The sequence below is a fragment of the Lepus europaeus genome, chromosome 3 (assembly GCF_033115175.1).
Source record: "Lepus europaeus isolate LE1 chromosome 3, mLepTim1.pri, whole genome shotgun sequence".
NCBI classification, from domain to species: domain Eukaryota; kingdom Metazoa; phylum Chordata; class Mammalia; order Lagomorpha; family Leporidae; genus Lepus; species Lepus europaeus.
The window spans coordinates 79266020-79410198 of NC_084829.1; the positions used below are offsets into that span (position 1 = coordinate 79266020).

The 144179-nt window shown below is 38.3% G+C and overlaps 1 protein-coding gene across 2 annotated transcripts; it reads right to left on the reverse strand.

Annotated features, from left to right (window-relative positions):
* Positions 1 to 24323: 24323 nt before the first annotated feature.
* Positions 24324 to 112954, reverse strand: IBTK (inhibitor of Bruton tyrosine kinase). 2 transcript variants are annotated; one of them, XM_062186416.1, is made up of 29 exons: positions 112768 to 112954; positions 105428 to 106110; positions 101767 to 101863; positions 99625 to 99749; positions 94785 to 94895; positions 93336 to 93506; positions 90404 to 90521; positions 90136 to 90316; positions 87353 to 87476; positions 83711 to 83888; positions 80822 to 80996; positions 79395 to 79994; positions 78128 to 78214; positions 76522 to 76604; positions 76403 to 76440; positions 75159 to 75255; positions 67868 to 67969; positions 65210 to 65327; positions 60734 to 60794; positions 59830 to 59951; positions 58503 to 58615; positions 56230 to 56378; positions 54094 to 54257; positions 51036 to 51128; positions 50421 to 50564; positions 44252 to 44401; positions 26801 to 26872; positions 26277 to 26409; positions 24324 to 25483 (listed from the first exon to the last, which is right to left on the reverse strand). In XM_062186416.1, exons 2-29 carry the CDS (start codon positions 105746 to 105748, stop codon positions 25352 to 25354), a joined length of 4059 nt encoding a protein of 1352 aa, XP_062042400.1. In that variant the 5' UTR covers positions 105749 to 106110; positions 112768 to 112954; the 3' UTR covers positions 24324 to 25351. The 2 variants fall into 2 exon arrangements, with proteins under 2 accessions (XP_062042400.1, XP_062042399.1); XM_062186415.1 differs by having other exon boundaries at positions 80822 to 80999.
* Positions 112955 to 144179: the final 31225 nt, after the last annotated feature.

Consider the following 144179-nt stretch of genomic DNA (forward strand, 5'->3'; position numbering starts at 1 on the left):
ATAAGCTTTAAAACTTTTAAATGTGGAGAACTTTTAAGTTATGGAAAATTGAATTAAAAGACAATTTTATGTTGGTGCAAAACAATTTTGAAATTCATGCAGTTTTTATAATATGTATTTTCTATGAACTCTCAGAAGATCCCTTGTATGCATGAGTTTTAAAAGTTTTTGTGTCAAGGCCGGCGCCGTGGCTCAACAGGCTAATCCTCCGCCTTGCGGCGCCGGCACACCGGGTTCTAGTCCCGGTCGGGGCACCGATCCTGTCCCGGTTGCCCCTCTTCCAGGCCAGCTCTCTGCTGTGGCCAGGGAGTGCAGTGGAGGATGGCCCAAGTATTTGGGCTCTGCACCCCATGGGAGACCAGGAGAAGCACCTGGCTCCTGCCATCGGAACAGCGCGGTGCGCCGGCCGCAGCGCGCTACCGCGGCGGCCATTAGAGGGTGAACCAACGGCAAAGGAAGACCTTTCTCTCTGTCTCTCTCTCTCTCTCACTGTCCACTCTGCCTGTCAAAAATTAAAAAAAAAAAAAAAAAGTTTTTGTGTCAAAATAAACATATCTCAATTCCATTTTCCATGAACTTTTTGAAGTACCTTGGTATTTCTTGGAGCAACTTAAAAGCAAAATAAATATTATCATATTAACATCCTTATCTCAACTATAGATCCCAAAACTATTTCAGGAAATCAAAAGCCAAATTTATGCAGAACCCAGAAGGAGTTCCAGTCTGAAGTCCAAGCACAGATGATCTTTGCTATTGGTAAATAGGGGCTTGCTCACATTGATTATAACCCACAGTCACAAGAACACCACATCTGTAATTGTTCTCATATGGATTGGTTTAGTATGGTGGCAATGCTACTGCTTACCAGAGTTCTCCACCTCGCCTGGAACTAGTTAGCCAAAGAATTGGATGCTATTTCAAGCATGCCAGGAAAGATGCTTAAGATTCTGCCTAATTAGGAACAGTGCTTATAAATGCCCCCAAGTGCATGAAAGAGTTAGCGAGCCATGTTTTGTCTGGGTGACTCCTCCCTCCTCATGGTGTGGCTCAGGAAGAGCAGCTTCCCTGCCTCTCTTTCTAGGTGAGCAGGCAGGCAGGACACCAGCAGCCCTTCTCAATGATGATTCAGTAGAGGTGGAAAAATTACTGGTTGTTAAATGCCCAAAGCAATGGACTCCTTTGAGAGTACAAACCATTTGAGATGCTTGGGTTCTTGTATTTCCAGGGTTTTCTACCAAGGTTTTTACCAGACCTGTTGTAACCACCATGCAAGGTGAGATTACAGTGCTCAAATAGTTAATGTGGTTATAAGCTTCCACTTGACATTTTGTGGGAAGTGATATAAAACCACTGGGGAAGAAACTGGTTGTTCCTAGGAAGTCCTACATCATAAATCACATCAAGTGTCAGAATGTCCTCTTCCTAAGCCACATCATCAATGCTACCAGCCTTAATTAACGTGGAAAAACACCTGCAGTCCTGATAGCCAAAACTAATAGCCACAGTCTTCCTGGAATTCTACCATATTTTTCATCCATATCAAATATGGCTGAAGTACCTAATCCCTCACACATTTCTGAATGTAGGATTTGCCATGCTTATGAAAAGCCAGGCAGCTATTGATAACATAGTGTTTGTCAGTATATACAAGTGGAAGTAAATTACTGTTTCATAGTACTTTTTAATTTCTTATAAAGAAGTTGAATTGATAACTGTAGTTAGTCACCTTTCTCCTAATTTCTAGCCCATGTGCTAAAAGCATAGGCTCCTGCTGAAGCATCGCATCATGCTTTCATGCAACATACTTTCCATGGTTTGAATTTATCCTCCAGAAGTTCATGTGTTGGAACCTTGGTACCCAGTGCAGCTGTGTTGAGAGGTCTGGCCTTTGGGAAATGATTGGCAGAGCCCTCATGACTCAACAGATTAAACTATTCAAGAATGAATTGATGGGGGCTGGCACTGTGGTGTAGCGGTTAAAGCTACCAGCTGCAGCATCATTTGGAGTCTCAGTTGCTCCACTTCCAATCCAGCTCCCTGCTGATGCACCTGGGAAAGCAGTGGGGATGACCCAAGTCCTTGGGCCTCTGCACCCACTTGGGAGACCCAGAGGAGGCTCCTGGCTCCTGGCTTCCAGTCGGCCCAGCTCTGAACATTGTGGCCATTTGGAGAGTTTATCAGCAGATGGAGGACCTCTCTCCCTCTCTCTGTGACTCTTTCAAATAAATAAAATATACCATTTAAAAAAAGAGAATTAATTGATATATCAGTGAGTTATTGTGGGAGTTGACTTTGTCATAAAACTGAACTCTCCCTGGTTTACTTGCTCTGCTTGCTATATCCTGCCCTTTGCTATGCTTTGATGTAACAAGATGATTTCTTCAGATGTCAGCTCCATGCTCTTGGACTTTCCAGCCCCTAACCCATGAGGGCATATTCAAGAATTCATAGAAGCTGTGTATTATGCAAAAAAAATGATGCATGGATTTAAAAAATTTTTACACCAAAATAAATTTATATTTAATTACATTTTCCATGAATTTTTGAGTTCTCTCATGAATCTCTATAAATTACCTGGTCTCAGATATTTTTGCTATATAACAATAGAAAACAGACTAAGACAATATCTTAAATAAGTGGAACTAAATTCAGTATCATCTTCCCGTTAAATTAGTGTTTAAATCTTTTGCAAATGGAAATCCTAGCTCTTATAGCCACATTGTTGAAGTATAGCTATGTGATGTTTGGCACTACAGAATTTTGTTCTAATGGAAATACCTATATGAAATAAATGCCAAATTTAAAAGTTGTAAGTTCAACTGAGCAAGTGCATTTCTCACTAAAAAGTATTATTTATAACTGCTTTAGGTTTTATTCTTCCAGATGTTCAACTCACTGGTATATTGGACCAATCCAAGATTTCAAAGCATTTTTTTTTATTCAGTAGCTAATGAAACTCATCTGTTCATTTCTCTCATATGTGTGGAAAAATTAACTGTCAAGTTGATTTTTATCTCTAGAATTAAAATTAGTTACTAAAAAACATTTGGCTGATTTGAATACGTTTACATGTTATTTTGATGGATATTTTTGTGTGCAGAACTTTCCAGTAACAGAAATAACACAATTCCATTTTCTGTATGTGTTTTGGAAAAACTTGGTATAGGAGAAGTGGCTGCCAAGGACAGAAGGTAGCATGAGACCACAGAAAAAGCACAAATCGAAGATTATACAGAGTGTAACTTATGAGGGCCTTACAAACAGAGTATGGTCTTGCAAGACAATGGCACTCCATACAAGGCAGAAGGAATGCGGTTTTATAGGCAAAGGTCACTAATGGCTAACTTGAATGCACCTGTGCTTTCCCAAGAGCTATTAACATTCTGGATATTAGTTAAGAGACATTCCAAGCATCAGATTGAGAATAGCAGGTTATCTTAATGTGTTTATTTACCCATAGATCTTGAAAGGATCTACAGTGTCACGTGGTGGGTAAGACGGTGACAGTCGAGTTAAGCTGACTCCTGTGACATATGAATACATACAATACATTTACTTTCCAAGCAAGGGTAAGAAACACCCTGAGAAGCAGAGGATTACATCAGGTGGTGTGGGAGCAGACCAAGTTGTCTCAGCCATCTCATGGCACAGGTGGCTGCAACAGAGCAAGAACACATTCATTCTCCTCCATGTCCTGTTTATGTATTCTTTCTGCCCTACCCTCCTCTCCATAGAATACTGTAAGGTGGAGAAGCTTGGAAAGTTTCTGGACACATTCCCTTCTGTGTTTATGCTTACTGACACTTGTTCAGTGCAAAGAATGCATGCCTAGTACTTAACGTTACTATTATTTAGGCAGGAATAGGGGTTTATGTCACAGCTGTATGGGCATAAAGATCACAGTGTTGGGCAACTGTAGATCCATGGAGATGTTTGTTTGTTTGTTTGTTTGTTTGTTTTTAAGATTTATTTATTTGGGCCGGCGCCGTGGCTTAACAGGCTAATCCTCCGCCTTGCGGCGCCGGCACACTGGGTTCTAGTACCGGTTGGGGTGCCGGACTCTATCCCGGTTGCCCCTCTTCCAGGCCAGCTCTCTGCTATGGCCCGGGAGTGCAGTGGAGGATGGCCCAAGTGCTTGGGCCCTGCACCCGCATGGGAGACCAGGAGAAGCACCTGGCTCCTGGCTTCGGATCAGCGAGATGCACAGGCCGCAGCGGCCATTGGAGGGTGAACCAAAGGCAAAAGGAAGACCTTCCTCTCTGTCTCTCTCTCTCACTATCCACTCTGCCTGTAAAAAATAAATAAATAAATAAATCTTTAAAAAAAAAAAAAAGATTTATTTATTTGAAAGGCAGAGTGACACAGAGGAAAAGATATATAGAAAGATATCTTCCATCCACCGGCTCACTCCCCAAATGCCTTCAATGGCTGGGTCAGAACAAGGTAGAAGCCAGGAGCCTGGAACTCCATCCAGGTCTCTCACATGGGTAGCAAGGGCCCAAGTACTTGGGCCATCTTTCACTGCTCTCCCAGGAACATTAGCAGGGAGCTGGATCAGAAGCCACGCAGCCAGGACACAAACCTGAGCTCCAGTATGGGCAGCCAGCATTGCGAGCAGAGTCCTAACCCAGTGTGCCACAATGCTGGCCCCATGGAGTTTGTTCTATACAGCATTTCTTCTCAACAAAGGAATGAAACAGAAAAGACTGTGACAATCAACATTTATTCACATAAACATTCACAGTTTAGCATAACCATTCACAATTACTGGAAACACTAATTCAACCTATCTGGTGGTCTATTTCCCAGTATCCTGGGATATAGAGACTGAAAATACAAGTAATTTACCTTTTTATTATTTTGGGAAGTGAGCAAAAAAGGTGTTTGAAAAATTTTAATCTCAAATACTTAAATGTAGCAGCGTAGTTCCTTTAACGTGTGCTTCTTGTTAGTTTAAAGAAAAAGGGACAGTGACCATAAAGCAACTCTCCTCCTCCCCTTAAGAAATAGAATGACTTCATTATCATGTATGGTTTGATTCCATCTAAATATGATCTTAACATTTCTTAGTTAATCAGTATTTGAATTCTGTAAAAAGAAGGATGGTACTTTGCAGTCATTTCTTAATCAAAAATGTGTAAGAGACGCAATGGTAAAGAAAAGGAGGTAAAATAAGTTTCCTTGGGAAAAAGAAAGTGTCTGTTTTCTCCTTTTGCATCGACTCTTGCTTGATTTTCATTGTCTGCATTCAAGAGCCCATTACCACATCTTTTGGGGGCCCCAGCCTGTCCCAGTTCCAGAGCTCTTTCTAGAGTCTGTGCATTTTGTATACTTCTGAAGCTCACATTGTAGGACTTGGTAATAAGTCACACTGACCAACACAGTATCTACTAGCTCATATTCCCCCTACTGAGTTAACTTGCTGCCAAAACTCAAGTCTAGATAACCCTTGGGTTTCCTATTTCTTTATTTAACTTGACTTTGTTCCCAAGACTCGGTCTCTTCCTAGATTCCCCTCTAAATTTCACCAGATAAGGGTGATTCTTCACCTTCAAAGACAGGTGCTGATGGAATTAATGGAAATGGGACCCTAATGGTTCTTGCCAACCAATATCTAGAGCTGCCTTGTGTCCCCTACACACACTGAACAAAATAAGGACACATCATCAGAGATTATTCTTGTTTCTCGGCTTCAGATCACAAGTTCTTGGTCTCTGTACCATGACTGACTTACGCTGGAGGACTGAGAAACTTGTCTCCAAGATGGTGGAAAAATACTTCCCATCTCATGCAACTTTAGAAAACACTCTTATTTTGTAATAATTATAGACTCACAGGAAGGTGCAAAACAGTTGTCCTAGGTAGCCTTCAACAAACTTCCATATATATGTGTGTGTATATGTATGTATGTGGATCTATATCTCCCAGTAAGTTAGTATCAGTATATTACTATTAAATAGAACACAAACCTTAACACTTTTAATTTTAACCCATATTTCACCTGTATATATGTGCATATTGGTCTATGAAATTTTATACCAAGTATATTTTCATATAAAAACCACCACATTTAAGATACAGAACTGTACCATTATCACCAAAGAATTCCTTTGTATTTGTATTCCCTTCTCCCTCCACTGGCTAAAATTAATTTAGTACAAATATTAAAATAAAGCATGTTGTCAAACTCCATTCATGAGGGTCTATATATTGAAGTTTACAAGAAGTCCTACAAAGAGAAATCTTTGTTTAACCCAGCATTTCCAAAATTAACCAGATTTGTTAAGAAAAATAAAACAAAGTCATCCCTAATTAACATTCCGGGGAATAGGGATCCCTGCACTGAACATATATACATTCTGTGTATTTTGAAATACTTTGATATTTCTGTAGATTATCTAATTCTGATGTGGTACCAAAGTGTTATAGTTTAAAAAAATACACTACAAATATTTTAATTTATGGCATTATAACACATTACTAATTTCAGTAATATTTCCTGTTACAAATTTAGTGGGATGTAAGAGATTTATATATAAATGTAATATTTATATATATGTAATCTTCTGGATTCTTAAAATAACACTAGAATTGTAGTAGGAAGTTTAAAACACAGACTGAAGTCAAATGATCTTAAAGAGAACAAAAATCTCCCTAATTAGACTGATTTTCATTCTGAATGTGTACTTCTGAAAAATTTAAAATCACAAGGTCATTTTAGGGCCTCTATTTAACTAATAATGCAAAATGAATGTTTAATGTTCACTGAAAAGTAAGCTTGTTTTCTTTAAATCTCAGTCACTGGCTTTAATTCTAGTACTTACTGCCTGTATATCTACGTGGATCTTAGAGCACTACGTTGTATTATTTCCTGCCTAAATATAACTCCCTACATTGTCCCCATACTTTCTATTCTGTGTCCTTAAATTCTATCCTCCACAGAAGAGCCATTTAAAAAATGCTTTATAATGAATGTGATGATGATGGTGGTGGTTATAGTTACAATGTGCTGCACATACATCCAACATGGAATCATACCAAATGCCTTTTTTTTCCTAAAAGTTTTCCATTTCTAGTATGATTGTAAAGTGAGTCGAATACACTATTCTATTTTATAGTAACAGCATTAGTAGAAGGAGCAAACCTGGGCTGGTCACTGCTATGTTGCTCTTAGAAGGAAAAGGAAAATTCAGCTTTTCTTTCTGGCTCACTGGTATTTCCATTTTGCTAGGTTGGAAATAAAATGAAAGTTCTAAAACTTGAATGCTTTTCTCCTGGTATTGATAAGTGCAGTTGGTTGATTTGTTTTAAAGATATTTTTAAAACCCTCAAATTATTTAGTTGAAACAAAAAAACACCATTTATAGAAACAGAAATAGCTAAAAAATATTCATTTCTCTAAAAATAAACTGAAGACAAGTTTTATCCTCTACATGCAATAAAAGCTAAATTGAGTTACAATCACTAACACAATACTTTGGTATTTTTAATAGAATTATTTGTAAATTCTACCTATACAATACTTTATGAAGGTCTAAACTAACGTACTTAATAATGTCAAGCACAGATTGTTATAAGTTGAACTTAAGACCCTTTTATTTTCTATTTCATTATTAAATAATTTTTTCCACTAATAATCATTACTTTCTCTTTGTCTTAAACTACTTAAATTACATTAATACACTTTTTAAAGTGTTTTTTTTTTTTTAACTTATTTGACAGGTAGAATTAGACAATGAGAGAGAGACAGAGACAGAGAGAAAGGTCTTCCTTCCATTGGTTCACCCCCCAAATGGCTGCTATGGCTGGTGCTGCGCCGATCCGAAGCCAGGAGCCAGGTGCTCCCTCCTGGTCTCCTATATGGGTGCAGGGCCCAAGCACTTGGACCATCCTCCACTGCCTTCCCGGGCCACAGCAGAGAGCTGGACTGGAAGAGGAGCAGCTGGGACTGGAACCCAGCACCCATAGGGGATGCCAGCACCGCAGGCAGAGATTAGCTAAGTGAGCCAAGGCGCCAGCCCCTAAAGTGTTTATTTTCATCTACTCGAAATACAGAGCAGAGAGAGAGATATTTCATCTACTGGTACACTTCCCAAATGCCCAGAACAGCAAAGGCTGGGCCAAGCCAAAATCAGAAGCCTTGAATTCTATTTGGCTCTCCCTCGTGGATGGTGGGAGGGAGCATAGGCACTCAAGCCATCATCTTCTGCCTCTCAAGATGCATTAGCAGGAAGCTGGATTGGATACGGAGTAGCTGGGACTTGAACAGCACTCTGATAGGGGATGTAGGTGTCCCAAGTTACAGAATAACTTGCTACATCACAACACCTGCCCCCATAAAACACACTTCTACAATATTCCAGGACTTACTATTTCCGAGAACTCTAAGATTGGGTCATAAGATTAAGCCACATGCTAGAGTGGAACAAAAATCTACCTCAATTTGAAATTCATGATTTGGCTTAAAGATATAAAAATTCATTTTGACCTGTAATATTTTAAATTTGTAAGGCTTATTTGGATCACAATAGCATAAAACAAAGAAAAAATTGAAAAATGTACTTTATATAATTGTTTAAACACGCATTCAGGAAATTGAGACATTTTCATACAGAATACAAACATGCCATTACCTTTCCAATTCTCAAGCTAACAATTGTAATACAATTCACAAGTTGGAATTCTAAATTCACATTGCTCTGTTGCTATGAGGCTAAGTGAAAGATATTGTCTTGGCCGGTGCCGCGGCTCAATAGGCTAATCCTCCGCCTTGCGGCACTGGCACACTGGATTCTAGTCCCAGTCGGGGCACCGATCCTGTCCCGGTTGCCCCTCTTCCAGGCCAGCTCTCTGCTATGGCCCGGGAAGGCAGTGGAGGGTGGCCCAAGTGCTTGGGCCCTGCACCCCATGGGAGACCAGGATAAGCACCTGGCTCCTGCCATCGGATCAGTGTGGTACGCTGGCCGCAGCACGCCAACCGCGGCGGCCATTGGAGGGTGAACCAACAGCAAAGGAAGACCTTTCTCTCTGTCTCTCTCTCTCACTGTCCACTCTGCCTGTTAAAAAAAAAAAAAAGATATTGTCTTATTTGGAAATTCGTATTAAAGCATGCAAATTTGATCTATTGAACACCCAGCAATCTGTAAAAAAGCTCTAGTTTCAAAGATGAGAATACCTTTAGAATTCATATGTTCCAATGACTCCAAAAAGTTTGCAAAAATTTTTTGCACAAAATTAAAACCAATTTTAAAAATGTTCAAAAGAAATCAACACAAACATTCACAAATCTTACCTGATTTAAATTAACTTTCTTTACTGATTCATAGATCATATAAGGAGACTCAGCAACTAATGTTTATTAGAAATGGGTTTATTCAAATCTGCTATAACTATATGACATATCTGGGTCATTATTCAGATCATACAATCTGTTTTTACAAATTTCTACTACATGGTACTAGGATTCAAGACCTTACCTTTGCCAGGGCTATGAAATAAGATATATCCAACCTAAATACTTTACATTTTACCACAGACTTTGGCTCAAAATTTCTAACAGTTACAAGATACATGACAGGTGCATTTTCTAAAACTGATACTTACTTTATGAAGGAAATTTGGCTTAATAAATACGGCTTTCATGTTAACCAAATTCAGGTATGTAGTATACATAAACTCATTTCATTTTAAAGATTGTATTGATTTATTTGAAAGGTATAGTGACTTGTGGGTGGGAGTAGTGGGAATCTTTCGTCCCCTAGTTCATTTCCCAAATACCCAATGGCCAGGTCTTCTACCTGGGTGGTAAGGATTCAGATACTTGGGCTATCATCCACTGCCTTCTCAGGCACAATAGTAGGAAGCTAGATTGGAAGTGAAGTAGCGAGGACTCAATCCCAGGCACTCCATTATGGAATATGGGCATCCCAAGTGGAGGCTTAACCCACTGCACCACAGTCCCCACCCCCAGACTCAAATTTTAAGATTAAAACAATAATTTAAATCAATATTTATACTCAGAATTATATAGTTCCCTTGTCAATAAAGACATCTATTTCTTCATTATTTTATTTCTTCATTCCTTCCTCCAATAGCCCTTTAAGAAAGGATATATGGTAGGTTTACTAGAGATCTTCTTTATTTGAAAGTATCTTTATTTCACCCTTATACCTAAAGAAAAGCTCAGCAAAATGCAAAATTAAAATTGGAGAAATTAGTATTTTTCCTCCAAATCATGATGGAAATGCCACAGTGCCCAGTACTGCTGTTAAAATGTCCAAGTCTGAATCCTTACATTTTTTTTCTAGTGCTTTCACTCACCTCTTCCTCTCAGTTCTAAAAACAAATCTTTAAAAAAAAAATCTTTTTATTCCTGGTATTCTAAAAATTCCCAGTATTGGTCTTGGCGTCAGCCTTTTTTATTATGCTATCCCCTCAGCAAGCTCTCCCAACCTGAAGAATCACACCCTTCAGTTCTTGAAATATTTTCTATTTTCTCTGATAGTTTATTCTCTATTGCTTTCTCTGTTCTCTTTCTGAAGAGAGTAGGATGCTATACGTCTAAGGTTGATAATTAATTTTCTTACAATTTGCTCATATTATCCATGTTGTCTGTTTTTTTTTTCCTACTGACGGGATATTAATTTAAACTTTTAGCTTTTTATTTATTTAAAAAATCAGTTACCCATATCATTCCCCAAGAATTCATTCTTGTTTCAGAAAGATGCAATGTATTAGAACCAGTTGCTAAGGACAGAAGGCACCAAAGAAGGAGACCATAAGCAGGAGGCAATTATTGAGACCAAAGAAGGAGGCATAAAGTTCAAGAGTCCAGAGTGTAATTTATTAGGAACTTATTAACAGAAGTGTGTCTTGGGCAGAGGCAAGATGAAGGGATCCTTCTGTTTATTTCACAGGGTCTGGGATGACTGCCAGAGTCACCTGGAGGTAAGATGGCAATTACCACAAAGAGGGCTACAAGTATATCAACCAGGAGTCCTATATTTCATCTGTCATAACTGGCTCTTATAGTCTCATGTGCCTCCCTTCTTCTGCAATGTGCTCTGAGCCTGTGAGGGTTTCTTCAGCATTATCTTGGTGGTGTACCCTGAGGCCATTTGTCCAACTTATAAGCAAAGTCCACAGCAGTAATAAAGGCACATGCATGAACAGAGACAAAAGATGATTATGCCCACAACAAATACAGTCAATATTTCCTATTAGGAGTATCAGGAATCCAATCAACAATTTAGCATATCTTCTAAAGAAGGTATAGAGTGAGAAAGAACATTGATTTAGGTCTTCATGTGTCACATGAGCATTGTAACATTAGTGTTGTCATCAGGTATGTACACACAACTGTCTTAGTACAGGTTCCTCCTTGGGATATGGTTATAATATCAAGGGCTATGGGATTTTGTGGCACCACTTTTCTCGTTTGAGTTACAGTAGTTAGGGCCTCAATATATACAATGACATCTTCAAGTTCCAACACGCAATAACCACTTTGTGCATAAAGGCGAAACTATTGAAGGAAAATATTGGCTTTAAAAGTAGATAACAGCAAAAAGAACAGTAATAACAGCATCTGGTCACAGCTATGGATAAAAAAAAAACAAATGTTTAGTGAGACTTGTGATGACAAATCAGCACAGTACAGCAAAACGATACTATAAGCATCATCTGTGCTTGACAATATGGCAGCAGCCATGTGCAGTGGGGCATAGTACAAATATGTTGGCCAACAAGATGGATTCATCAGTGATTCCTAAAATTAACACCCAAAGGATATGCCAGACCAAGTGGCTTGAGGTATTTCCTTTAGCCCATTCAGGGGATAAAACATAACAATAGGTCCAGAGATCAAGAGAATCAGTGAAGACCAATTTAGGCAGGACAGACACTCTTCACACCAGGCAAGAAATAACTGATCCACCCTAGGGGAAAAAGCTGGTTTAATCTCACTTTAATTATGCTCTCCCTTGGGCTTAGCATATATAGTGTTCAAACAGCATTGCTTGAGGCAGGTGTTATGGCACAATGGTTTAAGCCAATGTTTGGGACACTCACATCCCATATCAGAATACCAGTTCTAGTCCCAGCTCCTTTAATTCCAATCCAGATTCTTTCTAATGCATCCTTGGAAACAGAAGAAGATGGCTCAAATGCTTGGGCTCCTGCCACCATGTGAGAAACCCTACGGTTCTGTGCTTCTGGCGTTGGCCTGTCCCAGCCTTGGCTGTTGCAGGCATATGGGGAGCAAACCAGCCAATGGATTCTCTCTCTCAGTGCACATATCAAGTAGATGAAAATAAATAAGCATTTAAAAAGCACCAGCAAACAGCAATGTTCTTGGCCCATGTACCAACTTGGACTGCATGGCATTTGGATGTACAGCTTAGACACATAGTGTTTGGGGCTGGAGCTAGAGTCTCCTGGGGGCTCATAAGGGGTAAGCAGGCCATCCATGAATATTTAAATTCATTAATCTTCTCCAAGGAATACACTCCTCCAAGCATTTGGGTTTACCTAACAAGTCCTGTGTTGAGGTGGATTTATTCTGAGAGGAGGAGCATGGTGGGGGCAAGAGGTGAGGAATCACCACACAGACCCTGGGAGGTGGGTGAAAGCAGGCCAGAGGCGAAAAGCCCACAGACTCATTTATTTCAGTTGGTACAGCATGTGTCTCCCTTATATAGCCAGCTTATATATAGCAGCTTATATAGCCAACGAAGCCAATCTGGTCAAGGGGTGGTCTATGCCCTAACCAATCACAGCCTGTTGCCAGGCAGGCTCCGTTGTCAGCAGCCATCTTGGCATGGTCTTCTCATTCCACCACAGTCCTATATTTGTTGCTTTACCAAGCCTTTATTTCTCTCTACCAACCCTGCTGCTGCCTGGGGGTAATAAAGCAGATGCAAGTGCCATGATATAACATGTGTTTGAGCCCAATCTTAGACAGCAAGTCCTGTAAAATGGATGCTTTGGTTACTATTGTACTGCAAGGGTACCCATACATCACACTTAACATTGGGACATCTAATGATGGCAGTTTAGTTAGCTCTCTTGCCAGGCTAGGCTTGTATAAGGCCAGTAGCTGATTCCACCCAGGTCAAAGTGAACAAAGGCATGTCAAAAAGTTCCTGGGAGCATGGAATTAAATGAAGCTTATTTTGGTGCAAAACAACTTTGAAATCCATGCAGGTTTTTTTTTTAATATCCTACAGGGTTTAATTTCTCAAAACACTGATATCACACTCTCTTCAACTTAAGAAAGAATTGTGCAGTCTTTGTTTTACTCAAGTGGAAAGGTTCCTGTGCACACCAGCAGAGGGCAGCACGTGCTGTGGTTTCTTGCTCTGACATCAGAAGGCGCCATTGTGACATCATGCCCGCTGCCTGCACAAAGCCTTGGCTGGGCCTGGGTTCTGTCATTTGCCCAGGAAGCGCTGTCCTGGTGACCTGGGGCTGGGAACAGCTGCCTGTGTTTCCCTTGTTTGCTTTTTGTTCCTCCTGCTGCTGTAGTTTTGGTCAAATTTGTTTTTTCTTTTTCCGTTTTGTTCATTTTGTTCTTTTGTTTTTCTATTTTGTTTAGTGTATTTCTTCCAGCATTCATAGTCTTTTTCCCTTTCTTATTGATTGTCTGGATATTTCATTTCCATTTGGATTTTTTCTTCACTTTTTTCCTTGGCTTCCCTCTTGTTTGTGGTTGTTCTTTATATTTTCCCCATTGTTGGGTTTCCTTTTGTTTACTTTCAGTTTTTTTCTCATTTTTATTCCCTTTTTTTTAATAAGACTGTGAGGCCGTCTGCTTTGGTTGTTATTACAGTTAAGGTTCTTGGAATTTTTTTCTTTATGCTTTATTCCTTTTTTTGTGTTTTCTCACTTTTAACTGTTTCGATAGGATTAGTCTCAGTTGTGAGTCTAGTTGAGTTCATTTAGTTCATGTTTTCTGTTGGTGATGTGAGCTGAGTTTGTCCATTTTGTGTTTTGATTTCTGTTCATTTGATTTCTGTTTGTTTCATTTTTGTTTGTGCTCAAGTAGTCAGAGCCGTGAGAACTGACCTGTGTCAGCTGCTGGCTCGGGGTCTCCCAGACGTCAGCCCTGCTGAACCTTCGTGGGAGAGCCCTGGAGAGGGAGAGGAATCCGGAGGAAGAATTGGATCCTGCTACTCCTGTTTCGTCAAATTTTTTTTTCTTTTTCCATTTTGATTACTCTGTACTTTTTCTATTTTATTTTGTCTCCTGCACCATCCATATTCATTTTGTGTTTTCTCCTTTTAACATTTTATTCCATAGAACAGTCTCCGTTGTTGGACTGGTTTAGTTGATACAGTTCATGTTTTCAGTTGGTAACGGGAGCAGAGTGAATTGGTTCATTTTTGTTTTTTGATTTCTGTTCATTTGATTTCTATTGTTTCATTTTCATTTGTGCACCACTCGTCTCCCTTCTTGGGAGAGCCTCGGGAGAGGGAGAAGACTACAGAGGCCAGAATTCCAACCTGGATGGGGACTTCCTGGGGTGGGGACTGATTGCTGGTCCCCCAAGCCCTCTGTGTCCCCAGTGGCTCCCACGTCCCTCAGCAGAGAGGGGCAGGAGGTTTCCATGGCGGCTCCTGGGGCCCGAGCTGAGAAGGCTGTCAGGTAGAGACAGGTGCTGTCCGCCCGGGGGTGGGAGAAAGGGTTCTTACTGTGAGGTTCAGACTACGTGGGACTTTCAGCTGCGGCGCCTTGTCTACAGGGGAGGGGCAGTGGCAGTGCAGGTCCCTCTGTCCTGTGCACAGGGGCTCTGCTGCCCTGCTGTGGCAGCTCTCCAAGGTTCAAGACCCAAAGAAGCCCCAGAAAATCGATCTGCACCAGCAAGGAGACTTCCTGCGGAAGGACATCTTGGTGGTAAGGGACTCACCCACAGGGGGCGGGGTCACCCCAGACAGCCAGGGTGTCCATTGGCTTCGTGTGCAGGGAATGGAGCAGGTGCAGAGGGGAGGGGGTGTGTAGTCCAGTACAGTCCAGTGGCTGTACTGGACCCTGGCAGGGGCACTGGCATCACTACAGCTCTGTGCTGCCAGCACTGCCTCCTGTGTCTGTCCTCAGGGGGACGAGTCCCAGGGTAAGCATCTCCTCTGGCTTGGATGAGGCACTTGCCACCTCCCTGCTGGTCTGTGGCCTTGTCAACAGTCAAAGTGCCCTGGGGTATCACAGGGACAGGAACCAGGGACCAGGCCATGGCATGGCAGGGCCCATGTTTTCCCCTTGTCAGCTTGTCCCTGCCCTCTGACCTCTCAAATCCAAGAGTGCTTTGAGGTGTAGGGTCTATACCGCAGATGCTGCAGCAGAGCTATGTCTCTGGTGACACAGGTCTCCAAGACCTTCCACGGGAAGACAGACTCCAAGACTTCCAGCTTAGAATCCTTGCCTCTGTGGTCTCCAAGCATAGAGTATCCTTCATCCTCACTGCACAAAGGACAGGACCCCATGGTTTCTCTGGCTGCCCCCAGCTCACCACGATCATGCACCAGAAGATGCACTCAGAGATGTCCAGCTTCAGAATTCTCGCTCTTCCAGAAGAGGTGTTGAATGTCCCTCTTCCTTGCTGCCCCAAGGACAGAATGCTGTGGCTTCTCTGGCTGCCCCCAGGGCAACACGATCGTCCACCGGAAGATGGACTCTAAGATGCCCAGCTTCAGAATCCTCACCTTTCCAGAAGCGGTGTTGATTGTGCCTCGTCCTCACTGCCCCCAGGACAGGACCCCATGGCTACACTGGATGCCACCAGGTCACCACAATATGCACCATAACATGGACTCTGAGATGCCCAGCTTCAGAATCCTCGTCCTTCCTGAACAGGTGTTGAATGTCCCTCGTGCTCCCTGCCCCAAGGACAGGACCCCGTGGCTCATCCATCCCGGGGAGCAGCTGCTGCCTGGGAAGAACTTCATTGCCTCTGTTGGTGCCCATGGATTGCCCTGCAGTACTGCCTCTGTGCCTTCTCAATTTTGCCCACGAAAAGCTTCCGGGCGCAAGCCCCGCTCAAGAGACCTGGGGCACAGCACGTGCCGGGTCCAGGCAAGGCCACCAGAGCCCAACACAGAGCTTAAGAGCCCGCGACAGGTCACTTTTCCCGCTGTGGCTATGCCGCCTCCATGACTTCCGGCTCAGCGCCTCAGCCTCCATGCAGTTTTTAAAAAATATTTTATTTATTTATTTATTTGATAGGTAGAGTTACAGTGAGAGGGAGAGACAGAGATAAAGGTCTTCCTTCCATTGGTTCACTCCCCCAGATGGCTGCAATGGCCGGAGCTGCGCTCATCTGAAGCCAAGAGCCAGGTGCTTCTTCCTGGTCTCCCACACAGGTACAGGGGCCCAAGGACTTGGGACATCTTCCATTGCTTTCCCAGGCCACAGCAGAGAGCTGGATCGGAAGAGGGGCAGCCAGGACTAGAACAGCACCTATATGGGATGCCAGTGCCAGAAGCAGAGGGTTAACCTACTGCACCACAGAGCCAGCCCCAACAGTTTTTTTGATAATACACATTTTTCATAGAATTTTGAAGTCCCCTGGTACTTGTGTCCCTTACTGTTTGGCAAAGAAGCAAGGTAATCAATCTGCCAGTTCTGAACAGGTTAGATGGCTTGGTGTTTCTGTAGCTGCATGTGAGCCAAGCAACAGAGCCAGAGGCAGGAACGTGCTGACACTGGGTCACAGATGGCACCAGGTCACTGTATCTTAGGGGCAATCCTTCCCCCTTCACTATGCTCTACTCTGCTTTAACACTGTTACATCAATTCTTGTTATGCAACTACAGGAACCATCAGCTGCTTGGGTTAGGCTCAGGGCCAGCACTTCAGTCAAGGTGTCTATCTTAATGTTCCCAAGGTCAGAGATTTTTCACTTGAATAGATACATGCTTCCCAGGTTTGTGTAGCTGCACCTGTAAAGGGCTCAATGGAGACCTTTCCATGAATAGACCATTGTCCTACTTGTCCCTGTGCTATCCACAATGGGAGGCCTTGATTACCAACAGCAACTATGGCTCATTAGTTACTATCAGTCATATTGCCCACTCGCTATTCTGATCTCCTCGCCCCACCGCATTTCAAACCAGATAGTATCAGCGAAGGTTGTATGAGCAGTGGGAGTCTCCCTGCTGGACCAATCTGTTTACCAATTTGGAATGTGTGGGCCACTTCCCCTTGAACTTGTGAAAGCATAGGCACTGGGTAGCTAGCCAGGATGGTGAAGCGGTTTCATAAGGAACTGGGCCCAACAGCAGCCACAGCTTAAGAGTCAATAAGCTGTTGGGTAGGACACTTAGCTGTTGTAAATATTTATGCTACTTATTTAAGGAAGGGGTTTGTACTATAATGGACTAAGGCTGATGAGACAGGCCATCTACCCATCCCTTTAGAGGTAGGCCAGTGTGCTCTGTGCCTGTAATATGGCATTTAACACCACTAGGAACTGTCACTCTAAAGGGAAAACTCAGTTCCCTTCCAGAGCTGAGACCAAGAACTCAGAGGTAACTTTTTCCTTTGTTGCTCTTCACAGAGGGCCCAACTCATCTACCTGTTACACTGGTAATATCTAATGCCATTGGCACATCTGGTAGAGAGGTATTCAAGTGTGTGCCTGTACTATCTTTCCCTTTTGAATATTAGCTGTTGGGAGACATTCCAGTCCCATGTGCTCCCCTTGCTGATGCTGATATAGTGAGGGTGGACATTGTGCTAAACGAGGAATGAATGCCAACCAGTGACCCAAGAGCCCTCCAAAAGCCTGTACATCCTTTACTGTATGGGGTATAGGGAAAGTCTACACTTGAGAATCATTGCAGGTACTGATAATGGGTCTCACCAGACCAGAGCATCCTCCCAAAAAACTATGAAAAGTCTGGGTCTTCACACCTTTTGGGGGTTGATAGCCCACCATCTCACCTGGACATGGGTATAAAGACCATCTACTGTGACCTGTAAGAAAGCATAATTTTCTCTCTTTTTTTCATATTTATTTGAAAGTCAGCATTCACACAAAGAGAGAGAGGAGAGAATATCTTCCATCTGCTAGTTCACTCCCTAAATGGCCGCAATGGCTGGGGCTGGGCCAGGTGGAAGCCAAGAGTCAGGAGCTTCCTCTAGATCCCCCATGTGGGTGCAGGGGCCCAAGCACTTGGGTCATCATTTGATACTATCCCAAGCACATTAGCAGGGAGTTGGATAGGAAATGGAACAGCTGGGTCTCGAACTGGCAGCCATAAGTGATGTCTACATCACAGGTGGCAGCTTTACTCGCTGTGCTGGCCCTGGGCATAATTTTCATTCATTAGCATGATTTCAACAATATAAGGATACCATTCAGTGCTGATAGGAAATCAGACCAGGGCAAGGTCTTGGGCCACCACTTTAGGACAGCACCTCTAACATCCACTATCTACCCTCTCATGTGAAGGCCACTAGTCTTGTGCATCTGCCTGTAACATATTACCAGACACTAGCTAAATCTAAAACAGTGTGAACAGAACCTAGAGAGGAGGTCGGTTTTTACCCAGGTACTATGGGCAACAGTAGTATGTATGAAAAGCATAGCCTTGTTAAGTTCCTGATAATACAGTCATTCTCCAAGTCCAATCAGGCTTTTTTAGTGGCCAGACAGGACTATTAAAAGCACTGTGGGTAAGGGAAAAAACCACTGTCAGGAGCGGGCATTTGGTGCAGCAGTTTTGTTGCCACTTAGGATATCTGCATCCCATATTGGAGTGCCTGGTTAGAGTCCTGGCAAATCTGCTTCAACACAGCTCCCTCTAATGCACACCATCACACCCTGGGAGACAGGTGATGCTTAAAGTACTTGTGTCCCTGCCAGGCACACCAAAGACCTCAAGTAAGCAAGTTCTGACCTCCTCTCTTTGGCCTGACCGAGCCCTGGGGAGTGAATAAACAGTTGGAAGGTCTCTCTCTCTCCTTTTCAACTGAAATGAAAACATAAAAAAGCACCATGAGGGGGGTCATAGAATTTCAGTCTTCTGGTTCTTTCATGGTGCCCCTATGCCAATGACTCTGCTGGATAGTTTGTGCTGCCTTGGATCGCACTACCTTTAGGGCAGGGAGACTGACAGGCTCACACTTTGCCTCTTCCTCAGTGCAGCCTTTATCATCTTACAGTAAGCAGAAATTCCCCCTAGAGATGTTTGCAATGTCTTTCTTGACAAGGTATCCATTCTTAGGACTGAAGAAACATGCACCAGCTGTGGTACAGGGGCTGCTCTTATCTATTACCTAAATGCAATCAATATTTGCATTACCCTAATATTCTTGCTCACATTTGCATCTATGACTATAAATGCACAGGAAATGTTCCAGGTTGTCATAGTTCAGAGTACATTCGGTACCCATGTCTACTGAGCAACTATTTTTATGCTATGAGGAACAGGAGATGGTTCTATATGAGGCCTTTGGTTGCTCCCAATTGCTCTCAACTTAGGGTGACCTTGACTCCACCTTCATTTCAGGGAGTAGGAGGAATCCATGCCATATAAACTACAATACCTATCTGTGGAGCCCAATCATCTACCTATCTCCATGGTGAAGAGCAGATGGGAGGGGTCAGAACTATTGTTCAGGCTTTAGGTCTTTCCATAGAGCAAACAAAATGGCATTTGGTTATTGATCTATGTGCTCTCAAGAAATATCAGAGCCATGGATATTGTATCCCATTTGTTATCAGGTACCTGGATTGAACTGGTCCCATATTTTTCTTTGCTCTGAACTTAATTCTTCTCTTACCCTGTTTAGTGACAAAGTGTACCTTATTACAACCTTGTGCAGTCATTCCCAAATCAATAATAGTTTCTCCAACATGAAATATACTATCCAACAACCATGCTAAAAAAGAGAAGGAACATATCATTCACAAGTGGTGTGTAACTGGACTATTTTTCAAATCAGCAGTTAAAATTACCTTATTGGGTTCTTCAAAAAATCGGTGCATAAATAGCCTGCCTTATTCCTAATTTTTGCAGAATAATTTGTGATTCTATGCTCCTCCAAGGGGTTGTCTCCTTTGGCAAATCCCCCTCATCTGGCCATCTCTAATTTCATTCCCATTATTATCCAGCCCAAAAGGGAATGATCTCCTTGTACCGGGTAGGTATTAAACTAACAATGCCTAACCAGTGGGTGGTTATTAGTCTTTTTTTTTCCCCCAGCTTCATTTCCTGCCAAAGAAATATAACCCCCTCTTTTATCCCAGTCACATTACCCAAGTGGTCAGACTCTCACAGGGCAGGTGTTTGGAAGTTTATGTTGTATGTATATTCTCAGATCATTGAGGTTTCCTGTACAAGGGTGCTCCATCTCCAGCCAGCTGCTGCATATGCTGGGCCTATGCCTTCTGCTGCATAAGTGGCAAGGTGGGAAAGCATGGCTCATAGACTTAACTCTTTTGCTTTGATGACCTCAGCATCCTCCTCCCCTTCTAGCTGTGCTACCTATGACTCTGCACCCAGTTGTGCACTGGTAGCCAGCAGAATGACCCACCATCCTTCATTACCACTGTAGGTCATGCCACATTCACAAAACTCAGTGATGTTATCACTATGCTCAGACAGCAGATCACGAGTGTCTAACATATGGGCACCATACATACACGCAGAGGTAGATGGTTAATCTGCAAGTTTGTCCATGGAAACTTCATTCCTCTTGTCCATTTTTTCCAGTCTCTTGGTTAGTTCACCAATTGCTTTGGGAAAAAAAATATAGGGCTGGTGTTGTGGCACAGTGGGGTAAAGCCACTGCCTGAGATGCGGGCATCCCATATGGGCACAGGTTAATATACTGGCTGCTCCACTTCAGATATAGCTCTCTGCTAATGTACCCAAGAAAGCAGTGGAAGATGGCCCAAGTGCCTGGGCCCCTGCCATCCACACACAGGAGATGTGGAAAAGCTCTTGGCTCCCGGCTTCAGCCCTGGCCAATGCAGCCATTTGGGGAGTGAACCAGCAGATGGAAGATCTCTCTTTGTCTCTCCCTCTATCTCTCTGTAAGGGTTTTGCAATGTCATATCAGACGTGGCCATGGGGCTGGCACCCTGGCCTGAAGCGCCACCATCCCATACAGCCTCCAGCTCTAGTCTCGGCTGCTCCTCTTCCGATCCAGCTCTCTGCTATGGCCTGGGAAAGCAGTGGAAGACGGCCCAACTCCTTGGGCCCCTGCACCTGCGTGGGGGACCTGGAGGGGGCTCCTGGCTCCTGGCTTCGGGTCAGCTCAGCTCTGGCTGTTGCAGTCATTTGGGGGAGTGAACCAGCGGAATGGAAGACTCTTCTCTCTAGCTCTACTTCTCTCTGTAACTCCTCTTTCAAAATAAATAAAATAATTCTTTAAAATAAAAAACTAAAAAAGTGGCCAACTTTCAGAAGCTGCATGGGGTAGGGAGGCTGTGGTCACATAGGTTAGTTATTCAACAATAATTACTTATGTCTCTGATGAACTAAAGTCTCTGAAATTCAGTTTCTTCAGAGACTAAACCTCTATCTCTGTTGCCAGTAGGAAAAAATATAATAACCTAGACATGCAACAACTACATATGTAAACTATCAAGTAAAGGTCTGTCTTTACCCGCTGCCTTGTCTGACACCTGCTAGCTCTGATTCCTGAATCTGTAGAAGTTTCTGTGGAACAAGATCTGCTCACTCAGTACCTTCCTCAAGTTCTGCAGGCGATTGATTTGATCCTCCTTTATAATTTTCCTTCAGCCAGACACATTCTGTCTTCTTAACACTGTAGTTTAGCCACATAGACATCTCCTATGGTGACCAAAGATAATTCTTGTTTTTCTAATGGTTTGGGGGTAAGTTTCAAGAAGAGGCTGAACGTGTCTTTTCTCTGCAGAGAAGAGATAAGATATTTTGAAAGTATTGGTTCCAAAGTCGGGGATTATAATGGATTGCACCAGGGAAGAGAAGGAAATAACAGCAGTTAAGCGACTAATACACTGATTCTCATTGTTTCATGTGTTGGTAAATTAAAAATTGTTTTTGTAATAATGCTATCTGCCTTTTTAATCTCAGCAGCAGAAGATGGCCCAAGTCCTTGAGCGCCTGCACCCACGTGGGAGACCCAGAAGAGGCTCCTGGCTCCTGGCTTTGGATGGGCAGAGCTCCAGCTGTTGTGGCCAATTGGGGAATGAACCAGTGGATGGAAGACCTCTCTCTCTCTCTGCCTCTCCTTCTCTCTGTGTGTAACTCTGACTTTCAAATAAATAAATAAATCTTAAAAAAAAGACACAAGGAAACTACAAAAGATGAAAAAGCTTGGGGGTGGCAAGAATGAGTTTCATCATAGATGATAAAGCTGACTAGGTGATAAAACAGAAATATCTAAGAAAATGAAATACCTTTATATAAAAGCTGATATACAGTTTTATTGTTATTTGTATATAAATGGCCAAGTTGTTTTGGTATCTTATATAACTTGAGCATTACCTCAAACAAAAAATGGATACATAGGCATTACTCATGGAAATCTTTGATTACTTGTCCCCAATGCCTCGGTTGAAAGTTGTTGCCTTTTTTTTGAAAGCATCTCTTCTATTGCCAACTCTGGAAGTTTCTGGGTAACATTTATTTTTACTAAGTGGTTTTTTATATTATACTTAAATATATATTTATATTTTTATAAATATATTCATAAATATTTTTAATTTTATATTTTAATTTTTATAAATATATTGATAAATATAAAATATTTTATATTTTAATAGTTGGGGCTAACTTGCTGTAGACAATTAGTAATTTCAAAGAGGCAGTCTGGTGTAGCTGTAGGGCAACCATAACAAAAAGACAGGAGACTTCATTCTCATTAGTCATTTTCTCTGAAATTCACTTTCTTCAATTTATAAACTGAAAAGACTATACATAAAGTTAACAGATAAGACTTCTTCAGATATAAAATTTTATGGAATCCATATCAACCCCTTAACATGAACAAATATATATATTTGTCTCTAAAATAGTTACAACCAATCGCGATATTAAATAGCAATACCTTTTCAACTGACTGCATCTGCATATAGTATTTGCCAACAAATTTGATATCATCTGACTGCTAATCTTCTTGATTTTGTAAATTTTAGGAGTAACTGTTTATGATATTCCCTCATCCAATGTTCCACCAATCATCAACTTTTAAAAAAAAGATTTATTTATTTGAAAGGCAGAGTTACAGAGAGACAGGGAGAACAGAGAGATCTTCCATCTGCTGGTTCACTCCCTAAATGGCTGCAACGGTCTGAACTGGGCTGGTCTGAAGCCAGGAACTTCTTCCTGGTCTCCCACGTGGATACAGGACCCAAGCACTTGGGCCATCCTCTGCTGCCTCCCAGGCACATTAGCAGGGAGCTGAACTGGAAGTGGAACAGCCGGGACTTGAACTGACATCCACGTGGAATGCTGGTGCTACAGATAGCACCTTCACCCACTACATCACAGCATCGGCCTCCTATCATTAACTTTCTAGCCTTCCAAGCTCTACAGTTGTTTTAGTCAACCTTGAAAACCTGTTCTATCTCCCTGATCAGTTAAACTGGCCATTTCTAGATTTTCTTCAATCCTATTAGGTCTTCCTAGAGTTTAGGGGATTAGCTATGAATGAATTCCTACAGAGAGAGTAATAGTAGTATTGTAGGGTAAAACCCATCTCTTTCCTGGGCTTTTTGTTGGCAATGTATCATGTCATTATCTTCATGGAATCATTTAGGAATAAATAGTTTACAGTAGAGCTTATCTTTTACTTTACTAGCAAAAAAAAAATTCCTTTTATCCAAATAAAATTTTATACAATAGAACATTACATAAAGCAGATCATAAAGTGCAATTGCTCTGGTTATAATTCATAAAGGACTAATGCCTCCCAGACTGAATCAGCCCTTGCCTCTCCTTCACATCCCCATCCAACAAAGACCCCTGAGGGTGCTTCCCAAGCATCATGGAGTACACAAGAAAATCACCATTTCATAGCATCTTTAAATATTAAAGATGCCAGTATGCATAGAAGAATCAAAACTCCAAATGGGATAATTCAATTATTTCGAAGGCCTCTTTACTCCAACATCAATAAACATTATAAAATCCATTTTTTCTCAATTTACTCAATATAAAATACAAAACTTTAAATAGTTCCTATTTGGAAAACTGCTCTTTTTAAAACAATGTAGATGTACACAGCATCGATTTACAGACATATTGGGCTATTACTATAGCATATCAGAAAGAATAATTAGTAATTTTTCCCATAAGATGTTGATATAGTATAAGACATCAAACACACACTGGTGAAATGAATCAAGATTATTTTTATTGCACATTTGCTTACATGCCTGCTGCATTTTCAGTAGGGCTAAAGCTGGAAATTCTGAGTTAGTTTCAGTCATTTTTCCATCAACTGAATTATTGCAGTGAATTACTTGTATGTTGCCTTGGGTTTATCTTCCAGAAACTAGAACATTAAGCTTTCCAATTTATGTTGGTACTGGAACACAGATTTAACATTTGTTTTTGAAAAGTTAAACACTCAAAAACAAACCAAACAGTATACTGTGAAGAAAAAAAAGTAAATTTTATGTCTCTAAATATTTTCCAGGCTCAGAGAACTTCTGATTATACGCTAAGGTAACAGTAATTATATACTAACTCTTTTCCAAACTGTTCAACTCCTATATGAATTTAATTAGGAATTTATTTTAGAAAATTTTAATATTTGGAGAAATTATTTCACAATTAAGTTTAATAAAGTCCTCCCTCCCCACAAAGAAATCAATCCATACAATGACTCCAAATCTTATAAAGAAACTATTGTTCTAAAATATCCTGAACAGCTCAGAGTTCCTTTTTCCTTCCCATTGTGATCCTTTGCTTAATGCAAAATGGAGAAGAAATGAGTCCCAAGTGAAATAATAACTGGTGCTCCTACTTTAAGTTCATCAGTGCCATATTTTAAAAAGCACAGTGACAACAGGTATTTGGCAAAATCTTCTAAATTATTGATCTCAAATTCTCAGAAGTTATTTTTAACATACAACTGTTAAAATTTTACACTCCACTCATATTTTCCTTTGTAAGATCATTAAGAAACAATTCTATTTAATCTTAACCTAATAAGTTTTCCTTTCACACATTTTTACCTAAAAAGTTACTAAAATCACAATTCTGATTAATTTCATTTCAATCATACAAACATCATATGCTTCTTATTCTATTTAGAATGATCCGTTACCAAATCTGTAAGAACTTTTTCCACAGATTTTCTTTATACTATTATAACAATCACAATTATGAAAACTGCATCTCAACTCCACAGTGAACTAGCATCCATGCTTATTCCACATAGGTACTGCTAGTGGTCCCTGCGGTGTCCTTTCAACAATGACAAACTCATCAGGGTTGCCAAATGCCTCATAGAAAACCAACAAATCTTGTATTGCACGCTCTTCAATCTGAAAGGAGGGAGGGAGAAAAAAAGAAGTCTTGTTTTATTCTTTTAAGTACTAACTAAGCATGATATATATGTTTCCCATTTTCCTTTTGAGGAACTACCACTTTCCATGAGTATAAAAACAATGGAATTATATCAGGTACCCTGCTATTCCCTTGACCAGGAGAAGCTTGAAGCCTGAGCTACAATATATCAGATACCCACCATTCCTTGAATTTGAATTCTGAGCAGAAGGAAAAAGAAAGTGAAAATATTTGTTGGGATCCATTCATTCCTGTAGCTGGATGCTGTGAGATACTTTCTCTTATTGTACAAGTCTTCTAAATCTTTCATGTGAGCTCTCCAGCACAACTATGGGTCCCAAATATTTCTGTACCTGGCTCTGTGACCCATTAGCTAAGTTTGTGGAATCCGACCACCCCTCAAATAAATTCCCTTTTTCTTAAGTTAGCCTGAGTTGGTGTTTGTTGCTTACAACCTAAAAACTCTTAATTAAACAGAAGTATACCACTAAATACTGCCAATTCTTTTATCGGTTACTTTTAAAACCTCAAACAGTCCAAAAGATTACCAAAGCTAGTTCTAAATTAATCATCCTGAGCACCTTCAGTTTATACTTAAATTGTTGAATGTCTTGGTCTAGTTTTACATGGCATCTAAATTTAAACTTGGTAAATATATGAGTTTGTACCTGTCCAAAGCAAACAAACATAATTTTCTTAAGATCTTCGTATGAAATGTAAGTGGTGGTGTGGTTATTTCCTAAGTGAAACCCTAATAGGTATGTGACTTACCTGAATAAGAGCCAAGGGTTTTTCTCGACTTCTGATAAGAGCTGCTTCCTGTTGTAGCTCTTCTTCTACAATAGATGCGAAAGTGACTGGAGCTACTACTGAAGGAGCAGTCACTGAAGAAGATAGCCAGGGACTGAAAAGACAACAACAATGAGGTTCATTCATCTTCCCTACAAAATACTTGTTGGCAATACTATCTTTTTTTTGTTTGTTTGTTTTCCCAGTGACCTATGACATATGAGGACCTGGAAGCTTCTACAAAGATTACAAAATGATGAGGTGAGCAATACAAAAAAGGAACACTAATGTTTTATTTGAATGAGGGTTACGGAGAAAATCTTGAAAAAAATGCCACAAAGTAGAGATGGGGCAGAAGCGATATAAATAAGCAGCCTATGCAAAAGAGAGCATTCAAATAACACAGTAAACTCAGCACAATACTATTTCTAGCTTGTAACATTCTTTTTTTAATGCTAAGCAGCAGCTTAGCTTTGGAGATCCCACAACTAATAAATTAATCTTACTTGGGACTGTCTAGAAGAGGTAAATCTGAAATATGGTTGCATTCTGGTCCTGGAGTACCATGGGGAGAGCCTCTGCAAAACAAACCCCAAAAATGTAAATTAAAATTTCTAGTAATGTCAGTAAAACTGCTTATTAATATATATAGATTAGGAACTTCAAGTTCCTGACAAAAAAGACAAATTAACATGTTCCATCAAGTTTTACCTTTAAAATTACAATAAAATAAGCTATAGATACTTGTTTACAAAACATATAGAAAAACAGTACAAGAAACGAACAATTTTCCAACAATACAATAGAGGAAAACAGAACTCTGAAGAATGTTTTCATATTAATATTGCTTTTAAATAAAAACAAAATCAGAGGACCACATTCCAAAACACAAAGAAACCAGAACATTAACCATTTTGGTGGATAAATAATATAGTGCGATAAGCTAGTTATTATAGACAGAACAGAAATATGAGATATCATCTCTATCTTCTAAATAGGAGTAAGGAACCTTTTTTGTGCCAAGGGCTACTTGGTATTTATAATATCATATATGGGCCATATGAAATTATCAACTTAAAATTAGCCTGCTACAGATTTACTAAATTTTGAGTGCTGTCTGTAGTTGCCTTGGCAGGGCCAGGCCAAATGATTTTGTGGGCCTTATATGGCCAACAGGCCAGAAGTTCCTCACTTATGTTTTAAGAGTTCACAAGCTGATGGGGAAATAGTATATAAAATGACACATAACACAGGAAAGAATTTAAGACAGAATATAAGTGCTATTGACTATACATAAGAACTATAAAAATCAAAATGCCTTAGTCATGTGAGAGAGACTCATGGAGAAAAAATAAATAGAGAAGATAGTTATAAAGGGGTGTATGATGAGGGGGTAGAAAGCATTCCAAGAAGAGGAAAAATTAAAAATGGTACTGAGGGAATGGCTAATTGTGGAAGCTTAGAGCTACAAATGTCCTTAGAGATTATCTTGACTGCTTCTCTCTCAGCAATGGGGAAAATGGGGTTTAGACAGGCAAACAAAGAGTAAACAAATAGAGCTGAAAATATTAACTTCCTAGCTATTTTCACATATTTACAGGTCATATCTCAGGACTGTGGTAGGTGTTGAAAATCAAGGCTGATTAAAACTCAGTCCTGGAAGACCCAATATGGCTGAATAGGGTATAGGCACACTAACTTAAGCTGTTATGGGATACGAAATGAATGAAGGAAGGAAGGACTACGTTTCCAGAGGTCTGACTGACAAAAATTTTCAGCGAAGAAGCAGAAAACACAAAAACAACAAAGACTCCATGGGACAAAAGAAGAGAAGACAGAGCCACCACCACAGCGAGCCCATGGAGCAGAGCTGCTGGCTGTGGGCTTGCTGTCTCACATCAGGTAGGAAGAAATTGCTGTGTGCCCTGCCATGTGCAGTTTTAGCTGAGAGGGAATTCCAAGTCAACAACTGACTTTATTGTTTTTTTTTTTAAGATTTTATTTATTTACTTGAGAAGTAGAGTTGCAGAGAGAGAGAGAGAGAGAGCGAGAGAGAGAGAGAAAGGTCTTCCATCCACTGGTTCACTCCCCAAATGGCTACAATGGCTGCAGCTGAGCCGATCTGAAGCCAGGAGCTTCTTCCAGGTCTCCCACATGGGTGCAGGGGCCCAAGCATTCAGGCCATTTTCTAATTTCCCAGGCTATAGCAGAGAGCTGGACTGGAAGAGGAGTAGCTCGGACACAAACCAGAGCCAACCACTGACTTACTTAAGCGTGGAGAGCTGACTGGAGTCTGAGCAACTGCCAGGGAAGCTACAGATGCTTTCCTTTCCTCCTCTCCCACACTCACACAGCACACCATACTTAAGCAGCAAAAAGCCACTTGGCACATCTCTGTTCTGTTCCTATCAGCATCACACTCAGCCAGGGCAATGTGTGAGACAAAGGACAGATCCCCTCCCTGCATTAGCTCAGAGCTACGCTCAAGCATTCTACATGAGCCAGAGGGATTTGCCTAAGTTGCTGGGGACTAACACCAGAAGCAACCCATAAAAAAACTCTGCTCCCACCCTGGGAGATCTGGGAAATGACCCTGTAACACCAGGACTATAAATTCATTCTAAATTTCTCAGTGCCACAGGAATCTACCCAGTAGGCATAGGGAAGCACCTACCTGCATTCCACCTCTCTGGAGTCATATCCTTCACTGTAAAATCTCCTGATACCTTACAGTCACTTTGTAGGACTGGAACAGGGTTCACTTCACATCCTTGAGTCCTAGGACTAGGGCTGTTGGTATTATAAGCCACAGCACCAGTTGAACTCTCCTAGCAGGATCTGAGAAAGGGTACATCTGTATCACACAGTCCTATAGCCGGAGAAGTTGGACTCACAAGCCCTGGAATAATTCAGGATTGCCACTAGAATGAGGGGGCAGTCACTCTTGTCTCCCTCAGCACCCAGAACAAGGCCCTAGCTATCACATTCGCCCAGGAGACTGATAATAAATTCTCTGTGGGCCAAAGATACACACTCAAGGAAACCCTTATTTATCTGAAAGCCATACCCACCCTACAAACTGTAGCAGACTAGATCACTGTGTCATTTTCAGATGCATCTGACACTGATTAAGACAAAGACAACAGAAATTACTGAGACTACACCACTGGGCTCATTTAGAACTAAAGCCAAAGCAACCAGCCAAGTGATACCTTGCATCCCAGCTAAACCATAAACTCTTTTCCACTAACACCTACACCATAAAGAAGGGATGAGCAGACATCTATGTAGACACACGGGAGGTAACATGATGCCTCCAAAAGAACACAGTGACCCTCCAGAATTAGATCTTGAACTGAAGGAAATCTATAAAATGACAGAATTAGACTTCAACATAATGATTGTAAGGAAACTCAATGAGGTGCAAGATAATACAGATACACAGGCTAAAGAAATGAGGAAATCAATGAATGACATGAATGAAAATATTAGTAAGGAGATAGAATTCAATAAGAACCAAATAGAAATTTTGGAGGTTAAATCTTCAACCGATGAAATAAAAAATACAATTGAGAGCTTTAAAGCAGAATAGACCAGGTGGAAGAAAAAAATTTCTGACCTCAAGGACAAAAATTTTGAAATATCTCAGACAAAAATAAAGAGAAAAGAATTTAAAAGAATGAAGAAAGTTGACATGAAATAGGGGATACCATTAAATGACCAAACTTTGGTATTATAGGTATTCCTAAAGGAGAAAAGAAATGGTCATTGAGAATCTGCTAAATGAAATAATAGTTGAAAATTACCCAGATCTTGAAAGAGACATGAACATCCAGAAACAAGCTCAAAGAACCCCAAGCAGACAACCAAAAAAGGTCTTCTCCAAGGCACATTGTTGTCAAACTGTGGAAAGCTAAAGAAAAAGAAAGATTCCTAATGACAGTAAGAGAAAATTATCAAGTTACATATAAAGGAAAACCGTTAGATTAACATCAGACATCTCAGGGGGAACCCTACAGGCCAGGAGACAGTAGGATAATATATTCAAGGTCTTAAAAGAAAAAAAAAAAAAAAAAAAAAACCTTCCAACCAAGAATAGTATATCCAGAGAAGCTATTCTTTAAAAGTGAAGGAGAAATAAAGTATTGCCCAGATAAACAAAAACTAAGAGAATTCACCATAACCAGACCAGCTTTTACATGAAATTCTGAACGGTGTCCTGCATTAAGTAAACATGAAACACATAACACCACAAAATTCACTAACAGAGCAGTAGAATCATTATTCAATCAACAAAATGACAGGTCTTAGTACTTACCTATCAATACTAACTCTGAATGTAAATGAATTAAATTCACCAACCAAAAGACTGAAGTGGGTTGCATGGATAAAAAACTATAACCCCACTATGTGCTACCTATAAGAGACCCACTTCACAAAGATACACGCAGACTGAAACTGAAAGGTTGGAAAAGATATACCAGGCAAATGAAAACCATAAGCGAGCAGGCATAGATATCCTGTTATCTGATAAAACAGACTTTAAATCAAAAAGCGTAAAAAGAAAAAAAGGAAGGCACTATATTTTGACAAAAGGTTCTATTTGGCAAGAAGACAACAATCATAAACATATATGTTTACCAACAAAAGACCACCCAGATATATACTATTACTACATACTAAAAGAGCTAAAGGGAGAGAGTGACTCCAATACAATAATACTAGGTGACTTCAACACTCCACTCGCATCAGTGGACAGGTCTTCCAGACAGAAAATCAATAAAGATACATTGGAGTTGAAAATACTGTCAAGCAAATGGACCTAACAGACACTTATAGGACATTTCATCCAATAGCAACAGAACATGCATTCTTCTCATCTGATGGAACAAAGACATAAGCCTCAGCCATTCTGGCTCATTGCCCAAAAGATGGGTAAACATTGGAATTTATTCCTTGCCCTTGAATTTCTTTTCTTTTTTTTTTTTAACTTTTATTTAATAAATATAAATTTCCAAAGTACAGCTTTTGGATTACAGTGACTTTTTTCCGCCCTATAACTTTCCTCCCACCCGCAACCATCCCATCTCCTGCTCCCTCTCCCATCCCATTCACATCAAAAATCATTTTCAATTATCTTTATATACAGAAGATCAATTTAGTATACATTAAGTAAAGATTTCAACAGTTGCACTCACACAGAAACATAAAGTGTAAAGTACTGTTTGAGTACTAGTTATAGCATCAATTCACATTGTACAACACATTAAGGACAGAGATCCTACATGGGGACTAAGTGCACAATGACTCCTGTGGTTGATTTAACAATTGACACTCTTATTTATGGCGTCAGTAATTATCCTAGGCTCTTGTCATGAGTTGCCAAGGCTATGGAAGCCTTTTGAGTTTGCCAACTCCGATCTTATTTAGACAAGCTCATAGTCAAAATGGAAGTTCACTCCTCCCTTCAGAGAAAGGCACCTCCTTCTTTGATGGCCCATTCTTTCCACTGGGATCTCACTCACAGAGATCTTTCATTTAGTTGTTGTTGTTGTTTGTTTTTGCCACAGTGTCTTGGCTTTCCATGCCTGAACTACTCTCATGGGCTTTTTAGCTGGATCCGAATGCCTTAAGGGCTGATTCTGAGACCAGAGTGCTGTTTAGGACATCTGCCATTCTATGAGTCTGCTGTCTATCCCGCTTCCCATGTTCTCTCCTTTTTAATTCTAACAGTTAGTATTAGCAGACTAGTCTTCTTTATGTGATCCCTTTGACTCTTAGACCTATCAGTGTGATCAATTGTGAACTGAAACTGATCACTTTGACTAGTGAGATGGCATTGGTATATGCCACCTTGATGGGATTGAATTGGAGTCCCCAGGCACATTTCTAACTCTGCCATTTGGGGCCAGTCCGATTGAGCACGTGCCAAACTGTACATCTCCTCCCTCTCTTATTCCTACTCTTATTTTTAACAGGGATCACTTTTCAGTTAAATTTAAACACTTAAGAATAATTGTGTGTTAATTACAGAGTTCAAAATAGTATTAAATAGAACAAAAAATACTAAACGGGATAAAGTATTAAGTTGTTCATCAACAGTCAGGACAAAGGCTGATCAAGTCACTATTTCTCATAGTGTCCATTTCACTTCATCAGGTTTCCTTTTTGGTGCTCGGTTAGTTGTCATCAGTCAGGGAGAATATATGATATTTGTCCTTTTTGGACTGGCTTATTTCACTCAGCATGATGTTTTCCAGATTCCTCCATTTTGTTGCAAATGACCGGATTTCATTGTTTTTTTACTGGTGTATAGTATTCTATAGAGTACATATCCCATAATTTCTTTATCCAGTCTACTGTTGATGGGCATTTAGGTTGATTCCAGGTCTTAGCTATTGTGAATTGAGCTGCAATAAAGATTATGGTGCAGACAGCTCTTTTATTTGCCAATTTAATTTCCTTTGGGTAAATTCCAAGGAGTGGGATGGCTGGGTTGTATGGTAGGGTTATATTCAGGTTTCTGAGGAATCTCCAGACTGACTTCCAGAGCCTTGCCCTTGAATTTCAAGTCGGTCTCACATCTTATTGCCTTTATATGCCACCGGATATGGCCACCTGAAAAATCAGTTCCAGGAATTCACTTCTACCTGCTGGCCCCTACTCCCAACCCCATCCCTAGCCCTCCAAAAATATAAAAAGATCCAGCCCCTGAAGGTCAGATCCTTCTGCCATGCGTTCCATCACATGCATGCTAGTAGCTGGTCACCTACCTCTGAATTTATTCTCTGAATAAATTCAGTCTAGTTGTAAATTTATTCAATGCCTCCTCTCTATTCTGCACCTCTTTTCCAACGCTTATGGTGCCCTGTGAGGAGGCACCAATCTGCAACTCTTTTTCCTAACATCATCAGCACTTGGAACATTTTCTAGGATTGACCACATATTGGGCCACAAATCAAGTCTCAGCAAATGAAAAAAGATTGAAATCATACCAGGTATTTTCTCAGACTATAAAGGAATAAAACTTGAAATCAACAACAAGAACAAGAGAATACACATAAATACTTGGAAATTAAATAATATGCTTCTGAATGATTAACAGGTCATTGAAGAAATTAAAAAGGAAATCAGAAAGTTTCTTGAAGTAAATGAAAATGAAAACAAAACCTGTGGGTTCCAGCAAAAGCAGTATTTTTTTTTTTTTTTTTGACAGGCAGAGTGGATAGTGAGAGAGAGAGACAGAGAGAAAGATCTTCCTTTTTGCCGTTGGTTCACCCTCCAGTGGCGCATCACGCTGATCCGAAGCCAGGAGCCAGGTGCTTCCCCTGGTCTCCCATGTGGGTGCAGGGCCCAAGCACTTGGGCCATCCTCCACTGCCTTCCCAGGCCACAGCAGAGAGCTGGCCTGGAAGAGGGGCAACTGGGACAGAATCCGGCGCCCCGACTGGGACTAGAACCCGGTGTGGCGGCGCCACAAGGCGGAGGATTAGCCTGTTGAGCCACGGCGCCGGCCAAAAGCAGTATTAAGAGGGAAATTTATAGTATTAGGTGCTTACAATAATAAAGATCCAAATTAAGGATCTAATGATACATCCTGAAGACAGAAAAACAGGAACAAACCAAGCCCAATATCAGCAGGAGGCGAGAAATAATAAGGATCAGAGAAGAAATAAATCAAACTAAAAAAAAAATAAAAGATCAACAAAACAAAATGTTGGTTTTTCAAGAAGATAAACAAAATAGATAAACTACTAGCTGGACTAACAAAGAAAAAAAAAGAAAATGATTAACTAAAATAACATATTATTGAAATAACAAAGGATCCTAAGAAACTACTACAAAGAATTATATGCTAATAAACTGGAAAACCTTGAAGAAATGGATAAATTCCTGGATTCATAAAATCTAACAAGATTAACTCAAGAAGATATGGACAATCCATACAGACCCATAACAAGCAATGAGATTGAAGCTGTAATCAAAAGTCTTCCATCAAGAAAAAGTCCAGGACCTAATGACTTTACTACTGAATTCTATACAACATTTAAAGAGGAAGTAACACCAATATTATTCAAATATTCAAAAATATTGAACAGGATGGAACTATGCCAATCTCTTTTCATGATGCCAACATTACTTTGAAACCAAAATCTAGCAAAGGCACAAAACAAAAACTATAGACCTATATCTTCAATGAACATAGATGAAAAGATTCTCAACAAAATACTAGCAAATTAAAACTGAAACTACATCAAAAAGATCAAATGCGATTTAACCCAGAAATGCAAGGCTGGTTCAACATTTGCAAATCAATAAATGTCATAAATCGTATCAATAGAATGAAAAATAAAAACCATGATCATCTCAACAGATTCAGAGAAAGCATCTAATAAAATTCAACACACTTTCATGATAAAAACTCTACAAATTAGGTATAGAAGGAAGCTTCCTCAAAATTATTAAGGCTTTTTATGACAAACCAACAGCCAATACCCTCCTGAATGGGGAAAAGCTGAAAACATTTCCCCTCAGAACCGGAACAAGACAAGCATGTTCACTTCACCACTCTTATTCAATATAGTACTGGAAGTTTTAGCAAGATCAATTAAGCAAGAGAAAAAGAAAGGGCATCAAAATTGAAAACGAGGAAGTCAAATTACCCATGTTTACAGATGACATGACATTGTACATGGAAAACCATTCCACCAAAACGCTATTAGAATTGATAAACCAATTCAGTAAAGTTGTAGGTTACAAAATAGACATACAAAAGTCAGTAACATTTTGTATGCCAGTGGTGAACTCATACAAAGAAAAAGCAAGAAGGAAATCCCAGTCAAAATAGAAACAACAACAAAAAAAAAAAACAAATCAAATAGTTAGGAACAAGTTTAACCAAAGTGAAAGATCTCTGCAGTGATGGTTATCAAACATTGATGAAAGAAACCCTCAAAGGCTGGCACCGCAGCTCAGCAGGCTAATCCTCCGCCTGCGGCACCGGCACACCGGGTTCTAGTCCCAGTTGGGGCGCCGGATTCTGTCCCAGTAGCTCCTCTTCCAGGCCAGCTCTCTACTGTGGCCTGGGAAGGCAGTGGAGGGTGGCCCAAGTGCTTGGGCCCTGCACCCCAAGGGAGACCAGGAGAAGCACCTGGCTCCTGCCTTCGGATCAGCACGGTGCATAGACCGCAGCACGCCGGCCACGGCGGCCATTGGAGGGTGAACCAACAGTAAAGGAAGACCTTTCTCTCTGTCTCTCTCACTGTCCACTCTGCCTGTCAAAAAAAAGAAAAAAAAAGAAAGAAAGAAAGAAAGAAACCCTCAAAGACACCAAAAATGGAAACATATTCCTTGCTCATAGATCAGAAGAATCAATATCATTAAAATGTCTATCCTACTTAAACCAATCTATAGATTCAATGAAATCCCTATCAAAATACCAATCACATTCTTTACAAAACTAGAAAAAGCAATGCTATGATTCTTATGGCATCATAAAAAGATACACAATAGCCAAAGTGATACTGAACAAGAAAAATCCATCTAGAGGCATCAAAATACCTGATTTCAAAGCATACTACAAAGCTTATAGTAATTAAAACAGCATGGTTGGGGCTGGCACTGTAGTGGATGAAGCTCTCTGCTGTGGCCTGAGAAAGCAGTAGAAGATGGTCAAAGTGCTTAGACCCCTGCACCCATGTGGGAGAACCAGAAGAAGCTCTTGGCTCCTGGCTCCAGATCAGCCAAGCTCAGGCTATAGTAGCCATTTGGGGAGTGAAGCAGCGGATGGAAGATCTCTCTTTCACTCTCTGCCTCTGTCTCTCTGTAATTCTGCCTTTCAAATAAATATATAAATCTTAAAAAAAAAAAAAAAAAGAAAAAGAAAAAAGGCATGGCAGTGCCTAAAAACTGATACACAGAACCATGGAACAGAAAACAGAGCCCAGAAATTAATCCACATACAGCCAACTGATTTTTGACAAACATACCATACAGTGGAGTAAGGACAATCTCTTTAACAAACAATGCTGGCAAAACTGGATTTATATATGCAGAAGAATGAAATTAGATCCATACCTCTTTATATATACAAAAATCAACTCAAGATGGAGCAAAGACCAAAATTTAAGACCTGAGACTATGAAGCTGCTGGAAGAAAAAGTAGGGGGGAAATACTCCAAGACATTGGTGTAGGGAACAACTTCTTGGAAAAGACCCCCAAAGCACAGGCAACAAAAGAATAACTAAACAAATGGGACCATATCAAACTGAAAAGCTTTTGTACAATAAAGGAAATGATCAAAAGTGTGAAGAGACATTCAACAGAATGAGAAAAAAAATTTGCAAACCACCTATCTGGCAAAGGATTGTTATACAGAATATATCAGTAACTTGGAAAACTCTACAACAAAAAAAATAACCAATCCAGTTGAGAAATGGGCAAAGGACTTCAATAGACAGCTCTCAAAAGAAGAAATACAGGCCGGCGCCGTGGCTCAATAGGGTAATCCTCTGCCTTGCGCGCCGGCCACAGCAGCCATTGGAGGGTGAACCAACAGCAAAGGAAGACCTTTCTCTCTGTCTCTCTCTCACTGTCCACTCTGCCTGTCAAAAAAAAAAAAAAAAAAAAAATACAAATGGCCAACAAATATATGAAAGAATGCTCAACATCACTAGCCATCAGGGAAATGTAAATCAAAACCACAATGAGCTATCACCTCACTCCTTGTCAGAATGTCTCAAATCCAAAATACAAAGAGTAACAAATGCTGGGGAGAATGTGGATAAAGAACACTTATACACTGTTGGCGGGAATGTAAATTAGTGCAGCCGCTGTTGAACACACTGTGGAGATCTGTTAAAAAACTAGGAATAGACTTGCCCGTATGATCCAGCAATCCCACTACTGGGTATATACCCAAAAGATTTGAACACAATAAATCAAGGAGATACCAAACCACCATGTTCATAGCAGTACTGCTCATGGTAGCCAAAATTTGGAATCAACCACGGTTTCATCATCAGATGAATGGATAAAAAGATGTGGTATATATACATAACGGAATATTATTCAGCTATAAAAAACCATGACATTCTACAATTTGCAGTACAATGGATATAACTGAAGAGCATTGTGGTAAGTGAAATAAGCCTGACTCACAAATACAAATACCATATTTCTGCCTTAAATGTGGGAGCTAAAATTAAAAAAAAAAAAAAAAACAAGAAGAAAGAAAAAAAGAAAGAAATGTCTGTTTATATCAGTGTTGCTTCAAATATAGCTTTGTAAAACTCCGTTTTATATCTTTGTAAAATCAATGGTTAAGAATGTCATGCTACTATAGTTTTAATGATCTGTGATTACTTTAAATGTTACTGTATATGGGTGAAATGGTCATTTTTCTATTCAATTATTGTTTATAGCCATTATCTATATTCTCACTAAACTAGGGTCTTTTAGCTTTTTATGTGTTAAACTTCTTATTCAGCAAAATATTAAGCCTTTTTACTGTAATGTAAATTTAAAATATGCTATCCCAAAACTAAAAACAAGACAGAAAAAGAGGAGCAAGGAAGGTGGGGGAGAGGAAGGGATGGAGAGAAGGGAATATCATTACATTCTTTGAACTGTGTCTACAAAGCACACTGTATCTGTTAAAAACTAATTCAAAATTTTAAAAAACTAAAATCATATATTAAAAAAAACCCTTGATCCCCTCCTTCAAAAATTCTGTTTGAGGAGATTAAAAAAACAACAACACTATGCTTGTACAATGATAAAGCAGTGTTCATGAATACTATAACTAATACCAACACTAATATGTACAAAGTACTATGGATTCATGGACAAGTAAACATAACTGTATACACTGATGGTTTCAATGAGGAAATGACATTGAGTCTAAGGAAAGTAGCAATGAAATAGTATTCTGATTGCATAAATACAGAGAATTGTAAATGGTTTTGGTTGCTTACTTATGTGCCATTCTCTTCAATAAATAAAAAATGATTAGATTGAGGTTAAGGAGGAGATTTAAAAGAGAAATAAAATAAAAAGAAACAGTAGGGCCAGAGTATAAAAATGAATGCAGTAAAAGCTAAAATGTTTAGACCTGATGTGTGGGCAAACAAATTTACTGAGTCTAATTACTTCCATGTAGATTATTTCATTTAATCCTTGCAATTCTCTATACTGCATTACACAGATCAGGAAACTAGGACTCAGAATATTATACAATTTGTCTGGTTCACAGATTGGGTAAATTGCAGAGAGGGAATTCAAATCCAGGTCTTTTTCACTTGAAATATGTTTCCCATTATGACACAGATGTCTTTATTTCTTTATTCCTCTTCATCTGGAATGCATTCCATTTCAAATGTCTCCTTGTTCCTTAAATATTGGCTCAAATATCACCCTCTCTTTCCTCCTAAAAAACTTCAGTCACTATTAAAAAGCTTCACATACTGTTATTATTGTTTACACATCTGTCTTAGCTACTAGACCAGTCTCTCAGGATACAGAACTATGTTTCATTCTGTGTTTCATTCATTTTTGTATCTCAATGTCCAGCAGAATATCTGGCACATAGTATTTGTAAAAAAAGTTATTACAGAATAAAAGATTGAAACACAAAGTTAAAAAGTTTTTTTTTTTCTATATACAGGGTAAAATAGCAGAGTTTGTTGTGGTTTTTGTTGCTATTGTTATTTTAAGGCTCCAATTCCTTTAAATTACTGATAACTTTTTCTTCCATATATAGATACTTAAATAAAAATGAAGTGAGAATGGGTCTAGTTATAGGGTTCTTAGTTTTAATGCTGTTCTGTGACTTAAAACCTGCTAGATCTTAACTGACCTGTAACACCCAAGTAACAGAAATCCCAGGGCAAAGCAGATGACAACACTACAAGGAGAAAAATGAAGCACAGAAGAAATGAGCTAGAAAGCTATTGGGACAAATTTGTTATGAGATGATAAGACTATAGACTAGGATGACTATAAAATAAACAGGAAAAATTCTACATTCTGACAGAACTATGTTAGAGACTAAATGCAAATTCTCTTGATTGGTTAAGTCCCTTGGAATGTCTTAAAATCATTCTAAGGCTAGAAATTAAAGGCTAAGACATTAAAGAATAACATAGAACAAAACACAGATAACGACTTAAGTGCTCAGAAATCACCCTGGTGGTCTAAGGATCAAATAAAATGTTTTGAAACTGTCAAAGAAATGTGAAAACATTATAGAATCAATTATTATTTAACTCCTAAGTAACAAGCAGCAGCTAGACTGTCCTTGAAAATGATAAACCAAAGTGAAGCAACCAGAATTTAAGCATAAATAGATATTTATGTAATGTTTTATGATTGTTAAAGTACTTTCACTGTTAAAAGCCTCAGTGTAAATCTGTGCAACTGGTATTATTATTATTATTATTCTCATTTCATTTATGATGAAACTGAAGCTCCGAAAGGTTCAGAAAGGACAACAGTGTGAGAGTGAATCTCAAGTATGCTTCGTAAGACTACAGCCCCAGAACTCTTTCCAGTAATGATGTTTTCAGTGAATAATCACATTAACTTGGAGCTTATCAAAAGTTCATCTTAAAATAAAGCAAAGTTGTGGGGCCAGAGCTGTGGTTTAGTAGACTAAGCCTCCACCTGTGGCGCCAAAAAAAAAAAAAAAAAAAATTGAACTATGATTGAACACACATCTAAAACATCCTAAATTTTCAAATAAAAAACATAGCATTAGGTTTTATATATTAGTAACAAAGACAAACACTAAAATAGAAAATGTGTATAAAATTTAGCCTTCTGGAAAAGTTTTACTAAAATTTTTGTAATATTTTTGTTCAAACTGAAGAATATTAATACTGATAAATTTATAAATTCAGAAAACAGTTAAATTACTTTTTGCTCATACAGTTGGCATTTTTTAAAAATAGAATTTTGTACTAGCTTAATTACAAAGATTTTATATAAGACTAGAGTTGATGCAATCATATAGTGATTACTTTTCTTTGTCTCACAAAGAGTTTTCTTACTACTTAGAACCATAAGTTCACATTGTCTGTCCAGAATTACGTAACAAGGTATTTAAGTGAAAAGAAATGAAAAATGAAACACAAGAAATGAAGACATACAATAAACAAATAAAAGTTGCCCAAATCCTTCTCTTCTACATTTTAATACTCCCAAATGACATTCCCATTCCTGCCTGAGCCTGAAAAAAAAATCACATTTACTACAATTAAAACAGGAATGTATAATCTGTGGAATTTCCCAAGATGAGCCCCTTCCCCTGCCACCCTCACTCCCAAAGGATCTACAAGCATTCCTGTCTTCTTCCTTTAACTCCCACTATTTCCTCTGTTTATATTGCCTTTTTGTCTTTCAAAAACCCCATCCTATGTTCAAAAGCTTGAGACAATGAAAGGGATTGAATCGATCTAGGTTTCCTATTCTTAGCCACATGATCATAAGTACAATGAACACATATTTGGAGTTGAATACAAAGTGTTTACGAACTGAAACAGCTCTAACCCTTCTTCCTCAATGAAGTCTTTCCAAGCAACTCTAGCCCATGGTCATTTTTCCTTTACTCATTTGGCACTTAATTATATTTTTTTTTGTCATCTCTTTTGTACTAGTATATTGTAACTGTAACTGCATTCTTGTTCTGTATGTAACAACCATATGTGTTTATAAGCATTTAGATTTACCAACCACATTTCAAACACATTAAAAGCTGGGCCTGTATATTATTATACTCCTATATGAGGGAAATTTGTAGAAAGTGGAGTTAAAAGACGAGTTAATTTTGGAACAAAAATAATTTAAATCCATACATTTTTTTTTTTTTGACAGGCAGAGTTAGACAGTGAGAGAGAGAGACAGAGAGAAAGGTCTTCCTTTCCATTGGTTCACCCCCCAAATGTCCACTACGCGCCACGCCAATCCAAAGCCAGGAGCCAGGTACTTCCTCCTGGTCTCCCATGTGGGTGCAGGGCCCAAACACTTGGGCCATCCTCCACTGTCTTCCCGGGCCACAGCAGAGAGCTGGACTGGAAGAGGAGCAACCGGGACAGAATCTGGCGCCCCAACTGGGACTAGAACCCGGGTGCCGGCGCCGCAGGGAGAGGATTAGCCTAGTGAGCCGCAGCACCAGCTCATACATATTTTTTCATAAAATGCGTTTCCATTACCTTTCTGAAAGTCCCTTGTGTGTATCCAACAGAGATCAGTAGAATATTATGTATATTTCAGGTGTTTCATTAAATATTTTACAATGTAATATTTGATATTTCGTTTTAAAATAAGTTCAGTTGTCATTTATATTTTTTCCATGATAAAGTAAGTGAAACCCAAGCTGTGCAATTTCTTTATGAGGCTCATTATAGTGATAGCCACAGCTATTTAAAATATTAACTCTCATATCAACAACTATGCTATGAACATTTGATACTGTCACACACCCCTTCAATTCAAACTTCCAAAGCAGGGTAATGCATGCCTTCCAAATTAAAAACACTGATGTTATAGCACACTCTAGTGACCAACTATGAAAATACAGGTCCTTAATGTATTAAGAATCATGACAACTCTATCTGAAGAAAATTGAAAATTTTTCAAAATATAGTAATACCTAAACTACAAAAGCATTACATAAATGAATAATTTTCATATGTATCAAAGGAATACAACGTAACTCATTATACTAGAAACAAATCTTACTTGAAACAGAACTACAATTTAAATTCATTTATTCATTCAGTCATTCACAAAATAATCACTGACTACCTACCATGAGGCTCAATATACTGGAGGAAAATAAAAGAAAGAAATGGCAAAACCAGTGAAGAAAAATATAAAATATAAAAAGAAATGAGATGATCTATAATTGAACTTATCAAGTATGGTAAGTCATATAAAAAGTTCATGTTGTTGGCAATATGAAGGTCATTGCTGAACTTAGCTTAAAGTGTTTGAGTTTAGTAATATGGCTAAAAGGCAAAATGAATTAAAGAGTGGGAATTGACAGCTTCCTTGAGAAATGTGGCTGTGAAGGGGGGAGTGCAATTATTCAAATCAAGTATGGAGGGATTGATTTTCCCATCCAGACCACATAAGACAGACCCAAAACCAGATGGGAAGAAACTAGTAAAAGAAAAGACTGAATCTATTCAAGAACAGAATGGGATAATTAATAGCTTAAGTCCTCTGAAGTGGGAAAGTGTAAGATAAAAGCAGATGTATAGGTACGGCCATACATGGCAGGGATAATTTTTCTATTGCAAAACTAGAAAGGAGGATTAAGATGATGAATACAAACAGAGGCAGATTTATGTGACTCTCATTAGGAAAATAAAGAAGGTATATGTCTTGCTATTTAAAACCCTGGTCTACATGGGGCTGGTGTTGTAGAACAGTGAATTAAACCATGGGCGGCAAAGCCAGCATCTCACAGTAGAGTGACAGTTTGAGACCTTGCTGCTCTGCTTCTGATCCACCTTTCTGCTAAGGGGCCTAGGAAGGCCAGCAGAAGATGGCTCAAGTACTTGGACTCCTGCCACCCTGTAGGAGACCAGGATGGAGTTACTGGCTGTTGTCTCATCCTGACCCAAACCTGGCTGTTGCAGCCAATTGGGAAGTAAACCCCTGGATGGAAAATCTATTGCTTCCTCTCTGTTGCTCCACCTTTCAAATAAATAAATAAATCTAAAATAAGGAGGCCAACAATGATATTAAAAAAAGTCTAAACATTTCATCTAAACCACTACTTTCCAAGCAATGTTGTTAGAAGACTTTGACAGTTCCTCAGGAGCTGGGGTCAGAATGGGTAAGGTGAGGTTCAACTAGCATGGTTCCTAGTCTCTCTCCTTGTCTGAGTCATAAGTTCACCTTATCTGCATAGTATATTGGAATTGGACACAGATTTCATTTTATAAAGGGGACTTAAGATGAAAAAATTGTGTGACATAGAATTAAGAGATTTATCATTACATGACACAAAACATTATTCTGGTAACTAACATTTTAAATTATATTTCGTTTTGTCTAAAACATTTTAGTGATTAATATCTTTGGGAGATGTCATATTAGCGGAAACCAGGAAAAAAAGATCATTATTTAGTCAAGTGATTTAAAATATCTTCTTCCAACACTGGACTATCTAAAGTCTCAAGAATATTCCCTTAGGAACAATGACTAAGAAGAAACTTTATATGTCATGTTGGAGAAGCTATTTTTATTAAAATATTGCTTTTAAGTTATGGATAGATTTTTATGTTTCATGTAAGTATTTCAAATATGAAACATCTTTTTAGAATATATTGGACAGTTAAAATCACTTACAAAATGGCTATAGAAAATACTGGAAATAACAAAAGGTCCATCCGTAGACACAAGAATAAAGAGATGATGGTATATCCATACAATGAAAACTACCAATTAAATGCAATCAGCTATTGATACATTTAACAACATGCATAAACCTCAAAAAATTATACTGAGTAAAGGAACACATTTTTCAAAAGAATAACACTGAATGATTCTACTGAAATAAAACTCTTAAGAGATAGAAGCTATTCTATATTGACAGATGCAGCTTAGTAGTTGTTTGCAGAGAACGGGCAGGAGGAAAAATCTGATGATGATAGTGTTCACTATCTTGAATGCTGTGATGATCTCCCAAGTGTTATATATACATACTCCAAACTTCCAATTCCATACCTTAAATATATGTAGTTTGTTGTAAGACAAATTCCTCAATAAAATTGCCTCCATAAAAATAAAAGTGGACAGTGAGGTAATATACATGCTTATTTTAATTTTGAATGTAAAAGAATATACTAAAAAAAACTGCCTCATAAATTTTTTTATGATTATTTCAGAAAATAAAACCACCACAGAGTATCTTAAGACAGAAAATATATTGGGTTTAAGTTCATTACCTTACAATTTTTGATGCCTGAGAATATTCAATTCCTTTAATAGAAACTTTCTTGACATAATCTCCTAAACTATGTCCAGTAACAGATTTCTTTTCTTCTGGTAAGAAATCCCGGAATGACTTGGATGAAACTGTATGCAGAGAAGTAGTCCTGCAAAAGAAAGTGAAAATAATATAAAAAAAAATCTAAGAGAACCACCTTCCAAGGGCATGACCTCAGTGACCTAAAGACCTCTCATTTAGCCCACTTCCCAATTTACACAAATGATTCAGGCCTCCACCCTTAATCCAGAAACCATTAGCATTAATCAATTAACCATGAACAGAAGAATCTAGTAAAACAAACCAGCCTCATAAATTTTAACACTAGATGATTTTTTAACACAAAATCATAAACAATAATAACATCAACAATTTTTCTGGTCTAAATTTGATTTTTTTCCATGTTTAATTACATATAGAACAAAATGGCCATGTTCAGAAACAAACACAAATGTTAATCAATTAATCAAATAATATTGAAAAGAGTTAAATTTATAATTTGAAGCTGTAAATTCATACCAGATTAAGTTCATAAACTATTTTAGATCCCCTATAAAAAAGAAAGGGCTTCTAAAATCTTACATTTTATTTGAACAGCTAACATATCTATTTTTGACCAAACCATCGACTATACTTACAAAACACTTGCACACACATCATCTAATTTATCTTCCTAACTGTAATCCAGAAAGATAAATATTTCCATCACATCTAGTATGAAGAATAAAGCCAAAGTTTAGGCTCTTAATGACCATAGGATCACCAGAGATATAGCACAACTGGTATCTATACTAATTTTTATGACTTCAGATTTCATCATTTAAAAAAAAAAAAAGACTTCTTTTATTTACTTCAAAGACAGAGTGACAGAGAAGAAGACACACAGAGAGAAAGAAATATTCCATCTTCTAGTTCACTCCCCAAATGGCCACAATAGCCAAGGCTAAGCCAGGCTGAAGCCAGGAGCCTGGAACTGCATTTGAGGTCTCCCACATGGATGGTAGGAGCCTAAGTACTTGGGCCATCATCCATTGCTTTCCCAGGAGCATTAGCAGGCATCTTGATCTGAAGCTGAGCAGCCAGGAATCAAATTGGCACTATAACAGAAATACTGGTGTTGCAGGTTGAGGCTTAACCTGCTGCACCAGCACCAGAACTCATCCTTTGCCATCCATCTACCATTACCTTCAATAAGAAGTCAAGGCAACAACATACTTCTTATAAAGAGCCAAATATAAAATAGATAAGAGGAAATGATGACTAACACTTTATTTCCTTGGAATATGAACTAAGCATCTAGTCTTAAAAAATATAAAGCAGTTAAGAGGAAAATGATAATTAATACTTTATTTCATTAGTATATGAACTAAGCATCTAGTCTTAAAAAATATAAAAGAGATAAGAAAATGATGACTAATACTTTATTTCATTAGTATATGAACTAAGCATCTATTCATAAAAACAGTAGTTGAAAATTTTGACCACCTTTTCATTTACTCAGTAAATGTTAAACAATATAAACTGTCTTACAGATTTTTCTAAACGAAAACAAAAATCACTAAAAAGATATAATCATGTGAACATATCATAAATTGAGTTATAATTTATTCAAGTAAATAATAGTTAACATTTATTTATTAGATTACATGGTGTAGAAAGTGCTGTGCTAAAAATGTTCCATGTACTAACTTGGTTTAATCTTTACAGTCCTGGTGAGTAGTAGTATTAAACTCATTTTATGGGCAAGGATACTGAGACAGAGAAAGATTAAATAGTTGATTTAGATATTTAGAGTCACACTGCTATCAAGCAACAGAATCAAAATTTAGACTCAGGCAAAGCTCACTCCAGAACCCGGATTTAATCACTACATTACTTCATCCACATTTAAAAGTCATTTACCCTAGTAAATCTTATTTAATATGACAGAAATGGTCTCAATTTTTATTTATTGTCTTCATTTTATTTGAAAGGCAAAGACAGAGAAGAGGAGAGAGAGAGAATCAGAAAGAGATCTTCCACCTGCTGGTTCACTCCCCAAATGTCCACAACAATTGGGGTTGCAACAGGCCAAAACCAAGAACCCAGAGAGCTCAATCTGAGTCTTCTACATGGGAGGCAGGGACTCAATACCTGAACCATTACCTTTTACCTCCCAGGATGCACATTAGCAGGAAGCTGGATTAGAAGCAGCAGCAAGATTCAAACTCAACCACTTTGATATGGGATGTAGGCATCCCATGTGCTATGTCAAACACCTGTCCCCAAGAGAAGTCTTCTTTATAGATTTTTATCAAAAACATGATTTACTAAGCTATTCATGCTAAAAACATTTCTTTAAAAGGAACTAATTTGATGGACTTTTGTCACAAAAAAATCCCCAAAACCAATACATGCACAGAACATAAAAATCAAATATACATACAATAAACCCCTCCCCATTTCCTTCCCAACTCCCCTCCTCAAAAGCACACTTAGCTGAAAGTTTCTACTAAAAAACAAAGTAGTCAGGGTATAACTACAGACTACCTTTCATCAACTGAGAACACTCCAGGTAAATATTTTTGTAAGAAAACTCCCTGAACATTCCCCATAAGCAACTAATTTCTTTAAATGCAGAAACATCATAACCATTGTTATTAAAAGCATAAGCTGTCAGATCAATTCTAGTGGTTAATTTAGGGATTTCCTGATTTAAAAAGATTTATAGTCCAAAATGGTATCTTTTAAAGTTACTTAGGATAAAATCTCCTTAAGAATAAACATAGGGTAAGTATACAAATCACTTCTTCATTATTTGAACTAAAATAACAGAGAAAAGCCACTTATGAAGGGAGTTTGCTTTGGCTCACAGTTTGGAGGTTCAGGCCAAAATTGAGTGGCCCCTCAGCCTAGCATCTGGTAGAGACTGGCAATGGTAAAGCATGTGCAGAGGATCACATGGCGAGCCAGGATACAGAGCAGGCATGGCCAAACTCTGCTTATATAACCAACTCTCTCAAGAAAACCACCTTCCAAGGGCATGGCCTCCATGACCTAAAAACCTCCTACTAGGCCTCCCTCCCAATTACAAGTGAATCAAGCCTCTATCCTTCAGCCAGCCACTGTTAATATTAATCTCTTAATGATTAACATAAGACTTCAAGATTTCAACAGCTGCATGAGTGGGGAGTCAAATCTTGTGCAAATCAGAGCAGTAAGATATTTACAAAATATCTTAAACTCATATATATTTGCTAACCTATACCTATAAAATGTCTTATATAAACGTCTTTAAATAGGTTCGATTATTCTTTCCTCTGATTATGCCATAATTCCATACTGTGTTTGAATGTCCACAATTTTACTTTCCCAACTGAGAGGCTCTGGCTATTTTCTATCTTAGCAACCAAAGGACTTTACAAAGTATTCTGTAGACATTTGTGTCCACACAAAACTTAACCAGGATTTGTTCCTCATCTAAAGCAGTTCTGAAACTTTTGCTTTCAAGAGTAAAATCAGTTTACAATATATGTTAGCTCTAGATGGAAACTGGAAGAATTTACATTCATATATGAAGCCAGGTCACAAAGACTGCATTCTTCTACTCAAGATGATTTGTAAGAAATATTGTATTGTTTCTCCAAGTAAAATATTTGATAATGCAAAGTAGCCAAATCCCATATATCCTTGGTGTTTCCACATTAGACCTAAAATTCTACTAGTTAGAACTTCAATGCAAATAAAACAGGTATCTTAAATACTTTTCCATTGCCATACCTAACAGCAAGCACAAGGAATATAATTATATACTGGGAATTGTATAAGCAGGTAAATAAATGGTAACCAGATTAGGGAAAAATCCTACCACAACCATAAGCAGACTTAAGGATTAATTTGTAATTTGCAGACATCAACTTTAATATTAAGATAAATATAGTATAACAACATCTTCTAAAAGACTAAAAGGGCATCAGATAATTCTTCAGGTGAAGAATATATATCTTCATGAAATATTTTAAAGTTTATAGGTAAATCACTATAGTCATGAATCATTCTATAAATAAAATCTGTAAACTGGATTAAAATGCTTTTCCTACTTCTATTTTTCTCAGGAAGCTGCTACTATCAGGAAAAGTCCCTGGCAAAGTTTTCGACCTTAATGGGAGAAAGTCTTACTATATTCCACTAAGTTGCTTTAAGAAACCTGTCGGCTGCCTGGGCAACATAGCACAAACCACTGGCCAGGTTCAAGGGCAAACACAATTCTGTGGATTCCCTAGCTTCAGTGGTCATAGACAACTGACTGACCCTAGAACACCTACTTGATAAGGCTAAATATGCACAATGACTAATGAAACCTGTCATCCTTACATTATTTATGGAGACAGATATCAAAAGGATTTAAAATTAAGTAACTGGTTTTATGATTTTGGTATGGGAAGCCTGTTAGCTTCTGCCATCTGGGGAGCAATAAAAAATGATCTCCCTTCTTTGACATGGTTCCTTCCCTTATTCCTTCTAAGCCCAATTGCATTCTTCCAATAAAATCTGTCTCTTCCAGAATTCAATAGTTCCATACCGAAACAATTGTCATGTAGGGAATCCAACCATTGCCAATGGCTGGTGGCAGACCTCTAACTCCTCAAACAACATCTCTAGATCAGCCAGCCAGGGATCTGCATTCCCTGGGTAGGCCAATATGACAGCCCGACATAGCATCAAGAAGTGACAGATGCGGGGCTGGTGCTGTGGTGCAGTAGATTAATCCTCCGTCTGCAGCGCCGACGTTCCATATGGGCGCCGGGTTCTAGTCCTGGCTGTTCCACTTCTAATCTCTCCTGTGGCTTGGGAAAGCAATACAAGATGTCCCAAGCGCTTGGGCTCCTGTGCCCACGTGGGAGACCTGGAGGAAGCTCCTGATCAGCTCAGCTCTGGCCGTTGCAGCCAACTGGGGAGTGAGCCAGCAGATGGAAGACCTTTCTCTCTCTCTCCTTCTCACTATTTGTTAACTCTACCTCTCAAATAAATAAATAAATGTAAGTGACAGGTGGACCGTCCTCCCTTGACCTCCCATTAGGATTAAAGTAAAAAAATCTCCAAAGGGGGAAATGATATGGGCAGGTAAATCAGCTAACGGGACCTGAGGCTTGACAGCTGAAGTTGGCCACACAAAAATGCAGCCTGCAGTACTGACAGCACCTGTAGCTGACCTGCCTTGTGAAAGCCCCAGCCAACCTGTGTGGCAACGAGGCCCATGGCATGACAACAGCTACCGCTGGCATACTGCATGACAGCTCCAGCTGGCTCATGCAGAAGCCCTTGCCAGTAGACCCAACAGCCACGGTTGGCCCCTGCCTGACAGCCCAGCCCAGCCTGAGTGACAGTTGGTCTGCACTATCTAAACATCCTTTCTGTCACCACCCAAATCTCCCTTTCTGGGTACCTCTCAATCCATGCAACAGCAAGTCTTCCCACCACCTTCCATGTAGCAGAACTCACAAGTTCTGTAATGTTGGAAACTTAGAACCAGTGCCAGGTGGAAACACCCACTGTGGTTGCAGACTATGTCCACATGATGACCTTAGATCATTATAATGTCACAATACACTCCCATTATGTGCCTGATACCATGGTACATCCGAGATTTCCAAGAAGGCATGGAAATGGGTGGTACTCAAGCCCACATCTAAACTCAACCCCTTTTATATATTCAATTAAGCTACTCCCAGATACCACCCCCATGTATAAGGGACAGGGCATCCTAACCAGTATCTTAACTACTAGACCAAATACCCACCTGCTTATGGTATATATCTAATAAGAAAATAAGAAACTAAAATTATTTTAAATAACAGATAAACTAATTAGAATATCAAGAAAACATTATTCCATTTTTGAAAAATATAAAGACATTATGATTTTCAAATGTGGATGTAAAAACATCCAAAATTAAAACAAAAACAAAGAAAAAAATGAAGTCTTTGTTTCCCAAATTCCAATTTTTAACTTAAAAGCAAAGGAGGGAATAAAATATTTGAAAAGATTTTAGAAACACGGTGGGATATAGAGTAAGGTTCAAAAGTCAAGAAATAGCTTATAAGCTAATGTACAGATCTATGCTATCTTTAATAACAAAAAGAACATACCATGCATTCACTGGTTTGGGGGCTTTTGAAGGAGGAGTTAAAACTGTCTCCATGCTGTTCCCTCCTGCATTGTTTTCTTTGGTAGTCAGTGCAATCATTTTTCGTTGCTTCTGAGAAAGCTTAACTCCATGAGAAATCACTTTGCTAGAAATTAAATCAATTAGCATTAATTTCTGCTTAATGAAGGTTATAAATAATGATAATGTTTATTTATTTGAGATAATTTAATTGAATTAAAATAGTCACAAGTTTCAGCAGTGACAATATCAGAGTATTCAATCAATGCTCAAGTATGAATTCTCTGACATATCCTACTTTCAAGAGGAGCTTGCACAAGGCTTATATCTTCAGCTATTCTTTAGAAATGGTCACAATGATCATTTTAGAGGTTAAGTTTTGGTATGTAACACTACATTTCACAAGAGCTGGTCTATCATCTTGACTTAATCATTAGCAAATACTTAAGAAATAAAGGCTAAATTATCTAGAAAAAGACTTATAGTTAACTATAACATAAAACACAGAAAAATAGTAGCAGAGATACAAGTAGGTCTGTACATTTCTTTGGGGCAAAAAATACAACACAGTCTTCTTTTGAATGAGTTTATAACCAACCCCAAATTTGATTTTGGTGTAGCTCCACATTTTTGTCTACTTTCTTCTATTTCCATGATGGTTCTGAGATCCACGACAGGAGGGCTGACAGGACTAAAAGACATAAGAAAGTTACTTTATAAAGTATTCATTTACCTAGAAAGCTCAACTCCCAAACTACACTGAAACTAAATTTAAAGAGTTATTTATTTATTTGAAAGGCAGAGTTACAAAGAGGCAAAGAGAAAGAGAAACAGAGAGGTCTTCCATATGCTGGATCACTCCCCAAATGGCTGCAGTGGCCAGAGCTGAGCTGATCTGAACCAAGGAGCCAGGAGCTTCTTCCAGGTCTCCCTGGACCCAAGGGGTCCAGGGGCCCAAGGACTTGGGCCATCTTCTGCTGCTTTCCCAGGCCACACCAGAGAGCTGGAAGTGGAGTAGCCAGGACTTGAACCAGGACTTTACCTACTACACCACAGTGCTAGCTCCCCCAAAAATTCTTTTTACTGCTAATATTAAAAAAACAGACACTTAACAGAAAATCTTATAGAGGCTCAATAATATTAGAGATCCTTATAAGGAGCTGTACCTTAATCACCCACCCAAAAATTTTATCATTTTTAGAAATAAATGATAATATATCATTTTTAGATTTAAAAAATTAAATTTTCATTTAAATAAATGAAAATAAATCATTTTAGATAACAAATTTATGATATAAATAAAGCCTATGATATGGTTAAAAACAAGTCATAAAGAGTAAACTGATTCTTTTATTCTCTCTTATGAAAAAAGAAATTATACTTATATATTCCTGCTAGATAACACTTTAGAGAGAATGTAGAAGTACTTGTATATGTATTAATATTGTAAATGCTTAGTACACAGTGCTAAGTACTTTGTCAGTAGGCATTCTGCTGAAAGAAAAGAAAACCTACACTGAAGACTTTATACCAAGTTCTTATTAAAACATATTTTAAATGAATTCCCAAGGAAAGCATTTGGTACAGCAGTTTTGTTGTTTTGTTGTTGTTGTTATATATGTATAAATGCCTTGCTTTCGTTGCTTTTTGTTTCTTTTTCAAATTTTTTAAAAATTTTATTTAAGGTACACAAACTTCAGGCATTTCACATACATAAATTTAGTTAGGAACATAGCAATTCTTTCCCCCCTAACTTCCTTCCCACCCGCACTCCCCCCCTTCTTCCTCTTGCCTCTCCTATTCCCATTCTTATTTTTTACAAAGATCTATTATCAGTTAATTTTATACTCGTAAGATTAGCCCGCACTGTGGCATGTAAAGCAAGGCCAACAACTGTGACGCTGGCATTCCATGTGGGTGCTGGTTCATGTCCTGCCTACTCCACTTCCAATCCAGCTCCCTGCTGGTGGCCTTGGAAAAGCAGCAGAAGATGGTCCAAGTACTTGAGACCTTGCCACCCATGTGGGAGACCTGGATGAAGCTCTTGGCTTTGGCCAACACTGGACATTGTAGCCACTTGGGGAGTGAACCAGCAGATGGAGGATCTCTCTCTCTCTCTCTTTCACTCCGTAACTCTTTCAATATTTTAAAAAATATATTTATTTATTTACTTGAAAGTCAGAGTTAGTGAGGGGCAGAGGCAGAGACAGAGAGAGAAGCCTTCCATCTGCTAGTTTATTCCACAAATGTCAGCAATGGCAGGAGATGAGATGAGCCGATACAATGCCGGGAGCCAGGAGCTGCTTCTGGGTTTCCCACACAGGTGCAGGGGCCCAAGGACTTGGGCCATCTTCTATTGCTTTCCCAGGCCATAGCAGAGAGCTGGATTGGAAGTGGAACAGCTGGGACCTGAACCAGCACCCATATGGGATGCCAGCACTGCAGGCAGTGGCTTTACCCGCTACGCCATGGCACCAACCCCAATAAATAAATCTTAAAAAGAAAAAAAAAAAGATGTCATGTGGGAGGCCTGCATCCCATATCCGAGTCCCTGAGTTTATCTGTGATCTACTTCTAATCCAGTTTTCTACTAATGGATGCCCTGGCTGAAGTACTCAGGTCCCTGTCACACATGCTGGAGACCTGGACTGGGTTCTAGGCTCCTGGTTTTGGCCTCACCCAACCTACAGGCATTTGAGGAGTGAACCAGCAGATGGAAAATCCCTCTGTGTTTATGTGTATATGTGAGCATGTGAGCCAGTGTGTTTCTGTTCTCTCTGCCTTTCAATTAATTAAATATTGAAAAAAAATTTTTTTAAATATATCTCCAACATTAGTAATTCAAAGATGCCAGATTTGCCCACAAATTATGTTCCAATTTGTTCACTCATAAAGGCAAAAATTTGAGATTTATTTATGAACTACCTAGCCAATGAAGCAATACAAACTGGAGTATAATATCATAGCCTTTGTTTCAACTGAGTAAAATACAGTATATTTCATGAGGATTATACAAAGTGCTCTGATAACAGTATCAGAAGTCCAATAACAGTCTTCATCCTGTTACAAGCCACAGCTGGCACATAAAGATGAAGAACAAGCTCATGAGGCACTACGAAAGAACAAACACTACATCCTAATTACTTGTCTTCCTTCATCTGGATTTTACAAATGAGAGAAAAAAGTGTGTAAAATACAGGCAAGTTAAAAAGGGCAGTGTAACATTAACTAAATATCCTATGAAAATTAACAGAATAACAATACCATTTGTGAGATTTTAAAAATCCCTGCAAGTACTACAAAAGATACATTAATTCTACAAATGAGAAAATGCTTTTCTTGAGTAGAGGTTTCAAATATATATTACCTAAAAAAATGACTAATGTAAACACACACACATATACATATCATTTATTTATATTCACACATATTTTTATATGTATATTACTTATTTATATATAAAAATACAGCATTTGCTACTATTCACTGATGATAATACAAAGGCAACTAAGCAATTTATATGCATCTAGGGAATTTTTTTGTGTATCAGAAATCTATGAGTATATTAATATTTTTCTGATGTTCATCATTGTTTCATTTAACTAAAAATAAATATTTTTCAGACTAACAAACACAGAAAAAAATGAAAACCATACCTGAAAGAGCCAGTAACCCAACTGGAAGAGCTTGTATTATCAATTCTGTAACTGGGAATGGGCTGTGGGGCAGATATTTTAAGTCCTGGTGACTTTTCCCCTGGTTTAAGATTTTCCCTAAAATGAGTAGCAGGTATACCATTAACATATGGTTTAACTTTCCCCTGGAGGAAGGAAAAAAAAAAAACATTAAAAGAAGTTAATAACAGCAGGCACCTATTTTACTAGCTAACATATAGTTGGTACATAAAAATTACTAGTTGCATTATAGTAAGGAATAAAATCTTCTGACTTTAAATCATCTAGTATCCTCAATTCATGTTCTTCTATAGCTTAATGCCTTAATTCTCAAACCACAGTGTTTACTATAACCTGATCATTGTGAGCTTTGAGAATAATTTTTAGGGCAATAAGTTTACATGTTAGGTTGCTATTTACACAAATAATAAATAAAAATGTTAATAAATACAAGTTGTACAAATAAGATATTAAGCAGTAATTTAAAATTGGTTTCCAACACTTCAGTATAAAACAAAATGAAAGTCTGGTATAAAAGTCATTTGCATCACTCTGAATACAATTAAAGTATTTTTTTTTTTTTTAATTTGACAGTTAGACAGTGAGAGAGAAAGACAGAGAAAAAGGTCTTCCTTCCGTTGGTTCACCCCCAATATGGCTGCCACAGCCAGAGCTATGCTGATCCGAAGCCAAAGAGCCAGGTGTTCTTCCTGGTCTTCCATGTAGATGCAGAGGCCCAAGCACTTGGGCCATCCTCCACTGCTTTCCCAGGCCATAGCAGAGAGCTGGACTGGAAGAGAAGCAACCGGGACTAGAACCTGGCACCCATATGGGATGCCGGCACCACAGGCAGAGGATTAACCAAGTGAGCCATGGCGCCAGCCCCCACAATTAAAGTATTCTGAACAAAATTAAATAATATTGACACTTTAAAAGGAACCTTAAAAATACTGCTATTATAATAGGTCAAGGAAGTTATTATAATGGTATTTCCAACTTCATGATAGATTACTTTATTTATGGAAGGCATTCACAATAAGCCTTCAATCTTCCTTTAAATCTCAATTGTCTTTTGGATCAACCTTATTTGAATAATTATCCCTAAAATTCTACTCTACATTAAAAAAAATATCCTGAGACTTAGAAGGTAAATTCCCATTGTTTCTAATGGTCCCAATATGTTCTGTACATGTACAAACAGGAGAAAAATATTTTTTCTCTAATAAGTTGGACATTTTTTAGCCTTACAGATTAATAACTATGGAACAAAATGTTAAGAAAAGTCAAAAAACCGCCTTCCTCAGAGCTGACCACATTAGGAATCCTGCAGTTTAATGTCAATTGTGTCTAACTAGAAGAACTCAATCATTCTAGCGTGTTTTACTCCAGTAAAAAACACCATGGAGAAAGAAAGTACATAGAATTTTGTTTTCAAAATCATTTTTCTTTACTAACTTTTATCTAGTGTTACCTGACATTTCAGAAACCATATATCAATAATTTATCTATAAATATAGTTTAATATGTTTATGCAGTGTTACTATATTTTACATCAATATTATACTTAGAGAAAGAAGATTAGAAATATAAAAGCTCAAAACTACTATTAAAATTTCTAAAACCAGGGGCTAGCGCCGTGGCACAGCGGGTTAAAGCCCTGGCCTGAAGCGCTGGCATCCCATATGAGTACCAGTTCAAGTCCCGGCTGCTCTCTGCTGTGGCCTGGGAAAGCAGTGGAAGATGGCCCAAGTCCTTGGGCCCCTGCACCCACGTGGGAGACCCAGAAGAAGCTCCTGGCTCCTGGATTCGGATTGGCGCAGCTCTGGCCATTGGGGCCAATTGGGGGAGTGAATCAGTGGATGGAAGACCTCTCCCTCTCTCTGCCTCTCCTATCTCTGTGTAACTTTGACTTTCAAATAAATAAATAAAAAATTTTTTTAAAAAAATTTCAAAATCAGAAAGGTTATGCGAATTTTAGAAAACTAACACTATAAATATTACATAATTAGTTATATTTCCTCCTAAACCAACCAGGAGAGTGTTTTAAAGTTAGACCAAAGTTAATAAAAAACAAGATGAACTGTCAGCATGTCTGGAAACTGCTTTTAAGAAACAAACCTCAATTTTATCCGAATGAAATCCTGTTGTAAAATCAGGGGACTGTAAATCTCTAGGACTACCCAGTCCTACGTAGCTTCCTTCAGAGTCTGACGTCAATAGTTCTGGAAGGGAGTCCACAGAACTGGTCTTACCAGCTTTTAACAATCCTAAAATATGGAATTAAAAAACAAGAAAATTAAATAGATACATATATATGAAATACATACGCATTATATTCAATTAAACAGAAAGCTAAAGCTTCCATTTATCCAGACTTAGTGTACTTTAATTATTTTCATTGCATCAAAATCTTAATAATGTAAGCTAGCTGAAAAAAATCAGTTTAAGTGAAAAAATAAAATGAAGGAGATTATAAAACAATAGCTTTATTCATTATAATTACATGCTAATTATTCCATAAACCTGAGGAAGACAGTTCTTTGAGAACGACTTTTTTTTTCTCATAAAAGATAATGACAAATAAATTAATAAACTTCAGACACACCTCTCTTTTCTCTTTCTCATTTCAAAGGGTGACTGGCCCTATTCTGTGTGGGAGGAAGCATATTGCCAATTTTTCACTTAGCCTGCAGACTAGCCCAGTAGCAGAGGTTCCTACAGAAGCCAATTTTGGTTTCTTTCAGGTTTTATTTTTTTCTATAAAATAACCTCCGCAAATTGAGAGCTATTTTAAATTAGCTTATCACATGAAACAACAGAGTTGTTACGAAATTGATAAATACATGCCTCCATGTCACAAGTGGATCAATTTTTTTTAAAGATTTATTTATTTATTTGAAAGTCAGAGTTACACAGAGAGAGGAGAGGCAGAGAGAGAGAGATCTTCCATCCAATGGTTCACTCCCCAGTTGGCTGCAACGACCAGAGCTGTGCTGATCCAAATCCAGGAGCTAGGAGCTTCTTCCGGGTCTCCCACGTGGGTGCAGGGGCCCAAAGACTTGGGCCATCTTCTGCTACTTTTCCAGGCCATAGCTGAGAGATGGATTGGAAGATGAGCAGTTGGGACTAGAACCAGCACCAGGCCAGGGCGTTAGCCCGCTGCACCATAGCACCGGCCCCAAGTGGATCAATTTTTAAAAAAATGTGTGTGTGCATGCAAATGTGTGCAGAATGTTTGGGGTCAGGGAGACAGCAAGAAACATACTGCCACAAGAAAAAAACAATGTAGTTAAGAGGTTAACAATCAATGTAAATAGAGTATATAAGGGGCCAGAGCTGTGCCACAGCAGGTTAAATCCCTGGCCTGCAGCGTTGGCATCCCATATGGGTTTCAGTTTGAGTCCTGGCTGCTGCACTTCCAATCCAGTTCTCTGCTGTACCCTAAGAAAGCAGTAGAAGATGGCCCAAGTCCTTGGGCCCCTAGACCTACATGAGAGACCTGGAAGAAGCTCCTAGCTCTTAGCTTCAGATCAGCTAAACTCTGGCCGTTGTGGTCATTTGGGGAGTGAATCAGTGGATCAAGACCTTTCTCTCTCTCTCTCGGGATCTACCTCTCTAACTCTTTCTTTCAAATAAATCTTAAAAAAAAAAAAAAAAAAAGATTAGCTACTTGCTAGCTCAGAGTATTATTTTTAAAAAAAAAAAAAGAAAGAAAACAGACTCACATATGGTCTAAAAATAAAATATGTTATATTCTACTATTAGATTATAACCGTCTTACAGACACATATAGTTCCTTGCCCACCTCCAATTTCCTATGCTCTGTACCACTGTAGAGAGAGGTCTCTATAAAACATAAATCTAATTCAGTTGTACACTGTTTCAAAATCTCATCAAGAGCCACCCACAGCCTGTCAAATAAAATCCAAATTCTTTACTTGGAAAATAAAATCCTCTAAAATCTGACCCAATCTATTTCTTACCTGCATACATCCATGTGGCTTAGCGATGCTGAACTATATGCACACAAAATATGCAGTTCATTCTATTGTCTCCATGCTTGGGAACATATTGCCCCCTTTGCATAGTATATCCATCTGCTACTTTGTTATTTTAACTTCATACTTCAAGATCCAGTCTAGCCTTCCCTGACCTCAGCCTAGTTGGGAGGGCTCTTTTGTGCTCCCAGGACAAGAAAGTCTTCTAATTGGAGTATTCACATTAATACACCATCATTTCCTGAAGCCTCTATAAAGACTATTATCTATTTCAGTGGTCCCTGCTTATGGCACATCAAAATATTTAATACACATTAAATGAATTAGATAATGAATAGCGATATCAAGGAACTATTAGAACTGGAAATATTTGCTAAAATACTTTCCACTAACCTGTAGCAGGTGGACTCTGAATAATATCTGAAAGGTTATAACCTCCAGAGCTATCTGAACGCTTACGTGGCTTCTTTTTAGCTTTTGTTTTTGCCTTCTTGAACATAGTTTCCCTAGGAAAAAAAAAACAAAGTGATTTATTTGGAAAATTAATTAGGTTAGAAATGAAATGGTAGAACTTTGGAAATCGACAGAACATAGCATTTTGGTCAAAAAGAAACCATTTAAGGATATGTACACTCTAGTCACACTTATGTATGTGGCCCTAAAACAAATTAAATTCACTGGACCTCAGTTATTCTAACCTTAGCCTTTCTGCAAAAGTCATGAACAAGAAGGTATGGAGGAAAATATATCAAAAAGTAAACTCTAATCTTGCTAGAACAAAGAAGGAGCAATCACTTGGTTGAATGGATTTGTGGACAAGATCAAGAGCTAATGCTCAGGGCCAGCACTGTGGTACAGCAGGTTAAAGCCCCAGCCTGTGGCGTCAGCATCCCATATGGGTACCGGTTCAAGTCCTGGCTGCTCCACTTCTGATTCAGCTCTCTGCTATGCCTGGGAAAGCAGTAGAGGATGGTCCAACTCCTTGGGCCCGTGCACCTGTGACAGACACCTGGAAGAAGCTCCTGGCTCCTGGCTTCAGATGAGCTCAGCTCTGGCTGTTGCAGTCATTTGGGGAATGAACCAACAGAATGGAAGACCTCTCTCTCTCTCTGGCTCTACCTCTCTCAGTAACTCTGTCTTTCAAATAAATAAAATAATTAAAAAAAAAAAAAAAACAACCTAATTTTCCACTGTGAAAAAAAAAAAAGAGCTTTCGCTCCTTCAACCTAAGCACTGACCCTAGCCTTAATAAACCCAATATCACTAATTCTCAAGCAGTTCCAGAATTGTTTTAGCTTTGCTCTTCTAAGTCAATAGCACTGGGCAATCACTTTCCCAACGTCCAAAGCTGTTATCATCTCTTGACTGCTGTTTGCTCCTTTCTTGTTTTCTCTGCTCTAATGTAATATGTCTCCATAAATTTCTTTAAAATAATCTCTACAAATCTGGGGGAGGCAACAATGCAAATACACTTATTTAACCCAACATGTTTAACCTGAAGACTACACTCTTTTTATATTTACATTTTAAATTTGTTACATTGCAAAATATTAACTATATACTTAATATGTATTATACCACAGTTAATGAATATAATACTTCTGTAAAAATTTAATTGTTTCTTTCATTATCAAAACAAAGGTGTCAAGTATCCAAATTAAAGTGAGGCAAAGAGAAAGAAGGAATGAAAGCAGGGGAAAAAAAAAAAAACAGAGCTTACGAATAATTTTGTTCCACATTCATTTCTTCTTTCAAAAAAATATCTCCATCTTCTACTTCCAAACAGCTAATATCTGGGCCATCTTGATATGGTGTAATGATTCTTCTATCCATTGCTGGAATCTACAGAATTAAAGATGTCATTTTTAAAGAATAAAATTTGTAAATATCTTTAATAGATAAAATATACCATTTGTTTTATATGAAGTAGAAAAAGTCTAGAATGAATAATGAATTGAATCAAATGTTTAAATCATTAAGTTTTTTCTGCAAAACAGTAAAAAAAAAACCTTAAAATTGTCACTTTATTATGTTTTTATACTGTCCTGACATGTAGTAAATAATGAAAGACTTTCTCAGTAAATTTCAGTAAATAAATTTAAATAGATATTAATTTTATCATTAAATACCTTCAACATGCATTATCATGTTTATGAGACCTAAATGAAATCCTGTGTCCTCATATAGCAGGTTAAGTCATCACCTGCAGTGCTGGCATCCCATATTGGCACTCATTAGAGTCCCAGCTGCTCCACTTCCAACCCAGTTCTCTGCTAATGTGCCTGGGAAAGCAGCAGAAAATGGTCCAAGTCCTTGAGCCCCTGCACTGATGTGGGAGAGCAGGAAGAAGCTCTTGGCTTCTGGCTTCAGCTCTGGCCACTGCAGCCATTTGGGAAGTGAACCAGTGGACAGAAGATCTCTCTCATCTCTCCTTTCTCTTTCTCTCTCTCTCTGCCCCTGCCTCTCTGTAACTATGACTTTCAAATAAAGAAATAATATTTTTTTAAAATCCTATATATATATATATTTAGAATTTATTAGGAAATTATTCCATTCAGAAGTCATATCTAAATATGTTGCTTTAGATGGTAATATTATGTCCATTGTAAAAACAAAAAACATACCATTTTTCGGTAGAACACAGAAAGATCCTTTAAGACATCCTCACTTAAAACATCAAGAGACCTAAAACATAAAATATAACATTCTCTTTTTATGTTTCAAGTAAATAGCAAACATATCAGAAAAATATCTTGAATAAAACTCAGGCAACTCATAAATAAGAGTAAAAAGGATCTTTTCCATCATAATAAAATAAAAGGTAAAAATTTTCCAACCTTCATTTCCAGAAATTACCATCTTTAACTACAGAAGCAGTATTCAGTCTTCAGTCTTCTATACTCACAGAACAATGGCACAAGTATCCAGATACTTGATTCTACATAAAATTATCACTGCTACAAATTACATGTATATCACTGAACACACTACTTCTCTGGGCCTTAGCAGCTTAATGTGTACAATAAGACTTAAGACTAGAGCAGCTGAACTCAGGATAGACTTTAAGGATCTCTCAGTTTCCAAAGAGGTACTTTAAGATTTCAGTGAAAACTCAAATCGAAGTTTACATTCTAATACATATATTTTAAACTATTTCTACAATTAATTCAAAACAACTTACACATTCAAATGTGTACCATACCAGTTTTCAACACTGGGGGATAATTAATACATTAACTTGTGACGCTAAGTAAATTTTGGTGCAGGTATCTTTTCCTAACATCTCTACACATGTTATTTATACCTCTAGCAAACACATAACTGATTAAAAATGGTTAAGTTTGTAAAACATTTGCTTTAATTCAACTTATACATATCTATTCACAAAATGGTACAAGTAAAAACACTACAATGGCAGCTGCTATCCTTAAATGACTCAATTGACAAACTAACCAAAATATAATAACTAGCTAAACAATAGTATTGTGATGTATCATTTTACAATATCTTATTGTAGAGTTGGTATGTTTTTTAATATTTGATTGATTCTTATCTGAATAAGTGAATGAGTTTAACTTGGCAATGCAGAGTAATAAAACTGTAATGAATAGAATTACTAAAGCAATCTCAACAATGAAATTTAGTCTAGCAGATTATGACACTAAGATATTTTAGGCACTTTAAAATTACATTGTATAATTCTCATAGTACTGATTTGCATTTAAAAGCATTTTTTCATAAAATAATGAAGCCTTAAACTGCAAAAGCATTTTCTCTAAATGAACCCTGACAACCATTAAGTTGTTAGTAATTTATTTCCAAAATACAATAAGACTATTTCATGTGCTTTGAAATTAGTTTAATTTAAGATCAACCTAAATTTGAAAGTGAACCATTGAAAAACTATTAACATATAGATCAAGATTTTCTTAGTTCTTTGACAAACAAAAAGAAGTTTTCTATCTACAAGAATCTATTTTACAAAGTTTTAGTAGAATCTACAAAGTTTTAATAAAGGGTATTAGTAGAATCTACTTTACAAAGCTTTCATAAAAATAAACTGCATTAATCTTTATACCATTTTTAGAACATTAACACATAGTAAACCACAAAGCACTATGATTATTACTATTAAAACACAGTACAGGCCGGTGCCGTGGCTCACTAGGCTAATCCTCTGCCTTGCGGTGCCGGCACACCGGGTTCTAGTCCTGGTCAGGGCACTGGATTCTGTCCCGGTTGCCCCTCTTCCAGGCCAGCTCTCTGCTGTGGCCAGGGAGTGCAGTGGAGGATGGCCCAAGTGCTTGGGCCCTGCACCCCATGGGAGACCAGGAGAAGCACCAACGGCAAAGGAAGACCTTTCTCTCTGTCTCTCTCTCTCTCACTGTCCACTCTGCCTGTCAAAAAAAAAAAAAACCACACTACAGGCCGGCGCCGTGGCTTAACAGGCTAATCCTCCGCCTTGCAGCATCGGCACACTGGGTTCTAGTCCTGGTTGGGCGCCGGATTCTATCCCGGTTGCCCCTCTTCCAGGCCAGCTCTCTGCTATGGCCCGGGAAGGCAGTGGAGGATGGCTCCTGCACCTGCATGGGAGACCAGGAGAAGCACCTGGCTCCTGGCTTCGGATCAGCAAGATGCGCCAGCCACAGCAGCCATTGGAGGGTGAACCAACAGCAAAAAGGAAGACCTCTCTCTCTGTCTCTCTCTCTCACTATCCACTCTGCCTGTCAAAAACACACACACACACACACACACACAGTACAGAAATAAACTGGATAATCAAAACTTAAACTACAAATTCACACCAAGAACTCTAATCCCAAATTCCTATGTTCACCAAACTAGTCTCATTTTTCTCACCACTATTTTATAATGATTAAGTAATATTTTGACCTTATATTAAAAAATAAATGTATACTTCTACATGTGGAGATGCAGTTTTTCCAGCATCATTTGTTAAAGAGACTGCCTCTGCTCCACAGGTTGATTTTAGCTCCTTTATCAAATATAAGTTGGCTGTAGATGCATGGGTTGATTTCTGAAGTTCCTATTTTATTCCATTGGTCTATAAGTCTGTTTTTGTGCCAGTACCAGGCTGTTTTGATTGTTAACTGCCCTGTAGTACGTCTTGAAATCAGGTATTGTGATGCCTCCAGCTTTATTTTTTGTATATAAGATTGCTTTAGCTATTCAGGGTCTCTCGTGTTTCCATATGAATTTTGGCATTGTTTTCTCTAGATGTGCAAAGAATGTCATTAGATACCGACCTCACATCCTATACAAAAATCCACTCAAAATGGATCAAAAACCTAAATCTAAACCAAATGCTATCAAATTATTAGAGAACATGGAGGAAACTCAACAAGGCATTGGCATAGGCAATGACTTCTTGGAAAAGACCCCTAGATACAGGCAATGCCAAAATCGACAAATGGGGGATTACATCAAGCTGAGAAGCTTCTGCACTACAAAAGAAACACTCAGCAAAATGAATAGGCAGCTGACAGAATGGGATAATATATTTGCAAACTGCACAACTGATAAAGGGTTAACATTCAGAATATATAAAGAGCTCAAGAAATTCAACAACAACAAAATAAACAACCCAATAAAGAAATAGGCAAAGGACTTAAACAGGCATTTCTCAAGAAAGGAAATTCAATTAGCCAACAGACACTTGCAAAAATGCTCAGGTTCATAGCCTTCAAGGAAATGCAAATCAAAACCACAAGGAGGTTCCACCTCACTCCAGTTAGAATGGCTAGCATACAGAAATCAACAAACAACAAATGAGAGGATGTGGGAAAAAAGGTACTCTTATCCACTGCTGGTAGGAATGTGAACTGGGGCAACCACTGTGGAAGACAGTATGGAGATACCTCAGAAAACTGAATATAGATCTACCATACGATCCAGTCATCCAACTCCTGGGAACTTACCCAAACCAAAAAAGAACAGTACATGAAAGAGATATCTGGGGGCCGGAACTGCAGTACAGTGGGTTAACACCCTAGCCTGAAGCACTGGCATCCTATGTGGGTGCTGGTTCAAGACTCGGCTGCTCTACTTCCAATCCAGCTCCCCGCTTATGGCCTGGGAAAGCAATAGAGGGTGGCCCAAGTCCTTGGGGTCCCTGCACCTGCTTGAGAGACCTGGAAGAAGCTCTTGGCTCCTGGCTTCGGATTGGCTCAGCTCTGACCACTACAGCCAATTTGGGAAAACCTCTCTCTCTGCCTCTCCTCTCTTTGTGTAACTCTGACTTTTAAATAAATAAATAAATCGTTAAAAAAAAGAGAGAGAGAGAGATATCTGTACTCCCATGTTCACTGCAGCACAATTCACAATAACTAAGATATGGAATCAACCAGATGTTCATCAACTACTGACTGGATAAAGAAATTATGGTATATATACTATGGAGTACTACTCAGCTGTTAAAAAAAAAAATCCCGTCTTTTGCAAGAAGATGGTCACAAATGGAAGCCATTATACTTAGTGAAATAAGCCAGTCCCAAAAAGACAAATATGTTTTCCCAGATCTGATAGAACTAATAGCATACCTGAAATGTAATGTATTTGAGTGAAATAGTCAATTGGAGAATCAATGATTGTTTATAGCCCCTTGTGTCTTTCACTGAGGAACAAACTTTTGTTTAGTTTTATTTTGTTTTGTTTTCTTTCTCTTTATACTATTTGCTTAATCCCTCTACTTAGAGTAGGGCTAACGATAAGATCACTAAGTAAACTGATAGTAGATCATCATAAAAATTAAGAATGGAAATCCAAAAGGGGTGGCAGTTGGAATGTGGGTAGGAGGGAGGGGAAGCCCACTTTGTTCCTAAATCTGTATATATGAAATAGATGAAACTTATATACCTTAAACAAAAAAAGAAAATAATTAAATGTACACTTTTTTCATTAAAAAAACATTGCTACATTGAAAAGTGTCTAAGATCCCTCAAATTCTAAATGTCTATAACTCATAAATCTTATTATCAAATTCTTTCCATCTAGGTAAAACTCAATTCACTTTTAAATTACTAAAATATCTGCTACTAAATGTTTTTGCAAAAGTCATATAATACAGGCATACTACCTACCTTGCTTCAAGTAAAGCTGCCATATTCAATCCTATAAACTGTAAACAAGATAGCTTCAATTGTTCAGCATTATACATTGCTGCAAATTCCAGTAGCATAGCAGCATTTTTAAGGGTAACTTTAATGGAAAAAAAAAAAAAAGATTTGTAAAATTAGATGAAGACACAGTAGTAGAGTAAATGAATATAGTTATTTCTAAAATTGTAAGATTGAAACATTTGGAACAAGAAAAATTAAGTATTTTCTTGACAAAACTAATTTACTGCGATATATAATTCATTTTCCATCCCAACTCAACAAATTAAGTTCAAAAGAGTGTTTAAACAAAGTAAGCTTACATATACAGAAATTTTAGGCACAACAAAAAGTGTATTAATATCACCTAAAATCACACATATGAAACTGATAATCTTCTACCAAATAATTTTTGAATATTTTAACTTCAATTCATGAATAACTTGCCTTTTCACTTATATAGCACATAGCAAAACTAAAAACAATATTTCTTAAAACTAAGAGGAACTGGTAAAACTGGTTAAATAACCTATCAGAATTTATTTGGACACACACATGCACAAATATATATACTTGGAAAATAAGTACATTTAACTCATAGCATATAATTCATGATAATACAGAAACTGATATACTGTGCAAAAGAATCTGAATTTAGTTGCAACCCCAGTAACTTTATATATGAAACGTTCTGCTTTGCTAAAGAGTCTCTCAGAATATCTTGTACACACAGCATGTAACTGTAGTTTCCCAAACCCTTTCACGTTTGTTCTTACTTTCTACTGTGAGTCCCAGCTAATAGAAAAACATGAATCTTTTCTACTCTTGGCTTATTCCATTTCTTTTTTCTTTCTCTCCTGTAACTTTGTCAAAAGCTGCAACTACAGTCAATAATGGTCTGTCTCACTCCTAACATAAAATTTCAAATAATGATGAAGGCATCTCACATTTCACAAAAATAAAATTGAGTCACACAAAATCTTCCATTGGACAAGGATCTACACACTGTCCAATAATTAAAGAACAGATTTTTGTGGAATCATTCATTTGCTAGCTTCTAGAAAGATTTAGGAGTTCATAAATACAGAAAATTGTGCAGCAAAGGTCAAAAATACCCAAAGTAGGTCAGCAATGCCAATTGAACAAGTGAAAAATATCACCATGCATTGTATATTAGATGCTGTGTCCTTTAAAATAGTTTTGAATATTTTCTTTTCTTACTTAAAAGGAAATCAGGGCTATTATTTCTCTTTGGCTAACTAAGAAGATACCTTAATGCTCAAAAGTGTGTAAGTAAGATGCCAGAGCTAAAACAAAATCCTAGCAAATACAAATTAGGAAATTTTGATAGGCACTCCCTTGACACTTCCTGAGTCAGCAATGAAGTAGAACAAATATAAAATTAGAAAATGAAAAAACTCTTGTCAGATTAGGGAAAATGAAAAAAAACTCATGTCAGCTTAACGAAATTTAACCTTTATTCTAGAGTAGGCAATTAAAAATTATCTAAACTAGAAAAAGGCATAACTACTTCCTATAGAAAGTAGAAAGGAGAAACATCATTTAAAAATTACTGTGATGCCACATAGACAGAATGGCAAACAGTGGGTCAGAACTAATACAGTCAAGATGAGAATCCAAAGGTAGGGGAAATTTAACCAGCAAAGTTAAAATGAATCATTTTCGACACCCAAAAAATATTGGGTATAAGCAGCATGTAACAAAAAATAATTTTGGATTTCAAAGTTAAATGTTCAGGTAAAGAGTCATGCAATTAAGTGAAATAATGAACAGAGAAAAGTCTGAAAAAAAAATGTGGTTTGCTGAGATATTAATGAAAGAATTACATAAAAACTGCAGCAAACCATAGGAAATGGATAGCTGGAAACAGTTACATGAACGATCATGGTAAAGGTAAAAAAAAACTCTCAAATTCTTGCACTTGAAAATATCATAAATTTGACACCATTCAAATAATTCAAGATTTCATGACATTTCAGTACAAATTAACATCATATGTCAAGTCTAAGATACACGCATTTTCACATATTTACGAGATAAAGGATATCCTTACAAATGATGGCATATCACAATTTAAAAGATTTGACACTTTTTATGGTACAAAAAAATAATGGTGTAGTTTACCATAATGACATCATAAAGTCCATAAAGCACACTAATCCTGAATCAACCTGAAAAAACACTAACACTCTAATTTAAAAATACTCATGGGGCCAGCGCTGTGGCATAGTGGGTAAAGCCGCCACCTGCAGTGCCAGCATCCCATATGGGCACTGGTTCGAGTACCAGCAGCTCCACTTCCAATCCAGCTCTCTGCTGTGGCCTGGGAAAGCAATGAAAGATGGTCCAAATCCTTGGGCCCCTGCACCTGCATGGGAGACCCAGAAGAAGCTCCTGGCTCTTGGCTTTGGATCTGCGCAGTTCCAGATATTTCGGCCAATTAGGGAGTGAACCAGCAGATGGAAGACCTTTCTCTCTCTCTCTCTCTCTCTCTCTTCGGCCAATTAGGGAGTGAACCAGCAGATGGAAGACCTTTCTTTCTCTCTCTCTCTCTCTCTCTCTGCCTCTCCTTCTCTGTGTAACTCTTTCAAATTAATTAATTAATTGATTTTAAAAACTCACGTTTCTCAGTTAATGCCACTTCACAAATTTCTTTCAATCGAGTTATGAGAAGCTGATCAGCTACCACAAGAACACGACAAATAAAATCCACATTTTGAGATTCTAAAAAAAAAAAAGATTAAAAAAAAATAGCATCAAGGCATTACTTTGTAAAATTATACCCAGGAAGAAAGTTTCAAGTAATAAAGACATTAGAAACAGAATTATGATGACTTTTTAAATGTTCGAATAGTAACTATGATAAACAGTAAATATGTCAAAATATTTCTCTTTTACATAAAAATCTGTAAAAAAAAAAAAAGATACCAAAATGCTTTGGCTCACACTGAAACCACCAAATGGCCAACATAAGGTGACCATTTCAGTCTTGAAGGCTTCTAGAATGCCTATTTGTTTATAATCTATTTTGAAATATTTCTAATAAGGAAAGGGGAAGTCAAATTTCAGTATCTATACAAATATACATATTTCTGAAATTAGTAATAACAGGGAACAGTCAAATCTCAGCATCTATACACACACACACACAATACGTAGATTCACAGGTAAGCTCTCAGGCTTTCTTATTTAAAACAAAATTCATTATTTACCAATACTTTAAAAATTTTTTTTAGAAGTTCCTGAAGTTAAAATTCAACTTCCTGGCTCTAAGAGTTACTAATGGTCTCCAAGGAAGCTCCTTAGCTGCTGCTAAAATAACAACAAAAATAGAAAAGAAACCAAAAACAAAATGTCAACATGGAAGACAGGTAGGGAAGAGGTTAAGAAAAAAGAAGAAAAAAAGAGATTCCAAGATGGAGGAATATGCTATGGATAAATAGTAAAAAAAAAAAAAAAAAAATAGTAGAAAACCACAGTGGAAATTCTACGGAAGGAAGAGGAACGCCATGGACCTGTGTGGAAGGTGCAGACATGTAATATGAACACAGACCACCATACAACTCCAGCAGCCGAGAGCCGGAGCAAGCACCAGCTTTGGAGACTGAGTTGCGATCATACTGCAGCACCCATGCCAATGATGATATAGCCGGAGGGAGAGCGCGGAATGAGTCCGACCTAGAGTCCCAGGGAAAAGAGGGTACCTGCGAACCCAGTTAAAAAAGGGGGGCACGTTTCTCTCACTCCATCCTCCCCAAAACAGCCCACAGCAACTGAGAGAGGACAGGTGCCATTTTGCATGTAAGCGGCAGCCGCGGAAGCCCCTATGCATGTGCACAGCAACTGGCTGAGACAAGATGCCATCTTCTCAGTACTGACAGCAGCAGCTCTGGTGCAAGTGGTGAGGAGAAGGCAGCATATGGCCAACGGATCTTGTATGCGTGTGATCCAGAGATTCTAGCAGAGAAATCTGTGTTCCTCACTGCCTTTGAGTCTGGCTGTAAGGACTGACAGGAAGCTGGGCACCCGCGTAAGACTCTGAGGGAACGCAAGGCTCCCAACATACCAGTCTCACAAGCCACCTAGGCAGAGCACCCACAAGCAGCTGGTTCTGAGGCAGTCTGTCTCTCTGTGGACTGGACAGGCTTGCAGGGCAGAGCAGATCCTCTGCTGCCTGTGATTGTGGAAGCCTTCTGTGCTGAGACTGTGCTGACTCCGTGGCTTCACGAGAGGACACAGGGTGGAACTGGGTCTCTGGACAATCTCTGTGAGAGTTCCAAACGCTTGGAGCTCCCTGGTTGCCTACGGTGGGTCACTGCAGTGAAATTAGTGCTCACGGTGCGGACTCTGCAGATCCTTTGTGTGGTACATATAGCAGCATGTATACGTACTGCACTAACTGGGGGCTAACACGTGGGATTTGATCACCTTGGAAGAGAGAAGGTGAGGGTGTGATCACAACAACAGAGTTCACCATACCCCCACCCCTCCTGTTAACAAGAGGAGATCGCCCACGTCCAACTTGGGTGTCAACATGGATGCTCGCCCCACTCTATAGAGCACTGACCACAGCTCCTTGGCCTTGGCCAAACGCACCATATATCTCTGACTATTCCCTGAAAGTGTACACATTCCACTAAGCCACAAAGGCATAGTTCAAAGATAAAAGCCATCAGAGGAAAAAACAAACAAGTATCTCCACAGATGCCTAAAAATAAATGCAGAAATTCAAGAAACAAGAATAAGGAAAATAACATGACCACACAAAAGAAACACAACAACATTCCAATATTAGAATATGAAGATGAAGACACTGCTAAAATGCCTGAAAAGAATTCAAAAGATTAATCATAGGATTACTTAGACGCAATGAGAAGCAAATCCACGAATTAAAGAAATAAATACACGACATGAATAAAATTCTTCCCATGATTAAGATTTTAAAGAGAAATCAAAATGAAATATTAGAAATGAAGAATGCAATAGATCAAATAAATAATACAGTGGAAAACCTTAACAACAGCCTTGGTGAGGCAGAAGAAAGAATATCTGAGTTAGAAGACAAATCTTTGGAAATTTTACAGTCAGACTGAAAAAAAAAAAGTACAAAAAAAATTAAAACAGTGTTAAAGATTTCTGGAATACTATTAAATGACCCAAAATACAGGTCTTAGGAGTTCCTGAAGGTGTGGAAAGACAAAAGGAACTAGAAGGCCTTTGTGGTAAAATAATTAAAGAAAAATTCCCTAATTTGGAGAAAGAATGGGACATTCAAGTATAAGTAGCACAAAGAACCCCTAATAGACATGAGCAGAAAGATCTACAACATGACACATTGCAGTCAAACTTTCCAAGTAAAACATAAAGAAAAGATTCTAAAATGAGCACGAGAGTAATGCCAGATTACTTTTAGAGGATCTCCATTTAGATTCACAGCTGACTTCTTAGCAGAAACTCTACAGGCTAGGAGAAAATGGCAAGACATGGCTCAAGTCTTAAGAGAAAAAAAAACTGTCAACCACAAAATACCATACCCTGAAAAGCTCTCATTTATGAATGAAGGTGAAAAAAAATCTTCCATAACAAACATAAATTGAAAGAATTTGTTACCACTCATCCGGCCTTACAAAAGATACTTAGGGATATGCTACACACGAAAACACAGAAAGAAAGTCATCATCATGAAAGAATATGAAGGCAGAAAATATCCCAATAAAAGTACAAAGGAAACCCCTACTAGTCAATAGGAATATTTATGGAAAAATGGCAGGGCCAAGTTGTTACTTATCAATAGTAAATCTGAATGTCAATGGCCTAAACTCTTTACTTAAAAGATATAGATTGGCTGAAAGGATTAAAAAAACAAGACCCATCTATTCACTACATATGAAACACAACTCACCAACAAAGATACCAGCAGATTGAAAGTGAAAGGATGGAAAAAGATATTTCATGCTGACAGAAAGCAAAAAAAGGACAGGTTTTAGCCATCTTAAAATCAGCCAAATAGACTTTAACACAAAAACTGTTAAAAGAGACAAAGAAGGGCACTACGTATGATTAAGAGATCAATTCAACAAGAAGATGTGACTATAAAAAATGTTTACGCACCCAATTATAGGGCACCTGGCTAATTAAAAGAAATGTTAATGGACCTAAAGGGAGACACAGACTCCAATACAATAGTAATGGGGGACTTCAACATCTAACTTCATCAGTGGACAGATCAACTAGACAGAAAATCAACAAAGAAACAACAGAGTTAATTGACACCATGGACCAAATGGATCTAACTGATATATACAGAACTTTCTGTCCCACACTTGCAGAATACACATTCCTCTCATCAGTACATGGAACTTTCTCTATGATAGACCACATGTTGGCTACAAATGAAGTCTCAGATATTCAAAAAAATTAGAGATCATACCATGCATCTCCTCCGATCACAATGAAATAAAGCTGGAAATTAACAATTCAAAAATCTCTAGGTCATACGCAAAGACATGAGCCTGAATAACATGCTTCTAAATGAACAATGGGTCATACAAGAAATCAAAAGAGAAATCAAAGATTTCTAGAAGGAAATGAGGATGACAATGCATCAAATCAAAACTTAAAGGATACACAAAAGCAGTGTTAAGAGGGAAGTTTATTAGCAATCAGTGTCTACATGAAGAAATTGTAAAGTACAAAATAAATGAGCTATCAATACATCTCAAGGCCCTAGAAAAACAACAAACCAAACCCAAAATTAGTAGGAGGAAGGAAATAACTAAAATTAGAGAATAAATAAACAAAACTAAAACAAAAAGAATTAGTGAAATGAAGAGCTGGTTTTTTGAAAAATAAATAAACAAAATTGATAAAGAACCAATTCAATAAAATCAGAGATGAAAAAGAAAAGAAATGTTACAGATATCACAGAAATAAGAGGAATCATGAGGAATTAATACAAAGAGCTGAATGCCAACAAACTGGAAAACCTAGAAGAAATAGAGGATTCCTGGACACAATCTACCAAAATTGAGCCATAAAGACACTTAAACTCTAAACAGAACAATAAACAAGATGTAGACTGAATCAGTAATAAAGACCCTCCCAACAGAGAAAAGCCCAGGACCTGATAGTTTCACTGCTTAATTATATCAGACATTTAAAGAAGAACTAATTCCAATTCTTCTCAAGCTATCCAAAACAGCTGAAAGGAAAAGAATCCTCTCAAACTACTTCTATAAAGTCGGAATCACCTTAATTCCTAAACCAGAAAAAGAAACAACAGAGAAAGAGAACTACAGACCAATATCTCTGAGGAATACAGATGCAAAATCCTCAACAAAATACTAGCTAATCGAATCCAACAGAACATCAGAAAGATCATTTACCTGGACCAAGTAGAATTTATCCCTGTATGCAGGCATGGTTCAACATTTGCAAAACAATCAATGTGGTACATTACATTAACAAATTGAAAAACAAAAATCATATTATCTCAACTGATGCAGAGAAAGCATCTGATAAAATACAACATCCTTGCATGATGAAAACCTTAAGTAAATTGAGTATAGAAGGAACATACCTCAAGACAATCACAGCTATTTATGACAACCCCACAGCCAGCAACTTTATTGAAAGCAAAAAAGCTGGGAGCATTCCCATTAAGAACCGGAACCAGTCAAGGATGCCCACTCTCACCACTGCTATTCAATATAGTCCTGGAAGTTCTAGCCAGAGCCATTAGGCAAGAAAAAGAAATCAAAGGTATACAAGTTGGAAAGGAGGAAATCAAACTATTCTTATTTACAGATGGCATGATTCTATATATAGGGGATCCAAAAGACTCCACTGAGAGACTCTTGGAACTCTTAAAAAAGTCTGGTAAACTGGCAGGATATAACATTAACATAAAAAAATCAAAAGCCTTTGTATACACAAGCAATGCCATGGTTGAGAAATAACATCTAAGATCAATCCCATGCACTATAGCAATGAAAAAAATTAAATACCTTGGAATAAACTTAACCAAGGATGTCAAAGGTCTCTACAATGAAAATTACAAGACATTGAAGAAACAGAAGACATAAAAAAATGGAAAAATCTTTCATGTTCATGGATTTGAAGAATCAATATCACCAAAATGTCCATACTACTCAAAGAAGTTTACACATTCAATGCGATATAATTAAAATACTAACAACATTCTTCTAAGATCTAGAAAAAATGATGCTAAAATTCATATGGAATTACAAGAGACCTCAAACAGCTAAAGCAATCTTATACAACAAAAACAAAGCCAGAGGTATCACAATACTATAGTGCAGTTATAATCAAAAAAGCCTGGTACTGACACAAAAACAGACATGTAGACCAATGGAACAGAATAGAAACTTCAGAAATAAATCCACACATCTACAAACAATTTATCTTTGACAAAGGAGCTGAAATCAATCCCTGGAGTAAGGACAGTCTCTTGAACAAATAGCGCTGGGAAAACTGGATCTCCACATGCAGAAGTAGGAAACAAAATTCCTATCTTACAAATTATACAAAAATCAATTCAAAATGGATCAAAGACCTAAATCTTTGGCCCAATAGCATCAAATTCTATAGAACTTTGGGGAAACTCTGCAGGAATTGGCATAGACAAAGACTTATTGGAAGAGACCCCAGAAGCAGTGCCAGCACTATGGCACAGCAGGTTAAGCCATCATCTGCAATGCTGGCATCCCATATGGGCACCAGTTTGAGTCCAGCTGCTCCACTTCTGACCCAGCTCCCTCTATTGTGCCTGGGAAAGCAGTGGAAGATGGCCTAAGGCTTTCATTCAAGTGGGAGTCCTAGAGGAAGCTCCTGGATCAGCCCAGCTTCAGCCACTGCATCCATTTGAGGAGTGAACCAGGGGACAGAAGATCTCTCACCATCCCTCTTTCTCTCTCTCTCTCTCTCTCTCTCTCTCTCTCTCTCTGTAATTCTGCCTTTCAAATAAATAAATCTTAAAAAAAATAAAAACAGAAATTATTTGCAAACTCTTCAAAAAATAGAAGATGAGTAACACTTTCCTACTCATTCAATAAAGCCAGTATTATCCTGCTAATAAACCAGACAAAGACATAAAGGAAAGCTAAGACAATATCCCTTATATTTAGAGATGCAAAATCCTCAACAATATGCTAACAAAGTGAGTTCAGTCACATGAAAAGGAATTACATATAACCAGTGAAATAGCCCTGGAATTAAAAGATGAGTCAACATAGGAAAATCAGACAATGTAATATACAAAAATAGAATGAGACAAAACAAGAAGTCATGATCATCACAAAAGACACAGAAAGAAAAGTATTTAACAATATCCCATCCTTCTTCATGATAAAAACATTCAAAATTAGGAATAAAAAGGCTCTTCTTCAACCTGATACACAATGGTATATGTATCTATCTTTTACAGGATTATGCTTTTACTTGTTTACTTATGTTTGTCTTCTCCACTAGATTGTCTACTAACTGAAACATGGTATTTTGCTTGACAAAGTTTACAAATGCACTCTTTATAAATTTTGGTTCAATTCTTAGTCTATCTCTTTCACTCCTGAGATGTTATCACAAGGCAGGGAAATAAAGGTAAGAAAACTTGTGAAGAATATTTTCTAAAACTTTTTTGATCATTCATCTCATCTGAAAAAGTAGTAGGAAATGGAAGTGCTGAATCAACTATTAAATATAATTCTTAAAGGGTTTGTTTTCATGAGTGATGAAAATTTCTTTCTCTGCTCCCTCACTGTCAATAATCATTCCTATTATTTATTCTAACTTAAGCCTCTCTTGACAGCTTAAGCAGAGCAGAAACTAAGACACATGTTAATTTTATCATTCTCTCATTATATATGATACAGCTAAAATGTCCTGTTATTAATACCTTTAACCACCACTGCTTCATCAGTATAGAGGTAGTCCAAAATAACTTTCAGTATGTCAGAATGTATTGGCATTTCCAGAGCTGCACAACTGGAAGCCTAAGTAAGATAAACGAAAGTAAATAATTAAATAAAATATTATCATATTCTAATTTAGGTTATTGGTATGAAAAACATCAAACAAGAAATCACATTAAATATAGAAGAACGTAAAAATTTATTTTAAAAGGCTAAAATATATTTACTGTCAAAACACAACATGAAAGACAAAGAAAAATTCAGAAAACAAGAAAGACACTGGAATTCCCAGAATATTTCTAAATAATGGGAAAATTTTGTAGCTTTTTAGCAACAATTTTAAATTCTAAATAATGCTATTTCCAGCAGCCTTTATCATAAAGTTCAATACAAATGAAAAAGTAAACTAAACTATTAAGTTCTAATTTCAAAAGTACAAAGTATAGTCACCAGTGTAAGTGTTTTAACATCTTACCTCCTACACCCTGACACCATCCTAGGCTCTAGCCCCCGCTGCCATTGCTAGAAGCCAGGTGGCCACATGGCCCAACCACCGGTATCAAGCTCCACCCCCATCCTAATGGGATTCACTGCTCCTACTTCCCTGCCTGCCCTCTGGCAAAGTGTTTTTTTTTTTTTTTTTTTTTGACAGGCAGATTGGACAGTGAGAGAAAGAGAGACAGAAAGGTCTTCCTTTTCCGTTGGTTCACCCTCCAATGGCCGCTACGCCGGAGTACCGCGCTGACCCGAAGGCAGGAGCCAGGTGCTTATCCTGGTCTCCCATGCGGGTGCAGGGCCCAAAGACTTGGGCCATCCTCCATTGCACTCCCAGGCCATAGCAGAGAGCTGGCCTGGAAGAGGGGCAACCGGGACAGAATCCGGCGCCCCGATCAGGACTAGAACCCAGTGTGCCGGCGCCGCAGGAGCATTAGCCTATTGAGCTGCGGCACCAGCCCTATGGCAAAGTTTTAAAAGGACCTGTTCATGAACATGTGGCTCGCTCTCTCTCCTCTTCTCTCTCTCAGCTCTCTACTCCTCTCCTCTCTCTCCCTCACTCCTCTCTCCCTCTCTCTCTCTCCCTCCATCTCCTGATCTCTAGGTCTATCTCTCTCTGTCTCTCTCTCTTATGCTCTCCTTCTGCCTCTTTTTCCTTCCTCGCCCCTTCCCTCCGGCCTGCTGGTTTTCGCCAATAAACCCTTTCCCTTAAAAAAAAAAAAAAACCACTTACCTCAATCCATGAGCTACTCAGCATGCTATGAAAATATTCTGAAAGAAAAAGATGAAGTGCAATAAGAATAGTAAAACAATAATAAAGCAAATAAATCAACCAACAAATTGGGTACCTACCAAGTCTAGCACAAAGAACACACTTATGACAAGGAAATTCCTTTCCATCCACTGATTTCATGGTCACATCACACAGAAATGAACTGCAAGAAAAAATTTTAATTGAAGCAAGAGCAATTTCTTTAGATATTTAGCAAATAAGTACATTTATTATAGTATCTGGTTTAGCTAGATTTTCTTAGTTTCTCTATTTTCTTAAAGTTGTACCTATACAAAAAGAGTATTTTATCCACTTCCACCTCAGGGAAGATAATAACCATCTTAGAACCAAAATAGTATCTGAAAAGTCAACTGAATAAAGAAAATTACTCAAAAAAGTCCCATCTTCTATTATCCTTTTTGATCCCAGGTGAGATGCTACTAATATAACAGTAAGTAGCATCATATTTGAAGCACTTTAGTTCACTTATTTATACAATTATTCTGTGTCAAGCATAGTATAGATGCTTCCACAATCTCTCTCCCCATAACTATTATCTAAAAAGTACAAATGCCTACACACGAAACTATTAATAACAAATATATTTAAAATAGTATGTTTATTATTAAAGATTTACACTTGTGCTGTGGCATAACGGGTAAAGCCACTGCCTGCAGTGCCGACAACCCATGTGGGCACCGGTTCAAGTCCTGGCTGCTCCACTTCCAATCAAGCTTTCTGCTATGGCCTGGGAAAGCAGCAGAAGATGGCCCAAGTCCTTGGGCCCCTGCACCCACGTAGGAGACCTGGAGGAAGTTCCTGGCTCCTGGCTTCAGTCTGGCGCAGCTCTGGCCATTGAGACCAATTGGGGAATGAACCAGAGGATGGAAGACCTCTCTCTCTCTCTCTCTCTCTCTCTCTCTCTCTGCCTCTGCCTCTCCATAACTCTGCCTTTCAAATAAATAAATAAATCTTTAAAGAAAGAAAAAGATTTACGCTAAAGGGAATAATTGGGGCTGGCACTGTGGTGAGGGGGTTAAGCTACAGTTGCAGAGACAGCAACCAATATGGGTACCAGTTTGAATCTCAGCTGCTCCACTTTGATCCAGCTCCCTGCTATTGTGCCTGGGAAAGCAGTACAAGATGGCCCAAGTTCTTGAGCCCCAGCACCCATGTGGGAGACCTGGATGAAGCTCCTGGCTCCTGGCTTCGGCCTGGACTAGACATGGCTGTTGTAGCAATTTGGGGAGTGAACCAGCAGATGGAGGATCTCTCTGTCTCTTGGTCTCCCTCTGTAATTCTGACTCTCAAATAAATAAATCAATGAATATTCAAAAATTTTAAAAACATTTAAAGGAAATAATCATCATAATGATGACGATGGTTTGGGGGCTAACATTTCCCACTAAGAACATGACACAAAATTCAAGCAAGAAAAAATTAAAATCAAAAATTTCTCTCTTCACTAGAAAGTAATTAGAAAGAATGAATGCATTTAATGTTCCATCAAGCAGTTAATATTTTATACATTAATTCAACAGCTTAGCTCCCCAGAAATGAAAACTAGAAAATACAACAGGATAGCAACCTACACATTTTGCTTCACGTGGGTAAAAAGAACTCCATTTCTGCACTTACAAGATCAAGATCTAGATATGAAAAATGTATCTTCATTTCCTAACTTACCATTTTTTCTGACTTAGCTTCAGTTTGTTACCAGTTTTCTTGGCAATCACATTAACTTTCTCATTTTCAAATCTGACTCCATCTAACCTATCAAAGAATAAAAATTAACAAAATAAACAAATATAACATTCAACAACAAGCATATATCTGAGCATAATTATATTATCTCTTAGAAAAGTATATCAACTAACCCCCACTCCAGGATAAAAAAATCATATTTTTTTCTTCAATTTTAATTAGAATTCAAAATAAATATTCATGACTCCTCCCAAAAATTAATCAAAGTCATAGCACTAAGTTCTTTCATATTTTATATAGAAACACAATATACACTACTCCTCTGCTCCTACCCCACAACAAAGGTTATACTGCCACATGCCTTTAAAAATGAGAGAAAATTCTAGGAGCCAACATTGTGATCAGCAGATTAAGCTGCTACTTGCACCACCAGCATCTCATATCAGAGTGCTTGTTCAAGTCCTGGCTTCTCCACTTTTGACCCAGCTTCCTGCTAACGTGCTTGGAAAGGCAGCAACAGATGGCCCAGTTACTTGGGCCCCAGTTACGCAAGTAGGAAACCAGGATGGAGTTCCTGGCTCCTGGCTTATGCCTGGCTCAGACCTAGCTGTAGCAGTCATTTGGGGGATGAATCAGCAGATGGAAGATCTCTCTCTCTCTCCCTATCTCTGTTGACCTGTCTTTCAAATAAATAAACATATCTTTTAAAAAGAGAGAGAGAGAGAGAGAACTCCAAAGAACCAGACTTACAATGTGAAAAACAAATGGGCACTTTACACATGCTATATGACAAAGTTTTACAAACAATATAAAGTGAATATTATCTCTGCCATTTTATAAAACAAGAAATTGAAGGTCAAGCAAAACTTTCCCCCAGCCAGTAACAGAATTAATAGACAAATACTGCATAAATCTTCTAACTCCAAAGAACTTCCCAGCACATTACATTCCTTGCCACTCCAAATCCCTGCTACACACTCACACCCTAAAAAGTTGAAACCCACTTATGTTCTAATTCAAAGAGTCCAACAGAGAGATAAATCTACCAGAAAATAGAGGAGGAATGAATTTGTATAACTCTGCCCCCCAAAAAGGAGGAGAGGTGGGAGAGTGAGAAATAGTGGAAGAGGGTAGAAAGGAAGAGGAGGAACTGATATGGAAGGAAAAGAAAGGCAAGCAAACAGGGAAGAATATTTAAAAGGAGGATTAAATGAGGTAGGTACAATAAAAGATAGCAAAGAATTCATACCTACTACTCAAATTACTGAAGCCAAACTTCTTTGCAACATTTTGCAACATTCTTACAGGATCATCTTCGCCAGCACCTTTTCCTTTCCTAGAAGATTTTTGTTTGCTTTTCTGTCTTTCACCAACTGTATGAGCTTGATTTTCAAACATTTCTAATGTTGAGTTCTGATTATCATCTTCATGACAATTCATTTTATTCATATGAGAATTCAGAGTACTCTGATACTCTTCTGGTTTTTTGTTTAAGTGTATTCTTGGTTTGAAGCCATGAGTTAAAAAGTCACAAGTATCTGTGTACACAAACTGTAAAAGGTATTCAAACAAGTCAGGATGAACCTTCTCTACCACAAAAAGATGGCATCCTGCGGAATCTTCATCTTTTCGGTAAATATCTGTAAATTCTAATGTAGTACCATCTGAAAGAAACAATTTCTGGAAAAAGTCAGAACGGACTGCCAAAATATATTTATGTGCAGGGAAGATTCTATTGCCAACTTGAAATGTCACATCATGGATATTGTCCATTTCATCTGTTTCCCTCAACAGTTTGCCAAACTCTTCAAAAAAGGATGATGAGGACACAGCTGGAATTTCATAAAGGCTAGAAATGAAATAAAAATAAGTTTTACTTTAAAGGAAATAGCTAAAAATATCCCTAGCCAATTCTCCTCTCAAATGTAGTAATTATTAAAATTAGAAAATTTAAAATATGACAGTTCTGGGACCGGTGCTGTGGCATAGTGGGCTAAGTCTCTACCTGTGGCGCCAGCATCCCATATGGGCGCCAGTTCTGTAATCCTGGTTCTTTCGGTACTTACCAGAGAAACACAATAGGTAGAGGAGTCACCTCTCCTGATCTGCCTTGGCCTGAGAGGTCTCCCAGGAGATGAGACTTTTAGTGTTATAACTAGGGCATATATGGACAAACCAAAATGGGTGATCACTCTTCCAAGACTTCCTCCCCCTTAACCTCTAATCTCTCTAGTGATGTGACAGGACATTTGCACTAAGATTCTGCCAGCCAAGTGGCTCTATACTACCTCTTCTTTTGTCAATTCTCATCATATTCAAGGGTCAGAAAATTTTACAAATTGCCCAAGGAATATTTATAATTGATTTCTCAAAATCAGAATCTAAGGTACACCATGAAGTACTAGAGACAAATAAGTTTTCCATGTGCATGTACACATACTTTCAATATTTTCAATAAACATAAGGTTGCTATAAACTAAAGAGAATGCTAATCATATCCAGTATAACAAATTCCACCTTTGAGTTATCCTGGTAACATAGTTATTTTTCTAAGATCTCTACAAGACTTGGCAAAAGCTCTTCAATTAAATTTGTGCTAGGAGCTACTGAAAACACAGACAAAAAACCCCAAATGATTATTCTACCCAAAAATGAAATTTAACATATACAATATACCTTGTTTTAGGATCTGACTGCAGGATTGCAAAATTACATCCACTTGGATCTGTGCTGACACTAACAGCTCTATGGGCAAAAGTGAGTTTCTCAAGTCGAATTCTTTCATACACACTATTTATATCAGAGACACAAGACACATCTGATGAGGAATTATGAAGGTTTGATAAAATCTCTGCTAAAAAGAAAAAACAAACTATCATTAATTAAATCCTTACTATAACTATAAAAAGGATTTAGGAGTAAATGGAACAAGAAAACAACTGGGAGAACATGGAAATATCTTTCGTGTACACAAAGCACTTCAGAAAAACTACATCCTCTCTCTCTTCATCACATTTTACACCCAATATACTGGTTCTTTTTTTTTTTTCTTTTCTTTTCTTTTCTTTTTTTTTTTTTTTTTTTTTTGACAGGCAGAGTTTAGACAGTGAGAGAGAGAGACAGAGAGAAAGGTCTTCCTTTCCATTGGTTCACCCCCCAGATGGCCACTACGGCCAGCGCACTGCACCGATCCAAAGCCAGGAGCCAGGTGCTTCCTCCTGGTCTCCCATGCGGGTGCAGGGCCCAAACACTTGTGCCATCCTCCACTGCCTTCCCGGGCCACAGCAGAGAGCTGGACTGGAAGAGGAGCAACAGGGACAGAATCCGGTGTCCCAACTGGGACTAGAACCCGGGGTGCCAGCACCGCAGGGATGATTAGCCAAGTGAGCCATGGCGCCGGCCTATACTCGTTCTTACATGGAGAATTTTTGGTGGGTCAATCTCAAGTACGCATGATTTTGTCTTTCAACAACCACATCTTCCATACTGCTACCAAACTTACCTTTCTAAAAAACAAATTTATTGTATTTTAAAATTCCTCAACTTGCATTAAAAACATATAAGCTTAATGTCTTCAAAATCTATTTATTTGCTCCCTCATTTTCTCTTCTCCCTTTCTTGCATGTATTCAGCAAATATCGGAGGGACCATACTATGCTACTGTGATGGAGTTTTTGTGAAATAGTGACCATCAGTAGTGAACAAGATTGTCATGTCCCTACACTCATAGAGCACACAGTCTAGGCAAGGACAACAGACATTTAAGAAATGATTATAACATTACAAGTCAAATCAAGACTATGACAACAAAGTATATGGTGCTTCCACAGACATGAAATTTGTATGTAAAGAAATGAATCTTTTACACTGTGAATAGTTTGTAAAGTAAGGAAAGGGTAGATACAAAGAAGTCATTTAGTATATCACTTTAAGTCCAAAAAAAGGATAGAAAATGATACAGATTAAGACTGTCATAAGCAATCTGGAGAAAAGTACAAAGATTTCAGAAACATTTAAGACAGAAGTAATAAAAGTTGGTGATTGACTGGATGGGTATGGGAAGGAATATGGGTATCAAGGATAACAATTTGCCAGTAAAACACTGAGAAGCAGATGCCAGAGAATGAGATCATGAATTCCATTTCAGATAACAAGATATGACTAAGACACAGTTCTAAGGACAACATAGCAAACCTAGGTTCTGGTGACTCACAAATTCACTCTATATAAGTCTTAGCAGGCTTTAGCACTCTGCTCTCCACACTCAGTTATTCCAATTTCTATACTCTCAAGCACTTATTGTGTACATATTAATACCTATATCTGTGAACTACAATTACATACATGTCTATTGCCCTTATGTGCTTATAAGTACCTGAATACAGGAGCCCAACTTATATTTTTGTATCATTAAAACCTCACCCTAGGGACCGGCGCTGTGGTGCAATGGGTTGATGCCCTGGCCTGAAGCACTGGCATCCCATATGGGCACCGGTTTGAAACCACTTCCAATCCAGCTCTCTGCTGTGGCCTGGGAGAGCAGTAGAAGATGGCCCAAGTCCTTGGGCTCCTGCTCCCACGTGGGAGACCTGGAAGAAGTTCCAGCTCCCAGCTTCAGATTGGCGTAGCTCTGGCCATTGCGGCCAATTGGGGAGTGAACCATCAGATGGAAGACCTCTCTCTCTCTCTCTCTCTCTCTGCCTCTCCTCTCTCTGTGTAACTCTGACTTTCAAATAAATAAATCTTAAAAAAAAAACCCTCACCCTGGGGCCTGCACTGTGGCATAGTGGGTAAAAGCCACCACCTGCGGTGCCGGTATCCCATATGGACACTGGTTCAAGTCCCAGCTGCTATACTTCCAATCCAGCTCTCTACTATGGCCTGGGAAAGCAGTAGAAGATGGCCCAAGTCCTTGGGCCCCTGCACCCACATGGGAGACCCGGAAGAAGCTCCTGGCTTTGGATCCGCACAGCTCCAGCCGTTGCAGCCAACTGAGGAGTGAACCAGCATATGGAAGACCTCTCTCTCTCTCCCTCCCTCCCTCTGCCTCTCTTTCTCTCTCTCTCTGTGTAACTTTGACTTTCAAATAAATAAATAAATCTTAAAAAAAAAGACCTCACCCTGTCAAGTATATTGAAAAACTATTCTAAATCTTTACAAACTTGAATAATTTATTAAGAAATAAAAGAAATACAACTAATCGGTAAATTAAAAAAACTCATTTCTTTGTGGCTTTATGATGTTCAAGAAAATGTCTAATTTTCTGAGTAATTAGAAGTATTTTTAACATCCAATAAATAATTTATTCATTCAATAGATGACTTAATGAGGGATGACAATGTGCCAGCAAATATGCCAAAACTAAGGATATAGAAGAATATGCATGGTCTTTGTCATCATTGAACTTACAGCCCAATAGGATCTAGGCATTAAACTAATCACAAAGATAAACACATGAATGCACAAAGATAAAAATTTAATTATACTTGTAAACCCTAATAATACTTGTGAAATTAAAGGTTAACTGAAACGCATTTTATGTGCTGTCTACATATATGAACTGACCTTTCTTTTCAGAACTCTTTCGTTTTTCTTCAAACCATTTCCCTTTAAATCCTTCCCCTTCCTGTGTGACAAACAGAATTTCATTTCTATTTAAAGCAATATCAGAAATGAAGACTTGGCGTGGATAGGCCCATCGACACTGCTTCAGAGAACTGCTAACTGATCTCCAGCAGAACACCTATAATAAAATCAAATTACATTAGAATATAAAGCAATATAGCAACCAAATCACACCAGAACATAAAACAATCTGAACAACCAAAATCTGAAACTGTGATAATACTGTCAAAATAAAAGCTCTAATTAATATGCTTCAATAAACATTCTTCCACCCAAAAAGACAGATAGTATAAAAGGATGACTTTAAAGAACTGTGTCTTTCAGAAAAGTATGTAAAGCAAATATGAAGCACTAAAAATTATTCCTACACTAATCTTGGGGCCAGAATCTGCAACATCAGCATCCTGTACCAGAGTGAGAGTTTGAGACCCAGCTGTTGCACACTTCCATCCAGCTTCCTGGGAAGGCCCAGAAGGTAGCCCCAGACCCATGTGGAAGACTAGGTAGGGTGGAATTGCTAGCTCCTGACTCTGGCTTAGCCCACCCTTGGCTGTTGTGGCCAACTGGGGAGTGAACCAGTGGATGGAATATCTCTTTGTCCTTTGTCTCTCCCTCTCTGTTCTCTTTCAAATAAATAAATCTTAAAAATAACAATAACAATAATAATAATGATAATGATAATAAGGAAAGAAAAAAAAACTTCTTTCAGGGAGAAGTAATTTTCAGTATTAAAGCTAAAACTCAGATTTGTTATAGCCATTTATTTCCAGGAAGATGGAAAAACCACACTAAATATCCAAACTTCACTCTCTCAAGAAAAAAAGACACATGCTTACATAACTCAATTATACAAGATAACTAAAAATCTTAAAGAAAAACCATCAGAATTCAAAGGTTCCAAATGGTTCTGCAAACCTTAGCAGTCCTACAAAGTGGATCAGAAACTATTGCTAAGAGAGGGAAAGGGTGATAAAGCTAAGAGTATTAGGCTTCCCAATTCAGCTTAAATAGAGCAGCAACTCATTTTACATTTCATATATTGGCAACCCAAGTATACTTTCACTTGAAAAACTAATCAACTAATCTTTTTCTGCAAAAAGATTTATTCATTAATTTTATTTATGTATAATTAATAATTTGATTTATAATACAATAATAATTATTCATTAATTTGAAAGGCAGAGTGACAAAGATATAAAGAGAGAAAAATCTTCTATCTAGTGGTTCACTTCCCAAATGGCTGCCAACAGCCAGGTCTGGGCAAAGCAGAAGTCAAGATGCAAGAATTCTACCCTGGTCTCCTAGGTGGGTGTCAGGAGCCCAAGCACTCAGACCATCATCTGCTGCCTTTCCAAGGAACTGGACGGGAAGTGGAATAGTCAGGACTCAAACCAGCACTCCGCTATACCATAACTCCTAAAACTGTTGATGTTTTAAAAGTATGATTTCCTGGGGCCATGGCGCAGAGTTAACGCCCTGGACTGAAGCACCAGCATCCCACACGAGTGCCGTTAAAGACCTGGCTGCTCCACTTCCAATCCAGCTCTCTGTTATGGCCTGAGAAAGCAGTAGAAGATGGCCCAAGTCCTTGGGCCGCTGCACCCACATGGGAGACCTGGAAGAAGCTCCTGGCTACTGGTTTCGGATCAGCACAGCTCCAGCCACTGTGGCCAATTGGGCAGTGAACCATCGGATGGAAGACCTCTCTCTCTCTCTCTCTCTCTCTCTCCCTCTCTCTGCCTCTCCCTCTCCCTCTCCTCTCTCTGTGTAACTCTTTCAAATAAGTAAATAAATCTTTAAAAAAATTTTTTAAATAAAAAGTATAATTCTCTCATAATTGTTAGGAAAATTAATACACAGAATGTTATCTACCAAGGTCACTCAAAGGGTATTTACAAAAAAGACTACATTCATTGAGGTTGATTCCTTCAGAGTTTGTTTTCATAGTGAGACTCTATTTTGAAGGAAATAAATGTTCAGAAATATAAGCTATATCTACATTAATATAAGTGAAAATATATTCCAAAGTTAAATATAAGTTTATTTCAACTCTTTTATGTTTTTTTTCTTTCCATTAGTAAAAATGTTCTAATTATTAAATGTAGTTCCATCTGTTAAAATTATCAGTGATACAAATTTAAGCCTATAATGAATCTGTAGCTGCAGCTTTATGATTGCATTCAATTTCTTTTTTTTTTTACTTTTATTTAATGAATATAAATTTCCAAAGTTATGGATTACAATGGCTTCCCCCCCAAAACTTCCCTCCCACCCACAGTTTAGTATATATTAAGTAAAGATTTCAACAGTTTGCACCCACATAGCAACACAAAGTGAAAAATTCAATTTCTAATATGTCAAATTTTACAGTACTTTTTAAGCCTCAGAAAACATTCTTAATATATTTTTATTTTATAAGCAGATGATAGAAATCCATTTTTACTTTTCTAGTCATAGTGCATAATTTTCCAGTGTTACTAATGTGTAACATGTGTTTTAAATATATTTGAACTTTATAAATTATTTGTTTTAAGTTATTTTGTATGTAAAATATAATTATTTATATATTAAGTGGTATTTAAATCCCTCATGTGGGATCTCTGTCCTTAATGTGCTGTACATTTTGATTTAATGCTATAACTAGTACTCAAACAGTATGTTTCACTTTGTGTTTCTATGTGGGTGCAAACTGTTAAAATCTTTATACTAAATTGATCTTCTGTATATAAAGAGAATTGAAAATGAATCTTGATGCAAATGGAAGGGGAGAGGGAGCGGGAGAGGGGAGGGTTGCGGGTGGGAGGGAAGTTATGGGAGGGGGAAGCCATTGTAATCCATAAGCTGTACACTGGAAATTTATATTCATTAAATAAAAGTTAAAAATATATATATATATATATAATTTTAAAACATTTTCAATTTTTAGTAGAGAAATTCATTGATTTGTTTGTGCAAGGAACTAAAACTTGAATTCTATTTATTTAAGAGATAAAAGATTCTTCATATACTATATTTTATATATAATATTAATAGTTATAATCTCTACTCATATACAAGGAAGCTTCAAAAAGTTCATAGAAAATTACATTTTCTTTTCATATATTCTTTCAGGAACTTTCTGAAGCATCCTGATACATACACATATATGTATATTTATATGAAACTGAATCTGGTGAGGAAATTTCCAATTATGCACTAAATCCATAATATTGCCTGCTTAGTCTTTACTCTTTTTAAAGTAGTTATATATCTCACAATTAGTAGTTATATATCTACACAATTCAACATCATTTGTCAGTATTCAGTTTATCTACCAAATAACTCATCAAAATCCCTTATTTATTTTAAGCACCATAAATGAAATTTTAAGTTACAATTTAACAAAGCAATAGTGCACAACATTGAACATCATAATTTCTCTAAAATAAGAGTTCTTTAATACTTAATGTTGGATCTCAAAATAAGTATAGAAACAAACAGAAATCATCAGTCACACAGTGCTATATTTGCACATAGTCAGGTCTCCAAGAACTATCAACTGAACCTAGACTACTACACTTTTTACACAAATCTATTACTTACCCTTCCAGCTCCATCCATTGCAAGAATGCAAATTTTCTGACCCCCATTTTCTTTCAAATGTTCAGGATCAACCTTGTATTCCATACGACCCCCAGATACAAGAATCTTTTTCAAGTTCAGTTGTCTGAGTGAAAAAAAATAAAAAAAGATTCTAGATTAATACTTTCTCTAGAATACCTGTGCTAAATTTTAGAGAAATGACCAAACAATAACTATAGGCAATTACGGGGAAAAGTGAAGTAAAATGATTTGGTTATTGGTATTCCTCATCTTTCCTTTCTAAAAGTATTCCCTACAGGTGACCATTTCTTTCTGAAGGAAATCCTTCCCACTCAAATACCTCTATCCACATAAACATTAAATATAAACTCACTTGTTATTACACATATTCACCAAGGACTTTAAATAACTGGTAAGGCTATAACCTCCTACGTATAACTGCATTTTAACAGAAAAGAAAATGTTAACAAATTAGAAAATTTTCAAACCTCAAAATGAAACAGAAACACTAAATTTGAAATGTGGCCAATCCTAAATAGATATCCTACCATGAAAGTCATCACAATTGCTAATTAGTAACTCATCCATTAGCCACACATTATATCTGTTTATCTGATGTCCAGAGCATTGTGTGAAATTTGCCTGATGCTATTCCAACCACAGTCCTAATTTTCAGAGAGTTTGCCAACATTACAGAAATTAAAATTACCATGTCATTACTTATTCTGCAACAAGGGAATTTTCTTTTGAAAACTTGAATATAACTTACATTTATAGAATTTACTGTTTCAAGAGTATGTCTTACAAATGTTAATCAAAAATACAACCTACTATACCACAAATCACCCCATGCTCAAGAAAAAAAATTGTTAATCAGTTCTAAGAAAACAGGTATTTTCATAATTTCATGTTTCTATACAGAAATATGAACTATAATTATGTCAAAAATAACATTCTGGCTGGCTCCGTGGCTCATTTGGCTAATCTTCCGCCTGCGGCACCGGCACCCCAGGTTCTAGTCCCAGTTGGGGCGCCAGATTCTGTCCTGGTTGTACCTCTTCCAGTCTAGCTCTCTGCTGTGGCCCTGGAAGGCAGTGGAGGATGGCCCAAGTACTTGGGCCCTGCACCTGCATGGGAGACCGGGAGGAAGTACCCAGCTCCTGGCTTCGGATCGGTGTAGCGCTGGCCGTAGTGGCCATTAGGGGAGTGAACCAACAGAAGGAAGACCTTTCTCTTTGTTTCTCTGTCTCTCTCTCTCACTGCCTATAAGTCACTCTCACTCTCTCTCTCTCTCTCTCACTGTCTAATTCTGCCTGGCAAAAAAAAAAAGTAACATTCTAATTGCTAGACACAGAAGATAGCTTGTGACAAACTGATGTCTGACATTTTCTGCACAGGAGCTAACTTCATGGAGGGTACCTGTTTAAGAAGCTACCAACTCTTAATTAGCAAAAGCACATTTTGTTGCATTTAAATTTAAATTCCTAATTGCTTTCAAAGTTAAATAGTTATTCTCTAAAATTCATGTTCATAGGGCCAGTGCTGTGGCATAGCAAGTAAAGCCATCACCTACAATGCCTGCATCCCATATGGGTGCTGGTTCAAGTCCCTGCTGCTCCACTTCCCATCCAGCTCCCACACTAATGCATCTGGGAAAACAGCAGAAGATGGCCCAGGTACTCGGGCCCCTGCACCCACGTGGGTGACCGAGAAAAAGCTTCTGGCTCCTGGCTTTGGATCCACCCAGCTCTGCCCAGCTCTAGCCGTTGCAGCCATTTGGGAGTGAACCAGCAGATGGAAGATCTCTCTCTTTCTCTGTTTCTCTCTCTAACTGTTACTTCAAGTAAATAAATAAATAAATGTCTTTAAAAAAACAGAATTCACGTTTATGACTATTTCCACTAATAAGAGCCATATCTTCTAGGAATCAGTTGTATTTGTGGAAAAGACCTATTTCTATGCCTGCATTTTTTTGCTATAATTACATAATGAAATTATTATCTAAACTAATGAAATAGTAGTATAAAAAGAACAAAAGCATTTTCTATAAAACTGCTATAAAATTAGATATGGATTCCAACCAACTATAAAAGATTGAAATATATTAAAAACAAAGAATTTTGCACCTAGATTTCTTCACAATAGTTTTTAAGCACTTTCTCCTTAAACTCATCAAAATGAAATCACAGGTGATACATTATAAGTACGGTTTATACACAAAGAGCAAGGCATTCCACTGGTAAATCCATTCATATTAAAAATGTTATGATTCTCTGATCTTTTTGCTTAGTCAACTAACCTCTAGTGTACTGCAGTTAAAAACAGACTACACAAATATAAATATTATTTTAAAAAATGCCAGATAAATACTGAGCCTGTATATAGAGTTCATGTGTACAATTATTTTTTTAAAATATATGTGTATAATATCAAAAAGGCTACATATGAGCTGATGATGATATTGTCACAATCAAGAATTATGAACAATCTAGTTCTGTGTATCCAATGCATAACAAAAAGAAAAATCACATAGATCATATTTAACCACATGTTAAACACAATTCAGAAATACTGCTTTACAATTTACAAAGAGGAATTTCATATTTGCTGGATCCTTGCTAAAAGATTAAGATGAAAGGAAAACACTTCTGACTCTCCCCAACACATTTCAAGCTTTTCCATCGGACATTTACAAAGCATAGCATAAAGCTGATACTCAAGATAATTGCTAGAAGAGGAGAATTATTATTAAAGTTATGCTTCTTTCACAGAAATATACATACTTAGATGCCATTTTCTTGCACTGGTAGTCTGCAAGTAAATAAATATCTCCCCTGGTGGTAACACAGACAGTGGCCCCATCACTTGCAGCAACCAAAGACACACTAATGTCCTTATGATGAAGAGCAGAAACTTGACGAGGAACAGTTACACACTTTTCTCCATTGGGATCTAGCAAATACCCTAAAAAAAATTATACAAATAAACAAATCATAAAATATCAGTCTCAACAGCCCATTTTTTTTTAAAAAGTCAACAACCATTTCTTACCTAGTTGTCCACCATTGAGTCCCATAGTGTAAACAGCTTCTCGTGTCCAGAGCACTGTGTGAAACCTGCCTGCTGCTACCCCAATGATTGTCCTTCCTTTCAGATATTTTGCCTGCATCTATTCAAAAAGACAAATAAGACTGCAGATTACCTTATATCCGTAATCTAGTACAATGTTTCAAAGATCCAATAGACCGGGATGATAAATACTTATACAGCATATTTGCTGCTAGTGTCCCTCCAGTGTTAATGGCAATCATTGCTAACAGAGCTCAGCACTCATACTGAAACAAGCCTCTTCTCAAAACACAATGTTCCCATGCACTTTCAGTCAGCAGTTTTAACATATGGGAAACTGACATGCTACAAAAACCAAATTAGTAAACTTTTAGTTATTTACATTTTTCTACCAAGCAATATGCAAAACAGGCATTCTCATTCTTTATTAGAAAATGTGATACTTTCAAATTTGCCATACCTAGGTTGTTGAAACAGTGGCACTATTATGACTTGGGCCAAACAATTATTTGTTGTAAGGGATTGTGTTGTGTGCCATATGTTTAGTACTATCGCTTAACTCTACTGACCACCTGTTAGTAGCACCACCAACTCCCTCTAGTTGTTAAGAATACAAATATTGGCCGGCGCCGCGGCTCACTAGGCTAATCCTCCGCCTTGCGGCGCCGGCACACCGGGTTCTAGTCCCGGTCGGGCTGCCGGATTCTGTCCCGGTTGCCCCTCTTCCAGGCCAGCTCTCTGCTGTGGCCCGGGAGTGCAGTGGAGGATGACCCAAGTGTTTGGGCCCTGAACCCCATGGGAGACCAGAAGCACCTGGCTCCTGCCATCGGATCAGTGCGGTGCGCCGGCCGTGGTGGCCGCCATTGGAGGGTGAACCAAACGGCAAAAAGGAAGACCTTTCTCTCTCTCTCTCACTGTCCACTCTGCCTGTCAAACAAAAAATAAAATAAAAAAAAAAAAAAAAAAAAGAATACAAATATCTCCAGGCATTTTCAAATGGCTACCAGGGGTCAAAATTGATCCCAATTCAAATACCAGATATTCTTTTATCAACAAGAGCTCCAAGACTGCCACACAATAAGAATATTTTTGCCATTCTTAGTTCTTTAAAATGATTAATGACTAAAAAGAAATTGCAGGGGCTGGAGCTGGGGCATAGCAGTTAAAGTTGCCTCCTGCAGCACAGGCATCCCTTGTGGGCCCCAGCTAGATGGAGTCCCAGCTGCTCCATTTCCAATCCAATCCAGCTCTCTGCTATGGCCTGGGAAAGCAGTGGAAGATGGCCCAAGTGCTTATGCCCCTGAACCCACGTGGAAGACCCTGAAAAAGCTACTTGCTCCTAATCAGCCAAGCTCCAGCCGGTGCGGCCATTTAGGGAGTGAACCAGTGATTAAAGACCTTTATCTCCGTCTTTCGCTCTCTCTGTAATTCTACTTCTCAAATAAATAAATAAAATTTTTAAAAAGAAATTACATTTCTTCTAAAAAGTATCAGGCTGAACACCTCCAATTGTTTTGAACAATTTCTATTGATCCATTAATCAAAACAAATAGAAAGGTGCTGGATTTAAATCTTCATTTTAAAAAGTATATCTAGAAATACTTTTAAATCAGAACATTAAACTTGCAAACAACTGGATAAAGAAAATGTGGTATGTATACACTACGGAATATCACTCAGCAGTAAAAAAAAAAGGAAATCCTGTCTTTTGCAACTGGAAACCATTATGCTTAGTGAAATAAGCCAGTCCCCAGGCCGGCGCCGTGGCTTAACAGGCTAATCCTCCGCCTTGTGGCGCCAGCACACCGGGTTCTAGTCCCAGTTGGGGCGCCGGATTCTATCCCGGTTGCCCCTCTTCCAGGCCAGCTCTCTGCTATGGCCTGGGAAGTGCAGTGGAGGATGGCCCAAGTGCTTGGGCCCTGCACCCCATGGGAGACCAGGAGAAGCACCTGGCTCCTGGCTTCGGATCAGCGAGATGCGCCAGCCGCGGTGGCCATTGGAGGGTGAACCAACAGCAAAAAGGAAGACCTTTCTCTCTCTCTGTCTCTCTCTCTCACTATCCACTCTGCCTATCAAAAATAAAATAAAATAAAATAAATTTAAAAAAAAGGAATAAGCCAGTCCCCAAAAGACAAATATCCCATGTTTTCCCTGATTTCTGGTAATAATATACACAGCACAAAAAATGCATACTACATGAACATTTTAAGATTTGACTATTGTTTACAGCCTTTGTCTATACTCTCATGTAACAGTCTTTCTACTAAAAAAAAGAAAGAAATTTAACCTCTGAAACGCAAAAAGTTTAAGGTGAAAATACATTATCAGTGATGACTCTTCATATTAATTTAGAGCACCAATCTCAGTTCTGTGTATTACAGGCCCCTGAATGTTGTGAAAAGGGCACTTTCTGGTGATGGTTGTGCAGTTCAAAGTGAGAAAGAACTGAGAATGTGGCTTTTAGACCCATGTCCCCTCTCATCAACTACCAAGTATGACATTCACACACAGGCAGACTTACTGAAGCAAAACAGAAGTTGAGTTTCTAGGTGCTTCACTTGCACTGGCCCATTTTGTACTGATAAATGAAATTTTTCTTAAAGAGGATTTAAAAACTCTAAGCTTCAAATCCCCCACATCTGTATTATGAATACTTTAACATTGAATCTAGGGTAGTTTGGTGGCTAATCTACGGAGTACTTCATTTCCTAAGTGCTTTCTTTGTTGTTCCAAACAAATGCTAATTTGTACTAAGCTTAGTTTCACCTGTGAAAACTTAAATGCACACACACACACACACTGAAGATGAAGTTAAATAAGTAAAATAAGTTGTTCTGTCAACATCTTAACATCTTTTTGTTCATATAGGTTTCATACCAAATAGTCACCTTATTGTGTAAATAGAGAAGTTTACCTGTCTGGGGACATTACAACTGGCAGGTGGAGGAATAATTCCCAATTGATGAAAAATATTTAGACCAAATGTATAAACACATCCATCTTCAGTTAATACAACAGTATGATCCTTAGCAGCTGCCACTTGGGAACAATTATGACCACTCAGTCCTTCCACAAGTCTGGGGACCTATAAAATTAATTTTGATGAAATATATTAACTACTTATATAAAAATGCAAGTAGAATATAATACTACATCCCGAATGACATTACTAATGTATACCTATATCTATCACAGATAAACTTTATATTTCAGCAAAGAGCAGATATGTTTAAAATGATCTGTTCAATGGTATATAAGAGAAATAAGTGAACCCAGAAAGACATTTCGATAAAATAATTCAATAAATGCTTTTTAAGTCCTTACGATATTCCAAGTACAAATTTGTTTAGTATGAGCAGAGCTCTTCAAAGTATTCACTGGTATTTTTTAAAAAGTAAATAAAGGAATCCAGGCTTTCCTTCAGTAAGTAATCAAACATAACAATATATCATATTCGTTTGGAGTCATCTGTCCGAGTTTAAATCTTATTCATTACATTCATATTGCTTTTCTCTTGGGTGAAACCTCTGATGTGTTATGTGACTTCCTACTTATAAGCTATTTAATCTCAATCTAATTCCCCAACCTCTCAATCACATTTTTCTCTTCTGAAAGCAAAGCAGCAACCAATAAATGATCACTTTATTTGTATTATCAGATATAAAATGCAAATAATGATCTCTGTAACTCACAAGGTTGTTGTGAGACTTAAGTTATATTAATGATAGTTCATGAAAAACAAAAACAATACCTGTAACACCGTAAACCTTCAAAAAACAGCTATTAAAGCTATTGTCACAACAGCTTTCTCTCCTTTTGAAAGTCAACCTTGAATAGTTCATAAATATACCAGTAATCACCTCAACAAAAAAAATCTTAAAAATACACTGGCGAGCCAATTTTCTGGTATGTAATAAACTAGATTTCTTCCAATACACTGTTGAAAGTTTAAAAATCAATTCAACAATTATACAATGAACATATTGGTTCAAATTTTAGATCAAAGACACTTTAATGAGAAATTCAAAATAAAAAACCTGGACTGCCTCAGGAAAAAAGTTTTACAGTTAGTCTGCCTTTTTCTCTTCATTTTAACTCTGGAAATATTGTGAAGTTTATTTATATATTCTCCTAACTCAGTATTTGCTGCAAAAAAAATTATTTCTCCTTGATATCTCTGTTTTTAAGTCCTTAATTTGAACATTATATATTAGGAAAATAACTAAGTTATCTTAATTTCTCACCAGTTGGTATATTATTTTCTCCTTACACTTGATAAAAAAATTTTTTTAGTTAACTAAAGCTTCCAGTTTACCAGTGTTTTACTGAAGTTACCTAAACAGTGTAATAACATTTCAATTACCAAGCATGTCTGTTCATCTCCATGTCCTAAACGTCCTCCAGGGCCATGACCACAGGTATAAACTTGCCCTTTCTGGGACAGAAAGACTGAGTGAAATTTACAAAGCACCACCTAAGGGAAAATAAGAAAATATTATGAAACTTCTATAATTAAATATTTTATTAAAAAAATTCAAATACCTAATTGTTTCAACCAGCTGGTATGTACATGTAGATTCATTATACTATTATCTCCACTTTATACTACATGCTTAAAATTTTTATAATCATCATATAAATATGTATGCTTTATTTTAAAATTATGTCTAAAACACTAACATGCAAAAAGAACAAAAAGGTAATTAAACATGAAAAATGTGTTTAACCACAAGAGGTAGAAGCTAGCTGTTTCCAAATTAATGAAATACCAAACAGTAAAAATTGAGCAGAGTAGCATAAAGATTGTCAAAGAGTGATAAAATGGTGGCAAGGCCTTAAATAATTTATTTATAGACAGGGATGGGGAAGCAGAATGCCCTTTTTCCACCTCTAGTTTTAACCAATACATCTTTTTTATTTTTTTTTTTTTTTTTGACGGGCAGAGCAGACAGTGAGAGAGAGAGACAGAGAGAAAGGTCTTCCTTTGCCGTTGGTTCACCCTCCAATGGCCGCCGCGGCTGGTGCACCGCACTGATCCGATGGCAGGAGCCAGGTGCTTCTCCTGTTCTCCCATGGGGTACTGGGCCCAAGCACTTGGGCCATCCTCCACTGCACTCCCTGGCCACAGCAGAGAGCTGGCCTGGAAGAGGGGCAACTGGGACAGAATCCGGCAGCCCGATCGGGACTAGAACCCGGTGTGCCGGCACCGCAGGCGGAGGATTAGCCTATTGAGCCACGACGCCAACTAACCAATACATCTTTAATAGCATTATATGACATCAAATTTATATTTATTGATTTATATTTATTTTATAGTTTTTCTCCTTCCTACTTCCTTTTTTATCTGTATCATTTGCACCATCCTCTCTGTACCAAAATACACACCTATAATATCTACATCTTCCAGACAATAAGAATAACGAAATGGTCAAACTGCATGAGCAGTAACAGGAACCAAAAGCAGCTTTAAATCTACATACACCTAACCCACCAGGTCACATTTTGCTATTTTCAGTGCATTTAATATTCATTAAACTCATTTTATCTTAATACTATTTAAATATTTTTATTGTTTAAAAAATCATTTGTATTTATATTTCTATCTATAAATATTTCTAAATCAGGATACAAAAAGATGACTGAGAAATAAAGAAATCCTAGAATAATTTTTTCTGAAAGTGAAGATCCTTTGGAAAATAAGAAAATATAAAATGAACTATAAGCTCTAGATATTTACATGTATCCTTAGACCACCTCAGAGAACTCTGTAAACACAACATGCCACTCAAAAAAAAAAAAAAAAAAAAAAAAAAAAAAGAGTTAATGGACAGGTCTTGTACCACAAATAACTTAAAAGGAAGTCTAAAATTAAAAACCAAATTTATACTTTAAAGTTAGAAAATATAAGGGAAAATTCATTTTATGAATCAAAAATTACACATTTTATTCATTATTAGAATGCTATTCTACAATCTATAATTTCTACTATTGACCAATCAGTGATACCAGAGAGCTTAAGTCACCCAACTTGAAAATCTCTGAATTTTTTTTTAAAGATTTATTTATTTGAAAGACAGAGTTACAGAGAGAGGTAGAGACAGAGAGAGAGAGGTCTTCCACCCACTGGTTCACTACCCAGATGACTGCAACGGCCAGAGCTGCGCTGATCCGAAGGCAGGAGCCAGGAGCTTCTTCCGGGTCTCCTACATGGGTGCAGGGGCATAAGCACTTGGGCCATCTTCTACTGCTATCCCAGGCCATAGCAGAGTGCTGGATGGGAAGTGGAGCAGCCGGGACTGGAACCAGCACCCATATGGGATGCCGGCACTTCAGGCCAGGGCATTAACCCGCTGTGCCACAGCGCTGGCCCTGAAAATCTCTGAATTTTTAAACAAGGCAATTCAATGTGTCTTTTTAATTATTGGTAATATGTAATGATAATATTAATACTCTATGGTCTGTGGTAGTTAAGTTGGTGCTGTGCTACTGAATCAGCCCCTTTTCAATAACTAGTAGGGCTTTCTGTATCATTGGTCTTCAGTAAATATTATACTTACTTCCTCTTTCCTGATTGAAATTCACACTGTTTTCCTTCTTCTAAAACCTATGCATAGTATACTCCCTAATCTTCATTTTGTGGTAGATGAAATTTCCATGATCCTTAAATACTCACAAAATAATCTTATATCCTTGCCTTAGCTGAAATGTGGCTTCCTTTCTGAGTACACTGTTTTACCTACAACGCTGTCAAGTGGAATATGTTCAATTCTTCTATAGCACACATATTTTAGAATCAGAAGGTACCATCAGTCTATTTTCCTAATGTCACCATTATAGTTTCACTCTTATGTAAAAGCCTCTGGTCCTGAAGGGTTCATGAAATTGGGCTGCACTATGTACTAACTCTGGAAAAGAAAAACAGGCATCTTTCTTATGCCTCAACTCTAATTAATCATCACTGGTTGCTAAGGTGTGAATCACCATTTTAAGGATTCTCAGTACCTGCTCAAGCTCAGTGTATATTTATTTAAGCTCTGGACTGCATTCGGGCTGAACCTGTTAGCTGTAAATGCTCACTACCTTGCTCATCTCCCTCACAGTCACTAGACTCAGATACCAGGCTTATGATTCCTGCCCATCTCCAGAACTTTCATAATCGTTAGTTCCTTCCAGGTATAGGTGGATGGCCTGCCAGAATCCTAGCTTTCAGGACACTGCTCTTTCTCCAGCATCTAGCTACTTTTCACTCCTCTATGGGCTCTTGTTCCTGATCTCTCAAAACTTAATATTCCCTAATATTAACTGTTCTGTTTCATAATTGATGGTTGTAAACCATTAGATCATGACTTTAAGTTCAAAAAAATTGCAAAACTCTAGTGTCCTATAGAGCTCTAAATATGATAGCCATATAAGTGATTATCTAAATATTTTTCAGAATGCAATGAATGATATCAACAATCACACTAGGAAAAGAATCATAAACCAGAACTGTTCTAGGCAAATCAGGCATATGTTGTCTTAGTAGCTCTAAAAACTTTCTGAGAATTCAATCTTAAAACCTGAGCTTATAATAAAGGGCGGGATGGGAGAGGGGAGGGCCACGGGAGGGAGGGAGGTGGGGGGGGGAGCCACAACAATACAAAAGTTGCACTTTGTAAATTCACATTTATGAAATAAAAAATTAAAAATAAATAAATAAATAAAAACTTGAGCTAAGAGTTTGTAGGTATGTGATATATGAGCATTTGGTGAAAGCTGAGAAAAAGCAGTAGGTTATTAACAAAAAAGCTCCAAGCTCATATTCTGCACAAAACAGCTTTTTTAATTTAAAAGTGCAAAAAAAGTAATAATAAGTTATGAAAAACATGAGCAGAAATGTTAGTTTAGGAAGACTGAAAAAGGCCTTACATTTCAAGTCAGAGTTTGGATTTAATCCAAAGGTGAAGTAGCAGGAAAAGACATAATTAGCTTCGTTTTCTAAAGACAATCAAGTCTAGAGAAGAATATTAATAGAATATTAATAGTTGGAAATGAATGCAGCCAAGGAGTCAAGTTAGGACATTGGGGGCCGGTATTGTGGAGTAGTAAGTTAAGCCTCCACCTGCGGTGCTGGCAGCCCAAATGGGCACCATTTCATATCCCAGCTGCTCGTCTTCTGATCCAGTTCTCTGCTTATGGCCTGGGAAAGCAGTGGAAGATGCTCAAGTGCTTGGACATCTGCACCCACATGGAAGATCCGGAAGAAATTCCTAGCTCCTGGCTTTGGATCGGCTCAGCTCCAGCCGGTTTGGCCATTTGGGGAGTGAACCAGCGGATGGAGGACCTTGTCTTTCTGTCTGTCCCTGTCTGTCTGTGACTCTGTCTCTCAAATAAATAAATAAATCTCAAGAAAAAAAAAAGGATGTTGTTACTGTCCAAAAAAGAGCCTGAAAAATCCTTGGGACCTAGGCTCTCAAGACAGAGCGAAACACAATAATTATGTGCTGAAGTACAATCTTTGAGATTTAGAAACAGATTTGTAGCATTAAGAATTAAGTTGAGGAAGTTAAAAAGGAAAAATCACACTTCAGCCAAGGTAAGTTCAAATATCTAGTAAGACAATCCAGAGAACAAAGGAAATGAAGCTCATGAGAAAGGTGGAGGCTAGAGACACAACACTCAGCCACACACAAAGTATTACATATTACAGACAAAGATTGTCAGCAGGAGCAGAATCTAAGGAAACAGAAGATATGCAGCATGAAGATATAAGATCAAAAAGCAAACCTTTACAGTTGTATCACTTAAAGCTTTACAATTACTTACATTAAAGAACTCATGTTTGCTAACCAAAAGTAACACTGAACTTCAACAAATTCACTTGAGAAACAACTTGAAGAATTCCAATTTTTTTTAAATAGAAACAAAAAGCTAGAAAATTAACAGAAGCTTTATCTTCTGAAAATTAAACTAGTATCTGTACAGTCTCTTCTAATTTCTAACACTGCTTGCACAAACATCTCATTTTGGGGAAGCTATACAATCTAACTAGCAGTAAAGATAACGAAAACTAAAACAAAATTAGTAAAGCTCTACTGACAGAGTTCTTCATTAAAATGTTATTGTACCTCCAACAAAGTTCACATAATTCAAATAGAATGCAGAACTATCAAACACAAAAGTTCTTTTTAATCTTTAAAAACACAGATTGTACATCAAAATACCTGCTTGATGTAAACACCACTCCTGGAGAAAAGATCCACCAGCTCAGGATGATGCTTGCTATTCTGGCTTCCATGCCCCAGAGTAAAATTTGTATTGTCACCCCAAGTATAGACATCTGTGGGATCTACAATGAAAACTAGTTTTAGAGTCACATATTTTAAAACAAATATCAGTTTAGTTCAACTACAGACATACACTACTAATAGGTTCACCTAAAACATGACTTTTTACAAGAACCAATGTAGCTACCATATTTAGACAGACGCCAACATACTTTTTTTCAACTGTTAATACATAAATACATAATTCTAGGAAGAGAAATAAGAAAATCCAAATCATAGAACAAGTCTGTCTCAGCATAAGCAAACAGCTGTTCTTTATTCAAATATATATATGTATATATGTATATGTATATATATGTGTATATATATATATATATATATATTCAATTATTTGAAATGCAGAGCAAAAGAGAAAGAGAGAGCATCCATCCAGTGGTTCATTCCCTGAATGACCCAAGGAGCCAAGACTGGGCCAGGCTGAAGACAGGAGCCAGGAATTCCATCCTGGTCTCCTATACAGGTGGCAGGAGCCCAAGTACTTGGGCCATCTTTTACTGCACTCCCAAACACATTAGCAGGAAGTTGGATATGAAGCTTAGTAGCTGGGACTCGAATAGGCACTGTGATATGGGATGCCAACCTCACAAGAGGCAGCTTAACACTGTACCACAACAGCAGCCCCTGTTCTATGTTTATAAGTGGCTAAAGTTAACTGCTAAATGAGCAAACCACATCAGCCATAACAAATAAATTTCCATGAAAATAATATATAGTTATTTTAAATGTAAGATGCTAAGATGCTATGATATAAAAGCTCTAAGTAAATTTGATATTATTGTTTCTATAGAAACATTCACTTTCAGTAGCTTGTCCTCCAGACACAAAATCACAACAGTAATTTGGGTAATATTCCAATAAACTAGAATAATACTAAATCATACTAATGCTAACGTACTACACATTTCTCTATTCAAAAAAATGCTAGAAGATAGGATTTTGCATTTTTCACGATAAGGAAACATTTGCATTTTTCACCATAAGGATATGTTAAATTTTTGAGGTGATATATATATTAACTCTACACTGCATAATGTATACATATACCAAAACATCATATGGCAATCCATAAATATGTATAATTCTTAAATGTCTGTTTAAAAACTTCTAAAATTTTTTTTAAAATTTATTTATGTATTTGAAAGAGTTACAGAGAGAGAGGGAGAGATACAGAGAGAAAGAGACATTCCATCCACTGGCTCACTCCCTGGATGGTCACAACATACAGATCTGGGACAGGCCAAAGCCAGGAACTTCATCTGGGTCTCCCATATGGGTAGCAGGGGCCCAAGCACCTGGGCCATCTTCCACTGCTTTTCCCAGGCCATTAACAGAGCTGGAAGGAAGTGGAGCAGCTGAGACATGAACCAGTGCCCACACTGGATGCATCACAAGCAGTGGCTTATTAAGAGGCTACACCACAATGACAGCCTCAACATTTCTAAACTCTTAATCAGAAAACTTAACCATAATTAAGTTTATGCTATAAATCTACATTTTTTATTTTGTGAGGCTGATAAAGTCTGAGAATGGTATAGTGTCCAAAGTAAAAATAAAAATGAATTACTGAACTTAAATGCAAACTACACAGTACCCATTGAAGTCTATTCTCCTTTTCTGACAATTCCCATTTAAGCTTAAAAGGCAAACAAACCGGAGGGAAATGTAATTAGGATATATGGGTAAAACAACCACTTTCATTTCTTTTTCCTTCTACCTAAATGCTGATGATACTTTCTAGATGCATATTAATTACTTTTAAAGTAACTACAACTCTGCCTTCCTGTTGTAGGTTGTATTTTCACTCTTAAAGAAATAAATATGGATTGAAACTGGAAAACGCAAAATAAAACAAAGGGTTCTAACAAAACCAAAACAGCAACCAATATATTTCAAAGTAAAAGTTCTTTGCAGATATCCACACAAAAACAACAAATCTCAATTATTTTACTAAAATTAAAATTTCACTAAAATTTTCTGAGCTATATCTTAATGTAATATATATCTGTGGAATTTTCTTACCAGTATTCTTGAATACTACATGAGTTGGTCTATCCTTCATTACAAGATCCAAAGCTGACAAGCCTTCTTTATCTTGAATATACAGACTAACACCATGCTAAGAAAAAAAAAAAAAAAAAGGAAAGAAAAAAATGCATACATTTTTGTGTTTTACCAATTTAGCAAATCAATAATTTCCTATTTTGATATAGCAGGAAATCAGGTGATAAAACCCGTAAAAACATTGTAAGAAAAATAAACATTTAATAACCATTTTCTCTCACAATCACACACTTATTTCTCTCACACAGAAGAGAATTTATTTCTATGAGCGAATTCTTCAAAAAGTATGTGAACAGTGGTATAAGTAAGTTTTTCTTGGAACAAAAAAATTTTGAAATCTATGCAGTGTTTTCATTACACCTATTTTTCATGAATTTTCTGAAGACCTCTTATATGCATAGATTACAAATTTTTGGTACCAAAATAAATTTATATTTTAATTCTATTTTCCATGAACTTTTTGAAATGCCCTCATATTTGTGTGGTCTCAAATCACATATAGTCATATTGTATTTTTCAAAAATATGTGAATATTTGTGTGTGCTTAAGAAGAAATTCAAAGTGATCTGTAATTTTTTAATGTCCACAATTCAAACATCCAGAAGAATATTTTCTTCCTTGTTATACAAGACAGTTAGCACAGTCCAATCCTATTAGCACACTTTGTTTTTGTCTCTGTAAAAATAATTGAGGTTCAGGGGAAAGGACAGAGAATATTAATTTCAGATTATTATTATCTCATTACACATACAGTACACCAACACAGCTACAGGTTGAAATGAGCCACAAAGTTTTTAAACTCTGAATGTAACATGGTAGAATATTCTGTTTAACTACTAATGGAAGAATTTCCTCTTACCTCATAACAAACTAATAAGCTTATAAACTAAAACCAATTCTACCTTTGCTGTATTCCACAGGGTTCAAATACCTGATTTCACAAGGGCTAAAATTAGAAGTGTTCTTCTAAAATGTTAATAAGTTTAAGATTGTATGTTGTCCACTGCTTTCAAAAAAGATATAGTAACCTCTTGTGAGAGAAACTGAGCTTGGCTTTTATAAGCAAAAGGGTAGATTCTGAAGCATAATGTTCCAAGTTATGAATATAACAAATTAGAACTTCATTACCTAGATCCTGGAGGGTTTATGTTGGCAGTTTTGTAAATTGTCCCTAAATGTTATATATACCAACTAAACCCTCCTAAGACCTTAACCCTGACATATGAATGGCAACCCCTTGGGATAGCGGAAAACCCAGGGATACTTCAAGACTGACAGAACAACTTGTAGTCATACAATATTCTAGCAGACACTTGAAAAAAAAGGCAAGGATATACAGGTGGGGAAGGATAAGAATGGAGCTGATAGATGCTGTAACTCTCACTAACCCAGTTTTCCCTGTAATAGATATTAGTAAGGGAATTAATCGATACCAAAGGTTTTAGAAATAAATTTACTATACTTTTAACAAATTCAAGAAAAGCTTTTCTTTTTTCATTGCAAATGCACCGAGGGGGGTGGGGGACAGAGGAGGAATAAAGAAGGGTTTTATCATTGTTATTCTCTTTCTATAAATAAAACTGAGAATCAGTATTGGGTAACTTTCCAGGATTACCAAGTAATAAACCTACATAGTTTACCTTAAGAAAGTGTATTTTACCATTAACATATATTGAAAATTACTTTGATTAGTAAATATTACTAAAGCCACTATGTAAACAATCTTTTAAAGTCAAAAATAGATGAAGAAACTGAGTCCTAATTTGACTTCAAGTTCTTCAAGGACAGGAATTGTATTGTTCTTTTGTGGTGCCTCCACAAATGTGACAAAATGTCTAAACAAAATTAGAATTGTTTTAAAACTAATGGCTTCTGATAGTGAGTTTTTAATTTGCTTTAATTAATGAAATGACACTAGGTATATCTCAAAAACGCTAAATTATTTGGCTATTACTATGACAAATCATGTATTAATCTACTGGCTGAGAAATTTCATATAAATGAAGCTTATTTGAATTACCAATGCTTTTTGCAACAACACTTAATCCTAGCTAACAAATAAACTGAAAGTAGATCATTATAAAAATGAAGAGAAGGAATAAGGGAGGAAGGAGGAGGAAGGGTGGGAGTGCGGGCTGGGAAGTATCACTTATGTGAAATACATGAAATTTGAATACCTTAAATAATTTTTTAAAAAAATGCAAGAAATAAACTATACTCAGAAACACAGAAACTGGATGATTTTTTAAAACTGATGCCCTTTTAGCTAATTACACAGTTATTTAAGAGTAAACCATATTTTTTTTAAAGTACTGTAAGTTTTTTTTATAAAATTTTTAATTGGGATGACATTAAACTGGGCCAGTTCTAGCATTTTAAGTTCCTATTTAAGTAAACAGAAGCCCAACCTAAACAGTAAAATGAAACTAGAAACTTTACCTATCAGAAACCAATTAACCTCTAACTAGGACCTTTCCACTGTAACTATTCAAACCTATTTGGTCTTATTTTGGTGTCAGCTTACACAAGTCACTGGCCATGCTGCTGTAGTGAAGCTCTCTAAACGTCCTGTGGTTCTGAATGCTGCCCAATTCATAAATTATTCTTCATTCAGATAAATGCTATTAAATTCATTTTACCTGAAGTTTTTTTTTTTTTTAATAATAGATAGTACTAATTAAAAGTGCCTAGAACTTATTACAAAATAATATGGGGGGCTGGCGCTGTGGCACAGTGAATTAAAGTCCTGGTCTGCAGCGCCAGCATCACATATGGAACCAGTTAGAGTTCTGGCTGCTCCACTCTCAATCTAGCTCTTTGCTATGGCCTGGGAAAGCAGTGGAAGTCGGTCCAAGGCCTTGGGCCCCTGCCCCGCATGGAAGACCTGGAGGAGGCTCCTGGCTTCAGATAGGCACAGCTCTGGCTATTGTGGCCATCTGGGGAGTGAACCAGCAGATGGACGACCTCTCTCTCTGCCTCTGCCTCTCTGTAACTCTGCCTTTCAAATAAATAAATAAATATTTAAAAAAATAATAATATGGGATGTCATATAACACAAAATTGGCCGATAGCTCATTATATTTTATAAATGTTGATGTATGTTTAAACTTCTACAACATAAAAAGTTTAAGTAAACTGCGTGGTAGCTCAGTGAGTCGAGCCCCTGCCTGTAACGCCAGCATCCCATATCAGAGTTTCAGTTTGAATCCTGGTGCTCTGCTTCTGATCCAGCTTTCTACTAATGCGCCTGGGAAGGCACTATGCCTGTGCTCCTGCCATGTATGTGGGAGACCCTGATGGAGTTCCTGGCTCCTGGCTTCAGCCTGGTCCAGACCTGGCTGTAGTGGCCATCTGGGGAGTAAACCAGTAGGTGGAAGATTTCTCTCTCTCTCTCTCTCTCTCTTTATCTATCTCTTGTTGTGCTTCTAAAATAAATAAATATATTTTAAAACACATATGAGATTTTAATCTCAAGAAAAAGTTAAAATAGTAAAGAAATATCAAACTAGTGATAAGAATAAATGCATACCCTTTTTAGAAACTAAATGATATATGAAAAAGATTAAGGAAAACATATACCTTACAAAATATAAGCTTTCAGTAAACAGATGACACTTACCTTTAATAGAGACCAAACACAATCAATATGTCCATAAAAAATGCTTCTGTGCAATGCTGTCCAGCCCGACTCCTTGTCTTTCACTAATGGATCCACTCCTTTCTCGATCAGCCAATCTAACACTCCTTTCTTTCCACAGGAGGAAACCAGGTGGAGGGCATTCCTTCCAAAGGCATCTTTGATAGTTGCAGCATTGTAACAATGACTAGAGAGAAAAGCTTTAATCTGGTTTTCACTCCCCTTTGTTACCACAGAAATGACATCCAAAGCATGTTTCAGTGACTGACACTTTGATGTGCAGTCAGGGATGGAAGAATTCATCCTAATCACTTTTATACTGCTGACTTCTTCAGAATAGCCAGTTAAGACTAATTTCAAAAAATGAAGAAGCCAGGACACAAAGTGCTATCTAGGAAGAATCAGAGAATAAATGGCCCTTTTTGGATAATAATGTAAATCCTCACAGCATTAATACAAAACTATATATCTTTGTACAATTTTTTGGCACTTAAATCAAAAAATTATAAATAGCTCTATAAAGTTCATATCAAATATAAGTTCTTCATTTAAAAATTCCACAGTCTATAAATTATTCCTGGAGTCGAGCACCAAGGGGGAGTGAGGAGGGGACTCCCCCTCCACACTGTCTGATCTGTTTAAAAATCCATAATTGCAAGGATGACCTGTAAGAGAAGGAGAAAGAGAAAATAAAAATATAAAATATCTCACTATCCTCAAGTACTTTACAGCTACTTCAATATTTATATGCTCTTAATTCCCATTTGAAAAAAAAAAGCCCATCAACTTTTCATACCTGCTTTCTATATTTGCATTAGTCACTCAACTCTTTTTTTCCACTCTGTGTCTATACTGTGGAGTCAACATCCTTCCTTCTAGAATAGTCACCTTTTTATTTATTTGCTTATTTTTTTGAGGGGCAGAGAAAGAAACCTCTTATTCACTAGTCACTCTCCAAATGCCTGCAACAGTTGCAGCTGCGCCAGGCCAAAGCCAGGGGCCAGGAATTCAGTCCAAGTCTCCCACATGGTTAGCAGAGACACAACTACTTGAGCTATCACCTGCAATCTCCTGAGTGCCCATTATCAGGAAGCTGGAATTGCAACAGAGCCAGTACTCAAACCCTGGCACGCTAACAGCAGATGCAGGTATCCCAAAGAGCAACTGCTATACCAAACAACCTCCTCACCATGCCTTCCCTCCTTTACTCCACAAACTATGTCCTCCCAAACTATAAACACACTTAGATCTACATTCTCTGTGGGAATTCTGTCCTAAAACTTTACCTCCCAAAACTGCACCATCATCCTCAACACAACAAGCAACGCTCTCACCAGTTACTCAGTTTTTACTAAGAGCATGCATTATGCTAATTCTCTGCCTGGAAGGTCCTTCACCACAGAAGGAGATGCTATTTAAACAAACAGTATTAAAACACAGGATAGCTAAATGAAAAAAGTGGCTTGAGATATTTACTTTATACCTTATAACAATATAAACTCTAGGCAGTTCAAAGACCTAATAAAAGATGAAACTTACAAAAATACTAAATGAAAACACAGAAGACTCTTCATAATTACAAAGTACAAAAAGCCTTTCTATGTATGACATTAAATACAAAGTCATAACAGATGAATAAATTCAGTATAGTTTAAAAACTACACCTACATCCCACATTGGAGTGCCATTTGGGTCCCTGCTACTCTGCTTCCAGCTTTCTGCTAATGCATCATGGGAAGCAGTGATTATTGGCTCAAGTGCTTGGGCCCCTTACAGCTTTGTGAGAGACCTGAATGGAGTTCTGGGCTCCTGGGTTCAGTCTGGCCCAGTCCAGGTTGTCATGACCATTAGGGAAGTGAACCAGCAGATGGAAGATCTCTCTCACTATGTCTCTCTCCCCATTGCTCTGCCTTTCAAGTAGATGAAAATAAATAAAAAACAAACATTAGAAATTAATAAAAATAAAAACAACAGAAAAATGTTCAAAGATAAAAAGGAGAAAAACCTTCTAAGAAGACTATTTAGAGGGATTTAAGTTTACTATATAGGAGAAACATTCCAAATCTGTGTTTTCCACTCCTACTTCAAATTATACTAAGAGTCAGAAGCCTGAGTTGTAATCAGTTTCCTAAACTATTCTGATTCCTCACCTGAAAATGAGAACACTGAACTAGATAATTCCTAAGCCTTCCTAGTTCCAAGTCTGTTTCTACTAATTTATATGTTTTGTAATTTGATATCATCCTTATCAAAATCATTCTCCTTTGAAATGTTTATTTGAACCAAAATCAAACAAGTGTTTGGCAACTAACTGCCACAAAAAAAGGTACCAAAGACTCAAGTAGTTTAAAATGTCAGAACTGGAAAACATCACATATGACAAAATAGTCACATAGAGTTCATTTTACTCTTTTGAGGCTCTAAAATACTACTGTCTTTGTATTTTCAGTGTATGCATAATATCCAAAAGGAACTATTTACTGGTGAATCACTCATACTTTCCATGAAAAGAATTAAGATACAACAAAAGAGAATCCCCTAATTTGTTACTACAGATTCTTACATACATTTAAAAGGGGGGATAAAGGTACTAAATATGTCATACCATACCATCATAGAGAGAAATACACACAGTATACTATGAATATAAATATAGAAGTGATTAAGAGCTAAGGTTTCTTAGAGTTCTACATATTTGAATACAAATATAGCAATGACGGCTGTTACTAGTTATATAATTCAAAATTATATAATCTCTCCAAGAACTCATTTCTTCTTCTGAACATGGAGATAATGCCAGAATCCTCACAGGGTTATTGTAACAACAAATGAAAATACCTACCATGGTGCCTGGCACTAAATATGCACTCAACAAATAGTAGCTTTTACTATTATTTCTTCAGTAATAAAGATAGTAAATTTTAATCTCAAAATTCATATTTGAACTTCAATATTACTGTTACCTGCATACTTCTCTAAAGACATCATACGGGTGAGAGGGACTCTACTATCCGAGGTACCAGCTGCTGCCTACCAGGGTACACATTAGCAACAAGCTGGATTCAGAAACAGAGCCCAGACTTAAACCCAAACACCCCCGATATAGGATACAGGAGTCTCAAGTGTTATCTTAACCTCTGCATCAAACACTGTCCCCTTTAAGTCTTTTTCTCTTCAGGAGTCTTGAAAGGTTTCCTAAAATGACAAAGTCTTTGAGGCAAAGTGAGACTTCTCTTCCTACCTCTTCCTAGGGCACTATCCCTTCCCCTGACCTTCAAATGCTGTACTTCTCTAAGCTTCTCTACTTCATAGTCTCCTTGGATGATTTCAGTTCCTTTCATGCTTTTAATTCTACCCTACATGCTCATATTTCTCAATCTGTCTTCTGTCCACACACCTCTCCTAAATTCCTAGCCCGTATTTGCAATGCCTATTGCATGTCTTATTTATGTATTCAAAAAAATGCTTACTGAAGAGAAAAAAAAATCAAAGGAAATATTTATTAATTACCTAAATATATACCAGAAATTTTACATCACATATGGGTAAGTAAGACACCTAAATCATTCTATCAGTAAAATAGGGAGTTAGAATTCAAACACAGATCTGCTTAATGGTAGAGCCCATGCTGTTTCTGTTATATTACACTGCCTTTTCCAGTGCATCCACAGGTTACACAGCATCGGGAATACAAAAACAAACAGGAAATAAACATCTTAAATAAAATATAGATTTATGAATACTTAAGTGAATATATAGCAAGTTTAACGACTACATTGACAAACTACATTGAACAAAAAATATTATGTTACACAGTCCCTATTGTTAAAAGGGTCACAGTTTGGTAGAGAAAACTGATTTACTTAAGCAAGTAATAAAACTATATTATGATTTTAAACCTATGGTCAAGATAAAATGAGTGACACACAGGTGTATAAACTAAGACTTGAAAAATGAGCATGTGCTTCTCTGATAAAACAGGGTGGGTAGACACTCAAAGCAGAGGACAAGGTAGATACAAAAGCACTGTAGTTACCATGGTCCATCCTGAAAATTTCAAATAATTCAAAAAACAAAAAGCAGTGAGTACTAACATACACATAGGATGAATTAAATTTTGGACAGACTTAAGTGCCCAGGGATTAAGAAAGTATTCAACCCAAAGACATATTTAGAATCCTGAATTAACAGCATGAGGCAATAACGCATATGTTTCTAGGTTGAATGACAGGAAAACAAGGAAAGGGTAAATACTTTGAAAATAAGAAAAACAAGGGGCTCTCAAGTAAATAAATAAATTTTTAAAAATGGATATTGGTTCATTTTGGTCTTGGGTATATTAGGGAATAGCATGATCAAGTTTGTGATTTAGGAAGATAACTATATTCTTAACTGAGGGTAAGTAGAAGGATTGTGAGCTGTTTTTCAGTGCCCAACTTCGATTGGCTAAAACTTTGATAGTGGACTAGTCTTCAGCGCTGAACAATTGCTTTACTTCATCAATTCAGTTTCCTTTCAGTACTTCATATTGATCACGTATAATACAGAAAATTTCACACGTAATTTTCAGTTGTTCATTTTTCTTTTTCTTTCTTTTTTTTTTTTTTTAAGATTTATTTGAAAGAGTTAGAGAGAGAGAGGGAGAGAGATTTTCTATCCCCTGGCTCACTTCCCAAATGGCCATAACGGCAGGCCAGAGATGAGCCAATCTGAAGCCAGAAGCTTCTTTCGGGTCTCCCATGTGGATGCAAGGACCCAAGTACCTGGGCCATCCTCTCCTGCTTTCATAGGCACATCAGCAGGGAGCTGGATCAAAAGAGGAGCAGCAAAGCAAGGACTCGAACCAGGGCCCACATGGGAAGCTGGTGCCGCAGACAGCAGCTTTACCTGCTATGCCACACCACAGGCCCTGAATATCCATTTCTTTCGTTAATAGCCTGTGACCCCAGGAAGATGATTTCAGTTAGGCATGGGGCATCACACAGCTTATGAAGTTCAAGACACCAAATTGAGAACAGAGCCAGTAACCCAGGTACATCACTTACTAGTTAAATGATCTTGGCACATCACTTAATTTTATTCCAAGCTTCAATTCTCTCATTTGTAAAAAAGGGGAGAACTATTATCTCCTGACTCGTTTTGAAAAATGAAGTGAGACAATGCATTCATATGATTAGCACTTAACAAATGTGAAGGAAAAAAAGGGGGGAAAGGGACATTGATAAACAGATGAGAAAATCACTGAACTATATTCAGCTGGGAGTGTTTTTCACCCAAATTTTTATATGGTTGCCGCTTCCTCATGGCTTTCAAACACACCTACTATCATTTGAACTTTCACATGGACATGCATAGAGTTTTACATAAATTAACTAATGTACTCCTCATTATCATCCTTGTAAATATGATTACCTTCATCGGAAAGTTTAAAGTAACCTGAAACTTAAAGTTATCTGAAATCACAGCAACAGAAAAGAATCCTCTAGATTTTGTATATTCTACCCTACCAAACTGCTCTCTCAAAACACAGTTAAGTTTTCAATGAGAAACAGTATAGTAGAAGTAGAAAAATTACTTTTATGTGTAGTCATATGAATTGCGGTCCTACTATCTCAAACCTTGGGCAAGTAACTTAACCGAACCAATTCTCAATTTCATATGAAATGCCAACAATAATAACCTGCCTCACCTACACATTAAGATTTTAAGCTTTTTTGGGGGGGAAAGGAGAGAATGCTATATTTCCTCATGTTTCTCACAAAATAGTACATATTAAATAAATAGGCTTATTGTTTTTAAAATGCTCTTTGAAACTAAAATATCCTCCTTCTACTTCTTTCTATTTTAAAATAACAGGTATAAGCTACAAATTATAGTGACTCAATCAAAAAACTTCAGAAAAAAATTTATAACCCCAAAAATAGTCCATATATTTTTAAAATACAAGTACTTAAAACTTTAAGAAATAAGTATTTTAGCTTTATTAATATCATAACTTTTTTCAAATATTCATAGGGAGAAAAATACATGGAAACATCAGTTCAATAATCTATCAATGCTATGTCTGATTTTACAACAGAGAAAATCCCTAAATTTTAGGGGCAAGCAAAATTCTAGATGTGACAAAGAATTGTTGCACTATTTAGGATAGTAAAATTAATTATTTTTGTATCATTTATAACAATAACCAAATAATATGGAGCTCCTTTCATTAGCAGTATATTCTCTTTTGGTCTATAGAGTTTGATAGTCCAGAAGCACTTTGAGGGTTAAAAATATGTTCTTTACATAGAATTTAGCATACTAAAAGACCCTAATAAAGTTAGTTGTTTTAAATATAAAACATAGCCATTCTTTAAACTCCTTGAAGTAAATAGTGGTGATGAAAGTTTCTGCAAATGCCTGTAATGATTCTTTTTGGAAAACATTTTATTGGTGTCCTCAGCTACGCTGCTTCAGTTTCTAAAACAAATAAAAATCTAGGAATTCAAAAGAAAAAAAGGAGGGAAATGATCAAGAAGCGGCTACTCAAGTGTGTGACCTTGCATCACATTATGGGTATAGATATTCTACTACTCTTTCAGTAGTTCTGATAAACTTCGAATTTCAAATACTCTACTTGGAAGAGTAAGAAAACATATGCTACATCAACCTCTGCTACCTGAAAAATATCCCACCTGGCTAACACTCCTTAGGTTTTATGAACTACATTGGACAACAGGAGTCATGGATGGCCTGGGTACCTGTTCTGCAACTTAACTAAAAGTCTTTTTGAACCTGACAGCTCCGCTAGATACCAGAACAAAAGGCCTCCAGCCTCTGTTTCCCCCCACCTCCCCAGAGCTGGGGCCTTTTTAGGTAGGTCCGTTCCCACTCAGCCGAGCGACTCTGCGTCAGTGTTCCCAGAATGAACTCAAACTCCGATTCCACCAAGGGGTCAAGGGTCATGGGCGAGCCCAGGAGTGGCTTCAAAGTCAAGATTCAAAGGGAAGTGATGCCACACAACTAGAACCGGGAATACAACATCGCTGGAGGGCGTGTCCCGCAGGACAGCAACGTAGCACGTCGCCCCGACAGGCCATTCATTAGCCGAGGGGGGCGGTGGAGAGGCGGCCGCCAGGACCCGGGCCGCTCGATCGGCCCCGCGTCGCCTCGCGCAACGCCGCCGTGGAGTCCCCTCCCCGCGGCCCACCTAGGCCACCGGTGTCCGCGACCATCCGCACCCTCCGGAGAGCGAGTACTCTCCCACGGTCCCCGGGGTGATGGGACACGGTCGCCTCAGCCCGCTCGGCGCGGTCGGGCCGCCCCGATCCCTCCCTCACCAGTCGCTAGATGAAACTGCGCCGGTGGTCTCCGCGGGGTCGACACACAGCAGCGCAGGGACTCATTCTCAGTGAAGGAAACAGGAGAAACCCAAGAGCGCCAGAGGGGAGCCGTCCACAGACGCAGATCAGCTCCGCAGGCAGCAGCAGCTACAGCCGCGTCTACAGGCACCGGGAAGGGGGTGGGGAGAAAAGGCCGGCGCGGGCGGTACTCAGGAATAAGACGGGTGCTGATTGGCTGGAGCTCGTGTATGCCTCGTGACGATTGGCTGCTGCCTGCCCAGAAGGCTTCGCGTGGCACTGTCTCCGGCGCCCAAGGAACTTGACCCTTCTCGATCTTTGGGGCCGCCTGCGCAGACCAGGGGTGGTGGAAGGCAATCACCGGGGACTCTAGGCCAACGGCGGCGGTGAAGGTATCCGTTTGGTGGTCCTCTCTCAGGACAGAAGAGAGGATTAAACCTGGGTTGGAGAGACCCGACTGACACCTGGCGAGGTGTTGGGGCGCCCAGTCACCAGTGGAGCAGAAGCAAAGGGCATAGTGTCATGTACCAAAACGAGTTTCCTCCCATGGCTTTACTTGTGGGGTCACTGGAAAATCAAAGGCCTCGTCTCCCGAAAACAAAGCCTCGCCCCTCTCTGGCTCGCCCCGTTCGCCTGGATTATCGGGGAGTGACTCCTTTTGGTGAGAGGCGTCTCTGCTTTCTGGGATCGCCATGGGACCAGCTGCTGACTGGGGTCACGCCACTCGGTGCCTGACACCGGGCTTGCACTAGACTCCCTCCCCACCCCCTCCACCCCGCGCGCCTGTAACTCTGAATCTAAGGACATTTTAAGAAATGATGGAGTGAAAAATATTAGGGAAGAAAGAAAGCCAAAATCAATACCTAATGGGAAACATACTGCTGCTGAATGCTAATAGAGTAGACTCTCAAGTAAATATTTGTTCAAGGAGGGGTAGCATGACTCAGAGTTGGCTTACAGCTGTGCCACGTTGTGGATTATACAAGCTATTTAGTCTGTCAGCTATAAAACAAGGAAATCGGACTAGATGTCTTAGGTCCTGCTCAGTTTTGCTTTTTTTTTTTTTTTTTTTTGGTGACCTTTGTGGAAGGTTAAGTTCCTAGCTCAAAGGCACACCGTTTTGCCGGTTCTAATAGCGTCCTGTTTTCTTTGCCCCTTATTCTAAGTTCTCTTCTTTGACATAACAAAATCCGATTTGCAATGTAGGGATGGAGTGATTTTGCAAACAAGCCACACATAATGACTTTCAAGAATAAAAGATCCAGTAATGGCAGATAAAACTAAAAGTGTAAATGAATGCTCTGACCTGAGTTCAAATATTTTATCTCTTACTTGTATCTGGGAAAATTTATTACTGTTCTGAAATCTCAATTTCCTCATTTGTGAAATTGGAGCAATGCATTTTGGACTGGAAGAAATGTAATGATATAGATATGCATAGGGTAGGTAGCACACAGTAACACTTGATACATGGTGCTACTTCTTTAATAAATAAAGTATTTCCTTGCAGGTGAATTATTCCAGTCATTCTTTTATTTAAAAAATTGCCAGCCCTCAGGCACTTGTGCTAAGCACTAGGGTTCCAACAGTGAGCAACAATTCCTATAATCTGGATAATGTCAAACATAATAAACTGTAACTTTTACAAGTATAGCAAAGAATACTTTTGATAGATTTAATCTGACTTCTCAAAGAAGTTGATTCTTGAAATAAGATCTGAAGAATGAACAGGAAACAACTAATTAAAGTAAGAAAGAAAGAACATTCTAGGCCAAGGAATGAGAAATTACTTCCCTTTGCCCTGAAAATTTAGGTTTTTTTCAAAGGCACTAGTTATTTTCCAGACAGAACATGAAATCATTAGAAAATAATGAAAATGAAATACAATTCAGTGAAAAAATGCATTGTAGTTGTGATTAGAGGATGAAGAACTCAAAATTAGTCATTTTGGTTTTTTAAGTTTATGTTTACAAAGAAAGGAAATAGATCAAAATATATCATTTACATTATTTCTATATGGTAAGGTTTTAGTTTATTCTATCATTTTTCTTTTTGTAATTTTTCATTGCAATAAATAAGTGCTATTTGTGTGATTAAAAAATCTGAAAATTGTTGGTTTTAATGTCCAAGGCTGACTTAAAGTAAAAAATAAAACTGGGGAAGACTTTGGATGATTTCAATAATATGGTAAGTGGGGAGTAGGACAGTAGTTAGGCATCAGAAATGGAGCACCCACATACTATCTGTACAACAAACTCCCTAAATTCCATTTTTCCAAAATAAAATGATGCTATGCTTCATGGTCAAAAAGATTAATTCATCATTGTGTGTATTTTGCTATCTTTCAAGTTGTATAGCAGTAAGGAATGACAGTGCCACCTCTAGTTCAGCTGGTGGCAGAGGAGAGATTATCAGAATCTGCATTGATACCAAAACCTAGTTAGGTTCTACAGTTACAGGAGGGTCAGCAGTGAAACTGCCTTAGAGATAACTGGAGTCTTATTGTTTGGCCTTATTTTCCTCTGTACCACACCATCTCCTAAAGAAGAACCCTTGACTGGCCAAACCATTGTGATGCACACCTTAACTTTTCCAGTAGGAAAGATAGCACTGAGCCCTCTACCTTAAACCCAGCAGTTCCTGAACTCCTAGTGACTTGGATTATGTGAGGAGTCAGGGATACCATGACTGACAACCTCTGTTTAAGAGATCTTAGTATAGTTAAAGTACAGTGAGGAATAGTTCCCCAGAAGAAGGCAGTGTGTGAGGAAATGGGATGTTTCTGTACTCTTGGATCCAAGAGATAGGGTCCCAACTGCATTCTTCCTTCATAATGATTATTCTTCAAATCCTCAGAGGGGGCCACACAGTTCTATGAAGCCTTCCCTAATGATTTTTCCTAACAGTGTTCTCTCTGTTAACTTACTGTGTCAGACTGTTTTGTTTTCAGAGTCACTGTAGGTTCAGTGAAAGCAGAGACTCTGAGACAAACTACCTATTACTCTTATTACTGGTGAGAGATCAGATGTGTTATATAACCCCTCTAGGTCTAGTATCCTCATCTCTAAAAGGACATTAATAATATTTCTTTCAGAAAGTTCTTATGAGGCTTATTTTATTTATTTATTTTTATTTAAAAAGGGAACAAATTTTACATATTTCATATATATACTTTTAAGAGCATAATGATACTTCCTGCCTTAGCTGTCTCACTTCTTCCTTTTCTTCCTTTTCTTTTCTTTTAAAAAATTATTTTATTCAAAAGGCAGAATTACAGAGAGAAAGAGGAAAAGATAGAGATCTTCCATTAGCTGATTCATTCCTCAGATAGTTGCAATGGCCAGAGCTGGGCCAAGCTAAAGCCAGGAGCCAATTAATCTGGGTCTCTCAAATGGGTGCAGGGGTCCAAGGACTTTGGCCATATCCCTCTACTTTCTCGGGTCCATTAGCAGAAAGGTGGATTTTAAGTGAAGCAGCCGGGACTCAAACCAGTGACCATATGGGATGCTGGTGTTGCAGGTGGTGCCTGTACCTGTTACACCACAATACCAGTCCATCTTATTTTTCTTTTAATTTTTACTGACACACTTTCAATTTTCTTTATAATCACAAGTTTAACCCTCCACAAAGAATTGAATAAGTAGTAAGGAGAAAACCACCATTGCTCAAGAGGACTATAAACTATTCAAATCTCAAAACGTCAGTTTCACTCATGTACATTACATTTTTTGTACTCTATATTAGTTACCACAAATCAGGGAAAATATATGATATTTGTCTTTTTGGGACTAACTTATTTCACTTAGCATAATGGTCTGCAGTTGCATCCATTTTGTTGTGAAAGAAAAGATTTCATTCTTTTTTTTACTGCTGAATAGTATTTCATCACATGTGTATATCATAATTTCTTTACCCAGTTATCAATTGATAGACATCTGCATTGATTCTATATCTTAGCTATTATTTCATTTTTCTAAAAGGAGATGGTATATGTAAAGCTTTCTGTACAGTATGGCTCTTAGTTTGCATAGCCTGAACTCTTCTAGATTGCTCTGTTTTTGCTTGAAGAGGGGGTGGGACAACATAAGGAAAAATGGCAATTTTTGAATAGGACTTCAGAACTGTATAAGCTTGAAATCATGGTCCATCAACAAACATTAGAAAATCAAGGCAGATACTAAAAAAAAAAAAAAAAAAACTAGATAAATTCAAACCCTACATGAAACAAGCAAGATATCAACCCTATATCAAACCTATAAATTTTGTATCAGATATCAAATCTATAAATTTGGTAGCTTAACATTCTGTATATTCAGAACATTCTGAACTCCCCAGACCTTCTCACCTCTTTATTAAGAATGTGAACAGTTCCTTTCTTGGTCCATCTTATTTATTTATCTTATTTGATAGGGCGGGAAAGGGAGAGAGGGAGAAAGCGAGGAAGAAAAAAGGAAAAAGAAGAAAGAATAAAAGAAAGAACAAAAGAGAAAAAGAATTCTCCCACTTCTCTCATCTGCTGATTCACTCCCCAAATTCCCATAGCAGCTCTAGGTCAATCTGAGGCCAGAGGAGCTAGATATCCAATCCCAGTTTCCCACATGGATAGCAAGAACCCAATAATCGCCATCACTGCTTCTTCTCAGGGTTGCATTAGCAGGAAGCTGGAGTCAGAAACCAGAGCCAAGAATCAAACCCAGGCACTCTGATTTGTCATCTAAACCTCTAGGCCAAACACTCCTCTCCCCCCCACACACTTCCTGTCATATTTAGAATTGCTTGTATATCTTCTCTATCTATCTAATTAATTTAATCTAGCTGTTCTGAACATTGTGAAGGAAGGAAAAGAGGTGGGAGGAAGGAAATGTAAAAAAGAAAGGGGGAAAGAGAGGAAGGAAGGAGCTGGTACTGTGGTGCAGTGGGTTAAAGCACTGGCCTGTGTTATTGACATCCCATATGGGTGCTAGTTCAAGTCCTGGGGTGCGGGTTCACTGACCTACTTTTTTTCCCCCCAGTGATGCCATATATATTTTTTAGAAAGTTTTTATTTAATAAATATAAATTTCATCGGTACAGCTTTTGGAATATAGCAGTTCTTCCCCCCATACCCGCCCTCCCACCCCTACTCCTGTCCCACCTCCTACTCTCTCTCCCGTCCCATTCTTCATTTAGATTCATTTTTAATTAACTTTATATGCAAAAGATCAACTCTCTACTAAGTAAAGATTTCAAGAGTTTGCACCCACACAGACACACTCTAATCTAGCTCTCTGCTGTGGCCTAGGAAAGCAGTAGAAAATATCCCAAGTCCTTGGGCCCCTGTACCTGCTTGAGAGACCTGGAGGAAGTTCCTGCCTGGCTCCTGGCTTTGGATCTGCTCAGCTTTGGCCATTGTGATCATTTGGGGAGTGAACCAGTGGATGGAAGACCTCTCCCTCTGGCTCTACCTCTTTCTGTAACTCTTTCAAAATAAATATTAAATTTAAAAAAAAGAGGGAAGGAAAGACATGCTTCAAAACATTAAACTCAAAAGTGCAGTAGAAAACAAGAAGTTGAGTCCAGAACCTGTAAGAATTCCTTAAAAAATTAATGAGGCTAGATGAGAGAAAAGGAATAACTACCCTAACAACAAGACAGGATTGTTACAAAAACAAACAAAAATCAACTGCAGCATGATGAGAGTTCTACATATAGAGGTGGAAAGGATTCTAGACTAAACCACAAAGCAGTTAATTGGGGTTATGTAGCAATAAGAGGTAACCCAGTAACAGGTAACCTACCTGAAGCTTCCTTATCTCCCACCCCATAATAACAACAAAGGTATTTGTTTCTATTTAGAGTATAAGACCTTGCATTTAATAGGACAGTGCCTATCTGTGGCTGGTGAAAGCTGGAATAATCAGGAAAGACCTCACCCAGAACACTGAGTAGTAGCTCTTCCTGTTCAACAACATAGTCCCAACCCTTCCCTATAACCTTGAAGAAAGACAAGTATGACAGAAGTAGTGTCAGGTCTTATTACTCCTTCCACTCTTCCCACCCCCAGAAAGGGCATGCAACAGACACAGCCTCCTCAATAAACATCTTTATTAAATTCTCAAATGCACAGATGAGCACAAAATAAAAAGGCACAAGTATTTGAAGAAAGTGGACATACTGAGAGACATAAATGTGCAGATCCAGGAAGCTCAGCAAACCCCAGGCAGGATAAAAGATGACAGTGCCTAAAATAATCATAGTCAGATTGCTGAAACCCAACTGAGGAGAAACTTGAAAGCATTTAGAGAAAAACAGTGTAGTATATAAAAGGAATAATGATTGGGGCCGGGGCCGCGGCTCACTAGGCTAATCCTCTGCGTGCAGCACCGGCACACCGGGTTCTAGTCCCAGTTGGGGCACCGGTTCTGTCCGGTTGCTCCTCTTCCAGGCCAGCTCTCTGCTGTGGCCCGGGAGGGCAGTGGAGGATGGCCTACGCGCTTGGGCCCTGCACCCACTTGGAAGACCAGGAGGAAGCACCTGGCTCCTGGCTTCGGATCAGCGCAGTGCCCGGGCCATACCAGCCACTTGGGGGGGTGAACCAACGGAAGGAAGACCTTTCTCTCTCTCTCACTGTCTAACTCTGCCTTTCAAAAATAAATAAATACAAATAAAAATAAAAGGAATAATGATTGGAATCACCAAAAATTTCATATCATAAACCATGAGAACAAGGTAATAAGTCAGTATCTTTAAAGAGCTGAAAAAGAAACTGTCAGCCCTGAAAATGTACCTCAGTCCTGAAGGTAAAATGAAGATATTTTCAGAGAAATGAAAAATGAAGAGAATGAGTGGCTATCAAAGTTCCCCCATAAGAAATGGTCAAAAAAGACCTTTAGCCTAAGGGGAACAAATGCTTCATGATTTAAACTTCACATTTCACAATAGGATAAATGACATGAGAAATGGAAATACAGTCAGTCCTCTTTTCCATAGGTTACAAATTTATGAATTCACTTAATACAAAAATTTATTCTTAACCCACTAATTGATATAGTACTATCACTGCCATTTAGATACGTGAGCAGGACAGGAAAAAAAACTAGAATTTTCCAATGCTTACACTGCAGCAGAGACTGAACAAGGCAACTGCCTTCTTGTTTCAGCTTTCATAAACACATGTCTTCATGGTATATTTTGTGCCATACTTTTTGCAATTCCATGTTTTTTCTTGGTGATTTCATTGTTTAAAATAGCCCTCAATCGTAATGATCAAGTGCTACCCAATTTTCTCAAGGGTAAGTACTGAACGGTCATTTTTCTTAAAGGACCCAATTATGTTGTCTAAAAAAAGACTTGCTTTAAATATAAAGAAGCAGATAGATTGAAAACAAATGGATAGGGAAGGCTATTCTATAAGCATAATGAAGTTAGATTGGCTATTATAAAAGCAGAAAAATATACTTTGAAACCAAAAGTATCACCACAGATGAAAAGGGATATTAAATCATGATAAAATGGTCAATTCTTCAGGAAGAAATAATGTAGATATGCCTGATCATACATATGTATGTGCCTGATGACAGAACTTCAGAATACATGAAATAAAAATCAACTGGACTAAAAGTAGAAACAGAGTCTCTTAATCATAGCAAGAGATTTCTTTGTTTTTCTTAAATTTATTTATTTATTTGGGAGGTAGAGTTTCAAAGAGCGGGAGAGACAGAGAGAGAGGTCTTCCATCCACTGGTTCACTCCCCAAATGACCGCAACAGCCAGAGCTGTGCCAACCCAAAGCCAGGATCCAGGAGCTTCTTCCAGATCTCCCATGCAAGTGCAGGGGTCCAAGCACTAGGGCTATTTTATTTTCTACTGCTTCCCAGGCCATTGCAGGAGCTCAATGGGAAGAAGAGCATGAACCAGTAGCTATATGGGATGCCAGTGAGGCAGGCAGAGTATGCCACAGTGCTGGCCCCAGCAGATTTCTGACACCCCTCTCTCATCAACAGCAAGAACAACTAAACAAAAAAGTCAGGAAACTGATAGCTTGACCTCTATACTTTATGTGTCTATGTGACTGAGCCAAAGGCTGTCCAGACATTTGGTCAAACATTATTCTGAGGGTGTCAGTGAGGGTATTTCTGGGTAAGATTGACATCTTAATTGGTAAACTGAGTAAAACTAACTGCTGTGCCTAATACAGGTAGGTCCCTTCCAGTCAGCTGAATGCCTAGGTTGAACAACACGATAAGGAGGAGGGATCTTCTCCTGGGTCACTGCATTAGAGTCAGGATATTGATTTTCTTCCTGACCTTTTGTCAAACATCAACTCTTACTGAATTTTAGAACTGCTGGCTTTCAGACTGACACTGTACCATTAGCTCACCTGATTCTCTGGTCTTAGGAACTACACCATCAGCTCTCCTGGGTCTCCAGTTTGCCACCTGCAGGTCTTGAAACTTGTCAGTGTTCATAATCACATCAAATAATTCCTCAAATAAACCTCTAGACAGATAAATAAATATACACATTCTATTCATTCCATGCCTCTGATGAATGCTTGCAAATGACAACCTCATTGATGCTTTATAGATCAGCACTTCCAACAACTGCAGGATATACATTCCTTTCAAGTTCACATGTAACTAAACAAAATTTTTAAAACCATCCATTTGTCAAAGAAATTACAGAGAAGGTTAGATGATATTTCATACTCAATGAAAATAAAAAGACAAAAATATCAAATTTTGTTTGATGCATCTAAAGTAGTATTTATTCTAAAATTTTCAGCTTTAATGTTTATGCTAAAAAAGAAGAAATATCTCTAAAAATGATGAACTACAATCAGGCATTGTGGTGCAGCCAGGTAAGCTACCATTTGAGATGCCTGCATCCCATATCATGTGCCTGGCTTGAGTCCTGGCTACTCCACACTTCTGATCCAGCTTCCTGCTAATGTACCGGAGAGGTAGCATATGATTGCACAAGTACCTGGGTTGCTGCTACACACATGGGAGACCGGGGTGGAGTTTTCAGGCTTCTGGCTTTGGTCTGGCCCAGCCCTTGCAGTTGGGAAGTGAACCAGTGGATAGTAGATCTCTCTCTCTCTCTCTCTCTCTCTCTCTGCCTCTCTCTCTCTCTCTTTCTGTTACTCTGCCTTTTGAATAAATAAGTAAATCTTTGAAATTTTTAAATAAAAATTTATTGACAAATTTCCATAAAAATATACTTAAAACAAAAGTGATGACCTAAGGTTCTTCCTTAAGCAGCTAGGAAAAAAAGTGTAAAGTAAATCTGTGTGTGTAAAAGGAAGGAAACAATAAATATGACCAGAAATCAACATGTAGAATATAGAAAAACAATATAGAAATTTAATAAAGCTGAAAATTGTTCTTTGAAAAGTTCAATGAAATTGAACACTCCTTGCTATAGAATTAATTATTGGAGAAAAACTATTGAGAACTGTGAAGAATTTCAATAGTCTGAGCTTGTTTCCTACTTGCAAGGCTAACAAGTTAACCTACCAGTTTCATGGATGCTGGCAAACCAAGTGAGATTCCTGGGTCGAAACAAGGACTTGATTGTTCATGATACGGTCAGCAGCATGAATGTCCCATTTGCAGCAGTTCTTTTGTGGCACTCAGTCCATGAGAATGCCAGAGTGTCCCAGGTAAGTGTTACAAACACAACTGGGTTAACATCTCATCCAGGAAAACCCAAGCTTAGGGAAACTTAGCCTCTTATAATAGACTGCAAGAAAATCTACCTGACGTTTACCCCTGAGGTAGAAACTATCTTTATTACACCAGAAAGTGAAAAAAAAAAAAAAAACAAGTGCCCTCTACTCTAAAGGGAGCCACTGTCACTATTTATGAAGGCTATTTGCTATATAAGTTCCTTGAAAAGGTGGTCCAGAACCATGGCAGTCAGGACCTCTACTCACACAATGTGCATCAGCTATTATATCCCAACAAGAGGACCAGTTATCAGCATCAAGGATGAAACAGCAGGGATGTGCATTTTTTCTAATGGTTCAGACCCCACTTAGGACACTTGCATCCCACATTGGGGTACCTGGGTTTATTTCCTGGCTCCGGCCCTTAACTCCAGGTTCCTGTGAATACAGACTACGGCAGCCAGTGATGATTGCTCAGGAAAATGGGCTCCTGCTACCTGTGTGGGAGTTTTGGACTGTGTTGCCTAGTGTGGCCCTGGAGTTGTGAGCATCTGGGGAGTACATCAATGGATGAAAAAAAAAACTTGTCCTCTTGCTCTGTGCATGTGTGTTTATGTTTGTACATGTGCCTGTCTTTCTCTCTTTCTCCCGATTTCTTTGCCTCTCAAATAAATTGAACAACAACAACAAAAGAATGAAAGAGTAGTTATCACTGCATATCCTACAGATACTGGAAGGAAAAAAAAAGAGTGAATTTTGTGAACAACTTTAATTTTAAAAACTTTAAGAAAATCAGAATAGGGGCCGGCGCTTTGACTCAGTGGGTTAACGCCCTGGCCTGAAGCGCCGGCATCCCATATGGGCGCCGGTTCTAGTCCTGGCTGCTCCTCTTCCCATCCAGCTCTTTGCTGTGGCCTGGAAAAACAGGGAAGGATAGCCTAAGTGCTTGGGCCCTGCATCTGCATGGGAGACTATCCTGGATTCTGGCTTCGGATAGGCACAGCTCCGGCCATTGCGGCCAACTGGGGAGTGAACCATCAGATGGAAGACCTCTCTCTCTCTCTCTGGCTCTCCTCTCTCTGTGTAACTCTGACTTTCAAATAAACAAATAAATCAAATAAATAAATAAATCAAAAAAATCAGAATAGTAATTACTTTTGAGGAGTTGGAAATAGGGAAGATTGACTGGAAGAAACTATGAGATAACTTTCTGAGGTGGTGGAAACTCTATCTTGATAGGGGTGTAGATTATACATGCGTTTGTCGAAACTCAAATGTGTACTTAAAATGTGTATATTTCATTGTATAAATTTTACTTCAAAAGAAAAAATGGTGACCAGTATGAAGAATCTAGGGGTATATGTGTTGAGGGATAGATTGATACCTAGGAAATTTACACTGAAATGCATTAATGCATCTGAGAAGAATGAAGAGATGATAGATGACTGGACAGGTGATAAATATATCAAAATGCTAATAGTATAATCTTGGTGTGTATTTACTCCCTCACAACAAAATTCTTCCAAATTTGTTATATGTTAAAAATAAAAATATGGAAGGGGCCGGCGCTGTGACTCAGTGGGCTAATGCCCTGGCCTGAAGCACTGGCATCCCATATGGGCACCAGTTCTAGTCCCGGCTGTTCCTCTTCAATCTAGCTCTCTGCTACGGCCTGGGAAAGCAGTAGAAGATGGCCCAGGTCCTTGGGCCCCTGCATCCCACATGGGAGACATGGAAGACATTCCTGGCTCCTGGCTTCAGATTGGCGCAGTTCTGACCATTGTGGCCAATTGAGGAGTGAACCATCAGATGGAAGATCTCTATCTCTCTCTCTCTCCTTTCTCTGACTTTCAAATAAATAAATAAATCTTTTTAAAAAATAAAAATGTGGAAGAAAAGAGACAAAAAACATGTCAAATCAATCACAATTTGTGGACCTATTTGGACATATAAACTTTTTTTATAAAAAATAGAGAAAATGTATGAACTACCAGGAGAAATTTGAACATTACTTGGTTACTTGTGAGTTGTGTTTAGCCCCGTATAGGAGATGCTGCAGGTCCCCAGGCCCATGGACCAGCATCCTTATCACTTTTAGTACAAGGTATCTAGCATTCAGCAGCTAGCATCTGCATTTCTTTGCTGGAGGGCTCTTTCTGCCTGCTCATGTTGCTTTCTGTATGTACTGAGAAGTACATGCTTGCTGAGAGATGCCCTCTGCCATTGTCTAGCCAGGACCTACAGCAACAACATCCTACATGGGTGCTGGTTAGAGTCCTGGCTGCTCCATTTCTCATCCAGCTCTCTGCTAATGCACCTGGGAAAGCAGTAGAGGATAGCCCAAGTGCTTGGGCCCCTGCCCCGACATGGGAGATCCAGGAGAAGCTCCTGGTTCTTGGCTTCAGACTGGCCCAGCCTCAGTCATTGTGGCCATTTGGGGACTGAATCAATGGATGGAAGATCCTCTCTCTCTTTCTCTCTCTGTCTCTTTGTAACTCTGACTTTCAAATAAATAAATCTTTTCTAAAAATGCAAATAATGATGGGAACAGTGGGTGGACATATGGATGAGAAAAACGGAAAATGATGACCATCGTTGAAGCTCCTTGATAGATGTGGGTGTTCATTATACATTTTTTTTTTACCTTGTGTATGTCAGAAGTTGTATTGAAAATGGGCTATAAAATAGCTAATCATGATGAAAAAAGATCAATTAGGAGGATCAGGTATAAACTATTTCCTGGGTTCATAGAAGCAAATTCACTTAAGGAAGACATTGGTTTAAAACTGGCCAGAGTATCTGCACAGGAATATTCCTAGACACTTTATTTATATGGCACAAATTGGAAACAATCAAAATATCTTTGAATGGGTGAATGGTTAAGCAAGTTATAGTGTATTTGTACCATGGAATCTTGCTCAGTAATAACACAAAAGCCTAAATGAAGCTCAAAGTACAATAAGCTGAGCAAAAAATATCCAATCTCAAAAGTATAGAATGGAGATATATTAATGGTTGTGAGGTGTTAAGGAAGGGAGGAGATAGGTATGACTGTAAAGGTGTACCATGAAGAAAACTAGTGTGGTGATTGACCAGCATGGTATCTTGATTACAGTAGTGATTATATGAGTGTGAAATTACACAAAACTCTACACACAAATACACACTGATGGAACAAAGACATAAGCTTCAATCATTCTCGCTCATTGCCCAAAAGAAAGATAATGGAATTTATCCCTTGCTCTTGAATCTCAGTTCGGTCTGACACGCTATTGTCTTTACACCTGACCCCCGCATTCTTCCCCAGGTTAGGAGTCCCGGTAGCCACATGAAACACCAGTTCCTAGGAATTCATCTCCTCCTGCTGTTCCTTAACCCCACCCCCAAGATATAAACAGGCTTGGCCTCTGGGGTGTAGGCCTCCTGTTGTGTTTTCCTTTAATGTGTACAGGGCAGTTGCACATCCACCTCTAAGAATTTATTTTCTCTGAATAAATTCATCCTGGCTGTAGATTCATACTCTGCCTCCTTTCTGTTCTGCGCCCCCTTTCCTAATATTTTGGTGCCCCATGTGAGGTGACACTTATCTGTTCTATTTTCGTAACACACACATATACAATGAATACTTTTTTTTAATAAAATTTATTTAGTTATTCGAAAGTCAGAGTTACACAGAGAGAGGAGAGGCAGAGAGAAAAAGGTCTTCCATCCGCTGGTTCACTCCTCAATTGACCGCAATGGCTGGAGCTGTGCCGATCCAAAACCAGTAGCCAGGAGATTCTTTCAGGTCTCTCACGTGGGTGCAGGGGCCCAAGGACTTGGGCCATATTCTACTGCTTTCCCAGGCCATAGCAGAGAGCTGGATTGGAAGTGGAGCGGCCGGGACTTGAACCGGCACCCATATGGGATGCCAACATTGCATGGGGCAGTTTTACTCACTACGCCACAGTGCTGGCCCCAGTGAATACTTTTTTTTTTAAGATTTATTTATTTGAAAGTCAGAGCTACATAGATAGAGGAGAGGCAGAGGGAGAGAAAGAGAGAGAGAGAGAGAGAGGTCTTCCATCCGATGGCTCACTCTCCAATTGGCCACAATAGCCAGAGCTGTGCCGATCTGAAGCCAGGAGCCTGGAGCTTTCTCGGAGTCTCCCATGTGGGTGTAGGGGCCCAAGGACTTGGGCCATATTCTACTGCTTTCCCAGGCCATAGCAGAGAGCTGGATTGGAAGTGGAGCGGCCGGGACTTGAACCGGCACCCATATGGGATGCCAACATTGCATGGGGCAGTTTTACTCACTACGCCACAGTGCTGGCCCCAGTGAATACTTTTTTTTTTAAGATTTATTTATTTGAAAGTCAGAGCTACATAGATAGAGGAGAGGCAGAGGGAGAGAAAGAGAGAGAGAGAGAGAGAGGTCTTCCATCCGATGGCTCACTCTCCAATTGGCCACAATAGCCAGAGCTGTGCCGATCTGAAGCCAGGAGCCTGGAGCTTTCTCGGAGTCTCCCATGTGGGTGTAGGGGCCCAAGGACTTGGGCCATCTTCCACTGCTCTCCCAGGCCATAGAAGAGAGCCGGATCGGAAGTGGAGCAGCTGGGTCCCGAACCGGCGACCATATGGGATGTGATGCTTCAGGCCAGGGCATCAACCCACTGCACCACAGCACCGCACCCCCCCATGAATACTTTTAAAAGTAGTGAAATCTAAATAAGGTCTATGTATTGTGCCAATGTCAGCTTTCTTGTTTTGAATTTGTACTATCTCTATGTAATATGCAATCACTGAGGGAAACTGGGTGAAGGCTTAACTCTCTGAACTACTTTTGAAATCTCCTAAGGATCTATGCAACAATGAAATTAGACGATAAGTTTACTTTTGGACAAAGACTTTTTAAATTCATGAATAGTTTTTTCACGATATGCATAGACTTTTGAAAAATGTCTCATAGTTATTTCAAAATAAGAAGTTTTTTCAAAAAGTTAAGAATTGTGGAGAAGGCACATATTTGACACAGCAGTGAAGATACCACTTGGGACATTTGCCCTCATCCCATATGAGAGTACCTAGGTTGGAGTACTGTCTCCACCTTTTTTAAAAGATTTATTTTATTTATTTGAAAGGCACAGTTACAGAGAGAGGGGGATATATATATATATATATATAGAGAGAGAGAGAGAGAGAGAGAGAGAGAGAGAGAGAGAAATCTTCCCTATACTCGGTTCACTCCCCAAATGACCCCAGGGCTGGTCCGACGAAATCCAGGAGCCAGAAGCTTCTGAGTCTCTCACATGGGTGCAGGGACCCAAACACTTGGGCCATCTTCTGCTGCTTAGCAGCATTAGCAGGGAGCTAGATTAGAAGTGGAGCAGCCTCTGCCATGGCCTGGGAAATCAGCGGAAGTCCTTGGACCCCTGCAGCTGCATGGGAGATCTGGTAGAAGCTCCTAGCTCCTGGCTTTTAATCGGTGCAGCTCCGGCCATTGCAGCCAACTTGGGAGTGAACCATTGGATGGAAGACCTCTCTCTCTCTCTTCCTCTCCTCTCTCTCTGTAACTCTGACTTTCAAAATAAATAAATCTTTAAAAAAAAAAAAAAAGTGGAGCAGCTGGGTCTGGAACTGGCACCCATATGGGATGTCCATGTTGCAGGTGGCTGCTTAACCTGCTATTCCACAGCACCTGCCCCAATAACAAAAGAAATTAATTTACAGAGTTTACAAAAGCAGAACCACATAAAAGGAATTTTACTTTGGTCCACAATAGCAATGGCCGGTTTTATTATACACCTTTCTCTTGATATCAGTTTTATTTGAATAAAATATAGCTGAATGAGTATTTTTAAAATTTGTATAACTATCCAGTGGTCTTTCCAAAAATGAATATGGTAGAGGGAATTGTCAGAGGTACACTTGTGATGATTTGCATAGCAGTTTCTCCTTCATAGTTTTGTCTTGTTTCTTCTCTATCTTCTAAAATTTCAACCTTTAGAAATGTATATATTTTTAAGGAATTTATTAATATATTAGAGTCTCAGGATGCCAATAAATGCATGATAATTACTACAACACATTCCTCACCAATTCTCATTTTCATATAATATTAACACGAAGAGAATAGATTCCATGTAGTTCATACACAGAATTCTAAAAATATGTTACTTTCTTTCCTCCCTCTCTCCCTCCCTCCTTCCCCTTCCTTCCTCCCTTTCCTCCTTCTTCCCCTTCTTCCTTCCTTCCTTCCTTCCTTCCTTCCTTCCTTCCTTCCTTCCTTCCTCTTTTTTCCTTTTAAATTTTTGAGATAACATTTTAAATTTACATTATAGTGACAGGCTTAATGCTCCACTAAATGAAGATTTCAAGGAATAAAAAGTAAACATGTGGCCGGTGCCTTGGTGCAGTAGTTAATCCTTCGCCTGAGGCACTGGCATCTCAAATGGACGCCAGTTCTAGTCCTGGCTGCTCCTCTTCCAATCCAGCTCTCTGCTATGGCCTGGGAAAGCAGTATAAGAAGGCCCAAGTGCTTGGGCCCCTGCACCTGCACGAGAGACCTGGAAGAAGCACCTGGCTCCTGGCTTCGGATCAGTGCAGCTCCTGCCGTTGCGGCCATTTGGGGTGTGAACCAATGGAAGGGAGAGTTTTCTCTCTGTCTCTCCCGCTCACTGTCTGTAACTCTACCTCTCAAATAAATAAATAAAATCTTTAAAAAAGAACATAGTCAGTGGGAATATAGGCAAGGGTTACAAATAATCACCAAATGAAAAGATGACTATTTCACTCATATATAATAAATTTAAAAATAAGTGCAGCTCATTAAAACTGTAGTAGTATAGTTTTGTCTTTTTGTGTCTGGATTATTTAACTTAACATTAGGTCCTCCAGTTGCATCCATTTTGACGCAAATGGTAGAATGTCATTCTTTTTTATAGCTGATTAATAGTCCATTGTGTATAATTATATATAATTTTTTTCTTTATCCATTTATCTGATGATGGATACCTTGGTTGATTCCATATTCTAGCTATTGTGAACAGTGCTGTTATAAATGCCATGGTGCAGATATATGTTTGATACAATGTGTTCATGTCTTTTGATTGTTCTCTTTGCTGTGCAGAAGTTTCTGAATTTGATATCATCCCATTTTTCTAGTTTTGCTTTTGTTGCCTGTGTTTTGAAAGTCTTATCCAAGAAGTTATCACCTACCTCAGTGTCTTGAAGTATTTCCCCTACATTTTCTTCAGCGACTTCATAGTTGCAGGTCTTAAATTTAGGCATTTGAGAAATTTGTATTTTTTAGAGTCCAGAGTGCTGACCATTACACCATGGGGCCATGAGAAATTTAAATTTTTTTTTATTAAACTTTTATTTAATGAATATAAATTTCCAAAGTATAGCTTATGGGTTACAATGGCTTCCCCCCTCCCATAACTTCCCTCCCGCCCGCAACCCTCCCCTTTCCCGCTCCCTTTCCCCTTCCATTCATGTAAAGATTCATTTTCAATTCTCTTTGTATACAGAAGATCAGTTTAGTATATATTAGGTAAAGATTTCAACATTTTGCCCATATAGCAACATAAAGTGAAACAACTACCATTGGATTACTAATTATAGCATTAAATAGCAATGTACAGCACATTAAAGACAGAGAACCTACATAATTTTTTTTCAAATTAATTAATTTTCTATGCCATTTCCATTTTAACACCAGGTTGTTTTTTTTTTTTTTTCATTTCCAATTCTCTTTATATACAGAAGATCACTTCAGTATATAATTAGTAAAGACCTCATCAGTTTGTGCCCACACAGAAACGCAAAGTATAAAAATACTGTTTCAGTACTAGTTATAGCATCACTTCGCTTTAGACGACACATTAGGGACAGATCCCACATGGGGTGTAAGTACACAGTGACTCCTGTTGCTGATTTAACAATTTGACACTCCTGTTCATGGCGTCAGTAATCTCCCTAGGCTCTAGTCATGAGTTGCCAGGGCTATGGAAGCCTTTAGAATTCGCTGACTTTGGAAGGGCGGAGCCAAGATGGCGGATAGTGAGGACGTGTGCCTTAGTTTGGGAAAATAAACTTTCATAAAAGTGGAATTACTGTAGCCTCAGGAAAAGACTCAAAAAAAAAAAAAAACTGCAGAGGAAACGCTTCCGGATCTTGTGGGTGAGACACAGAGGACTTACAGGGAACCCACCGCGTGGAAAACCAACCGAGAAGAGCAGAGCGGGAGAGGAGCCAGAGCCACAGAATCTCGCCAGCGCGGGAACGGAGGTCGGTAAGACAAAGACCTGAGAAGTCCGAGACATTGGGGGGAGGGGGAACAGAGGCCTCTCCCTTCACTCACCAAGCAAAACAAAGAGCACCGCGATTTTACATATGTAAAGCTCAGCCAAACTCAGTATCTTTAGCGAAACTGGAGAACACATTGAGGGCTGCATAAACGCTGTGTATGTTCCCAGGCATAGATCAAACAAATACCCACAGAGGCTAGATTTCAACTACCCTCAACTCCACTCCCAACTGAGTCAAAAGAAAAAAAAAAAAGAGAGAGAGAGAGAGAGCGCGTCCCAGCAAGGAGCAAGTAATCCGGGAGAGTCGCTCTTTACACGGCCTTAAACCTCAAGAAACAAGCATAGCTCTCTAGCCACACCCATCACAGCCCCTAAGGCTCCAACAAAACAGACAGCTCACTCAGAGGCACAGTATAACGAGAGAAAAAAAAAAAAAACAAAAACAAAAACAAAAACAAAAACAAAAACACCACAAATTATCTCTAACATGCCAAGCAAGAAACATAGAAGCGGAGGTACCAAAGATAAGGATAGCACTATGACGCCCCCAAGTGAACAAGACACGCCAATGCAAGATTATGAAGATCAAGAGTTAGAGCAAATGCACGAAGCAGATTGCAAAAATTTCATAAGAACATTAAGAAGTTCTCAAAAACAAATTCTTGAACTACAGAAATCCTTAATGGACAAGATAGAAAATCTCTCCCGTGAAAATGAAATATTAAGGAGGAATCAAAATGAAATGAAAAAATTAGTGGAACAGGAAACTGCAGTACTGGCAAAAAATCTCAATGAAATGAAGAACTCAATAGATCAAATGGCAAACACATTAGAGAGCCTTAAAAACAGAATGGATGAAGCAGAAGAGAGAATATCGGAATTAGAAGACAGAGAACAGGAAAGGAAACAGTCAAATCAAAAAAAAGAAGAAGAAATCAGTAATCTAAAAAATACTGTCAGGAATCTACAGGATACTATTAAAAAACCCAACATTCGGGTTCTAGGAGTTCCTGAAGGCATGGAAAGGGAGAAAGGATTAGAAGGCCTTTTTAGTGAGATACTAGCAGAAAATTTCCCAGGTTTGGAGAAGGACAGAGACATCCTAGTACAGGAAGCTCAGAGAACCCCTAATAAACATGATCAAAAGAGATCCTCACCAAGACACGTCGTAATCAAACTCACCACAGTGAAACACAAAGAAAAGATCCTAAAATGTGCAAGAGAGAAACGCCAGATTACTCTCAGAGGATCTCCAATTAGACTTACAGCTGATTTCTCATCAGAAACCCTACAAGCCAGGAGAGAATGGCGAGATATAGCCCAGGTACTAAGAGAGAAAAACTGCCAGCCCAGAATATTATATCCTGCAAAGCTCTCATTTGTGAATGAAGGTGAAATTAAGACCTTTCACAGCAAACAGAAATTGAAAGAATTTGTCGCCACTCGTCCAGCCCTGCAAAAGATGCTTAAAGATGTGTTACATACAGAAACACAGAAACACGGTCACCAATATGAAAGAAGGTAAAGGAAGGAAACCTCAGAGCAAAAGATCACAGGAAGCTCAAACCAGATATTAGAAAATATCTTTGGCAAATGGCAGGGCAAAGTTACTCCTTCTCAATAGTCACATTGAATGTTAATGGCTTGAACTGTCCAGTTAAAAGACACCGATTGGCCGATTGGGTTAAGGACCAAAACCCATCCTTTTGCTGCTTACAAGAAACCCATCTATCCAACAATGATCCATACAAGCTGAGAGTGAAAGGCTGGAAAAAGATATACCACGCCAACAGAAATGAAAAGAGAGCGGGCGTAGCCATCTTAATTTCGGACAACATAAACTTTACCACAAAAACTGTTAGGAGAGACAAAGAGGGGCACTATATAATGATTAAGGGATCCATTCAACAGGAAGATATAACGATTATCAACGTATATGCACCTAATTACAGGGCACCAGCCTATTTAAAAGACTTGTTAAGAGACTTAAAGGGAGACTTAGACCCCAATACAATAGTACTGGGGGACTTCAATACTCCACTCTCAGAGATAGACAGATCAACAGGACAGAAGATGAACAAGGAGACAGTAGATTTAAATGACACTATAGCCCAAATGGATCTAACAGACATCTACAGAACATTTCATCCTACATCTAAGGACTTTACATTCTTCTCAGCAGTACATGGAACCCTCTCTAGGATTGACCACATACTAGGCCATAAAGCAAGTCTCAGCAAATTCAAAAGAATTAGAATCATACCATGCAGCTTCTCAGACCACAAAGGAATGAAATTGGAAATTGGCAACTCAGGAATCCCTAGAGCACGTGCAAACACATGGAGATTGAACAACATGCTCCTGAATGAACAATGGGTCATAGAAGAAATTAAAAGAGAAATCAAAAATTTTCTGGAAGTAAATGAGGATAACAGCACAACATACCAAAACCTATGGGATACAACAAAAGCAGTGTTAAGAGGAAAGTTTATATCAATAGGTGCCTACATCAAGAAATTGGAAAGGCACCAAATAGATGAGCTTTCAATTCATCTCAAGGATCTAGAAAATCTGCAGCAAACCAAACCCAAACCCAGTAGGAGAAGAGAAATAATTAAAATCCGAGAAGAAATCAACAAGATTGAATCCAAAAAAACATTACAAAAAATCAGCCAAACGAGGAGCTGGTTTTTTGAAAAAATAAACAAAATTGACACCCCATTGGCCCAACTAACTAAAAAAAGAAAAGACCCAAATCAATAGGATCAGAGATGAAATGGGAAACGTAACAACAGACGCCACAGAAATAAAAAGAATCATCAGAAATTACTACAAGGACTTGTATGCCAGCAAACAGGAAAATCTATCAGAAATGGACAGATTCTTGGACACATACAACCTCCCTAAATTGAGCCAGGAAGACATAGAAAACCTAAACAGACCAATAACTGACACAGAAATTGAAACAGTAATAAAGGCCCTCCCAACAAAGAAAAGCCCAGGGCCAGATGGATTCACTGCTGAGTTCTACCAGACATTTAGAGAAGAACTAACTCCAATTCTTCTCAAACTATTCAGAGCAATCGAAAAAGAGGGAATCCTCCCAAATTCCTTCTATGAAGCCACCATCACCTTAATTCCTAAGCCAGAAAGAGACGCAACACTGAAAGAGAATTACAGACCAATATCCCTGATGAACATAGATGCAAAAATTCTCAATAAAATTCTGGCCAATAGAATGCAACAACACATCAGAAAGATCATCCACCCAGACCAAGTGGGATTCATCCCCGGTATGCAGGGATGGTTCAACATTCGCAAAACAATCAACGTAATACACTACATTAACAGACTGCAGAAAAAAAACCATATGATTCTCTCAATAGACGCAGAGAAAGCATTTGATAAAATACAACACCCTTTCATGATGAAAACTCTAAGCAAACTGGGTATGGAAGGAACATTCCTTAATACAATCAAAGCAATATATGAAAAACCCACGGCCAACATCCTATTGAATGGGGAAAGGTTGGAAGCATTTCCACTGAAATCTGGTACCAGACAGGGATGCCCTCTCTCACCACTGCTATTCAATATAGTTCTGGAAGTTTTGGCCAGAGCTATTAGGCAAGAAAAAGAAATTAAAGGGATACAAATCGGGAAGGACGAACTCAAACTATCCCTCTTTGCAGATGATATGATTCTTTATTTAGGGGACCCAAAGAACTCTACTAAGAGACTGCTGCAACTCATCGAAGAGTTTGGCAAAGTAGCAGGATATAAAATCAATGCACAAAAATCAACAGCCTTTGTATACACAGGCAATGCCACGGCTGAGGAAGAACTTCTAAAATCAATCCCATTCACAATAGCTACAAAAACAATCAAATACCTTGGAATAAACTTAACCAAAGACGTTAAAGATCTCTACGATGAAAACTACAAAACCTTACAGAAAGAAATAGAAGAGGATACCAAAAAATGGAGAAATCTTCCATGCTCATGGATTGGAAGAATCAATATCATCAAAATGTCTATCCTCCCAAAAGCAATTTATACATTCAATGCAATACCCATCAAGATCCCGAAGACCTTCTTCACAGATCTAGAAAAAATGATGCTGAAATTCATATGGAGACACAGAAGACCTCGAATAGCCAAAGCAATCCTGTACAACAAAAACAAAGCCGGAGGCATCACAATACCTGATTTTAGGACATACTACAGGGCAGTTGTTATCAAAACAGCATGGTACTGGTACAGAAACAGATGGATAGACCAATGGAACAGAATAGAAACACCAGAAATCAATCCAAACATCTATAGCCAACTTATATTTGACCAAAGATCCAAATCTAATCCCTGGAATAAGGACAGTCTATTCAATAAATGGTGCTGGAAAAATTGGATTTCCACATGCAGAAGCTTGAAGCAAGACCCATACCTATCACCTTACACAAAAATTCACTCAACATGGATTAAAGACTTAAATCTACGACCCGAAACCATCAAATTATTAGAGAGCATTGGAGAAACCCTGCAAGATATAGGCACAGGCAAAGACTTCCTGGAAAATACTCCAAAAGCACAGGCAGTCAAAACCAAAATTAACATTTGGGATTGCATCAAATTGAGAAGCTTCTGTACCTCGAAAGAAACAGTCAGGAAAGTGAAGAGGCAACCAACAGAATGGGAAAAAATATTCGCAAACTATACTACAGATAAAGGATTGATAACCAGAATCTACAAAGAAATCAAGAAAAACCACAACAACAAAACAAACAACCCACTTAAGAGATGGGCCAAGGACCTCAATAGACATTTTTCGAAAGAGGAAATCCAAATGGCCAACAGACACATGAAAAAATGTTCAAGATCACTAGCAATCAGAGAAATGCAAATCAAAACCACAATGAGGTTCCATCTCACCCCGGTGAGAATAGCTCACATTCAGAAATCTACCAACAACAGATGCTGGAGAGGATGTGGGGAAAAAGGGACACTAACCCACTGTTGGTGGGAATGCAAACTGGTTAAGCCACTATGGAAGTCTGTCTGGAGATTCCTCAGAAACCTGAACATAACCCTACCATACAACCCAGCCATCCCACTCCTTGGAATTTACCCAAAGGAATTTAATTTGGCAAATAAAAAAGCCATCTGCACATTAATGTTTATTGCAGCTCAATTCACAATAGCTAAGACCTGGAACCAACCCAAATGCCCATCAACAGTAGACTGGATAAAGAAATTATGGGACATGTACTCCATAGAATACTATACAGCAGTAAGAAACAATGAAACCCAGTCTTTTGCAACAAGATGGAGCAATCTGGAAAACATCATGCTCAGTGAATTAAGCCAGTCCCAAAGAGAAAAATATCATTTGTTTTCCCTGATCGGTGACAACTGAGCGCCAAAGAGAAAACCTGTTAAGTGAAATGGACACTATAAGCAACAATGAACTGATCAGCTCCTGTCCTGACTTTAGATGTACAATGTAATACTCTATCCTTTTTAGTATTCGTTGTTGTTCTTGTTGTTCTAGTACTATTGGTTGAACTCAGTAATTAACACACAATTATTCTCAGGTGTTTAAATTTTAACTGAAAAGTGATCCCTGTTAAATCTAAGAGTGGAAAAAGAGAGGGAGGAGGTGAACAATTAGGAACATGCTCAATCGGACTGGCCGCAAATGGTGGAGTTAGAAATGTGCAGGGGATTCCAACACAATTCCATCAAGATGGCATGTACCAATGCCATCGCACTAGTCCAAGTGATCAATTTCAGCTCACAATTGATAGCTCTGATAGGTCTGGGAGTCAAAGAGATCACACAAACAAGATAGGTATCTGCTAATACTGATAGAATCAAAAAGGGAGGGAAAGATCCAACATGGGAAGTGGGATACACAGCAGACTCATAGGATGGCAGATGTCCTAAACAACACTCCGGCCTCAGAATCAGCCCTCAGGGCATTCAGATCTGGCTGAAGAGCCCATGAGAGTATAGCAGGCATGGAAAGCCAAGATACCATGGGAAAAAAAAAAAAAAAGACCTAAGTGAATGATCTCTGTGAGTGAGATCCCAGTGGAAAGAACGGGGCCATCAAAGAAGGAGGTACCCTTCTCCGAAGGGAGGAGAGAACATCCACTTTGACTATGACCCTATCGGAATAAGATCAAAGTCAGCGAACCCTAAAGGCTTCCATAGCCCTTGCAACTCATGACTGGAGCCCAGGGAGATTACTGACGCCATGAACAGGAGTGTCAAATTGTTAAGTCAGCAACAGGAGTCACTGTGTACTTACACCCCATGCGGGATCTGTCCCCAATGTGTCGTCTAAAGCCAAGTGATGCTACGACTGGTACTGAAACAGTATTTTTATACTTTGCGTTTCTGTGTGGGCGCAGACTGATGAGGTCTTTGCTAATTATATACTGAAGTGATCTTCTGTGTATAAAGAGAATTGGAAATGAAAAAAAAAAAACAACAACCTGGTGTTAAAATGGAAAAGGCATAGAAAATTAATTATTTTGAAAAAAAAAATTATGTAGGATCTCTGTCTTTAATGTGCTGTACATTGCTATTTTATGCTATAATTAGTAATCCAATGGTAGTTGTTTCACTTTATGTTGCTATATGGGCAAAATGTTGAAATCTTTACCTAATATATACTAAACTGATCTTCTGTGTACAAAAAGAATTGAAAATGAATCTTTACACGAATGGAAGGGGAAAGGGAGCGGGAGGGGGGAGGGTTGCGGGCGGGAGGGAAGTTATGGGAGGGGGGAAGCCATTGTAACCCATAAGCTATACTTTGGAAATTTATATTCATTAAATAAAAGTTTAATAAAAAAAAAAAAAAAAAAGAATTCGCTGACTTTGGCCGGCGCCGCGGCCCACTAGGCTAATCCTCCGCCAAGCGGCGCCGGCACACGGGGCTCTAGTCCCGGTCGGGGCACCGATCCTGTCCCGGTTGCCCCCCCTCCAGGCCAGCTCTCCGCTGTGGCCAGGGAGTGCAGTGGAGGATGGCCCAAGTGCCTGGGCCCTGCACCCCATGGGAGACCAGGATAAACACCTGGCTCCTGCCATCGGACCAGCGCGGCGCGCCGGCCGCAGCGCGCCACCGCGGCGGCCATTGGAGAGTGAACCAATGGCAAAAGGAAGACCCCTCTCTCCGTCTCTCTCCCACCGCCCACCCCGCCCGCCAAAGAAATTTAAATTTTTAACAAATAAAGCAAAACAAAAAATCCAGGAAGTTAGGGTAGCTCACGGTCTGCCAAGAACTACCATTATCATTCTCTGATTTCCTCTAGTGCTTTCCAGGTTGGAAGCTATTTTAATCCTTTGTTTCTCATTATACTTTTGATTCTCTACAGTAGTCCTGAGAAAGTAGGGCTATTGTAGAGATAAGGGTCTTACATCTTTATCAAAAATTTTAAAACAAAAGGATGAAGTTCAAAGATGTTAAATGTTGTGCTCAAGGTCACCGAGCTAGTAACAGATTCCCCTCTCACATCAGAAACAGAGTGAGCCTGCTGCCCTCTCTACTATTAGCACATTAACAGAGAAAAGAGAGCCCTGGGGAGATTCTTCTAATCACCCCACATGTGCTGAACAACACAGATTGCCTTTTACTTCTCAAATCCCATTGCACTTACCATCTGTAAAATGCACTTGAGCTTTTCCTCATATTTTGCCTTGCCTTGTTTTTAAGTGTTTAATAAGGGAATGGGTGAGTGGTGTATGTAACTCCCTAATTATATAGAACTAGTATTAGAATAAGGAGTCTGGACTAGTATTCTCCATATTCTCACAAAATTTAGTACAGTATTACATATATAAATCAATTAATTTTATTTGTGTTTAATTCCATTAGATGATAGCTTGGAAAGTATAGACATTATCTTTAGAAGATAAGATAGAATAAAATGATAATTTTAATGAAAGTAGGCAGAGTACTTTCTTACCTATTGAATTCATTACCTTCATTCTAACTAATCTTCCAACACACTTAATCCTCTTTTCCTTCCTATTATACCTGCTCACCTCAGCCATCACCCTGGATCAACCTAAAATCAATCTTCCTCATGCCTTGCCTTGGTCAGGCTATAAATAGGGTGTCAAGCAATAGGAAGATTAACTTACACCTGCTTAAATAATAACATGTTTTTAGACTGAAAAGCCCAAAGGTAAGACTAGTTTCAAATTAGGCTTGATCTTGCAGCTCAAATGATATGAACCACACCGAGTTTCTTTGTCTTCCATTCTGCCTTCCTCAAGCTTGGCTCCATTTTCAGGCCACACGCTAATGGTCCCAACATGCCTGCTAACAAATCTTTCTGCATTCGTGTACATCAGAGAAAAGGAAAAATGTGTCTCCATGATTACTGTAAACTTCCTAGGTCATGTGTCCACTATTGAACCAATTCTTCTGACCACATAAATAGGGTATTGATAAGCTTAAACTCAGTCCCATGTTCTGGATTGGAACTGGAACTGGAATCAATTTCCCTAGAATGACAGGGATCCCCAAATGGAAATTGATGCTACTAGGAAAAGGAAAATAGGTACATGGAAATAACTAGCATGTCTTCTGCTTTGCTTAATCTTGGCTGAGAGATGTCAGTTAAAGAAACCAAACAACCACTTGAACTTCACCAATGAAAATTCATGATTTCTATTCTCTGTTATTATATTCTTATTCCATTAGCTATTCTTATTCCATTAGTTATTCTCCTCACTTTTCTCTCTATACTAGATGCACTCCCTCAGTTTACTAACTTGTTCAAGCATCTTGCTTCATAAAAATGAAGGAAAAAACTCACTCAAACCAATACCATTTAATTACTATCCCATTTCTCTCCCCTCACAACCAAGCACTTGAAGTCTACATACAATGTAAACTATGATAAGCTAAGACAAAAACAGTCACTGTGCAACTCATAAATCATTAAATATCTACCTGTCCCAGTTAAAATAGCTGACTACTACTATTTTACCAATTTTGCCTCTTATCTGTCTTTCCCATGAATGAGATTTATTGAGACACCTAAATATAGATTTGTCCTCAGTTTTTGGGTCATAATTAAACCCCCATTTCCTTAGACTCTCCTCAAAATTACCCAATCAAGGCTCAAATCATCTAAATCAATTCTTTCTAACACCTTCTTATTAAAATACCCTTCAATTCCTTAGGATCGATATTCTCCCCACTCAAACCAACTTGTTCAACTAAAGGTGTGTTCCTGGTGGTCTTTGGCTGGAGGATGTTGACAAACTCTCCAGTATCCATTGAAGTATTCACTGAAGTTCATTGAAGTGTCTTTCATTTTGCTCCTGAATTACGCCAACATCTTCAACTGGGTTTTCCCTGTATCAAATCATATTTCCTGTAATCAGCAATCTGAGAGTTCTTATTAGAGTTATATTTCTGAAACTTATATCTGCTTGTGTTATTACATGCCTCCATAATCCCAAAGATGAAGTCCAAATATCGTAACCTGGCCTGTGATCAGTTCCCCAACCATGTCTCCATCTGTTACCGGCCCCTAACTCCAGTTCCATGCATCAGCCTTGATGACTTGGTTGTAGGTATCCCAGAGCATTTGTCTGAAGTCTAACATGTTCTTTGGACCTCTTTGAATACCTGGAAGTCATCTTCAGCTAGCTAACTTTTACATGTTCTTGGCTCGAGATTTTCTTGCTCAAACCCTTCCTGCTCTATGAAGACAAATATCCTCAGGGGATCGCCAGTTTGTATTTATTTCTTTCATAGTGCTTACTACACCACATCGTAGTTATTTGGTTTTTTTTTTTCCTGAGATTATTAACTTCTTGAGGCCTAGAGCCTTGTCTTACTCATCTTAATGTCCTCTGCCATGGACCTTACTCAGGATTCTTTTCATTTGATGTTTAGAGATGGAAATTGTGGAGCAGGGAGTTCTCCTGCTGCCTGGAAATGAAAATAGGGGTGAGATTGCTCAGGAAGAGAGGACTTCTTTGTGGATAGGGCCCAGAGGTAATAAGTTTTACAATATACCAAACAGTCAAAACAAATCTCGAAGAATTATCTTGTCCAAAATGTCAGTAGCAATTTCAGTAAGAAACACCATAGATTCTCAATAGGTATTTGTTTAGGGATGAATAAACAAACAGGAATAAACAGGTAAAATAAAGTAAAAGTGAAGGAAGGGAGAAGCAGCTTGAGCACTGTATTTGGAGATAAAAGTGTACCCTAGGGGCAGGCAACCATGGGTCATGCTTTGACAACCTAAAATTCTGCACTGGTCATCTTCTCTGCCCTTTCCTCTGGGGCTATGAGTGCAAGAGACAGCTTTGGCTGAAAGAACTAATTAGAGTGAAAAGACTCCAGTGACCAAATGAAGACATCTGGGTGGGAGACAAAATGAGGCTATCCAGGTGTGTGAGGGGCGGCACTTCAGCTTCTTAGACCACTTGGCCTATGATGTTTACCTCACCTTTTTCAAGACAAGATCTCCTAGTTCTAACTTGAATTTTATATTCAGCCATTTAACCTAAGGGCCATTACTTGCAGTATATTGTGGCTGCAAATTAAAATCCACAGGGAGCAGACATGCACTGTGGTTTTATTTGCCAATGTCAGTACATTTGACTCACATCCTCCCCTCGGGGGAATCTTAGCTAGGTAAAACTTTTCCAGGGCTCAACTTTTCCTGGAACAACTTTATCATTAAATACACAGGCTCTGGATCAAAAGCTAATTGAATCAAAACTGCGGATAATTTACTCTGTAAATCTAGCTCCATGTAGTGCAGAAATAATTGATACCAAGTGCCTTATATACAGGGATATCAACTGTCTCTGGGTTCCAATGAAATCATCCCTAGCTTTGAAGACAGTGTTTTAAACTTCCTCTACTTGCTTACACACTAAAAGGCACTTAAATAGTATTTTAGTGATGATGACTTAATTCACTAAATTCCCTAGTAAATACAGTGGTGGAAATGTTTTCAGGAACCTTTGTTAGTTCGAGAGCGAGAGATTTGGGAATATACTGAACCAAAAGCAAGTATTATTTGGAGTACTTAAATTTATATTAACGCTGGGGAAGATGATTCCATTTATGAATCTACTTCAAATAGTTTGTGGAATTGAAAGATAAGCATATTTTGGCGCAAGTGATTGAAACTCATGTACAGTATTTTCATAATACATATTGTCCATGAACTTTGCTTGGTTCCTCAGATCTTTCCTTGCAGGAAGCCTCTGTCTTTACCTATAAACAAAACTGACCAGGACCAGCTGAATGGATACAAGAGTTACATTAATTTCAGCCATTGCATATGTGGACACAGAGGATTTAACAAAGCAATTTAGGGTTGGGCATTTGGTTCAGCAGTTAAGACTGTTAAGAATCTTGCATTCCATGTTAGAGTACCTGGGTTCAACATCTGCCTCTGGCTCCTGACTCTAGCTTCCTGCTGTGGCAGACCCTGGGAGGCAGCAATGATGGCTCAAGTGGTTGGTCTTCTGCTGCCCATTTAGGAAACTTAGAGGAATTTCTGGCTCCTGACTTTGGCCCCAGTCCAGCCTGGCTGTTATGAGCATTGAGAAAGAGAACCGGGGGATGGTAGCCTTCTTTCTCCCTCTCTTCCTATTTATCTGTTTGTCTTTCAGACTCTCTTCCTGCTCTATCTCTCCCTCTCATAGAAATAAATATTTTTAAAAAGCAACTTAAGGGGCCAGTCCCACAGCGTAGCAGGTTTAGCTGCCTGTTATGCCAGCGCCCGTTATGAGCACCAGTTCGTGTCCTGGCTGCTCCACTTTCAAACCAGCTCCTTATGAGAAAGGAGTGGAAGATGGCCCAAGCCCTTGGGCCCCTGCACCCATGTAACAGACCCAGAAGAAACTCCAGGCTCCTGGCTTTGGCCTGGCTCAGCCCTGGCTATTGCAGGTATTTGGGGAGTGAATCAGCAGATGGAAGATCTCTTCCTCTTTCGTTGTCTCTCCCTCTCTCTCTGACTCTGCTTTTCAAATAAATATTTTTTTTTTAAAAAAAACAACTTTCACTTTGGGGAATAGATCACTGTCACTGGTGATAAAGTAAAATACTGCCATAAAAGACATTCAATGGAACTATGGAACTACACAAGAGACACTGCAATTAGTTGAAGGATCAAGAAAGTCTAAACAGAGATATTTGTGAAGGAATTGAGAAATGAACAGGACTTTGCAGAGTACCTGAAAGCAAGCTATTATTTGCATGATTGTCAATGTAGAGAAAAAAGTAGTGAAACACCTTGAAATTGGCCAAAAAGATTATTGGATGACTCAGTGGAAAACCAGGCGAATCCATAGATTCACTGAACCTTTAATTTTCTTTGAGCTATTTTACAGCCCTATGAATTGTAGATAACTGGTAGCAATGCAAATAACTCTTATTCATAGATATGTAAATTCATTTCACCAGATAGAAAGACAAATGATTTCCCTACCTCCACTCAATAAGTTTTTTATTTATTTATAAATTCATTTTTCTACTGTCTATCTTTTTGCTTTGTGCTGCTATAACAGAATTACTGAGACTGGGTAATTTATAAACAGCAAAATCTTATTTCTTACAGTCTGGAGGCTGGAAAGTCCAAAGTTGAGGGTTTTGTAGCTTATTAGGGCCTTCTTGCTGTGTCATCCATGGTGGAAAGTAGAAGAACAAAAGACTGAAGGAGAAAGAAAGCCAAATTCACTTTTGTAACAAATCCATTAACCCACTTTCCCAATAGCAAACCCACATAAAGATCTCATAAAGATCCTGCTTTTCAACACTCTTTCTTGTTTTTTAAAGATTATTTGTTTATTTATTTGAGAGGTAGAGTTACAGAAAGTGAGAGAGAGAGACAGAGAGAAAGGTCTTCCATCTGCTGGCTCACTCCCCAAATGGCCACAACAGCTGGAGCGAGGCTGATCCGAAGCCAGAAGCCAGGAGCCAGGAGCCAAGTGCTTCTTCCGGGTCTCCCACATGGGTACAAGGGCCAAGGGACTTGGGCCATCTTCTACTGCTTTCTCAGGCCATAGCAGAGAGCTGGATTGGAAGAGGAGCAGCTGGGACTAGAACCATCGCCCATATGAGATGCCAGCACCACAGGTGGAGAATTAATCTACTGTGCCATGATGCCAGCCGCAATCAACACTGCATGCATTGGAGATTAAATTTCCAACATCTGAACTTTTGGGGGACACCTTTGAACCATAGCACTATTATAGGTGTGATACTTTAAAATATTTACTTATTTTAAATGGAAAGAGAGATCGAGAAAGTCCATCCACTGCTTCACTCCTCAAATGCCAGCAACAGATAGGGCTGTGCCAGGCTGAAGCCAGGATCTCAGAACACTATTTGGCTCTCCCATGTGGATAGTAGGGACCCATATATTTGGGCCACCATCTGCTGCCTTCCCAGGTTCATA

Excerpts from the sequence above, each read along its gene's own strand:
- IBTK (XM_062186415.1), bottom strand. The coding sequence starts at position 105,748 with ATGAATTCTTCCATCCCTGACTGCACATCAAAGTGTCAGTCACTGAAA. Across the intron at positions 78,215-79,394 it reads TTCAGTAATTTGAGTAGTAG|GTTAGATGGAGTCAGATTTG; the intron begins GTATGAATTCTT and ends ATTCTTTGATAG. Across the intron at positions 25,484-26,276 it reads AACCCTTGGCTCTTATTCAG|ATTGAAGAGCGTGCAATACA; the intron begins GTAAGTCACATA and ends CCCTCCTTTCAG.